General features: G+C 46.4%; 1 protein-coding gene across 2 annotated transcripts; it reads right to left on the reverse strand.

Moving 5' to 3' along the window:
* Nucleotides 1–39,115: 39,115 nt before the first annotated feature.
* Nucleotides 39,116–105,553, reverse strand: LOC139279887 (transmembrane protein 35B-like). 2 transcript variants are annotated; one of them, XM_070899192.1, is made up of 3 exons: nucleotides 105,297–105,553; nucleotides 88,991–89,165; nucleotides 39,116–40,341 (listed from the first exon to the last, which is right to left on the reverse strand). In XM_070899192.1, the coding sequence occupies exons 1-3, from the start codon at nucleotides 105,402–105,404 to the stop codon at nucleotides 40,211–40,213; spliced, it is 414 nt and encodes a 137-aa protein (XP_070755293.1). In that variant the 5' UTR covers nucleotides 105,405–105,553; the 3' UTR covers nucleotides 39,116–40,210. The 2 variants fall into 2 exon arrangements, with proteins under 2 accessions (XP_070755293.1, XP_070755292.1); XM_070899191.1 differs by lacking the exon at nucleotides 39,116–40,341 and adding an exon at nucleotides 43,849–45,567 and having other exon boundaries at nucleotides 105,297–105,530.
* Between the last annotated feature and the right edge of the window lie 38,626 nt (nucleotides 105,554–144,179).

The following is a 144,179-nucleotide window of genomic DNA, read 5'->3' on the forward strand; positions in this document are numbered from 1 at the left end:
CACGAAGTGTTGTCAGCGGGCGATAGTGCTCCGACGTCGTCCCAGTTCCAGCGTATCTTTCCCAGCCAGCTCCTGCCGAGCCACGTGGGAGCATCGCCTGGCACCACCCAGAGTGGTAGCTTGTGCAGCGCTCCATCGTAGGAGACCTTTACGGTAGCACTACCGATTACAGGAATCAGTTCTTTTGTGTCAGTTCTTAGATTCGTGCGAACTGGAGTTCGGAGTGGCCTTGAGGCCTTGTTGCATCACAACCTTTCGAAAATCTTTTTGCCCATGCTGGACTGGCCGATTGACACCAAGAGTCCATTTAGTTCAACATTCAGCATTATCGGGGGACAATTCGTGGTGAATGTGTGCACCCCATGTACCTCTGCCTCCTCGATCCGGGGCTCTGGTTCGTCATGATCCTCCGTGGATCTGTCCTCCTCTGCAACATGGTAGCTTGCAGGCTTTGCAGCTCGCCTGCACACTTGTTGGAGGTGTCCCATTGTTCCACAACCCTTGCAAACGTACTCTTTGAATCGGCATGAATGGAAACGATGATCACCCTGCAGTGCCAACAAGGTGTGAATTCATTACCCTTGATGGTGGACTCTGGTCATCTGTGGAAGTGCAGCTGCAGGTATGTGTGACCTGCCCTTTACATTATGATTTGAAAACAACATCACTTTGTTCACAGTACTTGTAGCAGCACTTGTGTGCTGAGAGATTTGCTTCATATTGTCACTGGTGGCAATGAATGCCTGGGCTATCGCTATGGCCTTATTCAAGGTTGGGGTCTCTACAGTCAAAAGTTTGCGAAGTATGGTTTCGTGGCCAATGCCAAGTACAAAAAAGTCTCGGAGCATGTGCTCCAAATGTCCTTCAAATTCGCAATGTCCTGCAAGGCGTCTTAGCTCGGCGACATAACTTGCCACTTCCTGGCCTTCGGACCTTTTGTAGGTGTAGAATCAGTACCTTGCCATCAGAACGCTTTCCTTCGGGTTCAAATGCTCTCGGACCAGTGTGCACAAATCGTCGTATGATTTCTCCGTGAGTTTCGCTGGAGAGAGCAGATTCTTCATGAGGCCATACGTTGGTGCCCCACAGACGGTGAGGAGGATCATCCTTCGTTTGGCAGCGCTCTCTTCCCCATCTAGCTTGTTAGCCACGAAGTATTGGTTGAGTTGCTCCACAAAGGTTTCCCAATCATCTCTCTCCGAAAATTTCTCCAGGATGCCCACTGTTCTCTGCATCTTTGGGTTCGCTATCTGCATCTCATCACCAGTTGTTGTGTATGGAGAAAGAGTCAGACTGAACACTGTGAGCTGAAAGTAAAGTGTGACCTTCGTCTTTTATTGCAGGTCTCCAGAGTGCCTCTCCAACCTGTGAAGCCTCCTTAAATACCTGTGCTCCCAAGGGATTATGCGATCCCTTGAGACTCCAGGGGACGAGCCCTCTGGTGGCTGTATAGAGTCCACATATAACAAAGTCCACAACAAACTTGCTGTGCACAAATTAGCTGCCTTGTTACCTACATTATAACAGTGGCTACACTTGAAAAGCACTTCATTGGCTGTAAAGTGCTTTGGGACGTCCTGAAGTTATGAAAGGAGCTATATGAACACAAGTCATTCTTTCTTTTTTTACCGGCCTGAGGACTTTCAAGTCGCTCGAGACTCCCGCTACAGACAGGCGGAGGCCGACTTTAAATTATAAAGTTGTGGACCGATGATGTCATCGATGGTGCAACGTGAATTTAACCTCATGTCAAGGGCGACCACACTGTGTGGGACCCGACAGCCGCAATATGGCGAGAGGTGCCAACTGACCAGAAGAGGTCGAGATAAGTTGTGTAAAATGCCTTTTGTAAAAATGTCTTGTGGTTCAGGAGGAGCAGGAATACTTTCTTCCCCTCGCAAGTCCCACAAGGAGTCCTTTGGCCTTCCTTAAACCTGGCTCGCTCAACCCCCGATCTCAAATCGCAGCTGTAACACCCCCCTCCAATCACCTCCGGCCCCCTCTGCCACCACTAACTCCTGCTGCCAAATTCCCATTTCTATCCGCTGGCCAGGTGGTTCTGGTCAGATCTGGGGGGGAGGACCCCTGGGAACATTTATGTTATGTTAGGGCACAGGCTGTTCATGGAACCCGGCCTGCTTCCGGAATCAGACTACAATGCCTCTTTAAGGTTTGGATTACCCACGCACTGGGGTTGCGCAGTGGGAGAGAATTAAAACTTTCTTACATGCTTTGTATAAAGTGCCCAGTCACTATAGTTCCTGCAGGATTTGCACTTCAAGCATAGTGAATGGTCTGTTCGGACTTTCTTGCTGTCTGAATGTGGTCTCCTTCATATCCATCCCTAGCTAATCCTGAATTAAGAAACCATCTGTCTTTGAGTTTGCTGCCACCAGTTCAACGTATTTAATGTGACTGCGGATGACACAAACACCTGCTCCCAACAGTCACTTCTTTGTGGTTCCACTGATTTTCCCCACTGTAGTTGTACTCAGCTCCATTGGGTTTTTAAGAGCAGATTTCCTGTGGGAACACGCACATCAAGCACAGCAACACGTGCAAAGGCAGCTGTACTCTTAAATCATTAGAGTCCGGCCACAGCACAGGCGAGCTGGAGACCAGCAGTCCACTCATGCCTGTTGCTGTATGGCTCCTGTTTGTTTCTTCCTCGGCGTGCTTGCTGTCAGCTTAGCAATTAGTCCCTCTAATGTAGCACATCGGTGGATATTTGAGACTTAGCTATGGTGTGTCAATGATGTTGGAGCTAGTATCGCTTTGTCTAGTACAGGTACCCCAAACCTAAATGATACTGTATGGGAGGTCCGTGTAAACCTGACTCAGTCAAGACTGGCGCAAATGTTGCTATATACCCTGATTATGAGTAGGGTGACCAATGATATATGAAACATTTTTACAATTACCTTCACTACCATACTGTGTCGAACTGAGGGCATAGAGAAATGCAGTATGGAACTACATATAAAGAAAGAAAGACTTGCATTTATATAGCGCCTTTAAAGACCACCAGCCGTCCCAAAGCACTTTACAGCCAATGAAGTGTTTTTTGGAGTGTAGTCACTGTTGTAATGTAAGAAACGCGGCAGCCAATTTGCGCACAGCAAGCTCCCACAAACAACAATGTGATAATGACCAGATAATCTGTTTTAGTGATGTTGGTTGAGGGATACATATTGGCCAGGACACCGGGGATAACTCCCCTGCTAAAATATTTAAAATATTTTTTGTAAGGAATTACCCTGTGAAGATTATTATTTGCTGGTTCGTTACTTTTAATATCATGTGAGATGAAGTAAATCTTAGCAACCAGCATCATGCAATTCATCTCAGAGGGGCGACTCCCTCCAGACGTGGTGGGCACCAGACTTTGAAGACGTTCTTTAACTTTCTCTGGGAAAGCTGGCCAGAGAACCAGATCGAACACTGATGGTGGTGCAGTGGCTGGGGAGATATTCTCAGTAAGTGAGATTACTATTGCAAATGGCAGAAGGTGATAATAGTGCTGCGCAGTGCTTCATTTATGAATTTTTCTTTCCTTTCTGGTAACGTGTGGCAGCACTATGATTTTAGGACTCAGAAATATTTCACCAAATATGCGCTGGAGTTCAAACATGTGTTTTAACTAAAATTGCTGAGTTCTAATCACAGACGTGAGCAAAAGTGGTACAGGCATGACAGGCCGATGGGCCAAATCCTGTGCTGTAGAGGTCTATTGATTCGAAGAGTCGGAACAGTGACCATGTTATTCACCATTTCATATTTAATTCATTGACTCCACCATCTGTGATGTAGTGGTACAATGATTAGAGAAATGGAGATAAATGACATCGCTGGCAGTTTTACAATTTTATGATTATTTTTTCTTTGTGATAGGCACACTCACAGATTTAAAATATAATACAGAATCTGGATACTTTAATTCAAACTGGCAATCTCTTCTCCATCCCCCTTCCCCAGTTCACACTCACATTTTCCTCTCACTCTCCTCAATTCAGGCTGGCTCTCCCCCATTCTCTTTCCGTTCGTGCAGGCACCCACCTCCCCCTCCCCCCAGTTTATGTTGGCACTCTCCTCCCCTTGCCCTCAGTTGGTGCTGGCACTCACCTCCACCCCCTCAATTTAAACTGGCACTCTCTTGCACAGCCCCAATTCACATTGGCACCTTTCTCCCCTCCTCCCTCACTACCTCCCACCACCATTTGAATGATAAGGGAGTGAAGGGTTATGGGGAGTGGGCAGGGAAGTGGAGTTGAGGCCAAGATCAGATCAGCCATGATCTTATTGAATGGCGGAGCAGGCTGTAGGGGCCAAATGGCCTACTCCTGCTCCTATTTCTTATGTTCTTATGTTCTTAAGTTCGCCCCCAGCTTTTACCTGACAATGTCGCTGCTCTGGGGTAGTGACACCCAGCTGCATTCCTTGGGTGGGAATTTCTGACCTCACAAAAACATTGTAACTATTCCCACCAAGAAAATTTCACAGATTTCCATCCCTCGGAGCAACAGCAGCATCAGGTGGGAGCTGGGAGTGGCGGTAAGGAGTACAATCAGGAACGGTACTGATTTCTGCCTGCAAACAAGAAGCAAACACCGACTCCAAAACACTAACTGCCTGTTTCAAACATAGACGACTAGTATCATGAGTATGGATCAGGCTTGATTGACCAGTTGTTCTTTTCCTGCCCCTCAATTGTGTATGTCGTATGTATGCAAAATGGCAGCACCTCACCCTGGAAGCTGAAAGACACGGTAAGATTGCTGCATGGAAGCATGCTACACCGCTCGCTTCAATTCAGCTATGAAGTGCAATCCCTCCATCACTTCAGCTTCCACACATAATTCCTTAATTTTTCTGAGTGGCTGTTACCACTTGGAGAATAAGCAAACACTCTCTCATAATAAGGAGCACATTACAAACAGCAGCATATTTCATACTTTATTTACTTTTACAGTAGATTTGCTTTATGTAGCTCTTGATTCAATTTTTTTTTGCCGGCAGTGGCTGTCGGCATTACTGATGCTTGCTAATGTGTGCACTGAAACATTAATAGCTACAGCAACATTACTGCAAGTTTTTTAAGTCATGAGTTGCAGTTGATTACCAGGAAAGTGTCTTGAGCCATATATCAGCAGAGATGGTTTGCGATGAGCATGCGGCACAAATTCAGGACTCAAATGACTTTCATAAACCACTCAAGCACCGCTTCCACAGTTTATGATGTCATCCAAATGCCCCGAGTGCTATATGGCTTTACGCAGTGTCAAACATTAATTACACCCTGCATATGCCTTTCAAACAAGCAGACTGTGGTTTTTTTACAAGGAATGGAATTAGTAATAAACAGAAAACATATTTGATGCAGAAGTTATCACATTTGCTTCATGTACTTATATATTTAAGCATCAGTCATGGTTAGATTTTACTTCCATGTCACAATTAGCACTGAATCCTGCTGTATTAAAATGTTAATGAGTCTTCCTCCTATCAGGATCACTTTAAAGAAGATGTTCCACCCCCGTGACCCATTTCCTCTGTCTTTGTTTGTGAATCATTGATTTAAAGGATGTTAGTGCTGGGAATGGAACAACTTCCATTTCAGCCATCCAGTGCCAGCATCAAGCATCACCCAAGTCAGGCACAGAATGGTTAAATGCAGAGTTGAGCTCCATCTGCTCTGTCCCAACCATGTGCCTCAGCCCCAGGCTCAGAACAGCATCCTCCGTTGCACCAGTGTGATCATTTGCATTTCCTATGCAAGCCATCCTCTCTGCATGAGATTGTCTGTTAGTGGTGAATATTGGACACCAGGAACAAAGTCGCCTCTTACAGTCAGGCAAGGATTAGACCTGCCTATGTATGCACATTCATTGCATTTATTTTCATTAATAAGAACAACAATTCAGATTCAGATGCCTGTCGAAGAATGAGTCTAACAAGTCAGTGGTACCACAGGAGAGACTGCCATGCCCTGCTGGTGGCTGCTAATGCCCATTGCATCTGTGTGATGCAGTGGTCCCATAGCTAGAGAAACCTAAAGCCTGTGTTAGAAATAGAATATCCTCATGAACTCAAACCTATGACACAGCACAACACAATAATCGCCTCCATCAGTTTATTGACCATCATTTATCAAACTTAAGCTGTAATATAATGATGCTCTCTATTGATGTGCATCATGAGGCTCTTTTATGTATCATCCCAAATGGCAAATACATTTTTTTGTTCTGACTTATCTTCCTGTATGAACATATCACATAAAAAGAACATTTCAAACAAATTATTTGCACCTCTTTACTCTGTCGTGCCTTGGTGCACCAGGCTCACCTGTCCTGGTCTTCCACGCACTATTCACAGTACAATAAATGAGATTCCATAGTATGGAACCAGAACTGCTTTGACAAGGGAATGTAACTAGATAGAATTGGTACAGCTAAACACTGCCACTCAAATTGGAAGCAGTGATATCACAAAGGCTGGGACCCTAGTAGTGGGGAGATTGGGATGAGGCTGAAACAACTATTTCAACCAGGTAAGAGGTTAGCATTGAATTAAAAACATTTTTACCTATTTACGTTTTATAGCTGGGTGAGAACTGTTATGATGGCTGTCTCTGAGCGTTTCATTTCCAAGGAGGTGATTGGGTACATTGTTTTTTGGTGATATATGAATGGGAAGAAAATTGAAAAGTTTTGCAGAATATGATGGGTGAATAATGAATGTAGAACATAATCAATTTAAAAGGAGATAAACAGAGACAACCAATAAAGAAAAAAAACACTTAACCAATGAGAAAGATGAAAATTGATGGACTCAACAGTCAAAATACTCTTTATATGGAGGCAAATCTAGGAATGTGCTCTTTATTTTTCAACATCATTTTTGCATAAATATTACGTGTTAGAGGCTCACTATTGGCGCAGCTGTCTCAGAATACAATTCCAAAACAAGATTAACTCATTCGCATCTTATTTATTCAGATGGATTGCACATGCAGAAAGGGAAGTCCATTTCTCTGTTGTTGTATTTGGGACATGTCATTAAAACTAGACATTTGGTTGGTCAGTAGTATATAGTATTAGGCTTCCATTGTGGTGAGGATCACCCGCTTCCACACCAAAAAAAGTTGAGTTCACAGGTGTTTCAATGAGCTACATTTGAAGGTGGAAGATGCCTGTGCGTGAATTATTTTAACGTGGAGTGGCCATTGCACACCAGCCACCACACGGGCTTGACAGAGCAAGGCCTTGGTCCAGTGGCAAGGGTTAACCAAGACGACTGGAGACCAAGCTCTGCTGCGCCATCCCTGGGCCCCGACCCTGCTGTTGATATATGCTGTGCCGCTCCTGGGCCACGACCTCTTTGCTCCTTGACTCCGACCCCGCCGCTCTGGGGCACGACCCCGCCGTTCCTGGGGCATGACCCTGCCGCTCCTGGGTCAGGACCGCTTCACTCCTCGACTCCGACCCCACCACTCCTGGGCCACGACCTCTGCGTTCCTCGACTCCGACCCCGCCACGACCTGTCGCTCCTGGGGCACGACCCTGCCGTTCCTGGGGCATGACCCCGCCGCTCCTGGGGCACGACCTCGCCGTTCCTGGGGCACGACCCCACCGCTCCACCTCTCCTGAGCCCCGAACTCTCGCCTCACCTTGGCCCTGACCTCGTCGTTCCTCTGCTGCTCTCCGCCTCTCCTCTTGCATCTGTATCCCGACCCCGCTGATGGCCCTGCCCATGTACCAATCACGACTTGGATTTTGGTGATATCAATCCAGTCCTCCTCGAAGCCGTCGCACTCCTGGACTAGCTCGCACTGCTCCCTGCAGGGACAAGCTCCTCCTTTTATCCCCAACCTGCTGCGATGGTGTTCCTTCGCAGGTCAGGAAGCGCCACGCTGGGTCTGGGGCTAGCTCCTCCTTATATCCCCGACCTGCTGTTGGTGTCTGGGGCTGGTAGGACAATGGCAGCAGGAGCATGGGAGCACCATCACCTACAAGTTACTTTCCAAGTTGACACACCTACCTGACCTGGAAATATTTCGCCATTCCTTCATGCTGCTAAGTCAAAATCCTGGAACTCCCTCCCTAACAGCACTGTGGGAATTCCTTCATAGAAACATCGAAAATAGGTGCAGGAGTAGGCCATTCGGCCCTTCGAGCCTGCACCGCCATTCAATGAGTTCATGGCTGAACATGCAACTTCAGTACCCCATTCCTCTTTCTCGCCATACCCCTTGATCCCCCTAGTCACCACAAGGACTGCAGTGGTTCAAGAAGGCAGCTCACCACCACCTTCTCAAGGGCAGTTACAGATGGGCAATAAATGCTGGCCTTGCCAGCGACGCCCACATCCCAGAATGAATTAAAAAAAAGAACGTAAGAAATAGGAGCAGGAGTAGGACATACGGCCCCTTCAACCTGCTCCGCCATTAACCAAGATCATGGCTGATCTTTGACCCCAACTGCACCTTCCCGCACTATTCCCCTATCCCGACTCCCCAGACTACAAAAATCTAGCTATCTCAGCCCTGAACATACCCAACGACCGAGCACCCACGGCCCGCCACGATAGAGAATTCCAAAGATTCACAAGCCTCTGAGCGAAGATGCTCCTCCTCATCTCAGTCCCAAAAGGACAACCCTCTTATGCGCCCCCAGTTCTAGACTCTCCAGCCAGGGGAAACAACCGCCCAGCATCTACCCCGTCAATCCCCTTCAGAACCCCGCCCAAATTACGTAAATGAGTTCCAAGGTTCAATATGAAGCGAATGTTGGACCTCCCGGTTGGAGCACGCTCTCAGTGCCCAAAAGCAGCCATAACCAACAGAAATTTTGGGATGTTGAGATGCAATTCATCTCGGAAAGGAGGACGGAATAGGGGAAAATCATGTTGCTGATTCGCTAGTACCCAAGACAAATCTCATGCCCGGGAATCACATCTGGTATGGCACCCACCAGAGTTGAACAATGTCATGGGAACACCACCACTTCCAAGGTCCCCTCCAAATCACACATCATCCTGACTTGGAAATATATCGACTGTTCCTTCATCGTCACTGGGTTAAAATCCTGGAACCCCCCCTCCACCTCCCCCCTCCCCCGCTAATAGCACTATGGGAGAACCTTCACCACAAGGACTGCAGCGGTTCAAGAAGACGGCCCACCACCGCCTGCTCAAGGGCAATTAGGGATGAATAATAAATGCCGGCTTTGCCAGCGATGCCCACATCCCAGGAACGAATACATAAAATGAAAAAAAATTGTAATGGTAGCCCAGACTTTTTGACTCCATTACAGACACAAAGATGTGGCTATCACACCTGGAGGTTTTATCTCCACTTCACTGCCCTACCCTGTGAGAGCATGCAATTCAACATTGATAGAACCCACTAAGTTAAATAATAATCCGTCTAAACTTCTCCATGGGGTAGAATTGGTGTGTGTTTGTGGCCACTTTTTGGCAATGTACCAATTAAGCAATGAAACGTCCAATCTATGCAGGCGTTCAATCTGTAAATTAGAGGCCTAATGCCTGATAAAGTGCCCTTTTTCAAAATCCATTGGCAATGAGCGGGGTTGGCATCAAGATCAGGGGCTGAATGGCTTACTCTTGATCCAATGTTCCTATTGTTATGTCTTGGATAAAGAGTCAGACTAGATACTGCAAGCTCAATGTAAGTGTGACCGTAGTCTTTTATTACAGGTCTCAGAGTGCATCTCCAGCCTATGAGGCCTCCTTATATACAGGTGTTCCCAAGGGATTGTGGAATCCCTTGGGACACCAGGGGATAAGTTCTCTGGTGGTTAGACATGGTAATTACAGGGTTAGATACATAACAACACTCCTCCCCAAAGTCAATAGTGTAACTGTTTACAATGTGAGTCGATCTGGGGCCTTCCTTTCCCTGGTTGATCGTCTCGGTGCAAATGCTGGTGTTGGGAGTCGTTTGTTGGGCCTTCGCTGGGCTGCTGCGCAGCTGGCCTTGCTGGATTGCTGGGGGTGGTGAGTTTTGCTGGGCTGCTTCGTGGTCAACCGCTGGGTCGGTTGCCACTTGTGCGTGTTTTGGAGGGTCGAAAAAGGTAGAGTCTTTTGTAGGTTATGCTGGGCCGGGCGCTAAAAATCTTCCAGTGCTAAATTTAGTGCCTGATGATATTAACGCCTTAGGCACCTTCCAATTGAATTTCTAGCCCTTCATATTCAAAATCCAATTTTCTATTTCAAACAAATAAAATACAGCACATCAAACAATACATTTGTTGGTGCACGAGTGATCCATTCACGCTGATTCAAAGGGTACGTTTGCAAGGGCTGTGGAACAATGGGACAGCTCCAAAGTATGTGCAGGCGAACTGCAAACCCTGCTAATCCTGCAAACCACCTTGTTGCAGAGGAAGACAGATCCACGGTGGATCATGACGAACCAAAGCCTCAGGAGGCAGAGGTATATGGGGTGCTCACATTTACCACAAAGTGTCCCCCAATAATGCTGACGGTTGAATTAAATTAACTCCTGGTGTCCATGGAGCTGGACACGGGTGCAAGCCAGTCCATAATGAGTAAAACGACTTTCGATAAGTTGAGGTGCAACAAGGCTTCAAGACAAGTCCTGACTCCCATTTGTACCAAACTTAGAACTTACACAAAGGAACTGATTCCCATAATTGGCAGTGCTACTGTAAAGGTCTCCTACGATGGAGCGGTGCACGATTTACCACTCTGGGTGGTACCGGGCGATGGCCCCACGCTGTTCGGCAGGAGCTGGCTGGGAAAGATACGCAGGAACTGGGACGATGTCCGAGCGCTTTCGTCCGTCGACGACACTTCGTGTGCCCAGGTCCTAAGCAAGTTCGCCTCGCTGTTCGAACCAGGCATCGGGAAGTTCCAAGGAGCAAAAGTGCAGATCCATTTGATTCCGAGGTCGCGACCCGTCCATCACAAGGCGAGAGCGGTACCTTGCATGATGAGAGAGAGGGTGGCAATCAAGCCGGACAGGCTGCAACGAGAGGACATCATTTCGCCGATCAAATTCAAAGAGTGGGCCAGTCTGATTGGACATACTGTAGGCCCTCTCAACCTTAGACAGACTTCTGGATGCATAAGCAACTGGTTACAATTTCACAAATTCATTAGCTTGTTGCAATACACACCCAACCCTGTACGATAATGCATCACATGCTAGTACCAAACGTTTACATGGATCATACAACACAAGCAATTTGTTTGAATGTAACAGCTTCCTAGCTTTCTCAAAGGCATTTTCTTGTCTTTTACCCCATACCCATACATCTCCTTTATGCAGTAGAGAGTGCAGGGGTTCTAACAATGTGCTAAGACCCGGTAAAAAGTTACCAAAATAGTTCAGGAGTCCTAGAAACGACCGCAGCTCCATCGCGTTCTGTGGTCTCGGTGCGTTCTTGATTGCCTCCGTCTTCGAATCGGTGGACCTGATGCCATCCGCCGCGATTCTTCTCCCCAGGAACTCCACTTCAGGCACCAGGAAAACGCACTTCGAGCATTTTAGCCTGAGCCTCACACGATTAAGCTGACTCAGAACCTCCTCCAGGTTCTGCAGGTGCTCGATGATGTCCCGACCTGTAACCAAGATGACGTCCTGGAAGAAAACGGTGCGCGGGACTGACTTCAGCAAGCTTTCCATGTTCCTCTGGAATATCGCCGCGGCTGATTGAATCCCAAACGGGCATCTGTTGTAAACGAAAAGACCTTTGTGCGTGTTGATGCAGGTTAGGCCTTTCGAAGATTCCTCTAGTTCCAGTATCATGTATGCTGAGGTCAAGTCCAGCTTCGTAAAAGTTTTCCCTCCTGCCAGCATTGCATCTGCCTTTGGTAGCAGGTATTGATCCTGCAGTGAGAAACAATTGATCGTTACTTTGTAATCACCACAGATTCTGATGGTGCCATCTCCCTTGATGACTGGAACAATCAGACTGATTGGAGCACAAAAGCAGGGAGGACCTGCTGCAACTGTATAGGGTATTGGTGAGGCTGCACCTGGAGTACTGTATGCAGTTTTGGTCACCTTACTTAAGGAAGGATATACTAGCCTTGGAGGGGGTACAGAGACGATTCACTAGGCTGATTCCGGAGATGAGGGGGTTACCTTATGATGATAGATTGAGTAGACTGGGTCTTTACTCGTTGGAGTTCAGAAGGATGAGGGATGATCTTATAGAAACATTTAAAATCATGAAAGGGATAGACAAGATAGAGGCAGAGAGGTTGTTTCCACTGGTCGGGGAGACTAGAACTAGGGGGCACATCCTCAAAATACGGGGGAGCCAATTTAAAACCGAGTTGAGAAGGAATTTCTTCTCCCAGAGGGTTGTGAATCTGTGGAATTCTCTGCCCAAGGAAGCAGTTGAGACTAGCTCATTGAATGTATTCAAATCTCAGATAGATAGATTTTTAACCAATAAGGGAATTAAGGGTTACGGGGAGCGGGCGGGTAAGTGGAGCTGAGTCCATGGCCAGATCAGCCATGATCTTGTTGAATGGCAGAGCAGGCTCGAGGGGCTAGATGGCCTACTCCTGTTCCTAATTCTTATGTTTTTATGTTCTTATAAGGTGTTAATTGCCTTGTATTCACCACCCTTGATGGTGGACTCTGAGTCATCTGCGGACGTGTAGCTACAGGTATGTAAGTCCTGCCATGTACATTTCGATTCGAAAACAACGTTACTTTGTTCACAGTACTTGCAGCAGCATTAGTGTGCTGAGAAATGTCTTTGTTATTGTCACTGGTGGAGATAAACACCTGGGCTATCGCTATGGCTTTACTCAAGGTTGGGGTCTCTATAGTCAAAAGTTTGCGAAGTATTACTTCATGGCCAATGCCAAGTACAAAGAAGTCCCTGAGCATATGCTCCAAATGTCCTTCAAATTCGCAATGTCCTGCAAGGCGCCTTAGCTTGGAGACGTAGCTTGCCACTTCCTGGCCTTCAGACTTCTTGTACATGTAGAACCGATACCTCGCCATCAGAACACTTTCCTTCGGGTTTAGGTGCACAACTCATCATACGACTTGTCTGTGGGTTTTGCTGGAGCGAGCAAGTTTTTCATGAGGCCATACGTTGGTGCCCCGCAAACGGTGAGGAGGATCGCTCTTCGTTTGGCGGCGTTCCTTTCTCCTTCCAGCTTATTGGCCACAAAGTATTGGTCAAGTCGCTCCACAAAGGTTTCCCAATCATCTCCCTCCGAATATTTCTCTAGGATGCCCACAGTTCTCTGCATTGTTGCATTGGGTTTCGTCATCTATATCTTGTCGCCAGTTGTTATGTCTTGGATAAAGAGTCAGACTAGATACTGCAAGCTCAAAGTAAGTGTGACCGTAACCCTTTATTACAGATCTCAGGGTGCCTCTCCAGCCTGTGAGGCCTCCTTATATATGTGCTCCCAAGGGATTGTAGGATCCCTTGGGACTCCAGGAGATAAGCCCTCTGGTGGTTAAACATGGTAGTTACAGGTTTACATACATAACACGTATGATAACCTTTCCTTACAAAAATCTTTCCATCTCGCTTTTGAAAATGATTCTGGTGTCATTTGAGCAGCAAATGTTGGCCAGGATACTAGAAAAACTTCCTTCAAATAGTAAACCTGACAGCCAGAATTGCTTTAATGTTTCAACCAAACAACAGCACCTCTGACAATGCAGCACTCCCTTGTTTTCTTTGTGCAACACACTGTGAAATTCAGTTGCTTTTCACCATCCCACGTGGGCTATATGTTACCATTACAGGGTTATTTTGACTGGATTTCTTGCAAAATGTATTGTTTGATGTGCTGTATTTTATTTGTTTGAAATAGAAAATTTGATTTTGAATATAAAGGGCTAGAAATTCAATTGGAAGGCTCCTAAGGCGTTAATATCACCAGGCACTAAATTTAGCACTGGAAGATTTTTAGCGCCCGGCCCAGCAAAATTCAGTTTCAGTGCCCTGAGTGTGTAGTGTAGCGCTAAGGTAGGCGTTCCACACTTCTCTTAGGGCACAAGGCCGGGTGCACAACTGAATATCCCGTGCTAAGGAGCCGGCTTCGTAGCGCCCTAAGAGAGACCTCCCTTCCAAAAAAACCATCAGACCAAAATTCACAAAAAACATTCCCTATACATTATTTATCCCAAATAAAGTTAAATCGCAACAAAAAACTTCCAAAAATCAATCACACTTACTTGATGCAGTCATGCCTGCTGTTAGCGCCCCAGGACAGCTCTACACACGAGGCTTTCTCTGTCGAGGTCACCGTGGGTTGCTACAACTTTGCTTCTGTGTTGCTTCCAGGGACGTTGCACTCTGGCTCTACGCTCCCGGGCAATGCTCCTCAGCGCCGCCAGTAACAGCACACTGAAGTTGCCGAGCAGCACTACTGTTGATGCCCGATGGCACTAACCCTTTAGCGCCCCTGTTGCGAACCTCACGGGGGGGCGCTAATCAACCGAATTTTTCACCTAAATTATTTAGTGACGTTATATCAATAGTAATGTACTCTGATTAGCATATGATGTTTTTCATGTTGGGAGGCTCACAATGGGCTCAATTTTCCCCGGTGATCTGCGCCATTGTTTTTGCAGCAGGCTGCTGTTTTTGGCCTAAGTTTTAAAAAAACACAGTTTCTCCACTCAATTTGCACCAGTTAGTTTCGATTTTTTTAGATGCGTTTTTTTTTTCAGCCATAGCGGGTATAACCAGCCACCCGTGCCAATTCTGGCCATTTCGGCAAGTTTGGCCAGCTAAGAGTTACTCCAGTTCTGCTTAGGTCAGTGTATGTGGCCTCTGCAGAAACATCTTCTGGAAAGTTAAAGAAATCGGTGCAGGTAAGGACCGGCAAGGCACTCAGGGCTGGGGGTGGGTGGAGGAGCTGGAGCTGGACCGGCACCAACAAGGGGCTCGGGGTGGGCTGGACAAGAAGACCGGCAAGCCCTTCGGCAAGGGCTAAGGGCGGGGAGCGGGACCGGCTTTAATAATTGGAGGTAAGTTGCTGCAATATATTTCAATGTGTTTTTAAGTTGCTGCAATATATTTTAATGTGTTTTAATGTGTTTTTAAGTTGATGCAATGTGTTTTAATGTGTTGGGAGCTGGCTGTATATTTCACTTTGCAGCCTCAGCTCGCATTGTGTGCCTGGTTACCGTGGCAGCCTAATCTTCTTGGCTCATTCTCACAACTCCACCCCCAAAATTAAAGGACAGGTTTGGCCACGCCAAAATGAAGAAATCCAACGGGAAAGCTTAGAACATTTTTTTTTGCCGTACTTGGGCCCCCAAAAAATGGGCGTAACTCTTCAAGTACGCCAAAAAAAAGCTTTGGGGAAAATTGAGCCCAATGTGCTTTCTAATTTGGTTTGTAGTTTACGACTTACAATTCTTCAGTACTTTATGTAAGTTTACAAGTTTAAGAGGTGGATGTTGTGGTAATGCTGTAGAAATAGTATTTAAAAATGCAAAAGTTAAAGAAAAATCCCCTACAAGATTAGGCACTGTGTTGGTCAGGATTGAAACCACATTATTTTTACAGTACACAATCCCCTAAACTGGTAAAAAGTTGATACATGTATTTCTGTATAAAATTTCCACTTGGTGAGGATGTAAAAGGCTGACAGGGCCTCTGGGAGCCAAAAACCAGCAAGCGTCTTATTGGAGGGGACAGAAAGGGAGTTGGAGAAAAAGCTTTGTTGGTAGCCAAACGTCGTAATGCAATTAGAATCGTTTAACTTTATATCTATTATGTTCACCAGCTTTTACCATGTTCAAGGGCTGGATGCATGTTGGTTCATCTCAGGTGGTAAAGGTGCACAAGGCCCATGCTTGAAGTTAATGGATTGGACAGGGTGTTGACATGAATGGAAGTACCTGACCTTCAGCACAGCACTGTCCTAAAGCTACACTTGAAGAACCAATAGAATCCTGGGAAAGTGTGCAAGGTCAGTTCACAATCCCCACAAATACAGCCAGAGAGGTGAGCTGTATATTTAGGTCCACTTATCTATGTGGGAGTTCTTTCTCTGCAATAAGCAACAAACAATGAAGAATAAAGAACAAACGCTGGAGTAGAGTCAAATACAGATTTGACCCAGCTGAAGATAGAATGATAGAATCATAGAAATTTACAGCACAGAAAGAGGCCATTTCGGCCCATTGTGTCTGCACCGGCCGATAAAGAGCTATCCAGCCTAATCCCACTTTCTAGCTCATGGTCATAGCCTTGCAGGTTACGGCACTTCAAGTGCAAATCCAAGTACTTTTTGAATGTGGTGAGAGTTTCTGCTGGTACCACCCTTCCAGGCAGTGAGTTCCAGACCTCCACCACCCTCTGGGTGAAAACATTGCCCATCAAATCCCCTCTAAACCTCTAAACAATTACTTTAAATCTATGCCCCCTGGTTTTGTACCCCCATGCTAAGGGAAATAGATCCTTCCTATCCACTCTATCTAGGTTCCTCAGAATTTTATACACCTCAATAAGGTCTCCCCCCAGCCTCCTCTGTTCCACAGAAAACAAACCCAGCCTATCCAATCTTTCCTTATAGCTAAAATTCTCCAGTCCAGGCAACATCCCCATAAATCTCCTCTCAACCCTCTCTAGTGCAATCATACCTTTCCTGCAATGTGGTGACCTAACTGCATGCAATATTCTAGCTGAGGTCTAACCATTGTTTTATACAGTTCAAGCATAACTTCCCTACTCTTATATTCTATGCATCAGCTAATAAAGGCAAATATTCCATATGCCTTCTTAACCATCTTAGCTACCTGGTCTGCTACCTTCAGGGATCTGCGGACATGCACTCCAAGGACCCTTTGTTCCTCTACACTTCTCAGTATTCTACCATTTAATGTGTATTCCCTTTCCTTGTTAGCCCTCCCCAAATGCATTCCCTCACAGTTCTCCGGATTAAATTCTATTTGCCACTGTTCTGCCCACCTGACCAGTTCATTGATATCTTCCTGCAGTCCGCAGCTTTCTTCTTCATAGAAACATAGAAAACATAGAAACATAGAAAATAGGTGCAGGAGTAGGCCATTCGGCCCTTCGAGCCTGCACCGCCATTCAATAAGATCATGGCTGATCATTCCCTCAGTACCCCTTTCCTGCTTTCTCTCCATACCCCTTGATCCCCTTAGCCATAAGGGCCATATCTAACTCCCTCTTGAATATATCCAATGAACTGGCATCAACAACTCTCTGCGGCAGGGAATTCCACAGGTTAACAACTCTCTGAGTGAAGAAGTTTCTCCTCATCTCAGTCCTAAATGGCCTACCCCTATCCTAAGACTATGTCCCCTGGTTCTGGACTTCCCCAACATTGGGAACATTCTTCCTGCATCTAACCTGTCCAGTCCCGTCAGAATCTTATACGTTTCTATGAGATCCCCTCTCATCCTTCTAAACTCCAGTGAATAAAGGCCCAGTTGATCCAGTCTCTCCTCATATGACAGCCCAGCCATCCCTGGAAGCAGTCTGGTGAACCTTCGCTGCACTCCCTCAATAACAAGAACGTCCTTCCTCAGATTAGGAGACCAAAACTGAACACAATATTCCAGGTGTGGCCTCACTAAGGCCCTGTACAACTGCAGTAAGACCTCCCTGCTCCTATACTCAAATCCCCTAGCTATTATCAACCACAGCCAATCATCTGCAAACTTCTCAATCATACCCCCTACATTTAAGTCTAAATTATTGATATATACCAGAAAAAGCCAGGGACCTAGTACTGAGCCCTGTGGAACCCGACTGGAAACAGCCTTCCAGTCACAAAAACACCCATCAACCATTACGCTTTGCTTCCTGCCTCTGAGCAATTTTGGATCCAACTTGCCATTTTGCCCTGGATTCCATGGGCTTTTACTTTCGTGACCAGTCTGCCATGTGGGACCTTATCCAAAGCCTTGCTAAAATCCATATAACTACATCAAACGCACTGCCCTCATCGACCCTCCTGGTTACTTCCTCAAAAAATTCACTTGTTAGTAAGACACGACCTTCCCTTAACAAATCCATGCTGACTGTCTTTGATTTATACCTATCGTTCTAAATGAAGATTTATCTTGCCCTTCAGAATTTTTCCCAATAATTTTTCCATCACCAAGGTTAGGCTGACTGGCCTGTATTTACTCGTTCTATCCTTTTCTCCCTTTGTAAACAATGGTACCACGTTAGCAGTCCTCCAGTCCTCCAGCACCACACCTGCAGCCAGAGCAGGTTGGTAAATGATGGTCAGAGCCTCTACTATTTCCTCTTTTGCTTCCCTTAACAGCCTGGGATACATTTCATCCAGGCCTGGGGATTTATCCACTTTCAAAGTTGCTAAACCCCTTCCTCTCTCACTATATTTATTTTATCCAATATTTCACATACCTCCTCCCTGATTGTAATATCTGCATCGCTCCTCTTTTGTTGAAAGGTATTCATTAAGAACTATACCCACATCTTCCGCCTCCACACACAGATTACCTTTTATGGTCTCTAATAGGCCCTACTCTTTCTTCAGTTATTCTCTTGCTCTTAATGGATTTATAAAACATCTTTGGGGTTTCCTTGATTTTACTTGCCGACATTTTTTCATGCTCTCTCTTTGCTTTCCTAATTTCCTTTTTAATTTCACCCCTGCACCTTCTATACTCCTCTAGGGTTTCTGCAGTTTCTGTCATAAGCGTCCCTTTTTTTCTTTATCTTACCCTGTAAGCCCTTGACATCCAGGGGGCTCTAGATTTGTTAGTCCCACCCTTTTTCTTTAAGGGAACATACTTGCTCTGAACCCTCAGGATCGCCTCCTTGAATGCCTCCTACTGCTCTGACACTGATTTACCTTCAAGTAGCTGTTTCCGGTCCACTTTGGCTAAATCACATCTGAGCTTAGTAAAATTGGCTCTTCCCCAATTGAGAACATTTATTCCTGTTCTATCTTTGTCATTTTCCATAACTATTCTAAATCTAATTGAATTATGATCACTCGCACCAAAATGCTTTCCCACTGATACCCCTTCCATCTGCCCAGCTTTATTCCCTAAAATTACATCCAGAATCATCCCCTCCCTTGTTGGGTTTGCTACATACAACAGTGGTCCGTGCAGTAGAGCAGATCTCCAGTCGTCCTGGTTAACCCTTGCCACTGGATAAAGGCTGAGCTCTGACAAGCCCGTGTGGTGGCTGGTGTGCAACGGTCACCACACGTTAAAAAAATCCACTCACAGGCATCTTCCACCCCTTAATTGGAGTTCAGGACTGGAACATCGGGTCCTTCATTGAAACATCTGTGAACTCATGTGGAAGCAAGTCATCCTCGTTCGAGGGACTGCCTATGATGATGATATGATGATGATGACATACTGGCTAAAAAAGTTCTCCTGAATGCATTATTAGGAATTCTGCACCCTCTCTATCTTTCACACTAATTCTATCCCAGTTAATATTAGGGTGGTTGAAATCCCCTACTATTACTGCCTTATAGTTTTTGCACTTCTCAAAAATTTGCCTTTTAGCTCCCTCTGACTGTTTTTGGGTCTATAGTACACACCCAGCAGTGTGATCGCCCCTTTTTTGTTCTTCTACTTACAGCATCTTATCTACAACCAAATTATTGACAGCTAGGCCGTGATTTTGCTGGTACTCAGCAGACCCAATTGGTGGTGGGTCTGCTGTGAAACTTAAAATGATTGATAGCGGGTCGGGAACTCGCTGTCAAAATGCGCACTCTTGCATTTCGCTATGTCAGGTCTGCCAGCACTGAGCCGATAGGCAGCGGCAGGTGACCCAATTCAAATAATTAGTGACTTGTTTACAGCCACTTAACAATGCTCTTTCTCACAGCTTTTTAACTTTAACATCTCTCCCACGGCTTTCCTGCTGTGCCTAGACCTCGTCAGTGAAACTGAGGCAGGAGGTCAGTGGCCATTGAATCAGCTGATGAGTTGACAGCTTCAAATCAAAGCTCCCAGCTAATTCAGATATCTTCCCTTAAGCACTAGCATCTCTAAACTGCATTTCCATTACAGACTCAGAATGCTGCAAATCTTTACATATGAACATAAGAACATAAGAATTAGGAACAGGAGTAGGCCATCTAGCCTCCATAAGTCTCCATGCAGTCTAACCTCATTACCTCTCCCACCATTGACAGATCGCTTCTCTCATCTCTACTTCACCTGCCATCTATTCCATCAGCATGGGTGCACTTTATACACTCACACCTTGATCCTCAGTATCTGACCACAATCAGCCCCCAAATCAGAATCACCAGGCACAACAGCAGCACCAACAACCACACCAACCTTCTCCGCAATCACTTGATGCTGCATAGGACACAGGACATCAGCACCCAACCACATTGCTACCCGGGAGGCCAGAGATGGCCTCAACATGGCCACCCTTACTTCATTTGAAGCTGCACACCCTGGCTGCCACATGATGTGTCTGGTATGAACCACCCCACACCATCATCATAGAGCATCCCTACAATGCACAAGCCATTCCTTTCACACTCACCATTCATTGCAACTCGCTAAGCCCCTTCCAAAGGTGCACACAAATCTGTCCAATGTTTGACAGCACATTAACAGAAACTTTACATGAACATTGGCTAAAACACCCTTGTGTGTTGTTAGTTGGTATGATTGCACTAGGATGAGGTTGAGTGTGAGGGGTGGCTAGTGAGATGGGGATTTGATAATTTAAATAGAGAAAGAGGGATGGATGGAGGTGCAAGGTAAGTTGGTGTGAGTAAAGAAGTGTAGGAGTGTGGTAGGGAAGGCAGAATGATGGGGATGTGATGAGTGGCACAGCAGTATGAGGTTGAGTGTGGCTTTGCAGTAACGTTTTGTGATCTACTGAGATCATTGACAGATTTGTGCCACTGCAGCCAGGTCCTCCTGATGACATCCCTGCTTGTGTCCTCCTCTGCAATCTGCAACCAGGCTGAGTTGGTCTCTTGCAGAGTTCTCGTCCGCTCATTGGAAGGGAAGAGAACCTCCCTGTGTTCTGTAACTCCCTCCATAAGCACCTGGAGAGAGTCGTGGCAGAGCCTGGGTGCAGCCGTGCACCTCTCTGCAGCGCTCGTCAATGTTTGCAGCGGCTGAATGCTGTAGAACACTGACAGCACAACTGTCAAAATAAATTTGCACATGGTCCCTTTAAGGAAACCGGCTGATGACGCTGCACACCCTGGCTGCCACATGATGTGCCTGGTATGAACCACCCCACACCAACACCATCGAGCATCCCTACAATGCCCAAGCCATTCCTTTCACACTCATCACCATTGCGGGGGGTACCATTATGTCTCACCATTCACTGCAATTCGCTAAGCCACTTCCAAAGGTGCACACAAATCTGTCCAAGAAAGCAAAGTGTAGAAAATAAACATTTCAATGTTTGACAGCACATTAAGATCCGCTTCCTTCAATATCCGGGAAACGCGCTGGGCAGGCTTAACGTGCCCAAACAGGGGAAAGTCATGTCGGAGACCAGGATGGAGCCAAAAGCAGGGCCGAGACCCACCACTGACATCACCCGCCACGGACCTGCCAAGGTAAGGAAAATCGTGGCTCTAGTGTGTAAATGTAAATAATGAATACCTATTGTGGAAAAGTAGTTCAATATACTCACTATATTGTATCTAATTCTAAACAAAATCTGATTGTATGCATGTTTTTATGATCTTTTATTTCTGCGGGTATCTTTTTTTAAGCTTGTTTATATCTGGTTGTAAAAAGTTTTGGGGTGCTTAATGAATCATTCTTATTTTCACCCATCTTGCTGGACTTCCTGTAAATAGAGCTTATGTCCCCTACATTCCAGAAGCCAAAGCCTTTCAGATGCCCCCACAGAACCTTTGCGTTCCTCCAATTCTGGCCTCTTTGGGCTCCCAACTTCCTTCGCCCAGCCATTGGCAGCCATGCCTTCAGCACTTTAAGCCATAAGCTCTGGAATTCCCTCCTTAAACCTCTTCACCCTGTTCTCCTCCTTAAAACCTACCTCCTTGACCAAGCTTTTTGTCACCTGTCCTAATGGGCCTAAAATTCCGACCTCGCTGGGTCCATATGAAGAGCGCACGGACCCGGCGAGGCCTCACAAAAGCCGGTTTTCGGGGTGTGATGTGCATGTGCCGAAAACCAGCTTTTCCAATCTGTCAAAGATTTCTGAGAGATTGGGCTATTTGCCCAACTCATGCCCAGCGAATGTCCTTCAAACTTTTATGCCTGGTGAAAGCAGGCACATAGCTTACTTTTACCAGCATGAGAGTTTTAAAACATATAAAAATTAAATTTAAATACACATTTTTTAGTAAAAACCCTGTCCATTAAGGTAAGTTTATTTTTAACACTATTGAAACACATTTAAAAAAATCCTCAAAACATTTTTTTTCTAAAACATTTAATTATATTTAATTTCAATTAATTTTAAATATGTGAGGTGTTTTATTTATTTATTATGCTGTGTTTGGGTGTTTTAGGGGTTTTTCTCATTGATAGTAATGGGAACTCGTACAAACGGAGTTCCCATTTTTAATCTATGTGAATACTGCATCGTGATTGGTTGTCCAGGCCCACGTGACATCAGCTTGGACTTACGTACCTCGAAGACAGGTCCCTGCACAGTGAATCCGACCGGGATCGTACGTTCCTCCTGGACCACCAGGTACTTTCGTAGATTTTTTTTGGGGTGAAGACGTTCGTATGAAGGAAGCCTCCGACCGCAGTTTCAAGCCCATTGTCTTTTCATGTGGCTGGGTGTCATTTTTATTGTCCGATTAAGCTCCTGTGAAGTGCCATGGGACATTTTACTATGTTAAAGGCGCTATATAAATGTAAGTTTTTGTCGTTGTTATATGCTTGGAACTCACACAATTCACCTTTGACACTGACACGCTTACTTCACTTCTTGTTGCTCCAGAAGGTGGAAGTATCACCACATCACAATGACATACATTTTAGGCTCCAAATTGAATCACTAAGTTTATTTTTGGTAATCTTAACAAATAAATGCATATATAGAACAGCACAATTCTACACAATGACTAGTTACTAACTCACAGACCTTTGATGATGCACGATACTGTAAATGGTGATCTTTGGCACCACAAGTCTGACTCTCACTCCAGCAATAACATCACAACCACTTCCCACACGCCTTCCATATCATATTCCTCTTTTTTCCTTGCTCTGTCTAGCAGGTTGGGGCTTGACGTTTATATATCCTTTTTCTCTTCAATTTTCCCACAGATCGTACTAAATTCAATATTGCCACAAAAATGCAGATCTGGTTTTTTTTTGCCAATGGCTGTTCATGTTAATGTAGTGGACCCTTCGTCCAAAGTATCCTGATCTGTTGATGATTGTAAAGTTGTCTAAATAGCCCACAGATTGAAGAATAATGAAGTAAAGATAAACTTATACAGAAAATTGTTAAGAATACTGTGTGCAGCTTTGGGCACCCCATAAGAGAAAGGTTGTTAAAACCATAGCGAGCATGCAGTGTAGATCCACCAGGATGATGCCAGGAATAGGAAACAATAGTTATGAGAAGACATTTGAGATACTGAGATTATTTCCACTGGAACAGAAAAAGCTAAGAGAAGATTTAACTGAAGATTTTAAAATTCTGAAGGGTTTGACATTGACCCCCAGATCGAAATTGTGAGATTCCGACGACTGTGTGGTTCGAGAAGGCTCTTCAAAAAGACAAGGAGTTGCGGGAAAGGTAGGCATGGATTTTGGAGGTGACAACACGTTCAAGTACTTTGGAGAGGAAAGGGAGGTTGGAAATGGGGCGGTAGGTTGCAAGCACAGTGGGGTCAAGGGTTGTTTTTTTGAGGAGAGGGTGTTGAAGTCAGATTTGAAGGAGAAGGGGATAGTATCTGAGGAGAGAGAACTGTTAACAATGTCAGGCAGCATAGGAGCCAGAAATGGAAGTTGGGTGGTCAGCAGTTTAGTGGGGATAGGGTCAAGCGAGTAGGAAGTGGTTCTCATGGACAAGATGAGCGTGGAGAGGTCAAGAGGGGAGTTCAGAGAGAAACTGGAGAGAGATGCGAGTTCAGGGCTAGGGCAGGGGGAAATCTCAGAGGGTGGGCTAGGAGAAGGAAAGGAACTGGTGGGCTAGAAGAAGGAAAGGAACTGACAGAGGCAGCTGATTGGAAGGTCTCAATCTTTGAGACAAAGAAGTCCATGAGCTTCTTGCACTAGTTGTTGGAGGTGAGTGTGGTGGAGACAGGGGAGAGGGGTTTAAGCAGATGGTTAGCAGTAGAGAATAGTAGCTAGGGGTTATCTTTGAATTCCAGAATGATCCTGGAACAGTGAGCAGTTTTGGCAGACAAGAGTAGGACCCAATAATTCTTTATGTGGTCAAGCCAGATCTGGTGGTGAATGGCTAAAGAATGTTCGCCATATCTGTTCAAGTCTGCGTCCCTTGGGCTTAAGGGAGCGAAGATGAGGGCTGTACCAGGGGGAACGGCCAGGGTGAGAGAGAGTAATTGTTTTAATAGGGACTAGAGCATCAAAGATGGTGGTGAGGATGTGGTTGAGCAGATTGGTGGCTGCAAAAATGTCATGGTGAATGGAGGGCCAAAGGCTGGACAGTTTGGAGTTGATAAATGCAGTTGTGACAGAGTCAAGAGAGAACAAGTAAAACAACATAAGATTATGCTTTTCTTTTACTAACTTCTGATCCAGCTTTACATTATATAGGTCATAAAAACATGCTTCTTAATTGCTTAGCTAGTTGAGGAAGTCCCCTTTGATATTCACTTCCTCTTCTCAGGGTCTAAGATAATTCTGGTGGTAATCTTCCAGTAACAAGGTGTCAGTGTGAGCTGAAAAGAAATGAAGCAACGTCAAGTACAGGATGAGCAACATCAGTACCGGATAAGGCCGCACATTCGGTTATCTTTCAGCTTTCACACAATCAATGGTTTCCCGAAGCACAGAAAGAAAATAAGAAACCGGGGGAATTCACAATTCTTTAAAATTTGCTTTTACAGTAAGAAAGTTTATGGCTTCGAAGATCACCTTCACTCTAAAATTACATTTTGAAAAATTGTATCCTTTGGACTTGATTTATGGGACTTCATTCCAAGTAGTTCTTGGTCCTTGGAAATATACAGGCCGTGAAATTGCACCCATTGGCGTCGGCCGTTAAGGTTGGTTTGGAAGAAGAAATGGCGGCCACCTTAATTCTGCCTGCTTCCGGCTTGGAATAAGGCGGCTGCCATTTTGGGCAGGTCGGCAGTGGCGCCAAATGAGCCAGATCATGACCTCAATCAGCGTGCAACACTGTATTTACACACAATCTGGTATTTTGGACGCCGCCAGTCCTTTTAACGTCCTCTCCAAAGCACGCAGAGCAGAACTTGCGTGTAGCAATATGACGGACCCCCTACCAGCGCTCCTTAAAGGGACATGGGGGCCGAAATTCAGCCTCCCAATAAGGCCTGTTACCGCCGGAAAGCAGCAGCCACGCGACGGTGTCAAACGGCCGCCGATTTTTTGTGGAATGGCTGCTGCTAGCAAAATTCACCTCGGTGGTTTTTCCGGCGGTCCCCAATTCCATCCCGCAGCTGACAAACCCTCCTAAGTGCGTCATCAAAGTGCGCACCGCTGATGTCCTGCCCTGAAGCGAAATTTACCTTGGCAAATCTTGCGGCCGCCGCTCAATGCCCCCGACAGTTTTTTCTGTCGGTGCACTGTATTTGCACTGTGTGTAAAATGGTGGTGTGGCCACCATTAAAGGGGAGGGCTCACTGCCACGGCTGCCATCTTATTTTTTATTGTGTGACGACTGCCAGGCTGGCCCGACAATTACACCCCCGGGTTCGGCCGGGCAGCCAACAGGCAGCCTGGCACCCCCTCTTGGGTACCAGGCTGCTGGCCTGGCTGATACACTCTCTGGTGGACCAGTGGACCGAACTAAAAGAATCGCAGAACTCGCAGCAGCCCTCCCCTTTAAGTGAAGGAGAAATGTGGTGACGCACTAGCATGATGTCATCAGCGCCACGCTGATGACTGACAGCGGCGGACACTGCGCCCGTCCCCACTTCCGCCCCCAGTTTGACCGACTTCCGCCCCGCCGAAAAAAAGACAAAGAGCTGAATTTTGCGCAAGAGACCACTGCATCCACCGCAGCGGTGGAATCAGCTGAAACACGATAAGTGCAACCCATTTCCAACGGGGGTGAATTGCGACCCCATGCACTTTTAAGTAAATTTAGATTTTTGCTTTTGTACTGGTTTCTTTATATTTTATTGGAGTCATCATCATCATAGCCAGTCACTCGAACGAGGATGACTTGCTTCCACATAAGTTCACAGATATTTCAATGAAGGGCCCAATGTTCCAGTCCTGAACTCCAATTGAAGGGGTGGAAGATGCCTGTGCGTGGATTTTTTTTAACGTGTGGTGACCGTTGCACATCAGCCACCACATGGGCTTGACAGACCTAGGTCTTTATCCAGTGGCAAGGGTTAACCAGGACGACTGGAGACCTGCTCTGCTGGAGTAGTGGCTTGGTGTAATACATTTAAACACTTGTTAAAGTGTGAAGGGAATGCAGGGAGTACTGCTGTATGTTTGCAAAGCTTTGGCTCTTGAAGGAACAAAGTGATTATTTGCAACATTTTTTGTGTGCCCTTCTGCGCATGCGCGCCCTGGACTTTGCCCACCCTCCGTCCCGTGCATGCGCAGACTCCTGGAACCCGAGACCGGAAGTGGGGCCTGTATCATGAGGAGCTGTGCTGCTGTCGACTGCATTTCTTTGCTTTGGAGAGGATGGGGAGGGGTCAGCTCTCTCCTGCCTCAAGTCGGCAGTCAGAAAGGCTTGAATTACACTTTGCAAAGTCACTGAGAACTTGGGCAGGGCGGTTCTAATTACATAGCCCAGAGAAACTGCTGGGTGTGACTTATCCTCCAAGATGACCAATCAGCTGCACAGGAGGGCAGGAAAAAGAGTGGGAGAGCTATAGTGGTAGGGGATTCTATTGTAAGGGGAATAGATAGACGTTTCTGTGGCTGCAATCGAGACTCCAGGATGGTATGTTGCCTCCCTGGTGCAAGGGTCAAGGATGTCTCGGAGCGGCTGCAGGACATTTTGAAGGGGGAGGGTGAACAGCCAGTTGTCATGGTGCATATAGGTACCAACGATATCGGTAAAAAACAGGATGAGGTCCTACAAGACGAAATTAGGGATCTAGGAGTTAAATTAAAAAGTAGGACCTCAAAGGTAGTAATCTCAAGATTGCTACCAGTGCCACGTGCTAGTCAGAGTAGGAATCGCAGGATATCTCAGATGAATATATGGCTTGAGGAGTGGTGCAAAGGGAAGGATTCAAATTCCTGGGACATTGGAACCGGTTCTGGGGGAGGTGGGACCAGTACAAACCGGATGGTCTGTAGCTGGGCAAGACCGGAACCAATGCCCAAGAGGGAGTGTTTGCTAATGCTGTTGGGGAGGGATTAAACTTATATGGCAGGGGGATGGGAACTTATGCAGGGAGACAGAGGGAAGTAGAATAGGGGCAGAAGCAAAAGATAGAAAGAAGAAAAGTAAAAGCGGAGGGCAGAGAAACCCAAGGCAAAAAGCAAAAAGGGCCACATTACAGCAAAATTCTAAAGGGGCAAAGTGTGTTAAAAAGACAAGCCTGAAGGCTCTGTGCCTCAATGCGATAAGAATTCGTAATAAGGGTACGAAATAACTGCGCAGGCAGCAAGTAACGAATATGATATAATTGGCATCACGGAGACATGGCTCCAGGGTGACCAAGGCTGGGAACTCAACATCCAGGGGTATTCAACATTCAGGAAGGATAGACAGAAAGGAAAAGGAGGTGGGGTGGCATTGCTGGTTAAAGAGGAAATTAATGCAATAGTAAGGAAGGACATTAGCTTGGATGATGTGGAATTGGTATGGGTGGAGCTACACAATACCAAAGGGCACAAAGCACTAGTGGGAATTGTGTACAGACCACCAAACAGTAGTAGTGAGGTTGGGGGCAGCATCAAACAAGAAATTAGGGATGCGTGCAATAAAGGTACAGCAGTTATCATGGGCAACTTTAATCTACATATTGATTGGGATAACGAAACTGGTAGCAATGCGGTGGAGGAGGATTTCCTGGAGTGTATTAGGGATGGTTTTCTAGACCAATATGTCAAGGAACCAACTAGAGGGCTGGCCATCCTAGACCGGGTGATGTGTAATGAAAAAGGACTAATTAGCAATCTTGTTGTGCGAGGCCTCTTGGGGAAGAGTGACCATAATGTGGTAGAATTCTTTATTAAGATGGAGAGTGACACAGTTAATTCAGGGACTAGGGTCCTGAACTTAAGGAAAGGTAACTTCGATGGCATGAGACATGAATTGGCTAGAATAGACTAGCAAATGATACTTAAAGGGTTGATGGTGGATAGGCAATGGCAAACATTTAAAGATCACATGGATGAACTTCAACAATTGTACATCCCTGTCTGGAGTAAAAATAAAACGGGGAAGGTGGCTCAACCGTGGCTAACAAGGGAAATTAAGGATAGTGTTAAATCCAAGGAAGAGGCATATAAATTGGCCAGAAAGAGCAGCAAACCTGAGGACTGGGAGAATTTTATAATTCAGCAGAGGAGGACAAAGGGTTTAATTAGGAGGGGGGAAATAGAGTATGAGAGGAAGCTTGCTTGGAACATAAAAACTGACTGCAAAAGCTTCTATAAATATGTGAAGAGAAAAAGATTAGTGAAGACAAACGTAAATCCCTTGCAGTCAGATTCAGGTGAATTTATAATGGGGAACAAAGAAATGGCAGACCAATTCAACAAATATTTTGGTTCTGTCTTCACGAAGGAAGACACAAATCACCTTCCGGAAATACTAGGGGACCGAGGGTCTAGTGAGAAGGAGGAACTGAAGGAAATCCTTATTAGGCGGAAAATTGTGTTAGGGAAATTGATGGGGTTGAAGGCCGATAATTTCCTGATAGTCTGCATCCCAGAGTACTTAAGGAAGTGGCCCTAGAAATAGTGGATGCATTGGTGATTATTTTCCAACAGTCTATTGACTCTGGATCGGTTCCTATGGACTGGAGGGTAGCTAATGTAACCCTACGTTTTAAGAAAGGAGGGAGAGAGAAAATGGGTAATTATAGACCGGTTAGCCTGACATCAGTAGTGGGGAAAATGTTGGAATCAATTATTAAAGATGAAATAGCAGCGCATTTGGAAAGCGGTGACAGGATCGGTCCAAGTCAGCATGGATTTATGAAAAGGAATTCATGCTCAACAAATCTTCTAGAATCTTTTGAGGATGTAACTGGTAGAGTGGACAACCAGTGAATGTGGTGTATTTGGACTTTCAAAAGGCTTTTGACAAGGTCCCACACAAGAGATTGGTGTGCAAAATTAAAGCACATGGTATTGGGGGTAATGTATTGATGTGGATAGAGAACTGGATGGCAGACAGGAAGCAGAGAGTCGGGATAAACGGGTCCTTTTCAGAATGGCAGGCAGTGACTAGTGGGGTGCCGCAGGGCTCAATGATGCGACCCCAGCTATTTACAATATACATTAATGATTTAGATGAAGGAATTGAGTGTAATATCTCCAAGTTCGCAGATGACACTAAGCTGGGTGGCGGTGTGAGCTGTGAGGAGGACGCTAAGATGCTGCAGGGTGACTTGGACAGGTTAGGTGAGTGGGCAAACGCATGGCAGATGCAGTATAATGTGGATAAATGTGAGGTTATCCACTTTGGGGACAAAAACATGAAGGCAGAATATTATCTGAATGGCGGCTGATTAGGAAAAGGGGAGGTGCAACGAGACCTGGGTGTCATGGTGCATCACTCATTGAAATTTGGCATGCAGATACAGCAGGCAGTGAAGAAGGCAAATGGTATGTTGGCCTTCATAACTAGGGGATTTGATTATAGGAGCAGGGAGGTCTTACTGCAGTTGTACAGGGCCTTAGTGAGGCCTCATCTGGAATATTGTGTTCAGTTTTGGTCTCTTAATCTGAGTAAGGACGTTCTTGCTATTGAGGGAGTGCAGCGAAGGTTCACCAGACTGATTCCTGGGATGGCAGGACTGACATATGAGGAGAGACTGGATTGACTGGGCCTGTATTCACTGGAGTTTAGAGGATGAGAGGGGATCTCATAAAAACATAAAATTCTGACGGGACTGGACAGGTTAGATGCAGGAAGAATGTTCCCGATGTTGGGGAAGTCCAGAACCAGGGGACATAGTCTAAGGATAAGGGGTAAGCCATTTAGGACTGAGATGAGGAGAAACTTCTTCACTCAGAGAGTTGTTAACCTGTGGAATTCCCTACCGCAGAGAGTTGTTGATGCTAGTTCATTGAATATATTCAAGAGAGAGTTAGTTATGGCCCTTATGGCTAAAGGGATCAAGGGGTATGGAGAAAAAGCAGGAAAGGGTTACTGAGATGAATGATCAGCCATGATCTTATTGAATGGTGGTCCAAGTTTGAAGGGCCGAATGGCCTACTCCCGCACCTGTTTTTTATGTTTCTATGTCATGTGATCATGGAGACCCAATCAGAGTATTTTTCTGTTGCAAATAAAGGAAAGCCTATGAGAAGACAACTTGCTCCGAGTCCTGTGGGCTCTAGTTGCCATCCCGCATGGGCTGCAGCATGACATGCAGATGGAACAGAGGCAGCAAAGGGGACATGCTGCTTGCAGATGGAGGAGGAAGAGGAAGAAGCAGAAGAGGAGGAAGCAGAAGAAAGGAGGCAACCCTTTCTGGCCGGGATATCCGGGATCGAAACATCTGCCTACGTTAGCAGTGAACATAACCCCAATTCCAATATTACCTAAAGAATCAACTAATCACCTGTTATGTATGTAAACTTGTATATACCTTGTACAGCCACCAGAGGGCTCATCCCCTGGATTCCCAAGGGATCCCACAATCCCTTGGGAGCACAGGTACTTAAGGAGGCCTCACAGGTTGGAGAGACCTGCAATAAAAGACTAAGGTCGGACTTTACTTTGAGCTCACGGTGTTCAGTCTGACTCTTTCTCCATACACAACAACTGCCAACAAGATACAGATGACAAACCCAACGATGCAGAGAACAGTGGACATCCTGGATAAATTCTCGGAGGGAGATGATTGGGAAACCTTCGTGGAGCAACTCGACCAATACTTCGTGGCCAACGAGCTGGAAAGAGAAGCGAACACTGCCAAACGAAGGGTGATTCTCCTCACCATCTGCGGGGCACCAACGTATGACCTCATGAAAACTCTGCTTGCTCGTAGAAACCCATAGAGAAATCATATGATGATTTGTGCACACTGGTCCGGGAGCATCTGAACCCGAAGGAAAGCGTTCTGATGGCGAGGTACCGGTTCTACATCTACACAGTCTGAAGGCCAGGAAGTGGCGAGTTATGTCGCTGAGCTAAGATGCCTTGCAGGACATTGCAAATTTGAAGGACATTTGGAGCACATGCTCAGAGACTTTTTCGTACTTGGCATTGACCATGAAGTGATACTTAGCAAATTTTTGACTGTAGAGACCCCAACCTTGAGTAAGGCCATAGCAATAGCCCAGGCGTTCATTGCCACCAGTGACAATACTAAGCAAATCTCTCAGCACACGAGTGCTGCTACAAGTACTGTGAACAAAGTGATGTTGTTTTCAAATCGCAATGTACAGGGCAGGCCCCACTTGCCTGCAGTGCACGCCTGCAGATGTTTCAGAGTCCACCATCAAGGGTGATGAATGCAAGGCCATTAACACATTGTTGGTGCTGCGGGGGTGATTCATTCACGCCGATTCAAAGGTTACGTTTGCAAGGGCTGTGGAACAATGGGACAGCTCCAAAGTATGTGTAGGCGACCTGCAAACCCTGTTAATCCTGCAAACCACCATGTTGCAGAGGAGGACAGATCCATGGTAGATCACAACGAACCAGAGCCTCAGACCGAGGAGGCAGAGGTATATGGGGTGCACACATTTACCACAAAGTGTCCCCCGATAATGCTGAAGGTTGAATTAAATGGACTCCCGGTGTCACTGGAGCTGGACACGGGCGCGAGCCAGTCCATTATGAGCAAAAAGACTTTTGAAAAATTGTAGTGCAGCAAGGCCTCAAGGCCAGTCTTGACTCCCATTCGCACGAAACTGAACTTCCACAAAGGAACTGATTCCCGTAATCGGCAGTGCTACTGTAAAGGTCTCCTACAATGGAGCGGTGCACAAGCTGCCACTCTTGGTGATACCGGGCAATGGTCCCACGCTGCTCGGCAGGAGCTGGCTGGGAAAGATACGCTGGAACTGGGATGACGTCCGAGCGCTCTCACCCGTTGACAACACTTCGTGTGCCCAGGTTTTAAACAAGTTCCCTTCACAGTTCGAACCAGGCATCGGGAAGTTCCAAGGATTAAAAGTGCAGATCCACCTAATTCTGGGGGCGCGCCCCATCCATCACAAGGCGAGAGCGGTACCGTACATGATGAAAGTGTAGAGATTGAGCTGGACCGGCTGCAACGAGAGGGCATCATTTCGCTGATCGAATTCAACGAGTGGGCCAGTCCGATTGTTCCCGTCCTCAAGGGAGATGACACCGTCAGAATCTGTGGTCATTACAAAGTAGCTATCAATCATTTCTCCCTGCAGGATTAATATCCACTACCAAAGGCTGACGACCTTTTTGCTAGCTGGCAGGAGGAAAGACATTCATGAAGCTGGACTTGACCTTGGCCTATATGACGCATGAGCTGGAGGAATCATCGCAGGGCCTCACCTGCATCAACATGCACAAAGGTCTCTTCATTTATAACAGATGCCCGTTTTAAATTCGATCAGCCGTGACGATATTCCAGAGAAACATGGAAAGCTGATTGAAGTCGGTCCCGCGCACGGTGGTCTTCCAGGACGACATCTTGGTTACAGGTCGGGACAGTCGAGCATCTGCAGAACCTGGAGGAGGTTCTTAGTCGATCCAACCGCGTGGGGCTCAGGTTTAAACGCTCGAAGTGCTTTTTCCTGGCACCTGAAGTGGAGTTCCTGGGGAGAAGAATCGCGGCGGATGGTATCAGGCCAACCGATTTGAAGACAGGCAACCGAGAACACACTAAAGCCACAGAACGTGATGGAGCTGCGGTCGTTTGTAGGACTCCTGAACTACTTTGGTAACTTCTTACCACGTCTCAGCACACTGTTAGAACCACTGCACACCTTACTGCGTAAAGGAGACAAATGGGTATGGGGTAAAAGCAAAGAAAATGCCTTTGTAAAAGCGAGAAAATTGTTATGTTCAAACAAATTGCTTGTGTTGTATGATCCATGTAAGCGTTTGGTACTAGCATATGATGCATCGTCGTATGGCGTCGGGTGTGTACTGCAACAAGCTAATGAATCTGGGAAATTGCAACCGGTTGCCTATGCATCCAGGAGTCTGTCTAAGGCTAAGAGAGCCAACAGCATGATTGAAAAAGGCTGATTAGCGTGTGTCTATGGGTAAAGAAAATGTATCACTATCTGATTGAGCTAAAACTTGAATTGGAAACGGACCATAAGCCACTAATATCACTGTTTTCCGAGAGTAAGGGGATAACTACTATTGCATCGGCCCGCATCCAGAGATGGGCGCTCACGTTGTCCGCATACAACTATGCCATCCACCACAGGCCAGGCACAGAAAACTGTGCCGATGCTCTCAGTAGGCTGCCATTGCCCACCACAGGGGTGGAAATGACGCAGCCTGCAGATTTAGTCATGGAAGCATTCGAGAGTGAGCAATCTTCCATCACAGCCCGACAGATTTGAACCTGGATGAGCCAGGACACCTTACTGTCCCTAGTAAAACATTGTGTGCTTCACGGGAGCTGGTCCAGTGTCCCAGTGGAAATGCAGGAAGAGATAAAGCCGTACCAGCGGCAAAAATGAAATGTCTATATAGGCAGACTGCCTTCTGTGGGACAATCAGGTAGTGGTCCCCAAGAAGGGCAGAGACACTTTCATCAGTGACCTCCACAGTACTCACCCAGGCATCGTAATGATGAAAGCGATAGCCAGATCCCACGTGTGGTGGCCCAGTATCGATGTGGACTTAAGAGTCCTGCATTCACAGATGGAACACATGCTCGCAGTTAAGCAATGCACCCAGGGAGGCGCCATTAAGTTTATGGTCTTGGCCCTCCAAACCGTGGTCCAGGGTCCATGTCGACTATGCAGGCCAGTTTTTGGGTAAAATGTTCCTCGTGGTTGTAGATGCGTACTCCAAATGGATTGAATGTGAGATAATGTCGGCAAGCACGTCCGCTGCCACCACTGAAAGCCTGCGGGCCATGTTTGCCATGCACGAACAACCTGATGTCCTTGTGAGCGACAACGGGCCATGTTTTACCAATGCCGAGTTCAAAGAGTTCATGACCTGTAACGGGATCAAACATGTTACATCTGCCCCATTCAAACCAGCATCCAATGATCAGGCAGAGAGAGCAGTGCAAACTATCAAGCAGGGCTTGAAGAGGGTAACTGAAGACTCACTGCAGACTCGCCTATCCCTAGTTCTGCTTAGCTACTGCACGAGACCCCACTCACTCACTGGGATTCCACCTGTTGAACTGCTCATGAAAAGGGCACTTAAGACAAGGCTCTCGTTAGTTCACCCTGATCTACATGAACAGGTAGAGAGCAGGCGGCTTCAACAAAGTACATATTATGATACCGCTAATATGTCATGCGAAATTGAAATAAATTATCCTGTATTTGTATTGAATTATGGACAAGGTCCCAAGTGGCTTCCCAGCACTATTGTGGCCAAAGAGGGGAGCAGGGTGTTTCGGGTCAAACTTTCAAATGGACTCATTCAACTGAAACACTTGGACCAAATCAAACTCAGCTTCACAGACTATCCTGAGCAACTTTGGACCCTACCTTCTTTGACCCCCCCAGCATACACACCAGTGGCAACCGACACCACGGTTGGCACGAAGCAGCAGCCCAGCAGAACTCAACACACCAGGCAGCCCAGCAAGGCCAGCTGCACAACAGCCCAGTGAGGGCCCAACAAACAATTCACCAAAACCAGCATTTGTACCGAGACGATCAACCAGGGAAAGAAAGGCCCCAGATCGACTCACCTTGTAGTTACACTGTTGACTTTGGTGGTGGGGGTGGGGAGTGTTGTTATGTATGTAAACTTGGAAATACCTTGTACAGCCATCAGTGGGCTCATCCCCTGGAGTCCCAAGGGATCCCACAATCCCTTGGGAGCACAGGTACATAAGGAGGCCTCACAGGCTGGAGAGGCACTCTGGAGACCTACAATAAAAGACTACAGTCACACTTTTCTTTGAGCTCACAGTATCCAGTCAGACTCTTTATTCATATATAACCTCACCCTTGTGCATTCCCTTAGTGAATGTCTTGCATGTGACTTTGCCTATCCTGATGCTCTTATGCAGCACTATCCCAATGGCTGGTGGAAGGTTGCTGATTTTCAATGGGGGCCATGCAGATGACCTTGCAGGACGACTTAGAGGAGCTGGTGGCTGGGAGTGTAAAATCGAGTGACGGCATTTCTTCTTCTTCACTCTCCTCCCCCTCTTCTTGGTCAACAACTGGCTGGGCAGGCTGGATTTTTTGGCTGTCTGAAATGAGGAAGGCAGGGTTGTGGTGAGGGGAGTGGGGTAAAGCAAGAGCTGCATGCTTACACCTTGTGCAGCTTGTACATCAGAAGAGATTGTGGGATGAGGGAGGGAGGATAACATATGCAGATATCAGCATCTTGCATTCTTTCAGCCCTCTGCTGGCCAAGAGCTCAACCACACCCCTGCTAAGAATGGCCAGCACCGTCTCCTCCAAGGGGATGAGGTGAAGCTAGGAATGTGAAGTGTGCATCGTGTTTGGTAGAGATTGTTGGTAGGTGAGTGATGGGGGGGGGGTTGTGCATTGAGCAGTGTGTGAGGCTAGTGGTGCAGTTGGTAGATGGCTTTTCATGATGCATTCACTGACTTTGATCACTCATCTGAGGTCATGAAACCTCTTTGGGCACTGGAGCCAGGTCATGGCACTGCTGGCAGTGACCACCTTGGTGATCTAGTCCCACATCCTTTTTTCTGGAGGGCCTCCTGGCCTCCTGTAGGTAGAGGACCTCTCTTCCAGTGTTGACCTCCTGCACAAAGCTCAAGTCCCTGGGTGCCCTGTTCCAGGCCTGTTGAGCCATTTGTGTTAGTGCTGAAACACTTTTCTCATTTTCATCAGCAGAAGGCAGCTCACCTTTAAGCAGTGCAGACTGTCTTGAAGAGGAGCAGGTTAGCTTTAAGTAAAGTTAGCCTCGCTTGGACAATGCAAACTTCAGCCCTCTGCTGAACGCACAGCCTGTCAGCAGTGAGTTCAGCGCTCGGCTGTGCACTGCAATCATTATAATTAACTGGCAGCGCGAAGTTGATGAGCTACCTGAGCTTTTTGAATGGGCATGGGCATATCCTACATCGCGATGCATGGCCCATTTTTTCGCGTTAAGCAATTTCTAGGCCGGAGTCTCGAAACTTCCAAAGACGAGACATGCTCCCAAAAGCTGTTAAGGCTGGGGATCAATTGAAAATTTTTTAACTGAGATTGATAGGTTTTTGTTAGGCATGGGTATGAAGGGTTATGGAACCAAGGCGAGTATATGGAATTAAGATACAGATCAGCCATGATCTAATTGAGTGGTGAAACAGGCAGGAGGGGCTGTCAGTGGGCCATCGGGGCAGACACGATGGGCCAGAATGGTCTCATTCCATGCTGTAAATTTCTATGATTCTATGAATGACCTACTCTTGTTCCAATAAATTGGAGGATGTTGTGTTGAAATGATGAAGTGCTCCGGTCAGAGTAGCTCTTGAGAGCTGTGTTCAGTGAGTTCCACCCACCCCAGTGGATCATCCTGACCCAGGCCAATTACATGGAATCAGAGTCATTTAAGTAATGTGGGCAGGTTCCTGTTTTTGTCGGGAAGTCCATAGCTGGTCTCCCACAATGAACCGGGGCCAGCTCCTTCTTCTGAAGAGGAGTGTAAATGTATTTTTAATTGTAGCCTGGTCCATGCGATTAACTACTGGACCGTTAAAGCTTAACTGCCACTTTCACACACCATAATAACACTGGGCACCAGGAGCAGCAGACCAGACGATGTATTCCTGTTACATGCATTTCCTTTGAATAGCTTCATCGTATCTGGATAGATGCTTCCTGTCTCCTCCATTGTGGACAGGTGACCTTCGAACTTATTCATCCCTGTTCCATTTCAGGAGAATGTCACATTGGGTAGGATTTCTACATTCCCGTTTGCAATTTCCTGCCCGTTCACTTGAACACCGCAGGCTGGAAAGCACGGATGTGGAAATTCTTCCCCAATGTGTCCTTCGCCTGAAATGGGACAAGGCTGGCTAGGTTCGAAGATAACTTGGCCCTCAGCACAATACAGGAGACACCCACTTCCCATTTATCTCAAGCGCAGTCACTGGAGCACCTGACATTTTCCTGCACCATTATTGGCCTCCTTTCCAGTACAGGAAACATCTCTGAAATATGGCCATTACTACACCAAATATTGCTGATGGATTTCATATTAATACAGAAACCATATTAAAAAAAGCTTTCAAGAATGTACCCCTTTCTGGAGCATTTTTTTGTCTGACTCCCAAAGACAGTTTTGGTCTAAGTAAGAGTAAAATCCAGCAGTTTAATAAAAATTAAGTTCACAATTAACATAGTTGCATAGAATTTACAGCACACAAACAGGCCATTCGGCCCAACTAGTCCATGCTAGTATTTATGCTCCACCAGAGCTTCCTCTCACCTTTCTTCATCTAACCCTATCAACACATTCTTATGTTTATTTAGCTTCCCCTTAAATGCATCTATACTATTCGCCTGAACTACTCCATGTGGTAGCGAGTTCCACATTCTAACCACTCTCTGGTTATCTGCCCTATCGAACACTTTCATAACCCTAATAACTTCGATTAGGTCACCCCTCAACCTTTTTGTTTCTAAAGAGGCCCAGCCTGTTCAAAATGTGTAACAAATAGACCATCAAGCTGTCAAAATATTTTAATAATTAAAAGCAAGACTAAAATACAAGACCTAATTTTCAGTGCAGTGTGTTTATGTTCCACACGAGCCTCCTCCCACCCCTCTTCATCTAACCCCATCGACATAACCTTCTATTCCTTTCTCCCTCGTGTTTATCTAGCTTCCCCTTAAATGCACTTATGCTGTTCACCTCAGCAACTCCTTGTGGTAGCAAGTTCCACATTCTCACCACTCTCTGGTTAAAGAATATTCTCCTGAATTCCCTATTGTATTTATTAGTGACCATCTTACATTTATGGGGGCTGAAATTGATCAACTTACCGCCCACTGCCGCCGACATTCCTCTGCAGCATCCGCCAAGTGCCACTCTCGACGTGGCCTAGAGCGGGCGGGAGGGGAGAGCGGCCGGGAAGCGCCCGCCAACGTCAGCGGACGGCCGATGCGCGTAAGTAGACTCCCGGCCGCCGAGATGCCAGATTAGTGTGGGCGGGAGTCGGCGGTGGACCGCAGAGTGGAGGCTGCTCTGTTCTCAACGGTAAGTGTCAAGATCCTGTAAAAAGGTAAGTGGAACGTTTTTAAATTATTTCTTTACAGGTACTTAGCTGGATGGGGTCCCCTGAAGGTCCTCAGATGTGTTTTTTTTGTTGATGATTTTAATTTTTAGTTCTTCGACCCTCCGTGGGCCCGACTCCATCCTCGGCGGCACCTGGGTGGCAAGCACCTCTGCCGCTGAGAATGAGAGCTCCCACCCGCTGCCACCCAGATTGGCGGCGTACGTCGTTCATTTGTCGCCCGCCAACCTTCGAGGGGCCTCGGCGATGAAAATCTCGCCGAAAGTTCTGTCCAGTACCTCGGCGGCCATTGGTGGCACTTTGGGCGGCACGTGAGCGAACGGGGGCCTTGACCAAATTCTGCCCCATGGCAACTTGTTCTGGTCTCCCCCGAAGTGGGAACATCTTCTCTACGTCAATTAAGAGTGGCCAAGAGGACCATTTAGGGCAGAATCATTTTATTTGGTTAGGAATTCATTCCATTCAGAGGTTTACAATGTATTACTTTTTTTTTAAACAATCGTTTTATTTGATTCTCAAAATGCAAAATGATACAGTAAGCACAGCATTCAGCAGGTGGAGGGTGTTTACAGAACTTAAGAATGCAACAGAGGTACATGGTCACATGATGAGTGATTAAACTGAAGTCAATGCATGGAACAATAAAACACACTAAGATAGGAAGGGAGGGGCTGTTTATAAAGTATCTCAGCGGAAAAAAGCAAGTGCTCTAAAATTGGCTCAAAATGCCAGGATCATCAGCAAGGCAATTAAATCGCTTCGTTTTGGAATACTAATAGGTTCCTTTGATTTTAACACATCACCATTATTACTACACTTGTGTTGGAATTAACACCATTTACAACACCCACCCCTGCACAAAGTGGGATGTTTGCATTGCAGTACCCGTTCAACATAACCCCTCCACACCTCCCAAGGACTTTTCATCGCAGGCTAAAATGTTTCAAATTTCAAAAGGTACAGAACATACAGTGCTCTTCTCCATCAACACTTTTGAATGTGAAATGTTGTACTACTGTCAACTGGTCATATAATCAATTGTTTGATGAATGTATTAGCATTTCAACACATTACAATAACATCAAAAATAGACCATTATCCAAGAATAATGTAACATTTAGAAGTGCTTTAGGCTGCCCCCAGTTTCCGAATTCTTACCGCGATCACCCCTACATTAGAATATTCACAGAAAATAATTTTTCAAATGTTTCATAAAAACAAAGTTATATACCTACTGAAGTCTGGAAACTTATAGCACAGGCAAAAGGGTCTGGTGATTGCAGTCCTGTCAGTCAAACTGTAAACATCCTACAGAAGAATGTCCTTCCCTCTTCCAGAACCCACCCCCACTACTCCGCCACACATTATACACATTGCAAGCAAGCTGTTTAGCTCTACATGATTATGTTAAGTATTCAATAGTATTCCCACATTTTTAACTGCTTGTTCCCAGCGGACCTACTAAATTTTGATCTAAGCCCCTTCAATTGCCATGTTGTACATATTTTCCTTTTGCTTTTAAAATATTCAGATACAAGATCCAAACGGGTCCGCAGCGACTGGAACTGAGGAGGTTTGGTTACTCTCCCTTCTGTTTCTGTTTGTCTCTTCTCCGGACATAGAGGAGCAGCAGCAGTAAGCCAAGGCAGACGGTAGCTGGTGTGCACATGTAAAGGGGTTTATTCAGCATCAGCAGGGAATAGATGGCACCTGCGGAGTCACAAAGACAGTTAAATACATAATGTCTGCCTTTTACCAAGTGCACAGCTTTCCCCTGAACAGCAACTCCAAGCTTTAAAGACAGAAACCATTTCGATGGATTATGTCAAGGGTTGGCCACTCGTTCAAGGAAAACGTCAACATCCAAAGCAACGTTGGTCATTTTGTTTTTCGTTTTCTTTCCTTCTCTTCTGCAGGTGCTGACTCATGCCGGGGTATGGTCCACAGGCCGAACAACTTTCCCTTAACCTCACTCATTCTTCGTGCCCAAGACCAAACTTTAAGTGTTGGCAGACTACACAAGTGTGAAGGACAACACAGTAAAGCCTGACTGTGTCATCAGCTGAGCTTCAACACATGCACTTTCCAGTAAGATTCACAGGACAGCGATCGGGGTGGGAACCCAGGCTGATATTTTCCTCTTTCGTCCAGATTTACTGAAGTCAAATACCGCCCTGGCTGAGATAAGCTAACAACAGCAACACAACTTATAGCATTCCTCAACATTGCTTCACAGTTGGGCATCAGGCCTAAGCATGACTAACAAGGAATTCGGGCAAACAGTCCAAAGCACCTCTGAAATGGTTCCCCTGAACATGGGATTCTTCCTGGTGTGTAGAATTCACTAATTTTTATTATTTTATTTTAGAGGAACATTTATGTATTGGCATTAAAAATACATTTTGAAAAATTGCATCCTTTTGGGACTTTATTCCAAGTAGGCCTTGATCCTGAAACACAGAATCTGAAAACTTCCAAAGTCAAGACATGGGCCGTAGAGTATAAATCGGGAGGATGTTGTGTTGAAACGATTAAGTGTTCAGACTACACATTGAGTGCCATGTTCGGTTTGTTGAATGATACACAAGGGGAACATTCATGTCCCGGAGGAGGAGCAGAGCTGACTAGGATTTTCAACGTGGGCAGAACCCTGATGGATCTTAGGATGGCCAGAGTTCCACCCACCCCAGTGGACCACCCCGACTCTAGCCAATTACCTGGGGCCAGGGTCATTTAAATAATATAGGTAGGTTCCTGCTTCTGTCAGGAAGCCCACCTGAGGGAAAGAGGAAAATCTTTCCTCTTTCAGGTTTGCTGCAAACTCTCGGGGCCAGCTGAGGAGTGTAATTTGTATTAAATTGTAGGCTGGTCCCTACGTTTGATTCACTACCTACTGGGCCTTTAAAATTTAAATGGCTCTTCCACACACCATAGTAACACTGGGTACCAAGAATGCATTGCAAGCACCCAGAGATGCTTGGGTATAATTGACAGGCATCACAGCAGATGAAGTAGTCCTGACATTTGCATTCCCTTTAAATGCGCTAATCATATTTGGGCAGACGTATTCTTTCACCGCCAGCCCAAAATGACTGGAAATGGCACGGAGGGTGTCCAAAGAATTTTCCAATACTGTTCTCTGGAGTTACGCATGGAACTGTCGTAAAATTCTGGACCCGGTGTTGGGAAACTGAATCATGAAGACACCAGAAACTTGGACTCTTGTAAGAAAGCAATGGGGTGTAGATATATTAACTAGTTTAGGAAAAGTAAATCTGGAAGAGTACATCAAGGTAAATCTTGACAGCAAGTCATTGGGCACAAGTTCAAACTGGCAAAAGGCCGAGGATAGGAAGTCTACATAGAGAGCCACCAACACATGCAATGGGCTTCAGCCCAGACAATAGGAGAAAAGGCAAAGTTAAAGGTTTTTCCTGATGGATGAGCTATGATGGGATGAAGTGCCTTCCTCATCTATCTTGACACCTATCTTGGGAGCACCTATTATTTACTCCCCTTTAATGTAAACGCCAGTTGAGAACTCTGCCCCTTAATTCTGCCATCTCACAAAACACGGATCTTTTGAGCTGCATTTTTCTCAAAATATCAGTGTTTTGTGAATTGGGGCACATGGGTCAGTGGTGGAGTTCTCATAAGCAGCGAGCAAAAAAAACACAAATTGAAAATGATCGATACACTTTCCTCATGGAGGATATAGGGCACAAAAAATCTGCAGGCATGGCTCCCCTGATGGTGCAACTGCCCACAAGCAGGAAGTGCCCACCTTCCAAATTCCAACCCCTGCTTTGCGATGAGTTGGCTTATCTGAGCGAGGGTAGCAATGGGAAGCCCTGTAACCTGAGCTCAGTGTTCCTGAGTTTGTGGGGGCATTGTGGAGGGATTGTGGGGGGCGGTGCTTGGAAATCAGTCATGGTTCCAGCACCTTATCTCGACTTCTCCTCGAAAGGTTGCAGGACTAGCGGAAGCCTGGTGGCATTAATCCAGGCTTCCCAACTCGGCTGGGGGGGGGGGGGGGGAAGGGATTAATCAAAAGGGAAAAGGGAGATGATCAAACTACTAAACAGGCAACAAGAATCCACAAAACAAAACCTGTGCGATCTACATCCGCCTCAGCAAAAGTGCTGTCTATGATGGTGGTATGAGATGGGGATGAGCTGGTGGTTTCTATGCACCGGTCTTAGCCATGGCCTTCTCAGCTGGGGAACCATGATCTTACTAAATGGCGGAGCAGGCTCCAGGGGCCACTTCTGCTCCTATTTCTTATGTTCTTATGCCAACAAGTTTATGTAGCAGTTTACGAGGGTATCCTTTCCAGTTAACAACAAAAGCTTCAAAACTGAACTGAATTTGACTCCCTTCCGCCACCAGTTCGCCTTCGGGTGCTATCTCCTAGAGTTCTCCTGAAATGAAATTAAAATTGTGGATGACGCAGGTTTAAACAACCTAAAAGTAATATATTTTTTTTAATTGATAATTTTTCAGGACCTCATGTTGCCATTCATGACAACAATGATCACACCTAACTGCAAGAGGAACACCACAAAGACAGCTAATTCTGCAGCCAAAAACATTGTGTTTTCAGGCCGAAATCTGCAATCCCCAGAATGAATCAGACGTGTTTAAGAATCCATCTCCCAGTTTCAAAGAAATTGGTAGAAATTCTACTTTTGCGCTGGTCAGCCCCGCTATATCATGTGAAAAGGCAGGAATTTGCGTGCTGGTAAGAGTGGGTGTGGACATGCTATGCCATGAGTCCTCCTCCTGTCAGAAAAGGATGGATAAGGTCAAAGGTTACCTGTCCCATAGCACAATGGAGGAGACACCCCACTTGTCATTCACCTGGAGCGTGAAGGGGCAGCACTCTGCCACTAGAGCACTCCGAGTTTACCTGCACCCTTATTGGCACCCTTTCCAATACAAGGTCCATCTCTAAAATAGGGCCATCATTGTGTCACATATTGCTGATGGATTTCTTACGAATGCAGAAAGCATGTACAAATAAAAACCCTTTCTAGAATGCACTCCTCTCTAGGGCAATCTTCTATTGTATGACCCCCAATAACAGTCGTCGTCTATGTAACAGTACCATCCAACAGTTTTATATAATTCAAGGTCACAATTAAGAGTGGTCAGAAGAACAGAATCATTATAATTTAGATGGTAATTGATTCCATTTAGAGGTTTACAATGTATCTCTTTTATTTAAAACAATCTTTTTATTTGATTCTCAAAATGCAAAATGATACAGTGAAAGCACAGCATGCAGCAGGTAGAAGGTTTTACAGAACTAAGGAATGCAACAGAGATACAGGGCCAGAGGATGAGTGATTAAACAAGAAGTCAATGCATGAATAAGTAAAACACACCAAGGGAGGTGCTGCTTCTCGTCTAAGATGAGAATATTTGAACTTTAACAAAGCATTCCATCTCTTAGTGGAAAAAAGCAAGTGCTAGAAACTTGGCTCAAAGTGCCAGGAACTTCAGTAAGACAATGAAAACTCAGTAATAATGAACTCTAAACACTAAAACACTAAAAGGATGCTATGATTTTAGCACATGAACCATCAATGTTATTACTGCAACTGCATTGGAATTAACACTATTTACAATCTCACCCCTGCACAAAGTGGGATGTTTGCATTGAAGTACACATTCAACATACCTCCTCCATACCGCCTCAGGATTTTTCATCACCAGGTAACACACTTCAAAAGGTACAAAACATACAGCAAACTATATGTTTTCATCCATTAACACTTTTAAATGTGAAATGTTGTACTATTTTCCTACTGTCAGACTGGTCATATTATCAACTGTTTGATCAATGATATAGCATTTCAACACAAAAAGATAAAGTAAAAGCTTACATTTATATAGCGCTTTTCATGACCTCAGCACATCCAAAGCGCTTTACAGCCAATGAAGCACTTTAAAAAAAAAAGAGTAGTCACTGTAGCAATTTAGGAAATGCAGCAGCCAATTTGCATACAGCAAACTCCCACAAACTGCAACGTGATAGTGACCAGAGATTCTGTTTTAATGATGTTGGTTGAGGAATAAATTGGCCAGGACACCAGAGAGAACTCCCCTGCTCTTCTTCAAAACAGTGCTACGTCCAACTCTGAGGACAGACAAGTTCTTGGTTTGACATCTCATCCGAAAGACGGCAACTCTGACAATGCAGCACTCCGTCAGTACTGCAGTGGAGTGTCAGCCTAGATTTCGTACTCAAGTCCCTGGAGTGGGACTTTAACAAACAAACCTTCTGACTCAGCGGCGCGAGTGCTACCCACTGAGCCACAGCTGACACCAGTAATAGCAAAATGACACAAAAACAAAAAATAGACCATAATCCAAGAACATTGTAACATTTAGAAATGCTTTTGACTGTCCCCAGTTTTCAAATTCTTACCAAGATCATCCCAGTAAAAAAAATTCACAGAAAATTATTTTGCAAACGTTTCACAAAAAAAGGAATACCTACTTAACGCTGGATATATCGTAGGCCAAAGATGCCTACATCTAGTGATTTCAGTCCTGTCAAACTGTAAACTTAAGACATTCAGCAGCTGAATGCCCCTCCCTCTTCCAGACCACACCCCCTACCCCCCCACCTATTCCCTCATTTCTACCTGCTTATTCCCAGCTGACCTTCTGAATTCAGATCAAAGCACTGTATAATCCCCTTCAATAGGCATGTTGTACATATTTTCCTTTTAAAATAGTCAGACAATATGCATGATCGAAACTGCTCCCCAGCGCCTGGAACTGAGGGGAGTGATGGTTACTTTGTCTTCTGTTTCTGTCTGCCACTTTCCCAGGTGTAGAGGAACATCAGCAGGAAGGCAAGTAAGACGGTAGGTAGTATGCACAAGTAAATGGGTTCCTTTAGCATCAGGAAGGAATATATCTCACCTGCAGAGTCATAAACAAAGACAATTAAATACACTACTACCTTTAACAAAGACACAGTTTTCCCCTGAACAACAACTCCAGGCTTTAAAGACATAAACCATTTCGATGGACTATGTCAAGTATTGGTCACTCGTTCAAGGAAAACTCCAACGTCCAAAATAACGTTCATCATTTTGCTTTTACAGTTTTCATTTCTCCCGTTCTGCAGGTGCTGACTCATGCTGGGGTATGGTCCACAGGCATAACGTTCTTGTTACCTCACTCATTCTTCATGCCCAAGACCAGACCACAAGTGTTAGCAGACTACACCAGTATGAAGGACAACACTGCAAAGCCTGATTGTATCAGCAGCTGAGGTTCAGTACGTGCACTCTCCAATAAGATTCACTGGATAGCGATCGGGGTGTGAACCCTGGCTGATATATGCAACCCGGGCTAAGATAAGCCAAGAACAGCAAAGTAACTTACACTTGTGCAGCACCTTCAACGTTGCTTCACAGTTGGGCGTCAGGCCCAAGCATGAGTAAGGAGGAATTAAGGGGATAGCCCAGAGCACTTCTGAAAAGGTAGGTTTTAGTACAAACTGAACATGGTATATTCCTGGTGACCACTCCATGGTCCAGTCCTAAACTAGATCTATGCCCAATTGCAAGGGCTAATTAATTAGTCACAAGCACTTTATCAACACAGTAAGTTATTTGATAGGGAATAAAAACAGAAAATGCTGGAAATCTTAGCACATCAGGCAACGTTAACTCTGCTTTTTTCTCCACAGATGCTGCCCGACCCGCTAAGATTTCCAGCATTTTCTGTTTTTATTTCAGATTCCAGCATCCGCAGTGTTTTGCTTTTGTATTTGATAGGGAATGTTGTCTATGGATTAAAATCAGCCATTGTGAATATTGTGAGCAGCCTTTTCAATCCGAGTTTTTATAAATGTTGGTGCTGGAAGAAAAAAAAAAATTCACAAAAAATGTGCTTTTACTGGAGTTTAAACAGAAGATAATGACCATCTGATAATGACCATCTTGCACTCTACTGAAACCTTAAAAAGCACACAGGCACGGAGTAGCTCCAACAGCAGCAAGCAGATGAGCATCACAATCTCGAGACAAACAAGCCACCCAGCCTTCTCTCCAGTCACTGGTACCCGAGTCATTCTGACACTTGTTTTTCCTGTGTAGATGAAATGATAAAAAAATGAATCAATGCTTGGAACCAGATATTTCTGTGTGTTAAATAAAATCTGTTTCGAGTCTGGAATTTCCCTCCAAGAATCTGGTAACATCTTGCACACAAAATATTTCACAACCCTTATGTTCTTTCCCTGTGAATCCACAGAAGCAGCTGGATTGATGAAAATGGTGAAAGAGAGACGTTTTATTTAGAAAAACCAAAAGGGAAGAATGAGAAAAATCAAGCAGCAATGATTAGTTGAATGATTCGGGTGATTATCATGACAAGAGAGTAACAAAGAACCTGATTACTGGCTCAGGACAGTGAGACACCCTTGTAGGATGAAGTGGTATCTATGATCAAGATCTCAGAAGACTTGATTCTGCAGCTTTAAAAGTTGAAATAACTGTTGAGCCAACATGGGATTTATTTTGGATTCTGAAATCTCCTGTTCAAAGCCGCTGTTCACAAGTTTGAAATGCTATCTTAACTCCCGAAATCATACCAAAATAGAAACATGGAAACATAGAAAATAGGTGCAGCAGTAGGCCATTCGGCCCTTCGAGCCTGCACCGCCATTCAATAAGATCATGGCTGATCATTCACCTCAGTACCCCTTTCCTGCTTTCTCTCCATACCCCTTGATCCCTTTAACAGTCAGGGCCATATCTAACTCTCTCTTGAATATATCTAACGATCTGGCATCAACAACTCCCTGCGGTAGAGAATTCTACAGGTTAGCAACTCTCTGAGTGAAGAAATTTCTCCTCATCTCGGTCCTAAATGGCTTACCCCTTTTCCTGAGACTGTGACCCCTGGTTCTGGACTTCCCCAACATCGGGAACATTCTTCCTGCATCTAACCTGTCCAGTCCCATCAGAATTTTGTATGTTTCTATGAGATCCCCTCTCATTCTTCTAAATTCCAGTGAATACAGGCCCAGTCAATCCAGTCTCTCCTCAAATGTCAGTCCTGTCATCCTGGGAATCAGTCTGGTGAACCTTTGCTGCACTCCCTCAATAGCAAGAACGTCCTTACTCAGATTAGGAGACCAAAACTGAACACAATATTCCAGGTGAGGCCTCACTAAGGCCCTGAACAACTGCATTAAGACCTCCCTGCTCCTATACTCAAATTCCCTAGCTATGAAGGCCAACATGCCATTTGCCTTCTTCACCGCCTGCTGTACCTGCATGCCAACTTTCAATGACTGATGTACCATGACACCAAGGACTCGTTGCAGCTCCCCTTTTCATAATCTGACACCATTCAGATAATATTCTGCCTTCATGTTTTTGCCACCAAAGTGGATAATCTCACATTTATCCACATTATACTGCATCGGCCATGCATTTGCCCACTCACCTAACCTGTCCAAATCACCCTGCAGCCTCTTAGCATCCCCCTCATAGCTCACACCGCCACACAGCTTAGTGTCATCTGAAAACTTGGAGATATTACACTCTATTCCTTCATCTAAATCATTGATGTATATTGTAAATAGCTGGGGTACCAGCACTGAGCCCTGCGGCACCCTACTAGTCACTGCCTGCCATTTTGAGAAGGACCCGTTTATCCCTACTCTCTGCTTCCTGTCTGCCAACCAGTTCTCTATCCACATCAATACATTACCCTCAATACCATATGCTTTAATTTTGCACACCAATCTCTTGTGTGGGACTTTGTCAAAAGCCTTTTGAAAGTCCAAATACACCACATCCACCGGTTGTCCCTTGTCCACTCTACTAGTTACATCCTCAAAAAATTCTAGAAGATTTGTCAAGCATGATTTCAATATCCTGTCTGTCTTTGATCTATTCCATTGGATGTTAATCGGCAATTTTATGAGTAGAATATTTTGAGATAGGCCTTAAGCATAGTTCAATAAAGAAGAAAACAACCCACTTGTTAAATTGTTATTTATAACCTGCTAACAAAATAACTGGTGCCCAAGATTCATAAAAAAGCAATTTTATGCAATATTACTCAGAATGCCAACAATAAAAAAAAATCAGCCAATCATGCGATGACTGTAACAATAGCCCATTAAAACTTTACAAGCAGATAACAAGCTTCTCGACCTCAATGAACACCACTAAACAGATTAAACTGGTCGGTCATTCATCTCCTTGCTATTGCTATGTGAGACCTTGCTGGGCACAAATTGGTCTCTCTTTGCCTACAAAACAGTAACTACACTTTAAATGTAACTTATTGATTGTGAAGCACTTAGGGTTTATCCTGAGGTCATAAAAGGTACTATAATAAATGCAAATTCTGGTTTTGTTACTTTCTATAAATGACAAAGCGTTTCTGGTTCTAGCTGTGTAGTCCAGGCTATCAGCACTCACCGTTATTAAGGAATAAATCGGACAGCAACTTCCACCGTCTGTACATGCACAGTTAAATGCAGGAATCAGGAAAATGCTGTGCGAATTGCTCTGCTCTTCCAGAAGCTTCATTACACCGGTATCTCACCGAGACTCGGCATCCCCATACATGAGGGTGTGAATTTGCGGTACTTACATGATAAGATATCCACTAAACCCACCAGAAAAAGTTAGGGCTTGCCCATTCAAGTGTAAGTCAATTTCTAACGGTGTGATAAGTCTTAATTACTGCCAAACCACCTCTCTGGCACTGAAAATTAACTTTTAAAATGTGGTGTCTCATTCCTTCAGAATTTAATTATTGTTTGAGATTTTTTGAAATATGTATTGTTTAAATTTTTCTTTCTGTTTCTTTTATCTCTCTTTCTTAATCCCACCTTTCTTTCCCTCTCTATTTCGCTTGCTGTACATATGGCATTGAATTAACTATTCTAACTTACACTTCCTGGCTTAGACTCTGCAGCCGCGATCTCACCAACCAATTTTAAACTTGAGGCATTGGGAACCAAAATAGTCAGATAGCATGGGGTCCAGGAAGGGAGGTTGGGTGGTCAGCAGTTTAGTGGGAATGGGATCGTGAGTAGGAAGTAGGTCTCATGGACAGGGTGAGCTCAGAGAGGGCATGAGGGGAGTTGGAAGGACATTAGAAAACAATGCAGGTGCAGGGCAGGGGAAACCTTGAGTGAGGTTTAGCTTGGTGGGAAAAGAGGAACGGGGCGATGGAGCTTAGGCAGTTGAATGAATGGTCTCAATGTTGATGACAAAGAAGTCCACAAGCTCCTTGTACTTGTTCTTGGAAGGGTGTGGGGAGCAGGGCACAGCATTTTAAGGAGATGATTGGTGGTGGAGAAAAGGAGCCAGGGGTTATCTTTGCTTTCCAAGAAGATCCTGGAGTATGAGGCAGGTTTGGCAAAAAGACCGAATAGTACTGGTGTGGTCCAGCCAGATCTTGCAATGGATGGTTCTGCTCAGGTTTATGCCCCTTGGATTGAGAGTGGAGAAGGGGGCTATATGAAGGGGAACCACCAGGCTGACAGAGAGTAAGGTTTTTACAGGTGTAATATATGTACTTATGCGTAAGCTCACAGGTTTGTAGAGCTGTCACATTTTCAGTGGCTTAGCCAGTCACATGATGTTCACAAGACTCAATAAAACCCCAGTCAGTTGGGTCTAGATTATCCACGACGAGGCATGTGGTTGTGAGCCTGGTGGATGAACTGGTAATGTGTAGTGTGATTGTTAAACCTTTGTTAATAAACCAACTAGTTCTTAATAGCAATGTGTTGTAATGAATGCTTAAGTAAAAAACCCATGAAGCAAATACATTACAACTGGGAAGACGGTGTGGGTGAGGGGTTAGACAAGCAGATCAACAGTGGCAATAGTATTGTGGGAAATGGAGAGGCAATGGTTTGAAAGATAAGAGTTTGAAAAAGCACTTGTTTGTCACTTGGGGGTGAGTTTTTTTCCAAGGCAGACACGGAAGGAAGTGGAGTTAGAAGGAGGTGAGCGGTGAGGAATACAAGGAAGTGGTCGGAAATGGCCTTGTCTAAAGGTGGAGCAGGAGAGTATTTCTATTTCATTTCCTCAGAATCAAGGTTAGGTGTAGAACAGAGTGGCTCTGAAATTCCTCGGGATTGTGCCAGTCAGTGTCCTCCGGCCCGGAGTTTATACGGTCATTTGCACGGATCAGGCGGGCACAAGCAGTGCTTCGGGCACATCACCAACACCTGCCTGGGGACTGTGAGGGGCTGGTGGCTGCCCTTGCCCTTCACCGGGGTTCCATCAGCGCCGCTGCTCAGGCGGCCAATCTGGGGAACAATTTTTTTAAAATGTTAAATTCTTCAGGGTTCCAGGCTGCTTGCATGGCCTTGACCTCTCTGGTGGACCCACACACGCCTTGTGAAAGCCTGCATGCTCCACTGACTCAGCGTGCCGACTGCTGGTACTACACCGGCTCCCCTTCCAGGCTACATTATGGCGGGACAACTGGGGAGTTTTGGTCCTGTCGCCTCAACAGAACAGCCTCAGAATGACGGTGTGGAATGGAATGCCGGTGTCTAAAACATATAAAATGGAATTACGCCATAGTTGGGTGAACTCTGCCAGGGTGGTGGCGAGGACACTTCAATTCAGTGGGAGAGAAATTTGCATTTTTTGCACCCCTATGGGGTGCTAACGGGGTGCAAATGATTTTTCGCCTGGGGCACGGTGCCACAACCGCTTCCACGGGAGTTAGCGATGGCGCACACCAACAGTACCTCGCTCCTGCCAGTAGCATCCCGAGATGCTGCACCGGCAATGACAGTATCATCGTCGTGCACAGCGACCCGGAGCGGAACTTCGGTAGCGCCCAGGTTACGGGTCGCAAACTATGCCTCACTCCACTCGCGGGGTGGAAATTAAAGGGAAGGTGCGGTGCACAATTATTTTTCCAATGGCCTTGCCTTGACGAATTCGCGGGGTGCGTGCCGCGATGTTGCAGCCCGGCACTCCGCTTCTGTACCGGGTGCTGCCAAGGCATCCCATTCCCCGGTGGTGAAGTGGTAGCCCCTCGCCCCATTGCAGAGTCCGCAGCATGCCCTCCCCTTTAACAGAAGGGGAGGGGAGGGCCCTGTGCTCCTGCCAGCGCTATTCGGCGCTCCGCGTAGCATTGGAAAATTCCCACGCTTTGCGCCCTAGTCCCTTCCCCGAGAAGAAGTGGAGCGCAATATCGGGCGCTCCACTTCCTCGCGGGGGCGGTAACCCCAATTTCGCTGCTGGGGCAGGACTTCCGTGCCGGGCACAGGAAGTCCCGCCTCGCCTCGGTTACCACCCCCAGACGGGGCGGTAACGAATTTCGCCCCCATTATATCTAAACTGGGTTGGTGATGGCTGGGGGGGGCGGCGGGTAAAAAAACAGCCATTATTCCTACTCCTGATTGCGCAGTGTACAGTCTGTTGCCAGGGGAGATCAGAATCAGGCTCCGTTTAAGCAAACATTCACCGTGCGGGCTCAGGTGACTGGGGCAAGGCACTAAAGCGTTTGCCAGTCATGGAACAGCATCCCAGCCTTTAGATGCAGATTTTCCCCTTGTTCTAATGTTGTTCATGCTTTATTGTGCGCAATCAGGATTTTTCCAGAATGATTTGATCTCTTTTGCAATTGTGGTTAGGCGAGTGAGTGTGTTAAAAATTACTTTCCTCGTGTACTTTCCGTCTAATTTGGGTTTGCAGCTAAGTGCTGAGAACGAGTTAAAAACTTGCAGACCTTTTCAATAATGAAAACCACATTTCAGCAACAGGGTTTGAACAATTTAAAAATGACCTGGGACTTTTCATACACCAAGCCTCACAAACTAGCTTGTTACAAGAGTGCTTGGAATCGGTGAAGTAAACAACAATTTCATTTCTACAATAAATAAAACCATAAGCATAAATTTTATTCAAAAAAAGCAGATGTTGAAATTACCCATCATCTCATAAGCTTTCTCTTGTGAGTTGCGAAAGAACATTAAATAATTTCCCACCTAAAATGTGCAGTGGTTGAAAAATTGCTCAATTTACGTCATTTGATTATACGTCTAGCCTCATCTACTTTTTGACAGCATTGTCACTAGGTCTATTTAATGAATTGAAACTAGTCTTGAATAAAGAGTCAGACGAGATACTGCAAACTCAATGTAAGGTGTGACAGTAGTCCTTTATTACAGATCTCAGAATGTCCCTCCAGCCTGTGAGGCCTCCTTATATACTGGTGCTCCCAAGGGATTGTGGGATCCCTTGGGACTCCAGGGGATAAGTCCTCTGGTGGTTAGACATGGTATTTACATAACAGATACCCGATGAGAAAAATTATAGTTAAGCCAACAAGCTTTAATATTATGTTGATGGGCTTCTTAATTTATTGCCTCCAATTCCTCCCAGGTACAGGCCTGTGCCACGAGCAACTCTCCATCTTCAGCCACAACATATCTTTAGGACAAAACTTCTAAATGCCTTTTAATGAGGCTCCATGAAAATTTCATGTATTCGTTAATATGCTCCATTTTCACCAAAAAATCAATCAGCCAAGATTGGTCCATTACAATTCGGCGACATGGGAGATAGTGGGATCTGCACTGGTCCACTGGATTTCTGGGCTGGGACCAGAGTAGATGGGGCAATGCTAGTGCAGCAGGCTCCATCAGCCACCCAATTTCTCTAGCCTGGTTGGCAACATTTACACAGCCAGCCACGGACAAAATCTTTCCTCAAGTCCAGCCATGAGAGCTGAGACCGCTTGATGCGCAACAATCTCAGATGCAATGGGTATGGCAGCATTCCTTCAATCACTCTTAGTGAACATCATCATCATCATAGGAAGTCCCTTGAGATCAAGAAAGACTTGCTTCCACTCTAAAAGTGAGTTACCCGGTGATTGTACAGTCCAATACAGGAATTAGTCTATGTCGCAGGTGGGACAGACAGTGGTTGAAGGAAAGGGTGGGTGGGGAGTCTGGTTTGCCGCACGCTCCTTCCGCTGTTTGAGCTTGCTTTCTGCATGCTCTCGGCGACGAGACTCGAGGTGCTCAGCGCCCTCCCGGATGTTCTTCCTCCTTTGCTGGGCTGCACATGGTACAGGACGCATCCTGACGCTGGTCCAACCATAACTGGTGTGGAACAAGCAGTACCTGAAGGAAGGCCGGCCTACATTCCTGGTTTTTCAGTTCCATCTGATTTGCCCGAGGCATGATTAGATTATCACTTGTGGTTGGGGTGGAGGTAGAGGCTGTTGTGTTTTTGTAAAGCATGCACTCCCATGTTCCGCCACCAGGGAGTGCATCCCTTGAAGTCCCAAGGGATCCCAGCATCCCTTGGGAGCACTGTATATAAGCCGGCCTCTAAGGTTTGTTCCTCACTCTGGAGTGTCTTAATAAAGACTGAGGTCAGTTACTTTAACCTCCCTGTGTGCAGCCTCATCTGTGTTCGGAATACAATAACTGGCGACGAGTATACGAATCCAACGCAAAGATGCAGCAAACTGTGGGCATCCTGGAGAAGTTCTCGGAGGGTGAGGACTGGGAAGCCTATGTCAAACGGTTAGACCAGTACTTTGTAGTCAACTAGCTGGATGGAGAAGGAAGTGCTGCAAAAAGGAGAGCGGTCCTTTTCACGGTCTCCGGGGCACCGACCTACAGCCTCATGAAGAATCTTCTGGCTCCGGTGGAACCCTCGGATAAGTCGTATGAGGAGCTGTGTACACTGGTTCGGGAGCATCTTAACCCGAGGGAGAGCGTGCTGAATGGCGAGGTATCGGTTCTACATGTGCCAGCGATTTGAAGGTCAGGAAGTGGCGAGCTATGTCGCCGAGCTAAGGCGACTTGCAGGACAATGTGAGTTTGATGGCTACCTGGAACAGATGCTCAGTGACTTTTTTGTACTGGGCATTGGCCACGAGACCATCCTACGAAAACTTTTGACTGTAGAGACACCGACCCTCAGTAAGGCCATTGCAATAGCACAGGCGTTTATGTCCACCAGTGATAACACCAAACAAATCTCTCAGCACACAAATGCTAGCAATGTTCAGAAATTAACTGGAACTGTGTTTGCGAGCAGAAATGTACAGGGCAGAAACCACAAGTCTGCAACTGCCAGCAGGCCTCAGGTGACCCAGATGACTCAGAGTTCCCAACAAAGGATGAATGCAAGGCAATTCACACCTTGTTGGCGTTGTGGAGGCTTCCATTCAGCCTATTCATGCCGCTTCAAAGGGTATGTTTGCAAGAGCTGTGGAACAATGGGGCACCTCCAACGAGCTTGCAGACGAGCTGCAAGCTCTGTAAAACCTGCTAACCACCATGTGGCAGAGGAAGATCGGTCCATGGTGGATCAAAGCAATTTCGAGCCTCAGCGAGAGGAGGCAGATGCTGAATGCTGAAGTACACAGGGTGCACACATTTTCGACTAAATGTCCACCTATAATGCTAAATGTAAAATTGAATGGCTTACCCATAGCAATGGAACTGGACACTAGCGCTAGCCAATCCATCATGAGTAAAAAGATGTTTGAGAGACTGTGGTGCAACAAGGCACTCAGACCAGCCCTGAGCCCCATCCACACGAAACTGAGAATATACACCAAAGAGCTTTTCACTGTCCTGGGCAGCGCCATGGTCAAGGTCACCTACGAGAGCACGGTGCACAAACTGCCCCTTTGGATTGTCCCGGGCGATGGCCCCACACTGCTTGGAAGGAGCTGGCTGGGCAAAATCCGCTGGAACTGGGATGACATCCGAGCGCTATCACATGTCGATGAGGCCTCATGTACCCAGGTTCTTAACAAATTTCCTTCCGTTTTTGAGCCAGGCATTGGAAACTTTTCCGGGGCGAAGGTGCGGATCCACTTGGTCCCAGAGGCACAACCCATTCACCACAAGGCGCGAGCGGTAGCTCACATGATGAGGGAGAGATTGGAAATCGAGCTGGACAGGCTGCAACGCAAGGGCATCATCTCCCCAGTGGAATTCAGTGAGTAGGCCAGCCCGATTGTTCCAGTACTCAAAAGTGATGGCACGGTCAGGATTTGCGGCGATTATAAAGTAACTATTAATCATTTCTCGTTACAGGACCAATACCCGCTACCTAAGGCAAACGACCAATTTGCGACGCTGGCAGGAGGCAAGACGTTCACCAAGCTCGACCTGACTTCGGCCTACATGACGTAGGAGCTGGAGGAATCTTCGAAGGGCCTCACCTGCATCAACACGCACAAGGGACTGTTCATCTACAATAGATGCCCGTTTGGAATTCGGTCGGCTGCAGCGATCTTCCAGAGAAATATGGAGAGCCTACTTAAGTCGGTACCACGCACGGTGATTTTTCAGGACGACATATTGGTCATGGGTCGGGACACCGTCGAGCACCTACAAAACCTGGAGGAGGTCCTCCAGCGACTGGATCGCGTAGGGCTGCGGTTGAAGAGGTCGAAATGCGTCGTCATGGCAACAGAAGTGGAGTTTTTGGGGAGAAAGATCGCGGCGGACGGCATTCGGCCCTCAGACGCCAAGACAGAGGCTATCAGGAACACGCCCAGGCCACAGAACGTCACGGAGCTGCGGTCGTTCCTGGGACTCCTCAACTATTTTGGTAACTTCCTACTCGGGTTAAGCACCCTCTTCGAGCCCCGACATGTGTTATTGCGTAAAGGTGAGAACTGGGTATGGGGAAAAAAAACAAGTAATTGCTTTTGAGAAAGGCAGAAACATTTTATGCTCCAACAAGCTGCTTGTATTGTATAACCCATGTAAAAGACTTGTGCTAGCATGTGATGTGTCGTCGTACGGAGTCGGGTGTGTATTACAACAAGCTAACGTTGCGGGGAAGTTGCAACCTGTCGCCTATGCCTCCAGGAGCTTGTCTAAGGCCGAGAGGGCCGACAGCATAATTGAGAAAGAGGCATTAGCGTGTGTGTGTTCGGGGAAAAGAAAATGCATCAGTACCTGTTTGGCCTCAAATTTGAGCTGGAAACCGATCACAAGCCCCTCATATCCCTGTTCGCTGAAAACAAGGGGATAAATACTAATGCCTCATCCCGCATACAAAGGTGGGCACTCGTGCTATCAACATATAACTATATCATCCGCCACAGGCCAGGCACCGCGAACTGTGCGGATGCTCTCAGTCGGCTACCATTGCCTACCACGGGGGTGGAAATGGCGCAGCCTGCAAACTTGTTGATGGTGGCGCAGCCCGCAAACTTGTTGATGGTCATGGAAGCGTTTGAAAATGATAAATCACCTGTCACGACCTGCCAGATTAGGACTTGGACCAGCCAAGATCCTCTGCTGGTAAAAAACTGTGTACTGCATGGGAGCTGGGCCAGCATCCCCGTTGAAATGCAAGAGTTAATCAAGCCGTTCCAGCGGCGAAAGGACGAGCTGTCCATTCAGGCAGACTGCCTGTTGTGGGTAACTCCCCAACAAGGGCAGGGAGACGTTCATCTCGGATCTCCACAGCACACACCCGGGTATAGTAATGATGAAAGCAATAGCCAGATCCCACGTGTGTTGGCCTGGTATCGACTCTGACTTAGAATCCTGTGTACGGCAATGCAGCGTGTGTGCTCAGTTGAGCAACGCGCCCAGAGATGCACCATTAAGTTTGTGGTCCTGGACCTCCAGACCATGGTCGAGGATCCATGTCGACTATGCCGGCCCGTTTCTCGGTAAAATGTTCCTGGTGGTGGTGGATGTTTTTTCAAAATGGATTGAATGTGAAATAATGTCGGGAAGCACCGCCACCACCACCATTGAAAGCCTGAGGGCCATGTTTGCCACCCCACGGCCTGCCTGACATACTGGTCAGTGACAAAGGGCCATGTTTCACCAGTGCCGAATTTAAAGAATTCATGACCCGCAATGGGATCAAACATGTCACCTCGCCCCCGTTTAAACCAGCCTCCAAAGGGCAGGCAGAGCGGGCAGTACAAACAATCAAACAGAGTCTTAAACAAGTCACAGAAGGCTCACTCCAAACTCGCCTGTCTTGAGTACTGCTCAGCTACCACACGAGACCCCACTCGATCACAGAGGTGCCCCCGGCTGAGCTACTCATGAAAAGGACACTTAAAACCAGACTCTCGCTGGTTCACCCCAACCTGCATGATCAGGTAGAGAGCAGGCGGCAGCAACAAAATGTAAACGATGGTCGTGCCACTGTGTCACGGGAAATTGATCTGAATGACCCTGTGTATGTGCTAAACTATGGATATGGTCCCAAGTAGATCGCGGGCACGGTGATAGCTGAAGAAGGGAATTGGGTGTTTGTAGTCAAACTAGACAATGGACAAATTTGCAGAAAGCACCTGGACCAAACGAGGCTGCGGTTCACAGACTGCCCTGAACAACCCACAGCAGGCACCACCTTTTTCGAGCCCACAACAGACACCCAAAGGATCAACGACGCCACCCCGGACCAGGAAATCGAACCCATCATGCCCAACAGCCCAGCAAGGCCAGGCTCACCCAGCAGCCCTGCAGGGCCAACAACATGCCAGCCCAGCGAGAGCACAGCCAACACACCAGAACAGACATTTGTACCGAGGCGGTCCACCAGGGAAAGAAAGGCTCCCGACCGCCTCACCTTGTAAATAGTTTTCACTTTGACTTTGCGGGGGGAGTGATGTTGTGTATCTGTAAAGCATGCACTCCCATGTTCCGCCACCAGGAAGCGCATCCCCTGAAGTCCCAAGGGATCCCAGCATCCCTTGGGAGCACTGTATATAAGCCGGACCCTAAGGCCTGTTCCTCACTCTGGAGTGTCTTAATAAAGACTGAGGTCACTGTTACTTTAACCTCCCTGTGTGCAGCTTCATCTGTGTTAGGAACAATAAAGGCGAGTACACTCATACTGTTCAAGGTTTAGCTGGGGAACGATCTCATAGGAAGGGGAACCTAATGTTCGGTGTGCCTGATATTAATTGTCCTCAGAAGTGACATGGGATGCAGTGAAAATTGCACACATCAATCCACAATCTATCTTCTCATAGACAGTCCCTCGTATCGAGGATGACTTGCTTCCAGGGATGAGTTCACAGGTGTTCCAATGAAGGACCTGATATTCCAAGTCCCGAACTACATGTTGAAGGGTGGAAGATGCCTGTGCGTGGATTTTTTTAATGTGTGGTGACGGTTGCACACCAGCCACCACACGGGCTTGACAGAGCTAGGTCTTGGTCCAGTAGCAAGGGTTAACTAAGACGACTGGAGACCAGCTCTGCTGCACGGACCTCGTGTGCACACATATCGCAGTGTGGGCTGGCCCATGCTGCCCCTGGGCCCTCGCCTCTCCTGGGCCCCAAACTCACGCCTCTCCTGGGCCCCGATCACGTCACTCCTCAATCTCTCGCTGCTCCTCTGCTGCTTGCCACCTCTCCTGCTGTACCTGCCCACGCTCCAATCAGCGACCTGGATTAAGGTGACGTACAATCCAGTCGCCATCCTCGAAGTCGTCACCCTCCCCGACCGGCTCGCACTGTCCCTTGTAGTGGCCGCCATGCTGCTCCTTTTGTAGCCCCGACCTGAGGCAGGTGTTTCCTCACAGGTTTCTTAGGAACACAAGAAATAGGAGCAGTAGGCTATACGGCCCCTCGAGCCTGCTCCGCCATTCAATATGATCATGGCTGATCTGATCATGGACTCAACTCCACTTCCCTGCCCGCTCTCCATAGCCCCTTATTCCCTTTTCGTTTAAGAAACTGTCTATTTCTGTCTTAAATTTATTCAATGTCCCAGCTTCCACAGCTCTCTGAGGCAGCGAATTCCACAGATTTACAAACCTTGGAGAAGAAATTTCTCCTCATCTCAGTTTTAAATGGGTGTCCCCTTATTCTAAGATTATGCCCCCTAGTTCTAGTCTCCCCCATCAGTGGAAACATCCTCTCTGCATCCACCTTCTCAAGCCCCCTCATAATCTTATACGTTTCGATAAGATCACCTCTCATTCTTCTGAATTCCAAGGAGTGGAGGCCCAACCTACTCAACCTTTCCTCATAAGTCATCTCCGGAATCAATCTAGTGAACCTCGCAGGAAACATCAGCGGCAGGTCGGGGCCTTAAAAGGTGCAGCGTGACAGTGGCCTGGCACTGAGCACGGCCCCAACCTGTGAGGAAATACAATCCAAAATAATACACAGACCAATAACCAAAAACCTCCATCTCGCATCAGTAATCAGTGCAGTAAACAGGGGTTTGCAAACAAATATTCAGTCCTGCCTTTCAGACAGCGGCATGGACCTCAATCAACACGGCCATGAATCTCAATAAATCCTTTTAGAATGAGATTTTGAAATAAAATAATAGAGGTTGAATAAAATCAACTTTTTACCTAATCTGACCGAGGACAGCCGCAATATTTCTGTATCAAATCTGACATGCAAGAGGAAACCCACTGTTAGGTACTTTTTTTGGTTTTATTTTATCAATTCACCGATATTTGGGGGATATTGTGTGAATGAAGTTTATATTCTGGCAGCTGAAATTTTAAATGGGTCACCTGCAGCTACAAAGGCCGAGATGGAAAATTCCACTATGTAGAAGATACACAGGACGGATTTGATTGTCCAGTCAGCAGTGACTCCACAAATGGATGTTTTCTGGCAGACGGATGCCAAAGAAGCTGGCCGCTCGAAAGTTTCCTTTGAGCACCATCTGTTAATATGAAATTAATGCTTTGCAACTGAGTTTGCTTCATGGCTCAGTTGGTTAATGCAATCCCTGAGAGTAAGAAGTAGAAATGTTCCTGGTTCAATCCCTGGCTGAGCTGAGCTGGCTGATCTCAGACAGAGCTCGACAAATGGCCTCTTTGTTGCCAGGGCTCCTGCTTGTAATTGATATCCCCAACCTTACATATGGAGAATGTCCCCTTGGGCAAAGTATCAGATGGCTGTGTGGAATCGTACATCAGTGCAAGTCAGCATCCTCCTGGGGCCAAGGTAGGGATTAGATTAAAGATTTGCTCCCAAAGAGATCAGTATGGCGCTGTTGCCAATCACAAGCCTTTTTTGAGGCTGGTACAAAAGAAAGAAAAATACTTTGTTTTTTAAGTGATGTTGGTGGAGGGATATATATATCGGCCTGCACACCGAGGTGAACTCCCTGCTCGTTTTCAAAATAGTGCCACGGGATCCTTTCCGTCCATCTGAGAGGGCAGACGGGGCCCTTGGTTTATCGTCTCACCCGAAAGATTGCACCTCCGACAGTGCTGTACTGAGGGAGTGTCAGTCTAGGACTAAGGGTTTAATTAAGAGGGGGAAAATAGAGTACGAGAAGAAGCTTGCAGGGAATATAAAAACTGACTGCAAAAGCTTCTATAAATATGTGAAGAGAAAAAGATTAGTAAAGACAAACGTAGGTCCCTTGCAGTCGGATTCAGGTGAAATTATAATGGGGAACAAAGAAATGGCAGACCAATTGAACCAATATTTCGGTTCTGTCTTCAAAAAGGAAGATGCAAATAACCTTCCGAAGGTACTAGGTGACAGTGGGTCTCGTGAGAAGGAGGAACTGAAGGATATCCTTATTAGGTTGGAAATTGTGTTCGTGAAATTGATGGGATTGAAGGCCGATAAATCCCCGGGGCCTGATAGTCTGCATCCCAGAGTGCTCAAGGAAGTGGCCCTAGAAATAGTGGATACATTGGTGATCATTTTCCAACAGTCTATCGACTCTGGATCAGTTCCCATGGACTGGAGGGTAGCTAATGTAACTCCACTTTTTAAAAGAGAGAGAGAAAACGGGTAATTATAGACCGGTTAGCTTGACATCAGTAGTGGGGAAAATGTTGGAATCGATCATGAAGGATGAAATAGCAGCGCATTTAGAAAGCGGTGACAGGATCGGACCAAGTTAGCATGGATTTATGAAAGGGAAATCATGCTTGACGAATCTTCTGGAATTTTTTGAGGATGTAACTAGCAGAGTGGATGAGGGAGAACCAGTGGATGTGGTGTATTTGGACTTTCAGAAGGCTTTTGACAAGGTCCCGCACAAGAGATTGTTGTGCAAAATCAAAGCACATGGTATTGGGGGTAATATACTGACATGGATCGGGAACTGGTTGGCAGACAGGAAGCAGAGAGTCGGGATAAACAGGTCCTTTTCAGAATGGCAGGCAGTGACTAGTGGAGTGCCGCAGTGCTCAGTGCTGGGACCCCAGCTCTTTACAATATACATTAACGATTTGGATGAAGGAATAGGGTGTAATATCTCCAAGTTCGCAGATGACACTAAACTGGGTGGCGGTGTGAGCTGTGAGGGGGACGCTAAGAGGCTGCAGGGTGACTTGGACAGGTTAGGTGAGTGGGCAAATGGATGGCAGATGCAGTATAATGTGGATAAATGTGAGGTTATCCATTTTGGGGGCAAAAACACAAAGGCAGAATAGTGTCTGAATGGCGGCAGACTAGGAAAAGGGGAGGTGCAACGAGACCTGGGTGTCATGTTTCATCAGTCACTGAAAGTGGGCACGCAGGTACAGCAGGCGGTAAAGAAGGCAAATGGTATTTTGGCCTTCATAGCAAGGGGATTTGAATATAGGAGCAGGGAGGTCTTACTGCAGTTGTACAGGGCCTTAGTGAGGCCTCACCTGGAATATTGTGTTCAGTTTTGGTCTCCTAGTCTGAGGAAGGACTTTCTTGCTATTGAGGGAGTGCAGTGAAGGTTCACCAGACTGATTCCAGGGTTGGCTGGGCTGTCATATGAGGAGAGACTGAATCAACTGGGCCTTTATTCACTGGAGTTTAGAAGGATGAGAGGGGATCTCATAGAAACATATCAGATTCTGACGGGACTGGACAGGTTAGATGCGGGAAGAATGTTCCCGATGTTGGGGAAGTCCAGAACTAGGGCACATAGTCTTAGGATAAGGGGTAGGCCATTTAGGACTGAGATGAGGAGAAACTTCTTCACTCAGAGTTGTTAACCTGTGGAATTCCTTGCCGCAGAGAGTTGTTGATGGCAGTTCATTGGATATATTCAAGAGGGAGTTAGATATGGCTCTTACGGTTAAGGGGATCAAGGGGTATGAAGAGAAAGCAGGAAAGGGGTACTGAAGGAATGATCAGCCATGATCTTATTGAATGGCAGTGCAGGCTTGAAGGGCCGAATGGCCTACTCCTGCACCTATTTTCTATGTTTCTATGTCTCTGGTGTGGGACTTGAACCAGAGGTTCTGACTCAGAGATGAGAGTGTTACCACTGAGGCACGGCTGACACTGCAGGGTGGAAGAAGGGACAGTGAAGCAGAACTATAACAACTGTGCGGTTCTGAAGTCTATCTCCTCTCCAACAGACAGGCTATTTTCACAGCAGACAGCACACAGCAGGCCTGGTCGAGTGGGCTGGCTTCTCCAACTTCAAGATGTACACAAGATTTTTTTTTTAAACTATTGTCGCTACAGGTCAACTATGGGGCACTGCAGGTTTAATGCGAGTGTGCGTGGGATGTCTATCTGCACTTTCAGTATTCGACTGTGTGTAGTTTACAACTGCAGCATCATCAGTAGCTTCTCAGACGATCAGCTCTCACAGGAAACATAGCACTGAATGAACTGGGCTAACTGTTATCCTGTGGTCCAACTGAAAACCGTCACACACACAGACCTGCACGAACAGTTCCTGCCAGACAGCCAAAACCACTATTTGCGTCTTCAGGGTGAGGGGACATTTTTCGCACTCCTCTACATGTAGGAAGCCACATCTAGGAAAAGGACCACTTTCCTACTTTTTTCGGACAATGTTACATTTTTTTTTGCACTGACTATTTGGCTTCAGTGTCTCCTCCACTCCCTTAGGCAAACCCACACTCTCTAGGACCCAGGGTGACTCTATCCCCCCAAATATCGAGGTAATTTGTAGTGTGTCTGGAGATCAAAACAGAAGGTCCATTACTGTATTTCGGCTTCCTGGTTACATCACTTGCCCTCACGTGATCCTTCTCGCCCTCAGAAGGCAATAGAATAAACATTCCAGTTAGACCATGGGTTAGGCTGCAAGCTGCCAAACAGAGTCATTAAACGCTAAATGGATAAGAGAACACAAGCAACAACACATTAGGGGCTAGAAATTCATTTGTACAGCGCCCCCCACGAGGGTCGGAACAGGGGCGCTAAAGGGTTTCCAACCGCGAGCACCGGGATTCGCGCCGCTCAGCAAATTCCGTGTGCCGGTACCCGTGGCGCTGAGGAGTATCGCCCGGGAGCATCGTGCCGGTGTGCAACGCCCCCGATAGCGACACGGATGCAACATTTGGTTTGCGCTTCACCTGTAGCGCCCCCTAGTGACACCGCCAGAGAAAGCTGGTCTGCAGAGCTGTCCCGGGGCGCTAAGGGAAGGAATGACTGCATGAGGTAAACGTGATGGATATTTTTTTTGCGATTTAACTTTATTTCGGGTGAGTAATGTATAGGGAATGTTTTTTGAGTTTTTTGTTTCGATTCTTTTTTTTGCAGGGAGGCCTCTCTTCGGGCACTACGAAGCCGGCTCTTTAGCACGGGATATTCAGTTGCTCACCCGGCCGAACGCCCCAAGAGAAGTGTGGAACGCCTCCCTTAGCGCTCCACTCCACTGTCAAGGCGCAATCACTGAATATTTTGGCTGCCGTCGCAAATCATTTTCCGGCACTAAATTTAGCGACCGCCTGACATTAGCGCCTTAAAAACCCTCCATTTTCAGCCCTAGATTTACAGCTTTTACAGACTTAACTATTCCCCCTTCCAACAACGTAATTGTAATGTAAAATGCATCAAAAACACAAAGTTCTCGACTTTAACCTCCACCCCATCCCCACCATTGGGCAAGAGGGGTTTGGGGGAAGGGGGATTAAAATATCAGGATTGAACAACCCGACTCCAATCCCTGATTCAGGCCCTGGACGAGGCCCCCGCTAAAAGCAGGCAGGGGCCTACTTAACATACAAAAGTCGCAGCCCGACGATGTCAGTGGTGCCGCAACTTATTTTTAACCTCACCACAGGGGGAGACCTTATCTCTGGGCAGCAGCAACACAGCGGGAAGAGCCAACTGGCCAGTTTTAAAACTTTGCCTGTTTTTAAAGTTCCTTGTGGTCCAGGAGGAGCAGCAGTGCAGCCCTGACCTCCAATGCCCACCCCGCTTCCGATCATGGCCTGGACCTCTCATGCCTGCCCCCACCCCCCATCTTCCCGAACATGGCCTGGACATCTTGTGCCTCCCCGTCCCATCCCATCCCATCCCAATCACAGCCCTGAGCTTTCCACCCCCCTGTACAAATACACAGTGCTTTTCATGACTTGTCACTCATTGCTTCAGTGCACTGGACAGGTTCAATCAGTTTACTGACTGCAGGGGAACGTTCCTACGGGTCCCTGGCCTCGGCTTCCTGCCATTCATTTCTGCTCCCGCCCGCCAGTCAGGCTCAGAATCTGTCTGGCTGACGGGCATGAATCTGCACTGATTTATTTAAATGAGGCCTTTACGTGAAGATCGGCGAGGCCTCCTTGACTCCCTCATCTCCCCATTAATAGCGAGTCCAAAGTTCCTGGAATATTAACCTTCTGGTGGTTTATTACTGAGCGCCCATAGAGTTCCCTCTTGCCTATCTATCTCTCTCTTTTTTGGTTCCAAAGGAAGTTGATCAAGACAGGCTAAAAAATACTTTTCCAACAAAACAAGATCGGGACAAAGGAAATTTAAGTCAGTAGTTCAAACTCAAAAAGTGCTGTCAAAGATAAAATCAAACAGCAACCCCCACGTTGCTTGTGTCTGAATTGAATGGCTGGTTCCTGTCCTTTGACACGTGGGCTATTGTATCGAAACAAACTGGGCCAGCCAGTAATGACTGGTGTGCGACTCCACATCAGCGACAGGTTGAAAAGGATTCTACGATTTAGGAGTGTCCAAGACTTAAGACGCTCACACTCAGCAGCATTACACAGCCCAGGCCAAGTGGGAAATGGCTCCTCGATAACCAGTCTATCAAAACCAAGTGCTCCTTGAAGAGAAATGTTAGCTGCAATTCAGTATCACACCTGTTTCAAGGAGCGGGTTAATGGTGGTGAATCTGTCCAGTGCACTGAAGCTGAATGAGTGCTACTCATGACTTGGCAATGGATCCCAAGCCTGTATTCCATGTCCTTCATCAACAGTGGACATGTGGATGCTGTAATTATCAGTACTTTTGTAAATCTTAATGCACCTCCTGAGCATAGCTCATCTACTGCAGGTAATTTTGAACTTCACTGCCTGCGTGATAACCTGGCGGAGCAGATCATTGGGCAATTATCCCTCAACTGTCTTAAAATAGTAACCATGGGCCCAAGTTTCCACATGATTCGCGCCTGATTTTTAGGAGCAACTGGTGGAGAACGGACTATTTTAGAAATCGCAATTCTCCACATTTTTTTTTCTGCAGTTCTAGTCAGGTAGAACAGTTCTAGTTTAGAACAGAATTTTTTCTTCAAAAGGGGGCGTGTCCGGCCACTGACGCCTGATTTGAAAGTTTCCACAGTGAAAATGTACTCCAAACTAAAGTAGAATGGAGCCAGTGAAGATTTTTGTAGAACTGAAAAAACCTGTTCTACACATTAAAAAATCAGGCGCAGGTTACAAATTAGGCGTCCAGAACGAGGTGGGGGGGGGGAGGGGGGGAAGGGAACTCATTAAATTCGACAATAAATCCTTATTTATACTTCTACAAATATTATACAAATAAATCCAACCTGAATAAACATTTATAAGCCAAGAAAAGATTAAATAAACCATCTTCCTACCTGTGTGAAAGTGCTTCAGCCAGGGAGAATTCTGCAGCCGTTCGTGTCGCTGAGCGGGAGGGAGGGGGAGAGAGAGAGAGAGAGAGGGAGGGAGGGAGAGAAAGAGAGGGGGGAGGGAGGGAGAGAGAGGGGGGGAGGGAGGGAGAGAGAGGGAGGGGGAGGGAGAGAGAGAGAGGGGGAGGGAGAGAGAGAGAGGGGGAGGGAGAGAGGGGGGGAGCGGGTGTCGGGTCGGGTCTGGTCGGCGGGGGGGGGGGGGGGGGGGCGGGAGCAGGTGTCGGGTCGGGTCTGGTCGGCGGGGGGGGGGGTGGGGGGGGGAGCGGGTATCGGGTCTTGTCGGGGGCGGGGAGTAGGAGCTGGCCGTGGGAGGAGCCTTATTCACGCAGCCCCAGTGAGGCCATTGGGCCAGGGCTAGGGGCTGCGTGCTTCAGGCCCCTCCCACACAGTTCGGCGCCTGGAGCTACTGCACTTGCGTGCCGACTGTAGCGCGCATGTGCAGAGGTCCCGGCACTGTTTTCAGCGCAGGGACCTGCCCCCCCCCGCCCACCCCCCACAGCTCGTGCTGGCTGCGCCGAGGGCCAGAGGACCTGTAAGTAGGTGGAGAATACCGAGGATTTTTTTAGGCGCCGTTTTAGGCGCAAAAAACGGGCGCCCAGCTCGGAGGGGCGCCCGTTTTTTTTCTTGTGGAAACTTGGGCCCATTATCACCAGCAGGAAACAAATGATTACAGACCACACCAGGTTAGGTACACATGCACAGAGTGATGAACGGTACGACGCCAGTTCACACCTACAATTTCTAATATGCAGGGTTCCTGATCCCAGGGCAGCAGCAGGAGATTTTGTTTCTGCTCTGTTGAGTGGAGCAACAGTAAAGAGAGAGAAAATCATTCAACAAAAGTACCAGCTTTCCTCTATACATCAGCGTTCAATGCAGCGTATAGTATGGCATTACGCTGTCCATACCGGGAAGGTCCCAGGTATGAAACTTGAGGGGGGAACATTCCGCTGCGTCCCGCTGGGGGTCATTTTGCGGCAGGCGCGGAAGTCCCACCCCGCGAGCTAAATTGGGGTTACCAAAATAATGCGCTCCATTTCCTTCCTGGGGCGGTAGTGCGGTGGACGGGCTGGGAGCGGGATGCAGCGCTACGCACTGGGCCACGTAGCGCTGGCGTGTAGGAGGGGCTCTTCCCTTTATTAAAGGGGAAGGCCCAAGCTGCAAACTCTGCAAGTAGGAACCGGGCCTCCATGGACCACCATGCAGAGTGCCGGGCTGACCGGTACGGACACCGCGATCGAAGCGCCAACGGGCGCAGAAGACGGCAGGTTTTTAAAAAACTGGCCGCCACCTGGTCTTTAAGTATTGTCCCGCGAGCGGCCTGCCGCCCAGTTCAGGTCCCCTGAAGCTGTTGCTGGCATCGCCCGCCCACTGCAGCTTCAGGGGGTGATACCCAATTTAGGGTCCGGGCTGATAAGTAGTAATCTCGGGATTGCTACCAGTGCCACGTGATAGTCAGAGTAGGAATCGCAGGATAGCGCAGATGAATACGTGGCTTGAGCAGTGGTGCAGCAGAGTGGGATTCAAATTCCTGGGGCATTGGAACCGGTTCTGGGGGAGGTGGGACCAGTACAAACCGGACGGTCTGCACCTGGGCAGGACCGGAACCAATGTCCTAGGGGGAGTGTTTGCTAGTGCTGTTGGGGAGGAGTTAAACTAATATTGCAGGGGGATGGGAACCTATGCAGGGAGACAGAGGGAGACAAAAATGAGGCAAAAGCAAAAGACAGAAAGGAGATGAGGAAAAGTGGAGGGCAGAGAAACCCAAGGCAAAGAACAAAAAGGGCCACTGTACAGCAAAATTCTAAAAGGACAAAGGGTGTTAAAAAAGCAAGCCTGAAGGCTTTGTGTCTTAATGCAAGGAGTATCCGCAATAAGGTGGATGAATTAACTGTGCAAATAGATGTTAACAAATATGATGTGATTGAGATTACGGAGACGTGGCTCCAGGATGATCAGGGCTGTGAACTCAACATCCAGGGGTATTCAACATTCAGGAAGAATAGAATAAAAGGAAAAGGAGGTGGGGTAGCATTGCTGGTTAAAGAGGAGATTAATGCAATAGTTAGGAAAGACATTAGCTTGGATGATGTGGAATCTATATGGGTAGAGCTGCAGAACACTAAAGGGCAAAAAACGTTAGTGGGAGTTGTGTACAGACCTCCAAATAGTAGTAGTGATGTTGGGGAGGGCATCAAACAGGAAATTAGGAGTGCATGCAATAAAGGTGCAGCAGTTATAATGGGTGACTTTAATATGCACATAGATTGGGCTATCCAAACTGGAAGCAATACAGTGGAGGAGGATTTCCTGGAGTGCATAAGGGATGGTTTTCTAGACCAATATGTCGAGGAACCAACTAGTGGGGAGGTCATCTTAGACTGGGTGTTGTGTAATGAGAGAGGATTAATTAACAATCTCATTGTGCGAGGCCCCTTTGGGAAGAGTGACCATAATATGGTGGAATTCTGCATTAGGATGGAGAATGAAACAGTTAATTCAGAGACCATGGTCCAGAACTTAAAGAAGGGTAACTTTGAAGGTATGAGGCGTGAATTGGCTAAGATAGATTGGCGAATGATATTTAAGGGGTTGACTGTGGATGGGCAATGGCAGACATTTAGAGACCGCATGGATGAATTACAACAATTGTACATTCCTGTCTGACGTAAAAATAAAAAAGGGAAGGTGGCTCAACCGTGGCTATCAAGGGAAATCAGGGATAGTATTAAAGCCAAGGAAGTGGCATACAAATTGGCCAGAAATAGCAGCGAACCTGGGGACTGGGAGAAATTTAGAACTCAGCAGAGGAGGACAAAGGGTTTGATTAGGGCAGGGAAAATGGAGTACGAGAAGAAGTTTGCAGGGAACATTAAGGCGGATTGCAAAAGTTTCTATAGGTATGTAAAGAGAAAAAGGTTAGTAAAGACAAACGTAGGTCCCCTGCAGTCAGAATCAGGGGAAGTCATAACAGGGAACAAAGAAATGACAGACCAATTGAACAAGTACTTTGGTTCAGTATTCACTAAGGAGGACACAAACAACCTTCCGGATATAAAAGGGGTCAGAGGGTCTAGTAAGGAGGAGGAACTGAGGGAAATCTTTATTAGTCGGGAAATTGTGTTGGGGAAATTGATGGGATTGAAGGCCGATAAATCCCCAGGGCCTGATGGACTGCATCCCAGAGTACTTAAGGAGGTGGCCTTGGAAATAGCGGATGCATTGACAGTCATTTTCCAACATTCCATTAACTCTGGATCAATTCCTATCGAGTGGAGGGTAGCCAATGTAACCCCACTTTTTAAAAAAGGAGGGAGAGAGAAAGCAGGGAATTATAGACCGGTCAGCCTGACCTCAGTAGTGGGTAAAATAATGGAATCAATTATTAAGGATGTCATAGCAACGCATTTGGAAAATGGTGACATGATAGGTCCAAGTCAGCATGGATTTGTGAAAGGGAGATCATGCTTGACAAATCTTCTGGAATTTTTTGAGGATGTTTCCAGTAAAGTGGACAAAGGAGAACCAGTTGATGTAGGATATTTGGACTTTCAGAAGGCTTTCGACAAGGTCCCACACAGGAGATTAATGTGCAAAGTTAAAGCACATGGGATTGAGGGTAGTGTGCTGACGTGGATTGAGAACTGGTTGTCAGACAGGAAGCAAAGAGTAGGAGTAAATGGGTACTTTTCAGAATGGCAGGCAGTGACTAGTGGGGTACCGCAAGGTTCTGTGCTAGGGCCCCAGCTGTTTACATTGTACATTAATGATTTAGACGAGGGGATTAAATGTAGTATCTCCAAATTTGCGGATGACACTAAATTGGTTGGCAGTGTGAGCTGCGAGGAGGATGCTATGAGGCTGCAGAGTGACCTGGATAGGTTAGGTGAGTGGGCAAATGCGTGGCAGATGAAGTATAATGTGGATAAATGTGAGGTTATCCACTTTGGTGGTAAAAACAGAGAGACAGACTATTATCTGAATGGTGACAGATTAGGAAAAGGGAAGGTGCAACGAGACCTGGGTGTCATGGTACATCAGTCATTGAAGATTGGCATGCAGGTACAGCAGGCGGTTAAGAAAGCAAATGGCATGTTGGCCTTCATAGCGAGGGGATTTGAGTACAGGGGCAGGGAGGTGTTGCTACAGTTGTACAGGGCCTTGGTGAGGCCACACCTGGAGTATTGTGTACAGTTTTGGTCTCCTAACTTGAGGAAGGACATTCTTGCTATTGAGGGAGTGCAGCGAAGATTCACCAGACTGATTCCCGGGATGGTGGGACTGACCTATCAAGAAAGACTGGATCAACTGGGCTTGTATTCACTGGAGTTCAGAAGAGTGAGAGGGGATCTCATAGAAACGTTTAAAATTCTGACGGGTTTGGACAGGTTGGATGCAGGAAGAATGTTCCCAATGTTGGGGAAGTCCAGAACCAGGGGTCACAGTCTAAGGATAAGGGGTAAGCCATTTAGGACCGAGATGAGGAGAAACTTCTTCACCCAGAGAGTGGTGAACCTGTGGAATTCTCTACCACAGAAAGTAGTTGAGGCCAATTCACTAAATATATTCAAAAGGGAGTTAGATGAAGTCCTTACTACTCGGGGGATCAAGGGGTATGGCGTGAAAGCAGGAAGGGGGTACTGAAGTTTCATGTTCAGCCATGAACTCACTGAATGGCGGTGCAGGCTAGAAGGGCTGAATGGCCTGCTCCTGCACCTATTTTCTATGTTTCTATGTTTCTATAACGGGGCCCCAATTTCTAGGCCTTGATCTCAGCTAAGTTAGCTGATCTAAGCTCCTTCAAAAGAGCGGTCTTGAGGAGAAATGGTAATAAGCACTGTCAAAACTGGTCTGTATGCATTGTTCCAACAGTGAAATCTAATGTAATTATGTTTATAGTTCATTATCAGTAATACTGGAAGTCCTACGCCACAGCACCAGTATTCTGTGAGTCTTTGTCACTTAACCCATCAACAATTAACTCACCCAATGTTTGTCTATCAATGAGACTTTGTAACCTTAAACGGACAGAGTAACATCTTAGCTGAATACTATATTCTGCAATACATGGTATAATACATCAACCAACTTACTGTGTACAATGTCAACAGCAACTTATATTTATATAGCGCCTTTAACATAATAAAATGTTCCAAGGCTCTTCACAGGAATGTTATTCACAGGACTCTACAGCCACCCAAGAACTCATGCTAAGAGTGGAAGCAAGTCTCCCTCGATTCTGAGGGACAGCCTATGATGATGATGATAAAAAAAAATGTATCACCAAGCCACATAAGGAGATGTTAGGGCAGATGACCAATAGTTTGGTCAAATAGGTAGGTTTTAAGAAGCGTCTTAAAGGAGGAAAGAGAAGCAGCAAGGTTTAGGCAACAGAAGGCACGAGCATTTAAAATCGGGGATGTTCAAAAGGCCAGAATAGGTGAAGTGCAGAGGTCGAGGGAGATTATAGGGCTAGAGGAGTTTACAGAGATAAGGAGGGGCAAGAATATGAAGGTTTTTGTAAACAAGGATGATAATTTTAAAATAGGTGTGTTGCTTAACTGGAAGCCAATGTATGTCAGCGAACACAGGGTAGATGGGTGAGCGGGACTGGATGCGAGAATGTCGCAGAAGATCCACTAAAATATATATCTATACAATATACACACACTGTGTTGCTTCCTAGAACCAGATAGGATTTATTCCTTGCTATGACACTCAGGGAATGGCCCCTGGCCAAAGTATATAAGGCCTGCAGTCTCAGGGAGTGTGATCTGGTGCACGTAACACTGAACTCTCAATTCTGTGGAAGGAAATGTTTTTGCCAGTTTTTGAGGCAGCACTACATGTGTGCACTGACCCCATTCGAACTTGTAACATTATGCAAATGTATTATAATAGGTCGTACAACAAATTCCCCATGCTATGTTGCAGTGCAGCTCAATATTCGCTAGGTGCTTGTATAAACAGGCGCTGGGAGGCCGACTAACTGTTCGAAGCAGAACTGCAGTACTTGCAGCGAGCTTGGTTTTGTGAGGGTTACATTTAGACTGCTATTTTTCACTTGATTGACTGAGCTTTGTGTACCAGAGGGAGTGTATTTTATTTGCCTGTTGCTTGCTCCTGATTTTCTGTATTTTAAGCAATCTTTTGGTGCGCAGATCCGACAGATCATAAGAAGCTTACAGCACAGAAGGAGGCCATTCGGCCCATCATGCCTGTGCTCGATCTTTGAAAGAGCAGTCGAACTTAGTCCCTTTTAAAATTATTCATGGAATCGGCTTCCACCACTTTTTCAGGTAGAACGTTCCAGATACCGACAACTTTCTGAATAAAAATAGTTTTCCTCATCTCCCCTCCAGATCTTTTTCCAATGATTTTGAATCTATGACCACTGGTTATTGACCCACTCGTCAGAGAGGATTATTTTCACCTATTTACTCTATCAAAACCTCTCATCATCTTGAACGTCTTACCTCTTAACCTTCTCTATTCCAAGGAGAACATATTATGTCTGTAATGTCCCTATGATTGACTCCACAAGGCAATATGTTGTACTCAAACTGCAGTGACCTTGGTCCTTTATTCATAACTCCAGAGTGAGGCAGTTACATGCTGGTTCCCCTTTAATATAGCCCCTGACATCAGGGCAGGAAACCCCGGTCTCCACCAGTTGCACCCTCTAGTGGTGCCAGCATGTATATACACAGTGTGAACCTTATTGACAGTACATCAGGTAAACAAGTCTCCATCTTATGCAACTATACAGTGACTACACAGAGAGTATATCTATAGTCTGCATATATAAAAGAACAGTCCTAACTTTTCCAACCTCTCCTCTTAACTGAAGTCCCTCATCCCTGGTAACATCCAGTTAACATCTGGTGCACGCTTTTTAATGTCTTTACATCTTTCCTGAAGTGTGATCCTCCAGCTGAGGCCTAACCAGTGACCTATAACGTTCCAGCATGATCTCTTTGCTTTTATATTCTATTCCTCTAGTTATAAACCTAAGTAACCCATGTGCTTTTTGAATGCAAGATGCATTCTTGCTGCCATCAGTTGCCACCCTCATCTGCAGGCACATTACTCAGCCTGGTCATTTTATTGGGCCTGCCAGTGACTGTCCTGGGTTTAGAGGAAGAGACATTCCTGACAAAGGTGAAAAGGCAGATGTGATTGCACCTCAGCTGACTGCTGCCCATCCGCAAGCAGCCCAGCACTTTTGTGACATGGCCCAGGCATAACTACCTGGACAAGTCAAAAGAGCCCTGTCCTCACCATCAATAGGGAGGCAGTCACTGAGTTATGCCATCTACTGTAGCCTGAGCTGCAGATTACATCTAACACAGCGATAGCCCTGCTCATTGTGGTCTAAGTCAGCAACATATTGGGGGAGAAATTCAGTCGCGCCTCATTTGGGGCGGTAACCCAGGCGGAGCGATAATTTTAGCGCCTCGAAAAAGTTTGCGCCTCCCATCCAGAAATTAATCAGAATTGGTCGAAGAACTGACAGGGACGCTAAATCAGTCATTGCACACCAGAACTGATGGTGGTGGAGGGTGGGGGGGAAGGGCGCTAACAAAATGGCGCTACATTTAACTGAGCCATTACGCATGTGCCGAACTCTTATTCAGATCCCGGGAAAAGCCACATCTTAAAGGTACGGCATAGTAATACACCTATTAAAGTTTTCAAAATCACTTTTTCTCAAGCTGAACTCTGATTTCTGTCTGCTGCTGCAAACTCGGAGTCAGTGCAACGTTTACTGTGCGGTGTGTAAACGTTGCACTGACTGGCCTCCGAGGGAAGCGCTTCCTCATCCCTTTAAGTAACCACCAGTTAACGACTGGTTTGCGCCCCCGGTGATCCTCTGATGAATTTTCGGTCAGGACGCTAAAAGCTGCACTCCCGGTCGGTAACCTCTGGCCGCTAACTGAGGCATTAGACAACCGAAAATCCAGCCCGTAGAACTTTTGTACTACTGCCATGTTTCAAGCCACCTCTGATGACCTTTGGCAGATCAGACATCAGTGTACCATTGCATTAAGCAGTTCACTGAAGCCACGTTTGCTAGAGACAATCAGTGCAGTGCTGAGGGAGTGCAGCACTGTCAGAGGTGCTATCTTTCGGACGAGAGACTAAACCAAGATCCTGCCTGCCCTCTCAGGTGGACGTAAAAGATTCCACGGCACTATTTTAAAGAAGAGCAGGGGAGTTATCCCTGGTGTGCTGGCCAATATTTATCCCTCGACCAACATCATTAAAGCGATACAAAGCTAGGTGGGAAAGTAAGCTGTGAGGAGGAGACAAAGAGACTGCAAAGGGATATAGACAGGTTCAGTGATTGGGCAAGAAGGTGGCAGATGGAGTATAATGTGGGGAAATGTGAGGTTATCCACTTTGGCAGGAAGAATGGAAAAGCAGATTTTTTTTTAAAAAGATGAGAGACTAGTAAATATTGGTATTCAGAGGGATTTGGGTGTCCTTGTACACAAATCATAAAAGTTAACATGTCAGTGCAGCAAGCAGTTAGGAAGGTAAATGGTATGTTAGACTTTATTGTAAGAGGGTTGGAGGAAAACAGTAAGGAGGTCTTGCTGCAAATATATAGGGTTTTGGAAAGACCATACCTGGAGTACTTTGCAGAGTGTTGGTCTCCTTACCTAAAGAAGGTTTTACTTGCCTTAAAGGGGGTGCAACTAAGGTTCACTAAATGTATTCCTGGGATGAGTTGGCTGTCCTACGAGGAGAGATTGAGTAGATTAGGTCTATATTCTCGGGAGTTTAGCAGAATGAAAGGTAATCTCATTGACACATATAAAATTCTTAGAGGGCTTGATAGAGTAGATGCTGAGAGGCATTTTCCCCTGGCTGGAAAGTCTCAGGGGTCAACGTCTGAGGATAAGGAGCCGACCATTTAGGACTGAGATGAGGAGGAATTTCTTCACTCAGAGGGTTGTTAATCTTTGAGGTGGGCCGTGGATGTTCAGTCATTTATTATATTCAACATTGAGATCGATAAGATTGTTAAAGGAATCAAGGGATATGGGATTAGGGCAGGAAAGTGGAGTTGAGGTAGAAGTTTAGCTATGCTATTATTGAATGGCAGAGCAGGCTCGAGGGGTCGTATGCCTACTCCTGCTCCTAATTCTTATGTTCTTATTTTTTTTAAACTAGATTATCTGGTCATTATCTCATTGTTGTTTGTGGGACATTGCTGTGCGCAAATTGGCTGCTGCATTTCCTACATTGTAACAGTGACTACACTTCAAAAGTGCTTCATTGGCTGTAAAGCATTTTGGGATGTCCTGAGGTTGTGAAAGGCGCTAGACCTTCATAACAGAACCAGGCAGGTGACTTCAAGATAGGCCTACAGCAGCAATGAAGCTTTAAACATAAGAGTGCCCATAGTGCCACATTTATTTGAGAGGGCAGGCAGAAGGACACCAGGGCAATCCTTTCCTGTTTCCCAGCAATCCCAATACCAAACCAGAGCAAAAACAAAATGAGCCTGTATGTCCGCGCCCAAATTCTGGCAGAGCATACCACTGGGATCTTAAAGCGGCGCTTCCAATGTCCACACAGGTCAGGTGGAGTCCTACACTACCGTGTCAAAGGTCATCTATATCTGCCGAGTGCTGCAGAACTTTACCACCTGGACAGGGAACTGGAGGCAAGCCTGCAGCTTTGGCTGCCGAGGAGGAAGAGGAAGAAAGGGCGGAAGAGGAGGAAGGAAAAGTGGCTTAAGTTGATGCACAGCCAGTGAGGCAGAAATGTCAAGGAGCCGCTGCTAGGACATTCTCTCATACAGTCCTCCCAATAGTATACTGGTCCTATAACAACTTGTTGGCCAGAATCCGCCCCGTCTTCACCACCATCCATATTAGTCCCCCAACTCTAAAATTTATATGTGCGGTTTGTACAAAACATTATGTTCAGAAATTCCAGTTAATTTCTGTAATCCACTAATGTGTCCCTGCCTCAACGCTTGTTTCTCTGACGCTTGTCCTTGGTGATAGTGTAGGGTGTGAGTCTGCTGCTTCTTCCAAGTTCCACTTCAGTGGCAGGAGCAAGCGTGCTGACACTATGCTGCTGCTAAATGGAATGTCCCATTGCTGCTGGGTCAGGAGTTGGCCCTGCCCAATGCCGCCAGCACCTCAGCATCTGCCCTGGTCAGCTGCTGCTGTCCCCCAACACTCATTGCTCGTACCCATTGACGATTTTCTATGTGACTGAGAGGCATTCAGAATCCTCTGTACTGTGCACTTCTACCCGACGAAACTCAAAGATACTGTCCGGGGACTCTAAAGCTGTTCAGCAGCAAAAGAGAAGGAAAGATTTGTACTTTTTCTCCCCTCTAGGTTAGTGTTGACGTGTAATTATTTTTCAGACTTCAAACTGGAATTTCTCGACAGCGCTGAGCAAGCGAGGTTTTTCACTTCAGTCGTGATTTACTTTTGCTTTTGGAGCCATCTAGTGGTCCATTCCAGGACAACAGAGAGTCCCAGCTTCATGTATATTTCTCAGTGAAGTCCATTAATCACGCTGGCACTGGACTACACAACCTGGGGACAAGTCATGGTTGAGAGTAAGCAGAAACAGAACTGACATAAATTTATTCCTTTTTCCAAGTGCTTTAAAGCTGTAATCTAATCTTGGGTTGATAGGATGACTATAACAGCTCAGGATCTCAACCACCATTTCCTCTCAGATAGCTGCCGCAGGTAATGGAGGATGGCTGCACGACAGCCACTGGGAGTGGAGGAGGTGTGGACTGGAGACCCCCAATCGATACACAGCCAGCGAGGTGGTCCGCACCCCTGGGGTCGATCTGCCTTTCTTCAACCTCACTTCCGGGCTATGGGAGACTTCCTATCTTTTCCGAATTTCCACTGCTTCCCTCCCCCTCTGCTATTCTGCTGCGACCATTTACACCTCCTCTGAAGCCATGTCTCGTTTCTATACTTGTCTCATTCGCAACTCATTTCGCCTTGCACCATCACCACTTTTGTCATTTAATCATTCCTGCCCTCCACCCAGTCACAGACCTCTCTCCCTTTTGTTCTTTTCCTGGTCCTCTCACTGTCCATTTCGAACACCTTCCACTTCTGGTCAAAGGTCACTGACCTGCGCCATTAACTCTATTTCTCTCCCTACACAGATGCTCAGTGTTTCCAGTGTTTTCTGTTTTTATTTCAAATTTCCGGCATCCGCAATATTTTGCTTTGGTTTGAATACAAAGCCATTAGTTTTATCTGTGGTTAATCACTTCCACCCTCAATTAGATAGAATCAGTGATGGCTGGTTGTGTACTTGCACCACCGAGTGTAGTACTGAGTCACACAGATCAGGAAGGTCCCAGTTCTGATCCTCAGTCAGTGCCAAGTTAAGTGATCTAAACCAGAGTAGCAGTAATGCCACTACAATTGGTCCCAGTGCCCCAGGCTCAGGAAGTGGGTGGGGGAAGGGAAACAACCATGTTCCATTTCTGATCGCTATTCAGTGACCATGCTCAATAATGCACATGTTTGAACATCAGATGTAGATAGGATCAGGCTCAGCTTCAATGCCCTTAATGATACAATGATAATTGACTGCCCATTCTATGTGCTCATCCAAGTCACATTTACATAGTACCATTAACATAAAGAATAGCCTAAGGTGCTTCACAGATAAAGGCAAAGAAATCAGACATTGAGCTAGGACAAGAGGGTTTAGGAGGGTTAAGCAAAAGCTAAAGTTGAAGAGATGGGTTTTGAGAAGGTCTTTATCGAATCAAAGGGAGACGAGAAGCAGAGAGGTTAGGGAGGGAATTCCAGAGAGTAGGTTCCAGCCAGTTTTGTCACCATTGGTGGGGCAATGGAAAGAAGAGGGAAATAGACATAAAGGCATGCTCAGGATCGGACTGTTCCATAGGTATATCACGTTGGAGGAGACTGCAGAGACAGGGTGGGGCAAGGCAATGAAGGGATTTAAAGACAGGGATCAGGATTTCAAATGTAAGTCTTTGGGAGACTGGAAATCAATGTGAGTCAGTAAGGGTACGTGAAGAATGGTAACTGGGATAAAGGACCTGGAAGGAGTCGGCATCAGAGGAGGCAGTTCAAATCCGGCAAATTCCAAAACAGAAAAAACAAGGAGTGACGTCACAGGACAACAGGTAGGTGATTGGTGGGTGAGCATTAGCGTCTTTTCTCTCTCTAACTTAAACAGATAAACTAATTAATATAGCTATAAATAATCGATTAAATTAAGACTTTAACTCAGAGAGTGAGAGAAGCGGCCAGAGATAAAGGTATGCCCAACTTTTAAGATTCTATGGGCTAGAAATTCAACTCCTTACCGACATTCCGTTGCGCCATGAAATGCCGATAAAATGGTGGCCACTGCTTTTTCACCAGCTGGTGGCCGGTCCCGCGGCGGCCACCATACTGCTCTCCCCCTTTGCGCAGCCGATAACTGGCAGCGCCCTGGGAAAAATGGCGGCGTGGTGACGTCAATCGGCGTGCAACGTTGACTTAACATCACCAACGCAAACTACGACCCAAGCACTGAATTCAGTGCTGGGTTCGAAGCAGGCCCAATGAGTGTTGGGGAACCGCGTGCAAGCAGGCTGACAATGGCGATGTCTGCAGCTCTTAAAAGGAACAGACACATCATTCAGGTAAATTTGAATTAGAAATTATGGTTTGCTGCAATAGATGTGAAAAGTTTTTTAAGTGTGCAAGGAGTGCTGCTGAATGCTTGCAAGGGCTTGGTTGGTAAATGAAGGCCTTTGAGAAGACAGAACATGCTGCGAATACTCAGCAAGTTACGCAACACCATGGAGAGTAAAACAGAGTTCACGTCTCAGGTCAACATGCTGCCTGACCAACTGAGTATTTCCAGCATTTTATGCTGTTGTTTCACATTTACAGCATCCACCTACAGAGGGAAGAGAAAGATACAGAATAGGAGGAAGCTGAAGAGGAGGAATCAGACGGAAGGATGCATCCCTTTGTGGTTGGGATATCCGGGATGTAATCATTCACCTGCGGTCCTACTGGCTGGGCAGGCTGCGTCTTCTTGTTGACCCACTGGCTGGGCAGGCTGCATTTCTTGGATGTGTGAAATGAGGAAGGCACATGGGTGGAGTGGTGCTGGGGGGAGGGCCCGAAAGCAAGAGGTGCATGCCAGAAGGAGGATAACATACGAGGATACCAGCATCTTGTATCTTTTCAGCCCTACCGCTGGCCAAGGGCTCAACCATGTCCCTGCCAAGAATGGCCTGCATCATCTCCTCCAAGGGGGAGTTGAGGCTAGGAATGGGAGATTTGCCTCGTGATTAATGCAGATTGTCGGTAGGTGAGTGACTGGGGATAGTGCATTGAGCAGGGTGTGAGGCTAGTGGTGCAGTTAGTAGGAGACGGCTTTTGAAGATGCATTCACTGACCTTGACCAGTGGTCTGAGGTCATGAGGCTTCTTTGGGCACTCGAGCCAGGTCTTGGGGGCGACACTACGGGCAGTGACGGCGTTAGTGACACACTTCCACATTATTTTATCTGGAGGGCCTCCTGGCCCCAGTGGATAGAGGGCCGCTCTTGCAGTGTTGACCGCCTGCACAGAGCGGGAGTGCTGCGTCTGAGACCCTCGGGGTCCCTTCCCTGACTTGCTGAGCTATTTGTCTTAGTGCTGAAGCAATTTTCCTATTTGTTGAGGTTAGGAAAGTAATTCAGCTTTTACAGCTAAATAGTCACATTTGAGGCTTCTTTTAAATGTTGAGTATTTTTTTTAAAGGCCGAAAGGGCTGAAAAATATATTGATTCATTGCATTTTATTTTGTATTGCTTCAGTGTGCATGGCCCCTTTAATTCTCAGACCTTTCCATTGCCCACAAATTCCCTGCGAGCTCTACAGCTTCGCTCAGAGGCTGTAGGAAGCTCCAATGCCACACCTGCACAGAAATCTCGTCCTGGATCACTCCAGCACAATCACCAGAACAGCGGTGCACAGAAGGTGAGCGCTGTGCCGCCTAGCTCCATGTCCCCCAGATCAATTTGATACAATTAGTGTTGCGGCCATTTCCAGGGGCCGTTAACTGCAGTTGCCGGTGACACCAGCAACTTTCCTGGCGAACACGAATTTTTCCCCCTTAGTCTTAAGTTTATTTCTGTAAGTTAGTTAATAGTCAAATAAATAGAGGCATGGGAGGGCACCTCAGCCTCATGGAATGCACATCCTGTGCCAGTGGGGAACTCCAGAACACTTCCAGTGTCCTGGACACCACGTGTGCAGGAAGCGTCGCCGGCTGGAGGAGCTAGAGCTCCGGGTTTTGGAGCTTGAGCAGCTGCTGGCATCACTGCAGTGCATCCATTAGGCTGAGAGCTACGTGGATAGCATGTTCCAGGAGGTGGTCACTTCACAGAATAAGAGTATGCAGGCAGAGAGAGAATGGGTGAAAGTCAGACAGTCAGGGAGGACCAGGCAGATAGTGCAAGAGTCCCTCGAGTGCATTTCACTCTCTAACCGGTATCGAACTGAATACTGGTGAGGGCGATTGTTCCTCTGGGGAGTACAGCCAGAGCCAAGTCCATGGCACCATGGGTGGCTCAGCTGTATAGGTGGGGGGGGGGGGGGGAGCGGGGGGAGGAAGATCGGGAAAGCAATAGTGGTAGGGAATTCAATAGTTAGGGGAATTGATGCGCATTTCTGCAGCCGCAGACGTGACTCCAGGGTAGTATGTTGCCTCCCTGGTGCCAGGGTCAAGAATGTCATGGAACAGCCACAGAACATTCTGAGGGGGGAGGGTGAACAGCCAGAGGTCATAGTCCATATCGGTATCAACAAAATAGGTAGAAAAAGGGATGAGGTCCTGCAGGCAGATTTTAGGGAGCTAGGAAAGAGATTAAAAAGCAAGACCTCAAAAGGTAGTAATCTCCAGATTACTCCTGATGTCACAACAGAAGGATAGAGCAGATGAATGTGTGCCTGGAAAGATGGTGCAGGAGGGAGTGCTTTAGATTCCTTGGACATTGGGTCCGGTTCTGGGGGAGTTGGGACGTGTACAGATCGGACGGGTTGCACCTCAATAGAGCCGGGACCAATATCCTTGCCAAGGGGTTTGCTAATGCTGCTGGGGAGGGTTTAAGCTAAGGAGATGGGAATCAGGATATACCATTAGAAGGGAGAAACAAAGTGCACAAAGGAGTGGGAGAGGCAGCACTAGAGGAAGCAACAGTACAGTATTAGGTGGGGTCAGACTAAGAGAGAATACAAGAAGGTCTAAGAGAGGTTTACAGTGCATGTGTGTAAACGCACGAAGCGTAGTGAATAAGGTTGGTGAGCTGCAGGCACAAATTGTCACATGGGAATATGATGAGGCAATAACGGAGATCTGGCTCAAAAAAAGGGCAGGATTGGGAATTAAATATTCCTGGATACAAGGTGTAATGGAAAGATAGGGAAGGAAGGAAAGGAGGTGGGTGGCAGTATTGGTAAAGGAGAATGTTATAGTGTTGGAGAGAAAGGATGTCCAGGAGAGGTCAAGAACAGAATCTATTTAGTTAGAGTTGAGAAATGATAGAGGTGTCATTAGACTACTAGGTGCATTCTAAAAGCCACCATTGAGTGAAAAGCATATAGAGGAGCAAATTTGCAGAGAAATTACAAAGAGGTGCAAGAACTATAGAGTAGTGAAAATGGGGGACTTCAACTATCCTAATATAGAGCTCAAAATTACCCAGGAGTTGTTCCAGTCTTTTTTGGAGCAACTTGATTTTTCACGAGTATTTTAAAAATCCCCATTTTGCACATTCAATTTGCGCCAGTGTAAGTGAGTTAATTAGGATTTTTTTTAGTTTAGTTTAGTTTATTTCAAAAGGGGGCGTTACCAGCCACCTGTGCCCGTTTTGGCCATTTAGACCACTTTGGACAGCTAATAGTTACTCCAACCTAGCTTAGGCCAGCGTATGTGGCCAATTGTGGCCGCACAGAAAACCCTTGCAGAGAGTTAAGAAATCAACTTGGTAGGTACATCGGAGGCCAGCAGAACTTAATGACTTGACTAAAGAATGTGAATAGGATCAAACAGCTAGATAGGACATCATATGACAAACTTCGCAAAGTTAATTTACTATACAACAGAAACATTCATGGAAGCTTAAACTACAAAAAAAAAGACTCAAAACATATTTACATAATTTTTTCAAAATATCCAAATAAAAATAGAAGTACCTCCTGTTCGTAATTCTTAGGTTCTTATATAGGAAAGTATTTTCATCAACAGAGTTACGGAAAGTCTTGAGTAAGCTCATTAAAATTACTGGCTACAGATCAAAACTCTCCTCCTTCCCCCCACCCCCACCCCCACCCGGATCAAAACTCTCCTCCTCCACCCCCCCGGATCAAAACTCTTCCCCTCCCTCCCCCCAGATCAAAACTCTCCCCGCACCAACCTGTTTGTTGTAGCCTTAGCCCGAGAAGGCAGTGTGCCGGCCTATGCGGCAGGCCACTCGGCCTGGGATAGGGGCGGGACGCCGGGTCCCACACTGCAGCACACACAGAGGCTGGGGACAGAAGCTACTGCACATGCACGCACACTCCAACGAGCATGTGCAGAGCTGCCGGCACGGTTTCTGGCGCAGGGCCCGAGCTCCGCCCCCCCAATCGACTGGCCACGCCGCGCCAAGCCCCGGGAGAGGCAACACAGCGGCCAGAATCCGAGGAGATCTTTTCGGCGCTGTTTCCAGTCCACGAAGTCGCCGCATCTCGGGTGAGTGCGCCGATAAAACGGGTGGGCCAAATTTGAGCCCATAGACTGGGTTAGTAATAGCGTAAAGGACAGAGAGGGGGAAAAATTTCTGAAGTGTGTTCAGGAGAACTTTCCTGACCAGTGCGTTTCCAGCCCAACGAGGAAGGAGGCATTGCTGGATAGGATTCTGGGGAATGAAGTGGGGCAAATGGAACAAATGTCAGTAGGGGAACGTTTAGGGAACAGTGATCATGGTATTATAAGGTTTAAATTAGCTATGGAAAAGGACAGGGAGAAATCTAGAGTAAAAATACTTAATTGGAGGAAGGCCAATTTCAGTGGGTTGAGTATTGATCTGGCCTGGGGATATTGGAATCAAAGATTCCTTTAAAGAGATGGTTCAGGTCTAGTCAACATACATTCCCATAGGGGGGAAAAGGTAGGGCAATCAAAGCCAGAGCTCCCTGGAAGACGAAAGAGATAGAGTATAAGTTCAAGCAGAAAAAGAGCACGTATGACAGCTGCCAGGTTGAGAATACAAGTGAGAATTAGGCTGAATGTAAAAAGATCAGAAGGGAAGTGAAAAAGAAAATAAGAGGGGCAAAGAGAGAGTATGAGAATTGATTGGCAGCCAACATAAAAGGGAATTCAAAAGTCTTCTCTAGGCATATAAATAGTGAACGGGTAGTAAGAGGAGAGGTGGGACCGATTAGGTATCAAAAGGGAGACCTACGCATGGAGGCAGAGGGCATGGCTGAGGCAGTAAATGAATACTTTGCATCTGTCTTCACCAAGGAAGAAGATGCTGCCATAGTCATAGTGAAGGAGGAGGTAGTGGAGATACCGGATGGGATAAAGATTGATAAAGAGGAGGTACTAGAAAGGCTGGCTGTACTTAAATAAGTAAGTCACCAGGACCGGATGGGATGCATCCTAGGTTGCTGAGGGCAGTAACGAAATCGTGGTGGTACTGGCCATAATCTTCCAATTCTCCTGAGATACAGGAGTGGTACCAGAGCACTGGAGAATTGCAAATGTTACACCCTTCTTCAAAAAAGGGAGTAAGGATAAACCCAGCAATTACAGGCCAGTCAGGTTAACCTCGGTAATGGGGAAACTTTTAGAAACAAGAATTAGTGACAAAATTAGCCATCACTTGGACAAATGTGGATTAATTAAGAAAAGCCATCATGGATTTGTTGAAGACAAATCATGCTTAACTAACTTGATCGAGGTTTTTGATGAGGTAACAGAGAGGGTTGACGAGGACAATGTGGTTGACGTGGTGTACATGGACTTCCAAAAGGCGTTGGACAAAGTGCCACATAATAGGCTTGCCACCAAAGTTGAAGCCTGTGAAATAAAAGGGACACTCGCAACATCGATACAAAATTGGCTAAGTGACAGGAAATAGAACGTAGTGGTTATCGGTTGTTTTTCGGACTAGAGGAAGGTATACAGTAGTGCTCCCCATGGGGTCGGTACTAGGAACACTGTTTTTCTTGATATATATTAATGACATGGATGTGGGTGTACAGGGCACAATTTCAAAATTTGCAGATGACACAATACTTGGAAGTATAGTGAACAGTGAGGAGGATAATGATGGACTTCAAGAGGACATAGACAAGCTAGTGGAATGTGCGGACACGTGGCAGATGAAATTTAATGCAAAGAAGTGAGAAGTGATATATTTTGGCAGGAAGAACGAGGAGAGGCAATATAAACTGAAGGGTATAATCCTAAGTGGGTGCATGAACAGAGAGACCTGGGGGTACATGTGCAAAATCTTTGAAGGCGGCAGGGGAGGTTGAGAAAATGGTTTAAAATAACATATGGGATCCTGGGCTTTATAAATAGAGGCATAGGGCAGGACTTTCAGCTTGTTGTTGCCTCTGTTTTCGCCCCAAAGGGGCGGCAATGGTGGCCGTCAGCTCTTCCAGGTGGGCAACCAGCTTCCCGCGCCCCGCCGGGGTTTTCGGGGCCGGTTTCGGCGGAGCATGGAGCATTACTGCCCAAAAGAGGTGAGCCAGTACACAACACCCCTGGTTGCGACAATGGCTCGATTTCTGGCTCCCGCCCGATCTATAGCTCTCCGTAGAGCGCCCTGCTGGGACTGCCTGTGACAGCGGGCGGCCCAACCTGTAGAGGCTGCAGTGAGGTAAGTAATGTCGACCTCAGGTATGTGTGATTGGGTTTTTTTGCAATTTATGTGGTTATTTATTAGAAATGTTTTTGGTGGGTTTTTTCAGATTTTTTCTCCCTAGAACTTTTTAGAGCGCTCCGAGGCCGGCTGTTTAGCTGGGGATTTCCCCTTGCTCAGCCGGCCTAGCGCCCTAAGAGAGGTGTCCTCCAGTAGCGCTCCGCCCCACACTCAGGGCCCTACTGCCGAATATTGCTGACTGAGGCGCAAACTGTTCTTGGGCACAAACTTTATCGCCCCGCCGCCATTACCGCCCCAAAATGAGCAAAGCCGAAAATCCAGTTCTATAAAGTACAAAAGCAAGGAAGTTATGATGGACTTTTATAAAACACCGGTTCATCCTCAACTGGAGTATTGCTCAATTCTGCGCACCACACTTTAGGAAGGATGTGAAGGCCTTCGAGAGGGTGCAGAAAAGATTTACGAGAATGGTTCCAGGGATGAGGGACTTCAGTTGCATGGATAGATCAGAGAAGCTGGGGTTATTCTCCTTAGAGCAGAGATGGTTGAGAGATTTGATAGAGGTGTTCAAAATCATGATAGGTCTAGAGAGAGCAGATAGAGAGAAACTATTCCTATTGGCAGAAGACACAGGTTTAAAGTGACGAGCAAAAGAACCAAAGGTGACATGAGGAAAAACTTTTTTTACGCGAGTGTTTAGGATCTGGAATGCACTGCCTGAAAGAGTGGTGGAGGCAGACTCAACAGTGGCTTTCAAAAGGGAATTGGATAAATACCTGGAGGAAAAACATTTGCAGGGCTATGGGAAAAGGGCGGGGGAGTGAGACTAGCTGAGGTGCTGTTGCAGAGAGCCGGCACGGGCTCAACGGGCCGAATGGCCTCCTTTTGTGCTCTAACCATTCAATGATTCTATAAATTCCAGGATTATCACCTCCCATGGAACTGTATTTCAGCACAAGATGGCACCTTTAAGAAAGAAGCAACGATTGCTGCCTTTGACTCAGGCTTCGTGCTTTAGTGCCACGAATCCATTATTTTGTAAATGGATTATAACTGATTATAATCGCTCAACCTTCGGTGGCCGTGCCTTCAGCTGCCTGGGCCCTAAGCTCTGGAACTCCCTCCCTAAACCTCTCCGTCTCTCTTTCCTCCTTTAAGACACTCCTTAAAACCTACCTCTTTCATCTGCTGTAATTTCTTCTTGTGTGGTTCGGTGCCAAATTTATTTGTTTTGTCTTATAACATTGCTGTGAAACGCCTTGGGACATTTTACTACGCTAAAGGTGCTATTTAAATAAACATTGCTGTTGTTGTATATTGTTCATCCCTGACTATCCTATACTCCATACACAGTGCGTCTCTTAATTACACAGCACATGAACCAGAATACTTAATACAATTAACCAACTGGTCGATTAAGTGTAAAGATGATCAATGAATGGAATTGTTACTCTGCATTTTCCTACTGTCTCACATAAACTGCATGCAAATTAGTCAGGGATGGTTAAGGGTTGTCACAGTGTGGCATCCTATGATTTTCATAACCCACTGTGACCAGCGTGAGTTTGCCTAGAAACAGTGAGATTTTTAAATACTGATGCACTTTCTAGCAAGGTTCACTGGATAATGAGCAAAAGTGGGAAGCCTGGTTGATTCTCCCCCGCCCCCTCTAGACAGCAGTGCAATCTGGGACTGAAGTCTGGAGTCAAGTGGAAGAAAGCAGTGGGGTTGGGAGGCAGAGGGGGATGTAACAGACGGAAGCCTGGGTGACCATCTGGATGCTTCTTCAGCGATTTGTCAGTTTTCAAAACTGCCTCCCGTGACATTAAGCTTCCTGCGTGTCCAATTGTCGGGAACATTCTGAGTTAGTATTTCAGGTTGATGATGTCCAGCATCTTACCCTGTCCAATTGCAAAGCACATTTCTAGACCAATGAAATGCACACATTATTCTTACACATCCTGATAATTGTCACTGACGGCCTTATCCGGTGCCCCATCTCACCCACCTCCCCTCCTGTGTGAAACCCTCATATGGCACAAGGATTGATTTCTCTAATACTCTACTCTTCAGCATCCCCGCTCCATTCCTCACAACCCGTTTAATCCACCTGACCTGAAACATTAACCGTTTCTCTTTCACAGATGCTGCCTGACCTACGGAGTATTCTCAGCATTTTCTGTTTTTAGCATGCGCAGTATTTCGCTTTTGCTGTCGGGAACATTCTGTCCAGCCTTCAGAGTGAATATTGGTTTGCCTTCAGAATGTGAACTAAAGAACCCTGAAGTGCACTGCAACGCTCCTTCTAACTGGGTGGCTGCTGCATTAAAACAGTATTCTGATTGGGCCACCTTCTGAGTGGTGAATCAAATGACTTGGGCTGTAGTGCTCTGGATTAAACAGAGGTTGTGAGGAATGGAGCGGGGAAGTTGAAGAGTAGAGTATTAGAGAAAACAATCCTTGTGCCTTATGAGGGTTTCAACAGCAGAGGAAGTGGGTGAGATGGGGCACCGGATAGGGCCGTCAGTGACAATTATCAGGAGGTGGATGAATAATATGTGCATTTCATTGGCCTAGAAATGTCCGTTGTGACTGGACAGGGCAAGATGCTGGACATCATGGGCGGCAATTTCAAACAAATGGTTTACCAGATCAGTTCAAAACTGGACAAATGGAAATCTGGATATTTAACATGATATATTGCAAGTATTAGGGAAGACAAGAAGCAAATAAATTCAAGGCTGCAGACTGTTAAAGTCACCAACACATATAAAGTTTTAAATTTTAAAACAAATTGAACGTAATACAGTATGGGTGGCACAAGAGGCTAGCTCACTAGCACACTGTTCTCCCACCTCTGGAACCTGGGTTCAAATCCATCCCAGACGGCTAGAATGAAAAAAGACTTTGTCCTTTGTTAGTTGTGAGCACGAGGATACGAGGTTCAGCTTCAATCCGTTTGTCCACAGCACAAACTACCCAATGCAATTCACTTACAGACTGCGCTGAAGAGGAAACATCACACTGATACAGTAAACAGGCAGTGGGGAGCAACTTTGCAACCAGCTGTGCTGTTCTTGGATGTGTTTTTTGCTAACAATGGGCACCCAAAGTGGCCTTCATGAGATGAATACAGATGAGGAAGGACATTCAGCCCATCTCACCTAATCCATCCAACAGGAAAAGCATACAGTTCCCGCCATCAATTAGCTCTTAAATGATGCTTACAGTTCTCTCCTCCACTACTCTTTGTGGATCTTGTGAAGAAATTCTTCCTGATATCGGTCCTAAATTTGCTCATCGTCAGTTGCCGCTTGTTCTATTTTCAATTTTACCCTGAAGTGATGCGCCAGGAATACCTTTTCTGTTCCATTAAAAATCTATCTGCAAGGTCCCCCTCATTCACCTTTGTTTAAGGATAGAGGGGCCCCATTTCTCCATTCTACCCTCACAATTCACTCCTCTGATTCTGGGAACTCTTCTCTGAAGTGCCTCCAGGACTTGACAGTTTCTCTGTCAGTAAAGTGGAGGAACACCAGAGATCCATTAACTGGTCAGTGTGCTCACAGCAGACCCCATTGTATTCACGGGTGGGTCCGGCTGAAGTGTATTTTACTGGACTTTATATAATTTCTTACCCATCATAACGACTGCAAGGGTAATAGTACTGATTTCCTGCAGGATTCCCTGCCCAATTGCCAGCAGCAAACCTCCAACCAATTCGACCCAGCCCACAGCCGTTAGGAAATGGAAGGGCTCTATCTGGAGACCGAACTCGTTTAACACTGTAGCAAAATTCACAAACTCAGCCGCCTGTTGAAGAAACACAGATAAAGGGAAAGAAAATCAACAACATTGTACGGCAAGAAGCAACGAACGTTAGAAATATAGGAAGAGGCCATTAAGCGAACAAGCTTGTGTCTCTTTTCTCAGATCAACCCCAGCAGCCCACCTTCTCATGATATCCCTCAATCTCTTCATCCCCCCAGAAACACATCCAATTGTCCTTTTAACCCATTTATACCATTTCCTTAAGTGGCCTCAACTAGTAACTTATTCCATAGCTACTACACATGGGATAAATGAGTTTCACTAGACTTCCCTTCTTACTCCTGACATACTCATTTCAGATTTGTGCCCCCTGGACCCTTTGCCACAGTGACCAATTTACCTGCATCAGCATCACCCAATCCTCCAGATGGGGTCTGACCAACTTTGCTTATGTTTTGCTTTAAAACTGTTACTTGTGAATTATCATCTAAACACGAAGGAGAATAGAAGAATATCACTTGGCCATTGGGGCCCACCTCCTGCCAGCCAGCTGAAGAGCAGTATGGTGGTGGCTGGTCACTGCACCTCCACGCTCTCTACAACACAGGGCACGTTGGCCTATAGGGGAAATTGGACAATCATTGAGGCGAGGGCTTTTAGTGCCCAGGAATGGATTTGTTTCCCCATTTTGTGTACCCAGTGTAAGTATCAAGCACACCCAAGCCAGGTATAGTGCAGTCAGCAGTCGGCACTCAGCCCCAATCTTAGAACACTCCCACTACAGAAATGAAAGAAAAAGACTTGGATTTATCTAGTGCCTTTCACGACCACCGGATGTCTCAAAGCATTTTACAACCAATGGAGTACTTTTGGAGCGTAGTCACTGTTGTAATGTGGGAAACATGGCAGCCAATTTGCACACAGCAAGCTCCCACAAACAACAATGTGATAATGACCAGATAATCTGTTTTTGTTATGTTGATTAAGGGATAAATATTGGCCGGGACACCGGGGATAACTCCCCTGCTCTTCTTTGAAATAGTGTCATAGGAACTTTTACGTCCACCTGAAAGAGCAGACGGGGCCTCGGTTTAACGTCTCATCCAAAAGACGACACCTCTAACAGTGCAGCGCTCCCTCAGCACTGCAGTCTCTGGAGTGGGACTTGAATCCACAACCTTCTAACTCGGAAGCTAGTGTGCCATCCACTGAGCCACAGCTGACACTTTATCACTTGTGACGTTATCACTTCCCACAATAGCCATCCTCCTGAATCTTTCGAATATACTTTCCAATTCGATGTTAACGCGTGCCGATCAGGTGCAGGTTTATGCAGAGTTCACTCCCATTTAGAACTGAGTTTCCACTGAGCAAGCTCAGACCATGCAGAGCCATTACAGCCAGTATCCCCTTTGTGTGGGCTGGATCCAAACACAGGCCACGGCGGGGGGAATGTCCACCACAGATTCTCTGAGACATACAGATACAACATACCTGAACTGTACAATTTGTCATTCAATCTCTCCATCCATCCACCATATCACAGACCTTCTCTTTTGTTCTTATCTCCCTTCCCCCCCCCCCCCCCCCCCCTTTCCCTGCCTCTGCACTCGCCTAAAACCGGATACATCTCTAACCTCTTCCAGTTCTGGAGAAAGGTCATCGACCCGAAAAATTAACTCAGTTTCTCTCGCCACAGATGGTGCTTGACCTGCTGAGTATTTCCAGCATTTTCTGGGTTTTTTATTTCAGATTTCCAGTTTCTGCAGCATTTTGCAGGTGAACCACAGAATCATTCATTTGTTCATTTTCTGAGAATTTGAGCCACAATTTCAAACACTGAGAAACTTTCACTGAAGACAGAGAGAACAAGCACCCACGTCCTATAATTAAAGAGGTTCCATTCTTTTACCTGCGCGTAGAATATTAAGAGAAAGGATTTCCTACATTAACTATTTACTGTCTTAAATGCACGTGTAAAGGTTTGGTTCTCTATAGCTAACAGAGGAACTCTCCCTCCCGCCCCCACTTTCTGACAAAGAGCTCCCTCTGAGTGAGGAAACTCTGCTTTAGATCTCCGCTCCAGGTTACCCTCTCCAGGGCACCGGCCGGTGCCACTGGTCCAAGAGTCACTCCTGTAATGCTGCTGACCACCTTCTGAATTTCCTCTCTCCACTTTGGCTATCAAGCTGAAGTGGGGAACTGTTGGTATTAACTCATGCTGCACCTTTATATTGCACATCATATTAGCCAACCCGCACTTCTTACTGCAAAGATTTTAATTCTTCCCTTAACTCCTGTTATATATGCAGACTATAGATATACTCTGTGTAGTCACTGGACAGTTGCACAAGATGGAGACTTGTTTACCTGATGTACTTTCAATAAGGTTTACACTGTGTATATACATGCTGGCACCACTAGAGGGTGCAACTGGTGGAGACGGGGATTTCCTGCCCTGGCGGCAGGGGTTGTATAAAAGGGGAGCCACCATGCGGCTGCCTCATTCTAAAGTTTGGAATAAAGGACCAAGGTCACTACAGTTTGAGTACAACACTTTGCCTCGTGGAGTCATTCAGAAGTACATTACGGACGTAATACCCTCCTCTCCCTGTATTGACGGAGTTCCACAGCCTGCAGCTGGCCCACGAGTACCTCATCCATGTGGCCATTTTTCCAGGTGCAGGCCTGGTCTATCAGGAGCTGAAATACCCATCTCTGCTATTTCTAGTGCCCTGGTTAACACACTCAAACTAAATTCCTGTGTTTTGCTATAATTTAAATGGTTACCCACAAAGTAAAAATAGTTTTTTATTCTTTCATGGAATATGGGTGTCGTTGGCAAGGCCAGCATTTATTGCCCATCCCTAATTGCCCTTGAGAAGCCACCTTCTTGAACCGTTGCAGTCCGTGCTGTTAGGGAGGGAGTTCCAGGATTTTGACACATCGACGATGGAAGAACAGCGATATACTTTCAAGTCAGCATGGCTTGGAGGGGAACGTGGAGATAATGGTGTTCCCATGCGCCTGCTGCCCTTGTCCTTGTCCTTCTAGGTGGCAGAGGATGCGAGTTTGGGCGGTGCTGCCGAAGAAGCCTTGGTGAGTTGATGCAAACACGTCAACCAGTGTGCTCAGAGATGCACACAGAGGAATGTCAAATTAAAGTACTGATTAATTTGTCAATAGTGAGGGTCATCACGTTTCCAGCATGGGTTGCCAGAGACAAACAAGGAGCCAATGACGCAAACCACGTGGCAGAGTTGAAACTCCTGCACGTTGAGTGCAGATCACATCCTGTGGGACAAATTGCTGTATTACACGAGGTCAGTGAGTTGAAATAAATCCCATCTGCTCCCAGTACCTCGTGCCTGACCTCGCTTTGAACTCATGAGGGAGGGAGACAGATTAAGGGATGCAACCAGGCAACCCATTGGGCTGCTGGGAAAATTGGAGCATCTAAAAGGTACAGTGGTCACATGAGTAGAAGTCTTGGAATAGTGTTGTCCCTTTTTAATTTTCTAATATCTTTTAACACGTCAGCCTTTCCAAAAATACATATGTATATATAGGTGGCGAGGAAAAGAAAAGTACAAAGGGGACAAAACCGCGACAGGCCAAAAGTAACCCAACGTCGAGGTATTAAACGGAGGCTGCGGGCTAGTGATGGAGCAACGCAGCCTTCGACCCCACTTTCTGGTTAGGGAAGTGGGCGTGATGCTACAGACAGGAGTGCGAGGAGGGCACCTCCTACAAGGTAGCAGTTCACCGTGCCCAACAGGAGGTGGCAGACCAGCCGGATGCTATGTACGATAGCCTGCAAGACCCGGGGACAGAAGCGGGAGAAGATGGCGGACTATGAAAGGAACCCAGCAAGCTGAGATTGCCCAACAGTACCACGTAGCAAATAGTTGGTGCAAAATTACATCATACAAAATGTTGCCTTTCAACCCATCCCACATGAATTGCTTGCCCACATGAAACTCCCACATAATCTTTATTGCTCAATAGCCTTGATGTTAACCCTCCATCCCCACAGTAGGCAGGAGGTTGAGGGGGCGGGGTTAAGCTCTAAACAAACAGGAAACAGGCCCCCAATCCGCCGTGTACGTGACCATTGCCGTTTTTCCGGCGGCGGACAGCAAGGTCTGCGAAAGGGAGGCAGGAACTGCTCCAAAAGGCAATTGTGGGTCAAGGGGAGCAGGGTTGCTCCACAAGCCCCTCACGGAAGCCTTCGGCCTCTCTTCTGCCGATCGTGGCCATTCTCTAACCCCTCCTGCCATCACATCCGATCCTCCCCGAAATCTGTAGCCTGCCCCAGGATCACATCCGATCCTCTCCCCCTCAAACCCCCACCTCAAGCGACGATTTGCAGCCTGACCCGTGATCACAATTGGTGGGGACCGACTGACCCATAGGGTCCCTGGCTGCGGCCTTCAGCCGCTGGTTTTCCCGCCCAGCAGCCAGACAGCTTGTCAATTTGGCCAGCTGCCGGGCAGAAAACAGAAGTAAAATATTATAACAAGGTCCTGCCATTATATTTGTCAGGACCTCCACATCCCAGCCTTGCCGGGATTCCCCCACCACTGCTACCGTGCTCCCCTACACCCTCCCAGTGAATATCGGGGCCAATATTTCAGCAGGGCGCACATTCAATCTGCATCAGACAATGGAAAGCCTTGCCACGCTCACGCCTTCCAAGAACTTCACACATTAAACCACCGTAGCACAAACATGATGACTTATGGACACCCACGATGGGCTTTTGGTTGGGCACTGGGCAGCCATCAATGACCTGGCAGTATGGGAAATGCAGTGCAGTGGGCAACTGTGTCATGCTATTCCGTGTGAAAGGAGGCCGATGCATCGGGCACCTGTTTGATCTGTGGGCACTACGTTGACTGATATTGCAGTGTTTCGAGGGACTAGCGACGATGATGGTTTTCTGTAATAAGGCACAGTTGAGGGCTGAACCCACCCTGTGCTGCAATTTGTTCGCGGGCGTGCTTGCTCCAGATGGCAAAAGCTCAGCAACTGGCATTCTGCTGAACGACAGGAGGTTGAGGCCGTGTCCTCAGACATTGGCAGCTCGGTGAGCCAAGGTCTGCACATATGTTTGGGGCCTGCTGATTTCTTAGCAATCCTTGTTTCATCTTGTACCATATAAACCACTAAAAAAAACAAATTTAGCACAAGGAGTAAACAAAATCATTTGTTTTGAAATGTTAAAAATTTGAATGTCATAAATATGAAATAAATCTTTAATAACGCTACACTAAAAAAATTAGAAAAAAATAAGCACAAAGTTTTTGCCACTTTAACGAGCTCCTGTGTGCATAAAGCTTCTGTTGATCCCATTCCAAACAAAGGGAAAGAGCAACGCTGGCACCAATACTGCCTTTTGGTTTTATGTGCTCCTCTAAATAAGGCTGAAACCTGAGGCAATGAGACTTGTTCATGACTTGTGCCCAAGTTCTCAGCGCTACAGGCTTTGCCCATCGCAGAAGGCCACAAGCTTTGTCTCATTGCAGTAAGCCATGGGCTTTGCCCCATTGCAAAAGGCCACAGGCTTTGCCCCATCGCAGTAGGCCACGGGCTTTACCCCATCACAGTAAGCCATGGGCTTTGCTCCATTGCAGAAGGCCACAGGCTTTGCCCCATCGCAGTAGGCCACGGGCTTTGCCCCATTGCAGAAGGCCACAGGCTTTGCGCCATCACAGAAGGCCATGGGTTTTGCCTCATCACAGTAAGCCATGGGCTTTGCCCCATCGCAGTAGGCCACAGGCTTTGCCCCATTGCAGTAGGCCAAAGGCTTTTCCCCAATCATATTAGGCCGCTCGGATAAGTGATGAGTTAGCACCAGTAGTACAGCAATACTGCTGGGCCACAGGAGCACATTATCTACCCACAGGTGCCAATTCCACCCCCCCACCCCCCCACCGCCCCACTGCCCCCACCTAATTCATGGGTGATCTCGCTAACTACAGTGCCTCAACAGTTGCTCTGGCTGAATTTGGGCTATCTTAGCACCGAGCAAGGATCAAATCAGAGACTTTGCTGGCCAGTATGCCTCAGCATGCAGGGCACCCTCATGGAGCTGCTTCTGGTGAAGATTCACCACGGAGATTTTTGACAAACAATAAAGTGAGTGCAGTAATCAATCCACGGAGATCATTTACATTAAAGAAGTTCCTTTTCTCACTCCAACTGAGCAATAAGTAATGCCCTCGAGTCTCCTTGGTGCAGGGCCAACCCCAACTCTGTAAATCTGTCTGGATTGAAGCTCAAAAAGCGAAGTGGTAATCAATAGTTATATCTCAGTTAAATGAACTGCTGCCAAAAGCTCCAACAGCACTCTTAGCCATAGAACTGCTGACAAACAAATCTATGAACAGTCGAACTTTGAATCCACCAATGTGAGGCTTATACCTTCACTGGTCATTAAGAACCTCAAGCCTTAAAATTATGCATATGAATATTAGTGTTCCAACATTCAAACACATTCATATGAAACTCAGCCTTCTCTTTTAATGGAATGGAGAAGGTAATTATTTGGACGCTAATAAAGCTAGATATAATTTCAAAGCCGAGTTTTAATAAACAACTCTCATTTCAGAGGCTACTTGCATCACTCTTGGAATCACTTAGATTTACTCCCACTCGTGTGGGGACCATAGCTCATGAATAATTCAGTCTGTTCTCTTCGACCATAATTTCACACCTCCGCAAATAGTACACCAGGGGGTGTTTAAGAATGAGCTGCCCGAATTTGGATTCAAACCTGGTGAGGTAAACCAAACTTTTTATTAAAGGGGAAACTCCATGCTGCAAATAACTTCAATAGACAAAACACTCACCCAATGCCTAGTCTTTTTTTCATTGAATTTCAGTTGAACAAAACAACCTTTGTGGTAAATATTTGCCATACTGAGAGCAGCTACTTATTGCGATAGGGAAATGATCATAAGAGCAAGCTTACGTCACCAGACAGACCATGTCACTCATTGCTGTTGAAACAGCATATCTTTCAACAGAGTGCGAGATATAATCATTAACAAGCACAGAAACATGAACTCTGCTTCTGTTTAACCATTAGTCATACTCGCTTTTCCAGAAATCTCCAAATTAAAAGGCTTCCCCGCTCACTTGCGCTTGCTCTCTTCCTCTTTCCAGCAATAAAAGAACATACAACTGGTAAAACACGCAAAGGCAGTACACTGCAGACCATATACAATTCACGGAAAATATTACAATTAATGCAGTTACAGCATTTATTTGATTCAAGTCTTCGGGGGCAATTTTGCTGGATACCTCAGGCGCTAAAGAATTAACGAGGTGGCCAAGATGGGGTCTTAAGCTGCAACCCTGGTTTAGCCCATGTTTAGCGTAAGATACCACCTTGGTAAAGGTGTTGGAAGCTTGCACTAGGAACAACCGCCCGTAGGCTTGTTAAGGGGCTGACTGACAATTAAAGTGTCTGCTAGCGTTCATTAAGGGGACTGCCTGCCATTTTGGTGTATAATGCTGCATTTAATGACCTCTCCTACAGCGATCAGCTGAACAGCAGTAAACAAGTAATAGCTTTGGGAATTTTGAGCATTACTTAAAAGGTATATCATTTTTTGCTGTTCATTTGCTACTTACTGGAGGAGGTTTGAAGAGGACTTTTGAAACACATCGGGAGATTTTCTGGGACACTTTGTCAAGACTTCACCAATGCTCTATCAGCATTTATTCTGGAAATTCTCTGAGAGCTATACCTAAAGAGAGTGAGTGCTGTGCTACTCTACCTTATAGGAGTTACCAGGAGAAAGGGAGTGCTTGGTCATGGGCAGTGAGCTCGGGGTCCCCCTTGGTCTGGATAGGTGATGAGGCCAGACCGAGCACCACCAGCTGCTACAGGAGAGACAGGAGGGTGAGGTGCATTCCTTCCCCCCTGTGAGTACAGGACATCCCTCCTCTGGACCTCCTCCACCAGGACCTCCAGTGCCGCCTCCGAAAACCTGAGAGCCCTCTCACACAGCCCCTGAGCCATCCTGAAAGCTGCCGCTGCGTGTTAGCCAGCCCACTCCAGACCTTCAGTGGAAGGTGAGTGCAAGGAGCTCACATATACTGCTCCACGAAAACTGTGTCTAATCGGTACCTGAGTGCTAAACCTGCAGGGGTCTGATTTAGCGCCTCTAGGCAAGATCAAATTATGGTCATCAGCAATTAGGACCAAAATTGTGTCCTTGAACCAAACTTTCAACAGGCATGCCTTATTAGCACAGCACCCATATAGCGGCTGTTTTCACCTTTTCACCAAAATAACCCCCTCAATCTGTAAATCTATGCAGAATGCTAATAATAAACTGCTCCGATCATTCAAACGTACGCCACGTTCTAACAAATCTGGTGGCATGGCCAGATGACCTCCTTACTCAAAAGGTAGAGGGTGAGCCCACAACCATGTTACAAAGTGGCATTTATCAACAGGGAGTGAGGACAAAGGCAAACAGATGGCACTAGATGAGAAGAGACTGCCGACCATATGGAAAGCAGCAAACAGTGCCACTAAGTACTGGAAAATCACAGAGAACAAGCAAAGGAACGGAAACAGCTGCAGCCAGATGGACTAAAGTTTCCTTCAGGGGGCGCACAGCTGTGAACACCAAATGAACAATAGGAAACATGTGGGAAATCAACAGATCAGGTTACCTATTTCCTTTCTTTGCTTGCTGAGGTCCCAAGCACTATCCCGGTACAGGTTGGACCTCCATTATCCGGGATGCCCTTATCCAGCACCACCCCTCGTCCGGCATGATTCCGGCAGCCGGGGGCGCACGCGCAGAACGCGGCCGACCTCCACCCCGACTTTGGGGCCGTGCCGACACTCGGCCCGCCAACACCCGCTGGGGCAGCGCCAACACCCACCGAGACTTCGGACCCTCCCCTCTCGGCCACTGACCTCCCCTCATCCGGTAGAATCCCTTATTCGGCACAGGCCAGGTCCCGAGTGCCGGATAAGAGCGGTTCAATCTGTATTAAGTTTACATTAAAGGAAAAGAAATAAGACCAGTTATTATAGATACACAATGATGGTCAGATAACGGTTTGTTTTGGCAAAACACATTTGAGACTGTTAGGAGGTAAAACTGCCCCGATTGGGGGCAGTAACCTGCTTGGGGCGGGGCTTTCTGCACCCGGCGTGGAAGTCCCGCCCCAGCCGATGAATTGGGCTTACCTCCCCGCAAAGAAAGTAGAGCGCAATCTCACACGCTCCACTTCCTGATGGGGCGGGACCAGCGGCGCTAACAGGGCGCGATCGGGACATCCCTCCCCTTCACTTAAAGGGGAGGGCCGCTGCGCGCTCTGCAAGGCCTCTGATGGTCTCCACTGGACCACCAGGGCAGTGTGGAACCGGGCCTGCAGCCCGGCACCCAAAACAGAGTGCTGGGCTGCACGATGGAGGCCCGGACCACGCTAGGCAGCCATTCTAGGAGCCGACCAGAGAGTCGGCAAAACATCAAAGATGGTGGCGCAAACGTCAGTCAGCCAGCAATTTCCTCCGCGTGGCGCTGAGGTGTCGCCGCACACGGCGATGACGTCTACGCTGGTTGTGCGTCATTCCAGGGTGCTACCCATGGGGTGCAGCACTGCTGTGACAGCGCCTCCGGGCAATTTCCCAGGAGCCAGTAGCACCCCCCCACCCCCCCAAAAAAAAAATTCCGCCCCGTCAGCGCCCCCCCCAGAGGCACTAACGAGCATCGCAAAAAGGGGCAATAATATTTATAGAAAATGTGTAAATAGGTCACAATAGAAATTGCAGCTGTGCTACATACCCATTTTATAAATGAAAGGCTAATAGTAAAAGCTTTGGGGTCAGATGTCAGTAAACATGCTCGATTATCAAACAGTCTGAAGGCTCTAGATCACGTGGTTAGAATCCCATTGGAAATACACGCAGAATCCTTGAACACAGATTTCTGTGTAGAATTGGGTTATACTGACATTGCCAGTTAAACCTGCTGACAAATAGCCCAAAATAAGTGCCAGGCTACCACTCAGCTAAAGTGCCTGAGAAGCTTTTCCATGAAAGGATGTAAAGGAGTACAAGTGGCCCAGAATCAGGCTGCTCACCAGATGGGCAGTCTGCTGAGAGCAGTGACTAAAAGTGATATTTCAGTATGTGTGAGTCAGCACATCAGAGACACAACATGGGAATCCATGACTGATGAGAGTTGCTACAAAATGAATAAAACCAGTTAAGACATTGGGCTAGAAATTCATCTTGGGCAGTGATGCATAACGGGCAGTGTCAGTATTCCAGATAACGCTGCGTATAATGGCCAGCCAATCCAATACCGCCCGCTTTGTCCCACCGCCCGAGACAAATTTCTAGGCCACTGATCCTTAATGTGTATTAAAAAACTTAACATAAAATGTAGCTTTTACTTTAAGGAATGTGGAATTTATTGGCTAAAGTGCTGTGTATTGAACGGAAAAAGTATTTGAATGCACAGAGTGTGATGTTACTCCTATAATATGTGTCATCCATTGAGAAACTCTCCAGAAGACAATTCTAACGTTGGGACACAGAGACTAAAGCACCTTAAAGAGATGAGCGATACAAGATTAGGAAACTTACAGACAGAAAAGGTACAAGAAATGATCCATTCTACATGAAGCAAAGTGCAAAGTCCATAAGCATCAAAAACTCCCAAAATTGCCAAGAAGTATTTCCAATTTAAAATAATTGCCGATTACTCCATCAGCCTCTGAAATGGTCACTCACTGACTCAATCACCAAATACAGGGCCAATAATTTCGCACAGAACTATGTCAGATAATGGCCCAAGTCTTGCAGTTCTCACAAGGCCAGTTACAAAGCTAAATTTCTGTTGCAGCCTGATGCAGTTCAGATTCTAGGAGAGGTGATACCAAGGTGACCTGCCCAAGTTGCTCTCCTATTTTGATATTTCTTCCTCAACAGTTGGCCAAACCCTCTGATGTGTAAAACTGCAGTGCAAATATACACAACAGTGCCATCAATGTATACTCTCATAAATGCTGCATTAAGAAACTGTGCAATGACACCTATAGACTGCTGTACAACCTTTCTCTTTAAAGAATTTTCAAAGAATATGTTTTTACCTTGACTCTTAATGATTGGCTGCCGTGATGTTTGGATTTGCAATGACTGTCATTAATTACTGGTGTTGGGGCCGAGTTGCTTCAGTATACTCGCATCTATTTTCCAAATGCACTGATGTACTGAACAGCTCAACATGTACAGTGGGCCACAGGAAGAGGCAAATCATAGATCTGCCTGGTCTATGGAGAGCAGGTCATTTGCTTTGAGGAGTGCCAGTGATGATGGCAGAACCACTCAACACAAGAGAAAAAAAATCACTTCAGATCCAGAGGTCAGCCATCTGGGAATGGTTAAGGAGAAGCTAAGGAGGGACTGGTAAACTTAACGATTCCCAGCCCACACCACCTCCTGAAGTATAATAATTACTTAGAGAGACACTCCAACTCTCTTTATCTCCACTGCACTGAGATCTTTCTTTCTTCTCTCCCCTTTCTCGATTCCCCTTCCCCTGCTTTTCTCTTCAGCAGCACTGAGCTCTGAAGATTATTATGGTCACAGAAACTTATGGGAAAATCTATGCTGAGCCATAGGAGGGAAAATTAGGAGGGATTTTACCAAAAGCTTAGTCAACGAGGTGAGTTTAAAGGAAGGTCTTAAAAGGAAGAGCAGCAGAGGGGTTTAAGGCAGGAATTCCAGAGTATGGGGCCTAGTCAGAGCTGCCAATCATGAGGCCAGAGGAATGTGGGGGGGGGGGGGTAAATGCACAAGAGGCCAAATGATTAGAACAGAGTTTGAAGGGAGGGCGTGTAGGACTGAAGGTTACAGAGGAGGGGTGAGGCCATGGAGAGATTTAAACAACACCATGCGTCTATATTGTACCTTTAACCTAGTAAAACATCCCAACGTACTTAAACACAATAATTTTAAATTTGAGGTCAATTCAAAAACAGTTTGGTAAACTCTCAAATTACAAATATGTATATTGATTAAAAAAATGAGACAAAAAAAAATCAAAAACAGATGGAGCCCTATCTTTAATATGGCACGGTATTACACATCTTTTCAGCCCATAACTGGGAGTAAAGGTTTCTGCCCTTGCTCAGATGTCTGCTTTTAGTTTTGCCAGTGGCAAGAACTCGAATTTTGTGGGTAGACGGCCAAATTTCCACGACCGGTGAATTTAAATCACATTGCCCAATAGGAAAGATCCCCGGCACAGATCCAAGTCTGTTTCTCCACGTGGCAATGGCTCAGCCACAAACCCCTGTCTAACAATCACCATTACAGCTGGTTAGGTGCAATTTAAGCAGCAGCTCCATACTGAATTTATCTAATTGCATCTCACAGGGGAAGGACATACTCCTTTTATGAAAAGGGGAGAATTTACACATACTCTTGAAATACAAATGTGGGCAACACTGGAGGATATTGCAAGTTAATGACTACACCAACTTTTCCTTTTCTGGTTTTATTTGCAGCTTCGTTGCAAACTGGATAATCTTAAATTCCATCCTATTTTTGACTGTAAACATCACTATCTCGGTTGCCAAAGTCGTAACAAGAACAGGAATGCAGCTGCAGGAGCAAAGTGCGTATTTTTCAAAACAATATATGGTGTTCCCACACAAGGGGAAATGTTTGCATGCAAACTCAGTTCCTGGAGCAGCCCACTGCAAAACTCCTGCTGTTTCACTGCCCCTGTGAGCACTGTTTGAGTGACAGGTTCACTTTGAAAGAGTTTTGCACAATATCCAATCCCAGGATGGCGTTGACTTAGCTGACCAAAATGTCAGGTGGGATGCTATAATTGACAGCAGTGCCTTTGGTTGGAGGAGGGAAACATATCTAACCATGGTTCCTACTCCTGGACTAGTGTCCAATGACTCTGGCTGAGTTTGTAAATGTCCAGTGAAAAACAGGATTGAGCTTGGTGCCCTCCACAGCTAAACAGCCACTGGCACTCATTTTTTGTGCCACACATGAAAAAGTGAGCCAACATCTTCGGGGACAAAGGATAAACTTGGCCTTTCGTATTTAAAAAATATCTCAAACGTGCCTTGTGCAATGTTGCGATGAGGAACTCACTGTTCCAAGACTGCACCCTACCATTCTGTGGCTGCGCCTCCGATATAATGGGTCACTGTGCCAGCTCTGCACAATGAAAATCCAGGTATTACAGATGAACTACCTGTAGTACCCCCAGACAGACACATGTATGAGGAGAAGCCAATCAGGAATGGCCCTGGAAATACCCAATCCCAAGGCTTTCTGAGAAACAATCGCAAGAAGGAGTACAATAATCCAAGCAAAAATTGCTGGGTCTCTCTTTTCTTAAGCACGCGACAAAAGACAGGACCTCTCTCTACAAAGGAGCAGGCCTTATGCTTTGCCAGAGGGAAATGACGTATATATTTCACTTCAATCCTCTCTTTCCTTATCCTCCCTCTTTCCCTTATCTTCTCGTCCGCTCTCCTCGTTACTTTCACCCATGCTTTCTGGGCCGATGTTGGAACTATTGATATTTAGCTTGTCTCTATCCGTGCAGCAGAGCTGGTGTCCAGTCGTCTTGGTTAATCCTTGCCACTGGACCTAGCTCTGTCAAGCCCGTGTGGTGGCTGGTGTGCAACGCCACCACACATTAAAAAAGTCCACGAACAGGCAATTTCCACCCTTCAACATGTAGTTGGTGACCTGGAATATTAGGTCCTTCATTGAACCACCTGTGAACTCATCCCTTTTTGGCGTGGCAGCAAGTCATCTTCGATACAAGGGACTGCCTATGGTGATGGTGAGCCGCCATAATCAAGCTCTGGTGGCACAGACTTATGCTATGCTCACCCTACATTCTGGACCTTTCGCCCGTGTCTTTCTCCTGTGTTTCTCCTAACTCTGGTCATGCCTTCTCATTCTGTCCATGAGACCCACCTCCTTGTTATCTTGACCCCCTTCACACTAAACTGCTGACCACCCAACAACCTTTCCTGGCCTCCATGCTCGTTGATATTGTAAATGCTTCCCTCTTCTCCGCTGCTGTCACCTGCCATTCCAAAACTGCCGCCATCACCCACCCGTCAAAAAACCTACCTGAACCCCTCTGTCCTGCAAACTACCAACCCATCTCCAACCCACCTTTCTTCTCAAAAGAATGTGCTGTTGCCTCCCAAATCCGTATCTATCTTTCCTGCAACTCCAAGTTTGAATTGCTCCAAATCAGGATTCTGTCCCTGCCACATCACTGAAATGGCCCTAATCAAAGTGTGACCGTGATGCCTTACCCTTTGTCATCCTCCTCGATCTCTCTGCAGCCTTTGACACATTTGACCATACCATCCCTCTCTCCATTATCCAGCTCATGGTATGCCCTTGTTTTGTTCCACTCTTACCTATCTGATTGTAGCAACAGTATCGCCAGCAATGCCTTTTATTCACACACCTGCATTCTTACTTTCAGAATTTCCCAAAGATCTGCCGTTGGACCCCTCCTCTGAAGATCTAGAGATAGGTGCTCAGCTCACACGTACACTAATGACACCAGTTCTATCCCTCCACCATCTCTCTCAATCCCACCACTACTTCTGTGCTGTTAGACATCTAGCCTTGGATGAGCTGCAATTTCCTCCAGTTACATATTGGAATGAGCACAACCATCATTCTCCATAAATTCCATACCAGAGCCACTGATTGCATCGCTCTCCCACCAGTGTCGCAGCCTGAACTGGATGTTCACAATCTTGCCATCATAGTCGGTCCCAAACTGAGTTTCCGACCCCATATCTTCTCCATTACAAAGACTGCCTACTTCCACCTCCATAACACTGCCCGCCTCCATCCCCTGTCTCAGTCCATCTGCCACTGTAACCCTCAAACTTGCTTTTGTTACCTCCATATTCAACTGTCGCAATGCTTTCCTGGTCGGCCTCTTATGTTCCACCCTCTGTAAACATCAGCTCACCTAAAACTTTGCTGCCCATATTCTAACCGGCACCAGGTCCTGCTCAGCCACCACGCTTGCCCTTGCTGACCTACACTGGCTTCCAGTGCCCCAACATCTCCAATTTAAATTTCTCGTCCTCATGTTTAAATCCATTTGCGGCCTCGCTGTAACCTCCTCCAGCCCTATAACACCACAGAACTCCCTGTTCCTCTGACTCTGATCTTTTGAGCAGCCCCCATCCCTTCGCTCCAACATTGGTGTCCATGCCTTTAGGCCCCACACTCTCGAATTCCCTCCCTAAACCGGTTTACCTCTCCACCTCCCTCTCCTCTTTTAGGATCCTCCTTAAAACCCATTTCTTCAACCAAGGTTTTTGCTCACCCCTCCTAATATCTCCTTCTTTGGCTTGGCATCCATCTTTCTCTGATCGCTCTTCCATGAAGAGCCTTGTTTTAAAAAGGAGGTGCTGTAAATGCTCCACCCCTCTGATCACTTTCGAAAGTCGCCTTGGTCCACTTCCCTCTAACCACTAATGTACCTCTTTTTTTTATCCTTTAAGAGCCTTGGGAGATTTACTGCTTGAAAAACTCTATTAATGCAACTTCTCAGTGGTGCTGGTCATTGACATTTACCCATTGCCTCTCAGTTATTTTTCATTGTTTCTCACTCTTTTTCAAAAACAAGCAAAATTGCTGATGGTTAGATCCTGAGTCCCTGGACGGTGTGCACTCAGAGAGCTGCACTCACATGTTCATGTTAAAGACATCGCCGCCCTCACTCCAAAATGTGAAACTCACTCGGTGCAAACTGCGGGCTGCAATAAGCCCCAAACTCCGTTTGAAAATTGCAAAGCACCTGGGAACATTATGGTTGCAGTGAATGCAAAATTCGACACGTTTACAGAACAGGAAAGTTGCACATTCAGGCTGATCGGGTCATTGGTTTTAAAGTGTTGCACAAACCTGCACCTTTCTATTGCTCGATCCTGATTCTTATATATTTGTTTTTCACATTGCACCGAGAGCTTCCCAAAATTCACCAGCTTCACCGCCCCCCCCCCCCCCCCTCCGGTCATTAATTTAGCGCCAAATATGTCACAGCAATACCGAGCGCTACAGCAGCCCCGGGGTCGGCTCGGTGCGCCCCCCTCCCCAGCGCTCAAACCCACCGACTGGGCGTACAGCCCGGCGGAGATCCAATCCGTCAGCTTCATTATCCCAATGAGCATGAAGGCAAGCCCCAGAACGACGCGGAGAATCGTGAACACAAGCACCATGATCGGCGACTCAGCAAAGACACCCGCAACAAGGTGCAAGGGTTCTTAAAAGGACACACACGCGCGCGCTCTGCCCACCAGCCACTGGCTCTGCAACCACTGGCCCAGCCCACCAGCCACTGGCCCTGCCCACCAACCACTGGCTCAGCCCACCAGCCACTGGCCCAGCCCGACTCTGGGCATCTGGCCCTCTCTCACCCCTCACTGCAAGTCCACTCATCCGCAGCAACTTTTTTTTCTGGTTTAAAATGTGACATACTTTTTCATGCATCTAATTTTTTAAGTAAGCATTGCTCCCTGTTTTTTTTAATAGGTTTTCAATGTGTTACACTTTTCTAATAAATCTCACTCCTGATGTTCACTCCTCCTCTTACGTTGACTGTTCTACTCACAGCATGTCCATATGTTTTTCAGTACACGCTGAACATGCTAGCATTGCCACCCATCTGGATTTTGGCTGGTCAGTTTCAGACTTCGTTTTTTTATTCTTATTTGTTTAAAAAAATTTAAAACCAGTTATCAGCTGCCTCCTCCGCCCCCCCCCCCCCCCCCCCCCGGCAACACACACACACACACACTATTTACAGTATGTTCACTGCTACAAAAAGGGCCAGAACTTGTGGCCCAGCTTCCAATTTAGAACTGGGATCTGATCCTGGAATCATCCAACTCCTCCAGTTCGTTAGAGTCAGAGCAGGAACACGACATCAGCCTAAGAAACAAAATCAAATTAAATATCAGACATCGCCGTCAAAAAAAGTATAAGAAATAAGCCTGGATTTTCCTCTTCAATACAATCTCAGAAGGTATGCACTCCATGGCCCCATCCACTGCGATTTAGTGTTGGAAGAAGTTCAGTGACTTTACCGGATCAGGCTAGGTAAACAGTATCAGCCACACCTTTCAATAGTCTGCATTAAGCATGTTTGCCACTTACAATCACTTCCCCTCATTGAAGTGCTTCAAGAACATACCATTAATGTCTAAGAGTACCACAGTCCCCTTTAAACGCCAACCGTCACCTGCAAATGGCCCTTGGCTGGGTGCCACTGAAAGCCTCACTTGGTATGTAATTGCTTCTTTTGTGCACTTCATTATGGTCTGCGTGTCAACACGTGGGCTTGACTGTATCCCATGATAATCAGAGGGCATTCACAGTGTTTGCATTTTTCTTAAGAAAAACATTCTAACGAGCGAGATTGGTGACAGGTGGTGGAACCCCAATCTCTTCCCACTCACACCTTACACGGAGGAAGTGCCGGAACTCCAGGGAAAATATTCGGACGCAAGGAAGTCAGAGGACATGTGTTGGTTGCAGGTTTGTTGTGACATTCTGCACCTTTTCTCATGCCATTGGGCCATACATAAACTGTCAACAAACTCGATCATGAAACCCTCATAGGCTGTGAATTCTTCTTCTCAGCAACTCTTTCTAACCTCTGCTTCTCCTCTTGATGTGACAGCCAGAAAAAGCAGAGAAGGAAGATGAATCAGGCATCTCTGCTTCTAGTCCTGTTGATGCTGCATCACATGTGCCATCACTCACTCTGCTAAGAGACAGCCACCCAAGGGAAATTAGAGAGTGAGCCAATGGGGAATGCACACAGTGATGTACAGAGCACAAGTGGGCAGGAGGAGTTATTGGTGAAAGATGGGGAGGAAGACATTGCTGACAGGAGAGTCCAGAGTCATAGAAACATAGAAGCATAGAAAATAGGTGAGGAGTAGGCCATTCGGCTCTTCGAGCCTGCACCGCCATTCAAGATCATGGCTGATCATTCCCTCAGTACCCCTTTCCTGCTTTCTCTCCGTACCCCTTGATCCCCTTAGCCGTAAGGGCCATATCTAACTCCCTCTTGAATATATCCAATGAACTGGCATCAACAACTCTCTGCGGCAGGGAATTCCACAGGTTAACAACTCTCTGAGTGAAGAAGTTTCTCCTCATCTCAGTCCTAAATGGCCGACCCCTTATCCTACGACTATGTCCCCTGGTTCTGGACTTCCCCAATATCGGGAACATTCTTCCCACATCTAACCTGTCCAGTCCCGTCAGAATCTTATATGTTTCGATGAGAACCCCTCTCATCCTTCTAAACTCCAGTGAATAAAGGCCCAGTTGATCCAGTCTCTCCTCATATGACAGTCCGGCCATGCCTGGAATCAGTCTGGTGAACCTTCGCTGCACTCTCTCAATAGCAAGAACGTCCTTCCTCAGATTAGGAGACCAAAACTGAACACAATATTCCAGGTGAGGCCTCACTAAGGCCCAGTACAACTGCAGTAAGACCTCCTGCTCCTATACTCAAATCCCCTAGCTATGAAGGCCAACATACCATTTGCCTTCTTCACCGCCTGCTGTACCTGCATGCCCACTTTCAGTGACTGATGAACCATGACTCCCAGGTCTCGTTTCATCTCCTCTTTTCCTAATCTGCCGCCATCCAGATAATATTCTACCTTCGTGTTTTTGCCCCCAAAATGGATAACCTCACATTTAACCACATTATACTGCATCTGCCATGTATTTGCCCACTCACCTAACCTGTCCAAGTCACCCTGCAGTCTCCTAGCATCCTCCTCACAGCTCACACCACCACCCAGTTTAGTGTCATCTGCAAACTTGGAGATATTACACTCAATTCCTTCATCTGAATCGTTAATGTATATTGTAAAGAGCTGGGGTCCCAGCACTGAGCCCTGCGGCACTCCACTAGTCACTGCCTGCCATTCTGAAAAGGACCCGTTTATCCCGACTCTCTGCTTATCATTGCTTATTGGCTTAAGATTTCAGGACCCAGATTTTATAAGTCCTGCTTTTAAAAGATACAGATATCTGTACATCAACAAACATATATGCATGCACGGGGAATGGTTCCTGATAACGTGCAGCAGATGGCAGGTCAATGGAAGGAATTCACTACCTGCAACCCTGGCACCATGGGTTCACAGCAGGAAAGACCGCTTGAAGTGTGTCGCAAGCTCCAGGCCGACTCCAGGCAGAAGCCCTCACAACAGAAACCATGAAGACAGTGTCAGCTTTTGCCGTGGATGCTCAGGTTTCTGCTATAGAGGCTTTGGGCACAGATTGGAGAGGATTGTTTCTCCTGGCTTCGATAAGCTTGCCAACCATTTCTCAGGACTTCACTGAACTGATTGGTACCATTAGGTTTGCTTTCCCACCAATCAGTGGCCATGCAGAGTCAGAGTCCAGCACTTCCGTAAAACATGCATACATTCTGCTGTCTCTCAAGAAAGCAGCATATACATGCCATCCTCCTCAGATGCCTACATATGTGGCAGAAAGGAGGTAGAGCCAGACTGCCCAGGCACAAAATGCAGTCTGCTGCAGGTCCATCTCAGAATGTAACTTCCTTCATGATAAGGGCAACTTCAATCCTGTTATGTATGTGAACCTCACCTGCGCATAAGACTTGCCATTAGGGGGCACACCTGTAGGAGACTTATGGGTCACCTGTGTACCTTGGAGCAAGTAGGTATAAAAGGCAGTCCACCACGCTTCTGCCTCACTTTGGAGTTATATTAAAAAGACCAAGGTCACAATGGTTTGAGCTTACAACACAGTCTCGTGGAGTTATTCTGAACTTAACAACTGGTAACGAGTTACAGATCACGAACTTTCACGTGGAAATAGCTGCTGTTGGTATTTTTGAGAGATTTGTTGAGGGTGATGATTGGGAAGCCTTCGTTGAGCGTCTCGACCAGTACTTCATGGTGAATGAGTTGGACACGGCTGAGACGGAGGCCAAGCTCAGGACAATTCTCCTCACCACATGTGGGTTGTCGGTATATGGCCTCCTCAAAGATCTATTGGTCCCAGACAAACCAACGGACAAGACTTACACAGAGCTGTGTGCGCTGGCTTGAGAACACCTCCAGCCGAAGGAGAACATCTTATTGGTCAGGTATCGCTTTTACACGCACCATCGCTCCGAGGGCCAGAACGTGACGAGCTTTGTCGCTGACTTAAGACGCCTTGTGGGACCGTGCGAATTTGCAGGATCTTTGGGGAAAATGTTGCGGTATTTTTCGTGCTCGGAATTGGCCACGAGGTCATCCTCTGCAAACTACTGTCTGCCAAATCCTTAGATCTGAGCAAGGCCATCACGATAGCCCCGGCCTTCACATCCCCGAGCGACAACACGAAACAGATATCTTCACAGAATCGAAGTTCACCGGCAAGTACTATGCATAAAATAATGCCCTCAGCAGACAGAACTGTACATAGTAGGGCCTACACAACCGCAGAGGCTAGGTGTAGGGTGACTCAGAGGCCGCTGGGAAGTGCTAATGTGAATCCATTAACACCATGCTGGCGCTGCAGGGGCAGTCACAGAGCACATCAATGTCGATTCAAGCACTACACGTGCAAGGGCTGTGGAATAATGGGGCACCTCCAGCGAAAGTGCAAGCGACCTCGGACTCACCACTTGGCAGAGTCAGCAGAGAGCGACCGATCCAGCGCGGATCACGCTGAGCGAGCAGAGAGGCAACTCAACCGGAGGATGAGGAGAAAGTGTATGGGATACACACCTTCACCACCAAAAGCCCCCGATAATGTTAAAAATCAAACTTAATGGCATTCCAGTCTCCATGGAATTGGGCACGGGGGCGAGTCAATTGATTATGAGCCAGAAGGCTTTTGAGAAACTGTGGAGTAACAAGGCACAGAGGCCAAAACTGAGCCCGATTCACACAACGCTGCACACTTACACTGTTATTGGCAGTGCGGCAGTGAAAGTATCGTATGACGGAAGGGTGCATGATTTACCACTATGGATTGTTCCAGGCGATGGCCCAACGCTGTTCGACAGGAGTTGGCTAGGCAAGGTCCGGTGAAACTGGGACGACATCAAAGCACTGTCCTCGGTGGATGGCGCCCCATGCGTCCAGGTGCTAAACAAATTCCCGCCGTTATTTAAGCCAGGCATCGGCAACTTCACAGGTGCCAAAGTGCAGATCCATCTTATTCCTGGGGCATAGCCCATTCATCACAAGGCCCGAGCAGTTCCATATATGGTGCGAGAGAAAGTCGAAATCGAGCTGGACAGACTTCAATGAGAGGGAATCATATCGCCAGCCGAGTTCAGCGAGTGGGCCAGTCCAATCGTGCCGGTACTAAAGAGCAATGGGATGGTCAGAATCTGCGGGGACTACAAGGTGACGCTCAACCGAGTCTCATTGCAGGACCAGTACCCGCTACCCAAAGCGGAGGACTTATTCGCAACGCTAACAAGGGGAAAGTCGTTCACCAAGCTAGACCTAACCTCTGCTTACATGACTCAGGAGCTGGTTGAACCATCAAAGAAGTTGACGTGCATCAACACGCACAAAGGACTATTTGTGTACCACAGATGCCCTTTTGGGATTCGCTCAGCGGCGGCCATCTTCCAGAGGAACATGGAGAGTCTGCTGAAATCGGTTCCATGCACAGTGATGTTCCAAGAAAACATCTTGATCACTGGTCGCACACCACCGAACACTTGTACAACCTGGAAGAGGTTCTAAAGCGACTGGATAGAATGGGACTCAGGCTGAAACATTCCAAGTGTGTTTTTCTGGCTCCAGAGGTCAAATTTTGGGGAGAAAGATTGTGGCGGGCGGCATCAGACCCACGGACTCCAAGACGGAGGCCATCAAGAATGTACCCAGACCACAAAACATGACGGAGCAGCGTTCGTTCCTGGGACTCCTCAACTACTTTGGTAACTTTCGACTGGGGTTGAGCACTTTGCTGGAACTGTTGCATTTGTTGCTACGCAAGGGTGATGACTGGGTTTGGGGTAAATCTCAAGAGACAGCCTTTAATAAGGCCAGAAACCTGCTGTGCTCTAACAAGTTACTTGTATTGTATGACCTATGTAAACGCTTAGTACTAGCATGTGATGCGTCATCGTACGGGGTCGGTTGTGTGTTACAGCAAACAAATGTGTCAGGCAAACTGCAACCGGTTGCACATGCGTCCAGCAGTTTAGCCAAGGCTGAAAGAGCCTATAGTATGGTTGAGAAAGAAGTGTTGGCTTGTGCATGCGGGATTAAGAAAATGCACCAATATCTATATAGTCTCCGGTTCGAGCTCGATACCAACCACAAACTGCTTACTTCACTGCTCTCAGAAAGCAAAGGTATCAACACCAATGCTTCGTCCCGCATCCAAAGATGGGCACTAACATTGTCTGCGTGTGACTCTGTAATCCGCCACAGACCAGGCACTGAGAACTGCGCTGATGCCCTCAGTTGGCTGCCATTGCCCACCACCGGGGTGGAAATGGTGCAACCCGCAGACTTGCTTCTGGTAATGGATACTTTTGAGAGCGAGGGGTCACCCGTCACGGCTCACCAGATCAGGACCTGGACCAGCCAAGACCCCCTGCTATCACTAGTAAAAAGCTGCATCCTTAATAGGAGCTGATCGGCAGTTCCCGGGGAAATGCAAGACAAAATTAAACCTTTTCACCGACGCAAGGACGAACTGTCAGTCCAGTCAGATTTTCTCCTATGGGGGAATCATGTGATTTTGCCCAAAAAGGGCATGGAAATGTTGATACACAACCTACACAGTACCCACCCAGGCATAGTCATGATGAAGGCTATCGCGAGGTCGCACGTCTGGTGGCCCGGCATTGACTCCGAATTAGAATCATGCGTACACCAATGTAACACTTGCTCACAGCTGAGCAACGCACCCAGGGAGGCCACACTGAGCCTGTGGTCATGGCCCTGCAAACCGTGGTCCAGGGTCCACGTAGATTTCGCTGGCCCCTTTCTAGGGAAGATGTTTCTAGTAGCAGTGGACGCTTACTCAAAATGGATTGAATGTATAATAATGTCATCATGTACGTCCACTGCCACCATTGAAAGCCTCATGTTCGCTACCCATGGTTTGCCTGACAACCTTGTCAGTGACAATGGACCATGTTTCACCAGCTCAGAATTCAACAAGTTCATGACCCGCAGTGACATCAAGCATGTCAGGTCTGCCCCATTTAAGCCCGCATCCAATGGCCAAGCGGAACGGGCAGTCCAAACAATCAAGCAAAGTTTAAGACGTGAAACGGACAGCTCCTTGCAGACACGGTTATCTTGGGTCCTGCTTAGCTACCGGACGCACCCCCACTCACTCATCGGGGTTCCCCTGCGGAATTGTTAATGAAGAGAACACTCAAAGCCAGGCTCTCCTTAGTCCACCCAAATCTCAATGATCACGTACCCGGCAGCACGGGCATAACGTGTACCATAATCGTGCGGCGGCCTCGCGTGATATTGAGGTCAATGATCCGGTGTTTGTTCGAAATTACGGTCACGGTCCCAAGTGGATTGCTGGCACTGTCTTAGCCAAGGAGGGGAATAGAGTGTTTGTTGTGAAAATGTTGAATGGGCAAACGTGCAGAAAGCACCTGGATCAGACCAAACTGCGATTCACGGACCACCAAGAACAGTTTGAAGAAGACCCTACCATCTACGATCCACCAACACACACCCAACAACTGACCTCGCTGTCAACCACGAGGATGAACTCACCTTGCCCGACAATGATCAGACCAGCCGAGCTGCCATGCAGCGATGATCCAGACCATCTCTCCAATGCCAGGATTTCAACTCAGGCGATCGACCAGGGAACGCAGGCCGCCAGATCGCCTCAATCTGTAAATAACTTGTACTCAAGACTTTGGGGAGAAGTGATGTTATGTATGTGAACCTCACCTGTGTGTAAGACTTGCCACTAGGGGGCACACCTGTGGGAGACCTATGGGTCACCTGTATACCCTGGAGCAAGCAGGTATAAAAGGCAGTACACCACGCTGCTGCCTCACTTTGGAGTTATATTAAAAAGACCAAGGTCACAATGGTTTGAGCTTATAACACAGTCCCGTGGAGTTATTCTAAACTTAACAAATCCTAAATGGTTCCTTGAGCTCATAGGCAGCATCATCATCATAGGAAGTCCCTCGAAATCGAGGAAGATTTGCTTCCACTTTCAAAGTGAGTTCTCAGGTGACTGTACAGTCCAATACGGGAATTACAATCTCTGTCACAGGTGGGACTGACAGTGGTTGAACGAAAGGGTGGATGGGGAATCTGGTTTGCCGCACGCTCCTTCTGCTGCCTGCGCTTGTTTTCTGCATGCCCTCAGCGACGATACTCAAGGTGCTCAGTGTCCTACTGCATGCTCTTCCTCCACTTAGGGCGGTCTTTAGCCAGGGACTCCCAGATGTCGATGGGGATGTTGCACTTTATCAAGGAGGCTTTGAGGGTGTCATTCAAACATTTCCTCTGCCCTTCTGAGGCTCGCTTGCCGTGTAGGAGTTCCGAGTAGAGGGCATGCTTTGGGAGTCTTGTGTCAGGCATGCGGACAATGTGGCCCGCCCAACGGAGCTGGTCGAGTGTGGTCAGTGCTTCGAAGCTGGGTTTACATAGCTTGTCCTAGAGGCTGTGTCCTAGAGTCCTAGAGCTACACAGAAGCCAGCTATCCTATGTACTCCTGCTACTCAGGTAGCACTTACAAGAAGCACAACATTAGGTTTAAGGGGTCACTCATCATACAATTGCACCAAGGGCAGCTTAGAGGAAAAGCATTGAGGGCACACGCACACACGCACACATACACACACACACACATACGTACATAAAACTAGGGCGCACTAAATTTGATGTGCGTGAAGACATAGGTCCAGTAATTGGGTATCGTCCCGTTTGGGGGCGGCAACACTCGGGAGGCACGAGACTTTGCACCAGGCATAGAAGTCTTGCCCGTCGCGATAAATTCAGGTTACCGCCCCAGGAAGGAAATGGAGCGCTTTGCATGCCTCAGCAGCACTACACACTGGGCCGCGAAGCGCTGCCACGTACGAGGGGCTCTTCCCTCAATTAAAGGGAAGGGTCCAAGCTGCCGACTTTGCCAAAGAAGAAACCACCTACCTGGACCACCGGGGAGCGGGAGTGCCACGTGACTCAAGCAGAGCACCGGGCTGAGCGATCGTGGCACCGAACTCGTCAACAAACTGCGACCGGAGCGGCAACGAAAACAGTACATTTTTTTTCACAGCAGCGGGCCACCTCCCCTTTAATTTTCACCGCCCCTCCCCCCGTAGCGGCCGCTGCTGGCACATGGCCCCTGAAGCAATCGCTGTTATCACCCCCAGGGGGCGCTAACGGGAGGCACAAATGCACCTAATTTTTCCCCCATTGTCTTTAGCAAAGTTTGGAAGTGGCTTTGATGAGATGACGTGTGAGTTGCTGTAGATGTAGAATGGTCTGTAGATTATGGCACCTTTGTGTGGTGGGAAGGGGAAGGCGTGGACAGGACTGTTTATGCAGTGGGCAAATACTGTAGTCAGGAAAAAAATTCTCATATCAGAATGACACCAAAGTCTCTTTTAGCTGGCGAAAAGGTCACCCCCTGTATCCTCTTCGTGCTGCTGCAGCTCATATATCTGTTATCAATGTTTCTTTATCACCAGGCCTCTTTGTAGGACAAAGTTGCACATTTTACTGCACAAAAACAATAATCCTGGAAATCTCAGTCAGATCTATTAAATGCATCCCCAGACTGATCCAAGCAGGATTGTTATATTTCTGGAATACGTATTCTAGTTGATTGTTGATAATTCAAAGTCATTTCTGTGCGAAAAGAATTGAATTAGCCGATGATTTGAAATCGGAAACATAAATAACACAGCAAAGTAAGCATTTAATGCTATAAAAATTATCCCCCACCTGGGACAGGGCAGCAGGTGCATAGGAACAGCATCTATTTCAAGGGATCCTCCAAGTCACACATCATCCCGACGTACAAATATATCACCGTTCCTTCATCGCTGCTTGGTCAAAATCCTAGAACTCCCTACCTAGCAGCATTGTGGAAGCACCTTAACCACACGGACTGCCCTGGTTCAAAAAGAAGGCCCACCATCACCTACTCAAGTGCATCTAGTGATAGGCAATAATTGCTGGCTTTGCCTGTGATGCCCCTATACAGGGAATTTTTTTTTTTTAATTATTAGATAATTTGACTTCGGCAACTCTGAATTCAGAGTAGATTGTATTATATAATAATCTATTATTCTAATAAAAATCTTAAGTATGTTGGCATATTCGATTTACTTCATGCCATCACTTGTGCGAGCATTTTCCATTCAGTTTTGCTATATACAACAACAATTTACATTGATGTAGTGCCTTTAATGTAGAAAAATATCCCAAGGCGCTTCAACACAGTCAAAATTAAACAAAATGGATGCCAATCGAAAGAAGCAGATATTAAGCTGGACCACAATCTTGATTAAAGAGTTGTGTATTGAAGTCTTAAAAGTGGTTGGTTTCAAGAGGGAATTCTAGAATGAGGGGCCAATGTGTCGAAAGGCCACCAATGGTGTGGTGAAGGGAGGAAGGAATGTAGGAAGGGGCTAGTGTCAGAGGAATGGAGAATTCTAGGGGGGGGGGGATTGTAGGGCTCGAGGAGGTTAGAGATAGGGAGGGGCTAGGCCATGAAGGGATTGAAATGTGAGAATTATCATTTTAAATTGGAGGCATTGGAGAACCAGGAGCCTTTGTTGGTCACCAAGGACAGGAACAAGTGGAACTTGGTGCGCGATAAGATACAGGCAGCAGATTTTTTGAATGTTTAAAGATCATGAAGGATGAGAGACCAGTCAGGAGTGAATTGTTATAGTGAATCCGGAGGTGACAAAGGCATGAATGACAGTTTCAGAAGCATATGGGCTAAGGCAGGGACAGAGGCAGGCAATGATATTGATGTGGAAGTAAGAGATCATTGTGATAGAGAGGATGCAAGGTTTAAGCTCAGCTCAGGGTCACATAGGATTCCCAGGTTGCAAACTGTCTGCTTCAACCTAAAACAGTAGCTGGGGAAGGGGATGCAATCAGTGGCAAGGATATAGAGTTTGTGTGAGGGCTGTAGATGATGGATTTGGTCTTCCCAATCTTTAAATGGTGGGAATTGAGCTCATCTCGACTGGATGTCAGACAGTCTGACAGCGAAGAAACAATGGAGGGGTCGGGAGAGGTAGTGGGGAGGTTGAGGTGTGCATCTCAGCCTATGTGGAAGTCGACCCATGGCTTCTGATAATGTGGTCAAGGCATAACAAGTATATGAAGAAGAGAAGGGAGCTGTTGTGTATGGAGAAAAAGTCAGACTCAACACTGTGAGCTCAAAGTAAAGTGTGACCTTAGTCTTTTATTGCAGGTCTCCAGAGTGCCTCTCCAAACTGTGAAGCCTCCTTAAGTACCTGTGCTCCCAAGGGATTATGCGATCCCTTGGAACTCCAGGGAATGAGCCCTCTGGTAGCTGTACAGAATAAATACAAGTATACATATATAACTCCCCCCCCTCCCCCCAGCAAAGTTAATAGTGTAACTATTTACAATGTGAGTCGATCTGGGGCCCTTCTTGCCGTGGTTGATCGTCTCGGTGTGAAAGCTGGTGTTGTTGAATCATTTGTTGGGTCCTCGCTGGGCTCCTGTGCAGCTGGCCTTGCTGGGCTACCTGGTGTGTTGGGCCCTGCATGGCTGCTATGGATGATGGGTTCTGCTTCGTGGTCAACCATGGTGCCAGTTGCCACTGGTGTGTATGTTGGGGGATCAAAAAAGGTAGGGTCCAAGGTGGGTTGCTCAGGATAGTCCGTGAATCTGAGTTTGGTTTGGTCCAAGTGTTTCCGGTGAATGAGTCCTTTTGAAAGTTTGACCCGAAACACCCTGCTTCCCTTTTTGGCCACGACAGTGCCGGGAAGCCACTTGGGATCTTGTCCATAACTTAATACAAATACAGGATCATTGATTTCAATCTCACGTGACACATTTGCGCTATCATGGTATGCACTTTGTTGAAGCCGCCTGCTCTCTACCTGTTCATGTAGATCAGGGTGAACTAACGAGAGCCTTGTCTTAAGTGCTCTTTTCATCAGCAATTCAGCAGGTGGGATCCCAGTGAGTGAGTGGGGTCTCGTAGCTAAGCAGGACTTGGGGTAGGCGAGTCTGCAGTGAGCCTCTTCAAGCCTTGCTTGATGGTTTGCACTGCTCTCTCTGCCTGACCATTCGACGTTGGTTTAAACGGGGCAGATGTGACATGTTTGATCCTGTTACGGGTCATGAATTCTTTGAACTCAGCACTGGTAAAACATGGCCCGTTATCGCTCACCAGGACATTGGGTATGCCGTTTGTGACAAACATGGCCCGCAGGCTTTCAGTAGTGGCAGCGGACATGCTAGCCGCATTATCTCACATTCAATCCACTTGGAGTACGCGTCTACAACCATAAGGAACATTTTAACCAAGAATGGGCCTGTATAGTCGAGGTGTACCCTAGACCATGGTTTGGAGGACCAAGTCCATAAACACAGCGGCGCCTCCCTGGGTACATTGCTTAACTGCGAGCATGTATTACATCTGTGAACGCAGGACTCTAAGTCCGCATCGATACCAGGCCACCACACGTGGGATCTGGCTATCACTTTCATCATTACGATGCCTGGGTGGGTACTGTGGAGGTTATTGATGAAGGTGCCTCTGCCCTTCTTGGGGACCACTACTCGATTGCCCCACAGAAGGCAGTCTGCCTGTATAGATATTTCATCGTTGCGCCGCTGGAACGGCTTTATCTCTTCGTGCATTTCGACTTGGACACTGGACCAGCTCCCGTGAAGCACACAGCTTTTGACTAGAGATAATAAGGGGTCCTGGCTTGTCCAGGTTTTGATCTCCCGGGCAGTGATGGGTGATTGCTCACACTCAAATGCTTCCATAACCATGGCTAGATCTGCGGGCTGCGCCATTTCCACCCCGTGGTGGGCAATGGCAGCCTACTGAGAACATCGGCACAGTTTTCTTTGCCTGGCTTGTGGCGGATGGCGTAGTTGTATGCGGGCAACTTGAGCGCCCATCTCTGGATATAGGCCGATGTGTTGGTATTTATCCCTTTACTCTCGTAGAACAGGGATGTAAGTGGTTTATGGTCAGTTTCCAATTCGAATTTTAGCCCAAACAGGTATTGTTGCATTTTCCTTACCCCATTGACAAATGCTTCTTTCTCAATCATGCTGTAGGCTCTTTCAGCTTTCGAGACTCCTGGATGCATAAGCAACCGGTTGCAGTTTTCCGAAATCATTAGCTTGTTGCACACCCGACGCCATATGACGATGCATCACATGCTAGTACCAAACGCTCACATGGATCACACAACACAAGCAATTTGTTTGAGCAGAACAATTTTCTCACTTTTACAAAGGCATTTTCTTGGCTTTTGCCCCAAACCCATTCATCCCCTTTTTGTAGTAAGACATGCAGTGGTTCTAACAGTGTGCTGAGACCCAGTAAGAAGTTACCAAAGTAGTTCAGGAGTCCCAGAAACGACCGCAGCTCCGTCATGTTCTGTGGCCTCAATGCATTCTCGATTGCCTCCGTCTTCGCGTTGGTGGGCCTGATGCCGTCCGCCGCAATCTTCCTTCCCAGGAACTCCACTTCAGGTGCCAGGAAAACGTACTTCGAGCGTTTTAACCTGAGCCCCACGCAGTTGAATCAACTGAGAATATCCTGCAGATTCTGCAGATGCTCGACTGTGTTCCGACCTGTGACCAAGATGTTGTCCTGGAAGACCACGGTGTGCGGGACAGACTTCAGTAAGCTTTCCATGTTTCTCTGGAATATAGCCGCCGCCAATCAGATTCCAAACGGGCATCTGTTATAAACAAAAAGACCTTTGTGCGTGTTGATGCAGGTGAGGGCCTTCGATGATTCCTTCAGTTTCTGCGTCATGTAGGCTGAAGTCAGATCCAGCTTCGTGAATGTCTTTCCTCCTGCCAGTGTTGCAAAGATGTCGTCGGCCTTTGGTAGTGGTTATTGGTCCTGCAGGGAGAAACGATTGATAGTTACTTTGTAATCGCCACAGATTCTGACGGTGCCATCTCCTTTGAGGACTGGGACGATAGGACTGGCCCACTCGCTGAACTCGATAGGGAAACGATGCCCTCTCTTTGCAGCCAGTCTAGCTCGATCTCTACCCTTTCTCTCATCATGTACGGTACTGCTCTTGCCTTATGATGGATGGGTCGCGCCCCCGGAATTAGGTGGTTCTGCACTTTTGCTCCTTGAAATTTCCCGATGCCTGGTTCGAACAGCGAAGGAAATTTGTTTAAGACCTGGGCACACAAAGTGTCGTCAGCAGGCGATAGCGCTCGGACATCGTCCCAGTTCCAGCGTATCTTTCCCAGCCAGCTCCTGCTGAGCAGCGTGGGACCATCGCCCGGTACCACCCAGAGTGGTAGCTTGTGCACCGCTCCATCGTAGGAGACCTTTACGGTAGAACTGCCGATTACAGGATTCAGTTCTTTTGTGTAAGTTCTTAGTTTCGTGCGAACTGGAGTTAAGACTGGCCTTGAGGCCTTGTTGCACCACAACCTTTTGAAAGTCTTTATCCCATGATGGACTGGCTCGTGCCCTTGGTAACTCCATTGATACCGGGAGTCCATTTAGTTCAACATTCAGCATTATTGGGAGACAATTCGTGGTGAATGTGTGCACCCCATGTACCTCTGCCTCCTCGATCTGAGGCTCTGGTTCGTCGTGATCCTCCGTGGATCTGTCCTCCTCTGCAACATGGTGGTTTGCAGGTTGAACAGGTTTTGCATCTCGCCTGGACACTCGTTGGAGGTGTCCCATTGTTCCACAGCCTTTGCAAATGTACTCTTTGAATCAACATGAATGGAAATGATGATCACCCCGCAGCGCCAACAAGGTGTTAAGGGCCTTGCATTCATCACCCTTGATGGTGGACTCTGAGACATCTGTGGACGTGTAGCTGCACGTTACGCATGTATATGTACGTTACGATTCGAAAACAACATCACTTTGTTCACAGTTGTGTGCTGAGAGATTTGCTTCGTATTATCACTGGTGGCAATGAACACCTGGGCTATTGCTATGGCCTTACACAAGGTTGGGGTCTTTACAGACAAAAGTTTGCGAAGTACGGTTTCGTGGCCAATGCCAAGTACGAAAAAGTCTCTGAGCATGTGCTCCAAATGTCCTTCAAAATCGCAATGTCCTGCAGGGCATCTTAGCTCAGCAACATAACTCGCCACTTCCTGGCCTTCAGACCTTTTGTAGGTGTAAAATCAGTACCTCGCTATCAGAATGCTTTCCTTCGGGTTCAAATGCTCTCGGACCAGTGTGCTCCGTGGGTTTCGCAGGAGTGAGCAGATTCTTCATGAGGCCATACATTGGTGCCCCACAGACGGTGAGGAAAATCGTTTGGCAGCGCTCTCTTCCCCATCTAGCTCGTTTGCCACGAAGTATTGGTCGAGTCGCTCCACGAAGGTTTCCCAATCATCTCCCTCCGAGAATTTCTCCAGGATGCCCAGTGTTCTCTGCATCTTTGGGTTCACTATCTGTATCTCGTCGTCAGTTGTTGTGTATGGAGAAAGAGTCTGACTGAACACTGTGAGCTCAAAGTAAAGTGTGACCTTAGTCTTTTATTGCAGGTCTCCAGAGTGCCTCTCCAACCTGTAAAGGCTCCTTAAATACCTCTGCTCTCAAGAGATTATGGTATCCCTTGGGACTCCAGGAGATGAGCCCTCTGGTGGCTGTACAGAGTATATACAAGTATAAATATATAACAGGAGCGATGAAGGAGCAGGGGTAGGAAAAGAAGTCATTGTTGAAGATTATCTGGCTACGATTGGAATAAAACAAGAGCAGTCCCACTGAGCTGGACTACAGAGGAGAGGCATTAGAGAAGGATGGTCTAGTTGACCATGACATAGACTGCAGAGGTCGAGGTGAATGAAGTGCGAAAATGCATCATAGTCACGGGGAGTGGCATTTTGTGATTGGATTAGGGCTGTTTCATTGCCTTGGCAGGGGCATAAACCTGATATTCAAACTTGGAGTTGCAGGAAAGATGTGAGCATGGATTTGGGAGACTCCCAAAGCAAGCGCTCTACTCGGAACTCCTTCACGGCAAACAAGCCAAAGGTGGGCAGAGGAAACTCTCAAAGCCTCCCTGATAAAGTGCAACACCCCCACTGACAGCTGGGAGTCCCTAGCCAAAGACCACCCTAAGTGGAGGAAGTGCATCTGGGAGGGCGCTGAGCACCTCGAGTCTCATCGCCGAGGGCATGCAGAAATCAAGCACAGGCAGCGGAAAGAGCATGCAGTAAACCTGTCCCACCCACCCTTTCCCTCAACGACTATCTGCCTCATCTGTGACAGGGACTATGGTTCTTGTAGTGTCAGTTACCTAAGGACTCATTTTAAGAGTGGAAGCAAGTCTTCCTCGATTCCGAGGAACTGCCTATGATGGATGAATGACCAGATTATCGCTTGTTGTTATGTTGATTGAGCAATAAAAATTGGCCAGGTCACCGGGGATAAGTCGCCTGTTCTTCTTTGAAATGGTGCCACGGGATCTTTTACATCCACTTGAGAGAGCTGACAGGGCCTCGGTTTATCGTCTCATCCGAAAGACTGTACCTCCAACAATGCAGCACTCCCTCAGCACTGCACTGGAGTGTCAGCCTAGATTTTTGTGCTCAAGTCCCTGGAGTGGAACTTGAACCCACAACCTCCCAACTCAGATGTGAGAGTGCTACCCACTGAGCCACAGCTGACACTCAAAGAAACAGGAGCTGGGCGATGTTCCCCTTAATTGTAAATTTGGGTGCGCAGACCCTGTGAGGCCTATTCAAAGTTTCGCATGTGTGCAAAATTTCACATTGTAGAGGCCAGTCCCGGGCTGCATTGCCGTGCAGCTTAGGGGGAACATTGGAGGTAGGTTTCATGATCAAGTTGAGCTCGGAGAGGGCATGAGGTAGACAGGAGAGAAAATAGAGAAAGATGCAAGATTTGGGTTAGGGTAGGGGAATCTTAGGGGAAGTTTGGCCCGATGAGCTCAGGGAACTAATGAAAGCAACTGAGGCAGCTGAACGTTCGTCTCGATCTTTGTGACAAAGAAGTCCATGACCTCCTCGCACTTGTTGTTGGAGATTAGGGTGGAGGAGGCAGGGGAGAGGGAGATACCAATGTGACCTGCCCGTGTTGCTCTCCTATTTTGATATTTCAGATTGCCACCAGTCTTTCCTTTGGTCTCATGGATAAGATGAGCTCGAAGAACCACAAAGGTGCATTATTACCGAGCCACGGGCAAATTGGCATAGGGTCAATAGAATCAGGAGATGAATGCGTGGCTCAGAGGTTGGTGTGGGAGAAGTGGGTTTCGATTCGTGGGGCACTGGCACCAATACTCGGGAAAGAGAGAGCTGTTCCATGAGGACGGACTACACCTGAACTATGCTGGGACCATTGTTAGAAACATAGAAACATAGAAAATATATGCAGAGTAGGCCAATCGGCCCTTCGAGTCTGCACCGCCATTCAATGAGTTCATGGCTGAACATGCAACTTCAGTACCCCATTCCTGCTATAGATATTCTAGCGAACTGAATAACTAGGGAGGTGGACAGGGCTTTAAACTAAATAAGGGGGGAGAGGAGGGGGAGAAGGACGGTCGCAGTATAGAGCAATCTATAATGCTAAAGAGAAAAGAAAAGGAAGCAATGCAAGAAAGTGGTTGTGGTAAGGATAACCAGATTATGTCAGGAAGGACGTTCTTGCTATTGAAGGAGTGCAGTGAAGGTTCACCAGACTGATTCCAGGGATGGCTGGACTGTCATATGAGGAGAGACTGGATTAACTGGGCCTTTATTCACTGGAGTTTAGAAGGATGAGAGGGGATCTCATAGAAACGTATAAGATTCTGACGGGACTGGACAGGTTAGATGCGGGAAGAATGTTCCCGATGTTGGGGAAGTCCAGAACCAGGGGACACAGTCTTAGGATAAGGGGTAGGACATTTAGGACTGAGATGAGGAGAAACTTCTTCACTCAGAGAGTTGTTAACCTATGGAATTCCCTGCCGCAGAGAGTTGTTGATGCCAGTTCATTGGATATATTCAAGAGGGAGTTAGATATGGCCCTTATGGCTAAGGGGATCAAGGGGTATGGAGAGAAAGCAGGAAAGGGGTACTGAGGTGAATGATCAGCCATGATCTTATTGAATGGTGGTGCAGGCTCGAAGGGCCGAATAGTCTACTCCTGCACCTATTTTTTATGTTTCTATGTTTCTAAGGGACAGAGTATACAAACAAAAGAGTGCACTAACAAATAGGGTCCCGGTAAGAAAAAATAGCGAGAAGACAAATAGGGCTATAGTGCAAAATAATGTTAAGATGTCTAATAATGTTAAAAAGACAAATTTTAAAGTATTGTATCTGAATGCACGAAGCATCTGTAATAAGGTAGATGAATGAACAGCGCAAATAGATGTAAACAGATATAATATAGTTGCAATTATGGAGACATGGTTGTAGGGTGACCAGGGTTGGGAACTGAATATCCAAGGATATTTGATATTTAGGAAGGACAGGCAAAAAGGAAGAGGGGATGGTGTGGCGTTGTTAGTAAAGGATGAAATCAGAGCAATAGTGAGAAAGGATATTGGCTCAGAAAATCAAGATGTAGAATCAGTTTGGGTGAAGCCAAGGAGCACTAAGGGCAAAAAGCATTGGTGGGAGTTGTCTAGGCCTCCAACAGTAGTGGTAGTGTAGGGAAAGGCATCAAACAGGAAATTAGAGATGCATGTAACAAGGATATTATAGTAATTGTAGGTGACTTTAATCTACATATAGACTGGCCAAACCAAATTAGTAATAATACTGTGGCAGATGAATTTCTGGAGCGTGTATGAGATGGTTTTTTAGACCAGTATGTTGAGGAGCCTACTAGGGAACAGGCTATCCTAGATTGGTTATTGTGCAATGAAACAGTCTTGTTGTGTGGGGTCCTTTAGGGAAGAGTGACCATAACATGATTGAATTCTGAATTAAGATGGAAAGTGAGGTAGTCCAGTCAGAAACTAGGGTCCTAAATCTAAACAAATATGGCCAGATCAACCATGATCTTTTTGAATGGCGGAGCAGGCTCGAGGGGCTAGATGGCCTACTCCTGTTCCTAATTCTTATGTTCTTATGTTCTTATGTTCAAAGGAAATGAATTGGCTATGATAGATTGGGAAGATTCATTAAAAGGCATGACGGTGGATAGGCAATGGCTAATATTTAAGGAACGAATGCATGAATTGCAACAGTTATACATTCCTTTCTGCCATAAAAATACAAAAGGAAAAGTGGCCCAACCATGGCTAAAAAAATAAATTAAGGATAGTATTAGATCCAAAGAGGAGTTATACAAAATTGCCAGAAAAAGTAGCAAGCTTGATGATTGGGAACAGTTTAGAATTCAGCAAAAAAGGACCAAGAGATTGATTAAGAGGGGAAAAATAGAGTGTGAGAGTAAACTTGCAAGGAACATAAAAACCGACTGCAAAAGTTTCTACAAGTACGTAAAAAGAAAAAGATTAGTGAAGACAAATGTAGGTCCTTTACAGACAGAAACGGGAGAATTTATCATGGGGAACAAGGAAATGGCAGAACAATTAAATACATACTTTGGTTCTGTCTTCACGGAAGAGGACACAAATAATGTCCCAGAAATGCTAGGGAACCAAGGGTCTAGTGAGCAAGAGGAATTAAAGGAAATGATTATTAGTAAGAAAATAGTACTGGAGAAACTAATGGGACTGAAGGCCGATAAATCTCCAGGGCCTGATGATCTGCAGCCCAGAGTACTAAAAGAGGTAGCCATAGAAATAGTAGATGCATTGATTGTCATCTTCCAAAATTCTATAGATTATGGAACAGTTCCTGCAGATTGGAGGGTGGCAAATGTAACCTCACTATTTAAAAAAGGAGGGAGAGAGAAAACAGGGAACTACAGACCGGTTAGCCTAACATCAGTAATAGGGAAAATGCTAGAGTCTGTTATAAAGGATGTGATAATGGCACACTTAGATAATATCAATGGGATTAAACGAAGTCAACATGGATTTATGAAAGGAAAATCAAACCTACTGGAGTTTTTTGAGGATGTAACTGATAGAGTAGATAAGGGAGAACCAGTGGATTCAGTGTATTTGGATTTTCAGAAGACCTTTGATAAAGTCTCACATAGGAGGTCAGTGTGCAAAATTAAAGCACATAGGATAGAGGGTAAGGTATTGGCATGAATTGAAAATTGGTTAACTAACAGGAAACAGAGAGTAGGAATAAACGGGTCTTTTTCAGGGTGGCGGGCAGTGACTAGTGGGGTACCACAGGGATCAGTGCTTGGCCCCAGCTATTCAAAATATATATAAATAATTTGGATGAGGGAACCAAATGTAATATTTCCAAGTTTGCTGACGACACAAAACTAGGTGGGATTGTGAGTTGTGAGGAATATGCAAAGACGCTGCAAGGTGATTTAGATAGGTTGAGTGAGTAGGCAAACACATAGCAGATGCAGTATAACGTGGATAAATGTGAAGTTATCCACTTTGGTAGGAAAAACATAAAGACAAAGTATTATTTAAATGGTGATGGCTTGGGAAGTGTCGATGTACAGAGGGACCTGGGTGTCCTTGTACACCACGCATTGAAAGCAAACATGAAGGTGCAGCAAGCAGTTATGAAGGCAAATGGTATGTTGGCCTTCATTGCAAGAGGATTTGAGTACAGGAGCAAGGATGTCTTACTACAGTTATACAGGGCCTTGGTGAGACCGCACCTGGAGTATTGTGTGCAGTTTTGGTCTCCTTACCTAGGAAAGGATATACTTGCCATAGAGGGAGTGCAGCGAAGGTTCACCAGACTGATTCCTGGGATGGCAGGACTATCGTATGAGGAGAGATTAGGTCCACTAGGCCTGTATTCACTAGAGTTTAGAAGAATGAGAGGGGATCTCTGTCATGTATGTAAGCTTGGGGTTATTAGCCACGAGGGGGCGCCACTGTCGGAGGTCATTGGGCTGTATGCACGTCTGTGCAGGTATAAAAGACAAGCTATCATGTAATGTATTCACTTTGGGCCCTAATAAAGTAGAGTCAGGTTCGTACCTTTGTTAGTTTACAGTATTCAGTCTATCGAGTTATTACGTACTTAACATTTGGCGACGAGGTAACATAAGAACCTTCACATGCAAAAATGAGCACAGTTGGGATTCTGGAGAGATTCGTGGAAGGAGAGGACGAGGCAGATTTTGTAGCTCGCCTGGACCAGTACTTCGTGGCCATCAAAATGGGGGAACCCACTGATGCAGTAAGGCGCAGGGCGGTCTTCCTCACGGTTTATGGTCCGAAAATCTATGGACTCATAAAGAATCTTCTCTCACCCGCAAGTCCAATGGACAAGGACGATGAGGAATTGTGTGCTCTGGTACGTGACCATCTCAAACCAGAAGAAGGCATCATCATCTCACGATATCGATTCTACAAGCACGTTTGTTCTGAGGGCCAGGATGTGTCGGAATTCATTGCCGACCTCAGACATCTAGCTGGACCGTGTAAGTTCGAAAATGCATTGGGAGACATGCTGCGGGACTTCTTTGTAATTGGCATCAACCACGAGGTGATCCTGCGTAAGCTACTGGCGGCGAAGATGCTGGATTTGAGCAAGGTCATCACGATTGCCCAGGCATGCATGACGATGGACAAAAACATAAAGCAGATATCATCAAAAAATCGAAACTCGGCAAGTGCTGTAAACAAGATTGTATCGCCGTTTGGCAGAGCTGCATATGACAGGGCCTACTCGACTGCGTATGCGAAACCTGTGGCTGCCCAAAGTCTGCAAACAGGAATGAATCCGATTTCACCGTGTTGGCGTTGTGGGGACAATCATTGGCCTCATCAGTATTGGTTTAAACAGTACATTTGTAAAGGCCGTTCGGGACTGGGGCATCTCCAGCGCATGTGTCCGCAACTGAGCAAGCGTGCTGCGACACACCACGTGGAGGATGATGACCTGTATAGCGCGGATCCGGATATGCAATCCGAGATACCAGAGGAGGAAGTGTATGGACTGTATTCATTCCTAACAAAGAGCCAACCGATAATGATTAATGTGAAACTTAACGGTGTGCCGGTACCGATGGAATTGGACATGGGTGCGAGTCAATCAATAATGAGCCAGAGGATATTCGACAAGCTGTGGGACATTAAGGCTGTGAGGCCTAAGCTGAGTCCAGTCAATGCCAAGTTGCGTACGTACACTAAAGAACTTATAACGGTGATTGGCAGTGCAGTAGTCAAGGTGTTGTATGATGGTGCGGTTCATGATTTACTGTTATGGATTGTTCCAGGCAATGGTCCAATGATGTTTGGCAGGAATTGGCTAGAAAAAATCAAATGGAATTGGAACAATATCAAACGTTGTCGTCAGAGTATGATACTCCATGTGCTCAAGTGCTGAGAAAGTTCCCCTCGCTGTTTGAACCAGGCATCGGCAATTTCACGGGAGCCAAGATGCAGATCCATGTGGACTTGGATGCAAGACCCATCCATCATAAAGCTCGGATGGTTCCGTACATGATGAGGGAGAAGGTTGAAATCAAACTGGACAGACTCCAGCTTGAAGGGGTCATATCACCTGTTGAATTTAACGGATGGGCCAGCCCATTGTTCCTGTGTTGAAGAATGATGGAACGGTCAGGATTTGTGGAGACTACAAGGTTACGATTAACCGAGTTTCAAAACAGGATCAATACCCGTTACCGAAGGCTGATGACCTTTTTACAATGCTAGCCGGGAGGAAGTCGTTCTCTAAACTGGATCTGACGTCGGCCTACGTGAAACAGGAGATGGTCAAGACGTCGAAGAAACTTACGTGCATCAACACTCATAAAGGACTGCTTATCTACAACAGGTGTCCTTTTGAAATTCAATCGGCTGCAGCCATATTTCAGAGGAGCATGGAGAGTCTACTGAAATCTGTCCCGAGAACCGTCGTGTTCCAAGATGACATCCTGGTCACAGGTCGTGACACCGCCGAACATCTGAACAACCTGGAAGAGGTTCTACATTGTCTGGACAAAGTGGGACTCAGACTGAAACATTCAAAGTGTGTCTTCATGGCACCGGAAGTCGAATTCCTGGGGAGGAAAATTGCTGCTGACAACATCAGGCCTACGGACTCGAAAACCAAGTCCATCAAAAATGCACACAAGCCTCAGAATGTGACGGAGCTGCATTCGTTCCTTGGTCTACTCAACTACTTCGGTAATTTCCTACCTAGATTGAGCACTTTATTAGAGCCACTGCACATGAGGCAAATGAAGAGACGACAACAGGATTTGGGTTGCATCTCAAGACAGAGCTTTTGAGAAAGCTACTAACCTGCTTTGCTCGTACAAGCTGCTAGTACATTATGATCCATGTAAGCGTCTAATATTGGCCTGTGATGCTTCGTCATATGGAGTTGCTTGCATGCTCCAACAAGCTAACGAGTCAGGTAAACTACAACCTGTTGCATATGTTTCTAAAAGTTTGTCAAAGGCGGAAAGGGCTACAGCATGGTAGAAAAAGAAGCATTAGCCTGTGTGTATGGGGTTAAAAAGATGCATCAGTACCTGTTTGGTCTTCGGTTTGAACTGGAAACGGATCACAAGCCACTCATTTCATTGTTTTCGGAAAACAAAGGTATCAATACTAATGCATCATCCCGCATCCAGAGATGGGCACTGACATTATCTGCCTATGAGTATGTCATTTGCCTGGCACCGAGAATTGTGCCGATGCACTGAGCCGTCTGCCGTTGTCCACACCGGAGGTGGAGACACCACAACCTGCAGACCTACTGTTAGTCATGGATGCTTTTGAAAGTGAAGGAACCCCTATCACGGCTCAACAAGTAAAGACCTGGACCAGCCGGGACCCGATATTATCGGTTGTGAAACATTGTGTCCTTAGGGGTGATTGGTCTGCCATACCCAAGCAAATGGGTGATGAGACCAAACCTTACAACCATCGCAAAGACGAACTATCCATTCAGCCAGATTGTTTACAGTGGGGTAATCGTATTGTTATGCCTAAGAAAGGCAGAGAGAAATTTGTACATGATCTACATAGCACTCATCCCAGTATTGTCATGATGAAAGCCATTGGCAGGTCTCGTGTATGGTGGCCTGGAATTGACTCTGATCTAGAATCATGTGTGCATCAGTGCAACACTTGCATGCAGCTAAGTAAAGCACCAGTGGAATCGCCGCTGAGTCTGTGGTCATGGACATCTAAACCATGGTCCAGGATTCACATCGACTTTGCAGGTCTCTTCCTGGGAAAGATGTTTTTAGTTGTGGTGGATGCATATTCCAAGTGGATAGCACGTATAATCATGTCATCCAGTACATCCACAACTACCATTGAGAGCCTTTGTGTCTTGTTTGCCACTCATGGTCTGCCCGACATCGTTGTAAGCGACAACGGACCTTGCTTCACTAGTCTGGAGTTTCAAGAGTTCATGAAACTCAATGGTATCAAACATGTGAGGTCAGCACCATTCAAACCCGCATCTAATGGTCAAGCAGAGCGTGCAGTCCAAACCATCAAGCAGAGTATGAAACGTGTAACTCAAGGTTCACTGCAGACTCGCTTGTCGTGCATATTGCTTAGTTACAGGACAAGACCCCACACACTTACCGGGGTCCCCCCTGCTGAACTATTGATGAAGAGAGATCTCAAGACCAGGCTCTCTCTTGTCCACCCTGATTTGAATTGCAGAACACTAAAAGGCAAAAATCGTTAGTGGGAGTTGTGTACAGACCTCCAAACAGTAGTAGTGATGTTGGGGAGGGCATCAAACAGGAAATTAGGAGTGCATGCAATAAAGGTGCAGCAGTTATAATGGGTGACTTTAATATGCACATAGATTGGGCTAGCCAAACTGGAAGCAATACGGTGGAGGAGGATTTCCTGGAGTGCATAAGGGATGGTTTTCTAGACCAATATGTCGAGGAACCAACTAGGGGGGAGGCCATCTTAGACTGGGTGTTGTGTAATGAGAGAGGATTAATTAGCAATCTCATTGTGCGAGGCCCCTTGGGGAAGAGTGACCATAATATGGTGGAATTCTGCATTAGGATGGAGAATGAAACAGTTAATTCAGAGACCATGGTCCAGAACTTAAAGAAGGGTAACTTTGAAGGTATGAGGCATGAATTGGATAAGATAGATTGGCTAATGATACTTAAGGGGTTGACTGTGGATGGGCAATGGCAGACATTTAGAGACCGCATGGATGAATTACAACAATTGTACATTCCTGTCTGGCGTAAAAATAAAAAAGGGAAGGTGGCTCAACCGTGGCTATCTAGGGAAATCAGGGATAGTATTAAAGCCAAGGAAATGGCATACAAATTGGCCAGAAATAGCAGCGAACCTGGGGACTGGGAGAAATTTAGAACTCAGCAGAGGAGGACAAAGGGTTTGATTAGGGCAGGGAAAATGGAGTACGAGAAGAAGCTTGCAGGGAACATTAAGGCGGATTGCAAAAGTTTCTATAGGTATGTAAAGAGAAAAAGGTTAGTAAAGACAAACGTAGGTCCCCTGCAGTCAGAATCAGGGGAAGTCATAACGGGGAACAAAGAAATGGCAGACCAATTGAACAAGTACTTTGGTTCAGTATTCACTAAGGAGGACACAAACAACCTTCCGGATATAAAAGTGGTCAGAGGGTCTATTAAGGAGGAGGAACTGAGGGAAATCTTTATTAGTCGGGAAATTGTGTTGGGGAAATTGATGGGATTGAAGGCCGATAAATCCCCAGGGCCTGATGGACTGCATCCCAGAGTACTTAAGGAGGTGGCCTTGGAAATAGCGGATGCATTGACAGTCATTTTCCAACATTCCATTGACTCTGGATCAGTTCCTATCGAGTGGAGGGTAGCCAATGTAACCCCACTTTTTAAAAAAGGAGGGAGAGAGAAAGCAGGGAATTATAGACCGGTCAGCCTGACCTCAGTAGTGGGTAAAATGATGGAATCAATTATTAAGGATGTCATAGCAGCGCATTTGGAAAATGGTGACATGATAGGTCCAAGTCAGCATGGATTTGTGAAAGGGAGATCATGCTTGACAAATCTTCTGGAATTTTTTGAGGATGTTTCCAATAAAGTGGACAAAGGAGTACCAGTTGATGTGGTATATTTGGACTTTCAGAAGGCTTTCGACAAGGTCCCACACAGGAGATTAATGTGCAAAGTTAAAGCACATGGGATTGGGGGTAGTGTGCTGACGTGGATTGAGAACTGGTTGTCAGACAGGAAGCAAAGAGTAGGAGTAAATGGGTACTTTTCGGAATGGCAGGCAGTGACTAGTGGGGTACCGCAGGGTTCTGTGCTGGGGCCCCAGCTGTTTACATTGTACATTAATGATTTAGACGAGGGGATTAAATGTAGTATCTCCAAATTTGCGGATGACACTAAGTTGGGTGGCAGTGTGAGCTGCGAGGAGGATGCTATAAGGCTACAGAGTGACTTGGATAGGTTAGGTGAGTGGGCAAATGCGTGGCAGATGAAGTATAATGTGGATAAATGTGAGGTTATCCATTTTGGTGGTAAAAACAGAGAGACAGACTATTATCTGAATGGTGACAGATTAGGAAAAGGGAAGGTGCAACGAGACCTGGGTGTCATGGTACATCAGTCATTGAAGGTTGGCATGCAGGTACAGCAGGCGGTTAAGAAAGCAAATGGCATGTTGGCCTTCATAGCGAGGGGATTTGAGTACAGGGGCAGGGAGGTGTTGCTACAGTTGTACAGGGCCTTGGTGAGGCCACACCTGGAGTATTGTGTACAGTTTTGGTCTCCTAACTTGAGGAAGGACATACTTGCTATTGAGGGAGTGCAGCGAAGATTCACCAGACTGATTCCCGGGATGGTGCGACTGACCTATCAAGAAAGACTGGATCAACTGGGCTTGTATTCACTGGAGTTCAGAAGAGTGAGAGGGGACCTCATAGAAACGTTTAAAATTCTGACGCGTTTGGACAGGTTGGATGCAGGAAGAATGTTCCCAATGTTGGGGAAGTCCAGAACCAGGGGTCACAGTCTAAGGATAAGGGGTAAGCCATTTAGGACCGAGATAAGGAGAAACTTCTTCACCCAGAGAGTGGTGAACCTGTGGAATTCTCTACCACAGGAAGTAGTTGAGGCCAATTCACTAAATATATTCAAAAGGGAGTTAGATGAAGTCCTTACTACTCGGGGGATCAAGGGGTATGGCGTGAAAGCAGGAAGTGGGTACTGAAGTTTCATGTTCAGCCATGAACTCATTGAATGGCGGTGCAGGCTAGAAGGGCTGAATGGCCTGCTCCTGCACCTATTTTCTATGTTTCTATGTTTCTATGAACAATCATGTTGAATACAGACGTCAAAGTCAGCAGTGATATCATGATCGTGCTGCTGTGTCACGTGACATTTCTGTTAACGATCCTGTGTATGTGCTAAATTATGGTCAAGGTCCCAAGTGGATCGCCAGTATTGTTACGGCCAAGGAGGGTAACAGAGTGTTTATCGTCAAGCTCAAGAATGGGCAAACATGCAGGAAACATGTTGATCAGATAAAGCTGCGTCACACGGATGAACCGGAACAGTCTGAGGAAGACACAATCAGTGACCAACCAACCTACCCTCAGTCATCAGAGGACTCCGCTGACATCAATGAATCTGGACTTTCAATCCCTGACTTGGTCATTGCCACTCCCCTCAGATCGGCTACCCAGCCCCCGGTCATAACAGACTCAGAACGCTCCCCCAAGGCTGGAGTTGAACTGAGATGATCAACTCTGGAGCGGAAAGCCCCGGACCATCTCAATTTGTAAAAAGACTGTTACTAATATCTTAAAGGTGGATATTGTCATGCGTGTATGCTTGGGATTACTAGCCACCAGGCACGACTGTCGGAGGTCATTGGGCTATAGGCACATGTGTGCGACCCAGGTATAAAAGTCAAGCCTTCTTGTAATGTAATCACTTTGGGCCCGAATAAAGCAGAGCCAGGTTCGTACCTGTGTTACTTTACAGTATTCAGTCTATTGAGTTACTGCATACTGAACAATCTCATTGAAACGTATAAAATTCTGACTGGGTTGGATAGACTGGATACGGGGAGAATGTTTCCCCTGGCTGGGAAGTCTAGAACAAAGGGTCACAGAGTCTCAGGATACAGGGTAGGAAATTTAGGACCGAGATGAGGAGAAATTTTTTCACTCAGGGTGGTGAACCTGTGGCATTCTCTACCACAGAAGGCTGTGGAGGCCAAGTCACTGAATATATTTAAGAAAGAGATAGATAGGTTTCTAGAAATAAAAGGCATCAAGGGGTATGGAGATAAAGCGGGAATATGGTGTTGAGATAGAGGATCAGCCATGATCATATTGAATGGCAGTGCAGACTGGAAGAGCCGAATGGCCTACTACTGCTCTTATTTTCTATGTTTCTATGAGAGAGGAAGATCACACGGTTACACAGTTTTGCACCATGCCTTCATCGCAGAGATACTTTCGGTTCAAACCAAGCGTATTCCTATAAGGAGGAAAGATGGGTCTCCCAAAGCAAGAGCTCCCTGGATGACAAAGGAAATAGAGGGTAAAATAAAACAGAAAATGGAGGTTTATGACAAATATCAGGTGCAGTAAAAACACATGCAGAATACAGAGAGTGCAGGGGGAATTGAAAAAGGATACAAGAAGGGCAGAGTGAGAGCATGAGAAAAAATTAACATGCAATATAAAAGGGAACCCAATAACCTTTTATTTGGAGCATTGCTTTTCTTGCTATATATAAATGAGTATAGGGAGTACAATTTCAAAGTTTGCGGATGATACAAAACTTGGCAAAGTAGTAAGTAGTGAGCAGGGTAGTGGCAGACTTCAGGACGACATAGACAGACAGGTGAAATGGGCAGAAACATGGCAGATGCAATTTAATGCGAGTAAGTGTGAATTGATGCACTTTGGGAGAAACAACATGGGCCCTGAATTTGCAGTCGGAGGCTTCCCGCGGGGAAATGCCTCCGATCCACAAATAAAATTCCCACGTACCTGGTGGTCCGGGAGGTACGGAGACTCGCAGCCCGGGGCCTCTCTGGGTACCCGTGGGGTAGAGACCCATGTATCTCAGGGCCGCAGGCGGTTCGCAAGTGCCCCTGGGATCACGTGGGCTGGCCCCACCAATGATAGAAGGGAATCATCATCCATGCTTATGGCGATTCCATTTGTACAAAAACCGACCGCATAAGTATGAATGGGAACACCCCAAAAAATACCTCTCCACTTCAATTTTTTTTTAAATCACATTTAAAATGTCATTTAATTAAATATTTTAAACAAAAATTTAATTTTTTGAAACATAAATTAACATGTTTTAAAGGGGCTAAAAATAAACTTACCTTATTTCACAGGTTTTTAATGTATAAATTATTGACATAATTTTATTTTTCTGATTTAAAAAAAAATTCTTACGCTGGTAAAAACCGGCTATTACCAGGCATAAAGCATTTCACAGGCATTCCCTGGGCAGAAGTAGCCTAACTCTCCGCCCACGAACGCTCTTTTTCCGGGGATTCATACGATCTGTCAAGAATTCTTGACAGATCGCGCAAGTTCCGGGTTTTGGCGCATGCGCAGTGCATGCCTAAACCTAGAAACTTGCGCGGCCCTTAGGGGCACGTGCGCACTTTGTACACGCCTGTAGGGGTCACAAATTACGGCCCTGAAGAGACAGTATAATCTAAAGGGAGCTATTTTGAGGGGAGTGCCAAAGCAGAGAGACCTGGGGGTGCATATTCTTTGAAGGTGGCAAGGCAAGTTGATAAGTCAGTTAAGAAAGTATATGGGCTAGTTGGCTTTTTAAATAGGGGCGTTGAATACAAAAACAAGGCAGTCAGGCTAAATCTTTACAGATCACTAGTTAGGCCTCCGCTGGAGTGTTGTCTACAATTATAGGCATCATACTTTTCGAAGGAAGTCAAGGCCTTGGAGAGCATACACAGGAGATTTACCAGGATGATACCATAATGGAGGGACTTCAGTTACATGGAGAGATTGGAGAAGCTGGGATTGTTTTCCTTAGAGCAGAGAAGCTTAAGGGAGACCTAATAGAGATACTCAAAATTATGAGGGGTTTTGATCGAGCCAGCAGGGAGAAACTATTTCCTCTGGCAAGTGGGTCGGTGACCAAAGGCCATATTTTTAAAATAATTGGCAAAAGAACTGGAGGGGAAATGAGGAGAAGGAGTGTTAGAATCTGGAGCACACTACCTGAAATGGTGGTGAAATCTGATTCCACAGGAACTTTCAAAAAGCAATTAGACATGCATTTGAAGAGAATTAATTTGCAGGGTTATGGGGATAAAACTGGGATGTGTGTCTGAATTGAACAGTTCTTTCAAAGAGCCAGTGCAGGCACGATGGGCCGAGTGGCTTCTTAGTGTGCCGAAAGATTCTATGATTTCATTTTCCAGCAACCTTTACACTACTTCTTCCAAGTTGATAATGAATTGGATATTACAAGGGATAGTGACATCACTTTCTGTGCCCCCTGATCATTTCAGTTCATTTGCTTTCAACTGGCCTGTTTCCATGGGAACCACATTATGTCACTAAGATGTTTATGTCAGATTTTAATGAGACAAAGAACTAGCCCTGGAGTTCCTACCAACTGCTGTGGAATATAACCGGATTTGATTCACACGAGTGCAGCCTACAGCAATTCCAAACCCATTACCAATAGATGGTCACTGCCTTCACTTGCAACCGAAGAAACGCACAGTTCAATTCAAGCCAGCAGACCTTATGTTATAGTGCAGCATCATATAGGTGTCGAATAAATTCTTATTTCTAGTTCCATATCCTGAAAAAGAGTATACCATTAATACAGCCTCAGAACTGTGTTGCAATCTTTTATATCTCAACCATCCTTTTATTTCCAGTCGAAGGGTAGAGTTTTTAAAGTGAAGTGTTTCATGATTTTATAACATTCAGGGAAGGGAAGTAACTAACTAAGGATGTTATTGAGCCGCTGATCACATTTGCCAATTGAAATTTTTACTCTTATCTTCGGTTTCACTTTGATAAGATTAAGGAAGTTCATCATGTTGTGTGGTACTGAAGCAAACAGACCAGGAAAGAACATAAGAACATAAGAATTAGGAACAGGAGTAGGCCATCTAGCCCCTCGAGCCTGCTCCGCCATTCAACAAGATCATGGCTGATCTGGCCGTGGACTCAGCTCCACTTACCCGCCCTCTCCCCGTAACCCTTAATTCCCTTATTGGTTAAAAATCTATCTATCTGTGATTTGAATACGTTCAATGAGCTAGCCTCAACTGCTTCCTTGGGCAGAGAATTCCACAGATTCACAACCCTCTGGGAGAAGAAATTCCTTCTCAACTCGGTTTTAAATTGGCTCCCCCGTATTTTGAGGATGTGCCCCCTAGTTCTAGTCTCCCCGACTAGTGGAAACAAGCTCTCTGCCTCTATCTTATTTATCCCTTTCATTATTTTAAATATTTCAAAAAGATCACCCCTCATCCTTCTGAACTCCAACGAGTAAAGACCCAATCTACTCAATCTATCATCATAAGTGATAGAGAATTCAATCAGGCTGCATTTAGACAGGTTGAGAAAACACAGACTCCCATGTCTACGTGCGACTGAGCACATTGCATTAAGTCATCAATCAACTTGACATTTTAGGACCTTTGGGTAGCAAGCCAATTAAAGGTTAAAAGACTATCAAATGAGCCAATAAGGTCAAAGAAGGCGAGTTCTTTTCTGTAAATTGAAACAGGTATAAGTACAGCCATTTTGGCCATGTGGTCTCAGAAGGACAAAGACCTAGCTTAAAGCCAAGAGCTTGTCGCTGCTGCCAAAATAAAGTTACATTAAAACTACAATCGGAGTTCATATTTCATTGGAAATTAAGAGATCTAACAATTTTGGCGTCACGAACAGGATCGCTGAGGGAAGAAACTGAATTTTGGACATCGGACCTACATACTGAGGTAAGGACTCCTCTTTATAAAAGTCCTCGGTCAAAAGTCTAAATTCGCCTCTCCTTCTACGCGATTCCGAAAGCCTCCGGTTTGCGAACCCTCCGGTTGATAGTTGGCTCGAGGTCCCATAGACGTCTAACTTCGGCGGTGTGTTAGTTAATTAATCACCGACCCACTGATCGGCTAGAAAGCCTATGACTCGAGACCCCAGTAAAGAAATCAGTATTATGGCAGCAGGAGATAAGAGCAAAGAATTGCCTACAACTGTTAACGGTGGGCAGGCACCACCTGAGGTTTTGATAGATGAAATCCTCGAACAGTTGAAAGAATACACAGAGCAACAATTCAACTTATCTAAAACCTTATTAAGATCGAACAAAAGTACGGAACCTCCAAAGGACAATGGTCCTTGGACGAGATTAAAAGGGTCTGGGGAAAAACGACCCGTATGAAAAATAAAGAGCGAACTAGATGGTCCCTAGCCGTTATGGGCCAGATCCGAAAGCGGAATGAAATTATAATGCGTTCCCAACATGATCGAGAACTGACCAGTACAAAGGGTCAATTGCAAGCTGTTTGTGCGCAGCTGCGACAGAAAAAGCTTGAACTTGAAAAGCTGGAAGCGGAAGTTAAAGATCTTAAAGGTGAAATTAAAGAATGGAAAAAATCATTTGGTCAAGAGACAGTAATAGGAAAAGAAAAATGTATCAGTCAATTCCCAGGGTACCCATGTTTGGATAAATTAAAAGTGCAAACCCGAGGACACGACTGAGGAATAGATACGGATTCTGAATCCTCTGACGATACAGGGTCGGAGGATGAAGAATTAGGGGTGCGCTTTGCCCCGTTTAAAAAAAGACGAATTGTAGTCAAATCAGAAGAGACTGCGGATGAGGGCGGAACCAAAAAAACGAGGAAAAGGGTGTATGCAGAATACTTAGTTCATGATCCGGCAGACCCAGAGAAAATTGATAAATGGTCCAAGGAATTGCCCAATCCAAAGAAAGGGGAGTAAAAAAGTGGGACCAATTGGACCGCTTAAGAAATATATATCAACTTCATCCCTGGGACGGAGTGCAAATTTTGACCATAATGGTGCCAAAAACACAGGGAAGAAAATTGCACGACAAGGTAGAAGAAGCTTTGGGGCAGGATGAGCAAGAATTAAACGCAGGATGGGAGGCGATTAAACACTGGCTGCAAGCCTTCAGTCCAGCTAAGACAGACTGGGGAAAAATTGCAGCCTGCCAACAGAAAGGAACAGAGGAGGTCCTGGAGTACGACAAGCGGTTTAGATGCACTTGGCTAGAACATTCAGGTATGAATAATACGGATGAGGAAATGGATGAACAAGTGTTTGGACCCCTGTAAGCAGCTTTTGTGGCAGGTCAAAAGCCAGAACTGTCCAAAATGCTTAAGGTAGTGTTACTGGACTGGGAAGGTAGAGGAACTACCTTTGCAGCATTGGTGGATCGATGTAACCAATTAGATCGGGATGTGGGAGCTAAAGTCCGAGCTGTACAGGCTATGGGATGGAAATCGCAGGATTCCGATAAACAGTTATTAGGAAAATTACCTGGAAAATATCATTATTGTGGAAAAGAAGGTCACTTGGCAAGACGTGCAGGGCAAAACAGCAAGGTCATGGCTGGGGAAGAGGACGCAGCCAGCGATACAATTCAGCCAACAATCCAGGCTTATCACAAGATAACTACCTCATAGAAGCATTTAAGCGACTGACAATACAACAACAGAAGGAGTTACTTGGGATAGCAAAAAACGATTAGAGCCCACCCTGGCCCCCCCTCCTCGCACTAATACAACAAAGGGGAGATGGGATATATATAACTGTGAGGGTGGGCGATAAGGATGTGGACTGTCTTTTAGACACAGGGGCGGAATTAACATGCTTACCCCTACAATATGGAGACTTTTTGTTGTTAGATGGTAGGGCACGTACAGCCTATGGAGTTGGGGGCCATAAAATGGAAATTAAAAGGACAACACCGGTACTGATAGGGCTGGGTCCACATGAACTAACCACGCCGGTCTGGATAGGCCCAGTAGATCAACCCCTTTTGGGAATGGACGTTCTAATCCAAGTAGATTCATCGTTGCATTTTGAGGATGGTCGGGTGACATGGTCAATTAGAACTTTGAAGAAAGAAGAATTGAAGGAACACCCGATATGGGCTAAAGATAAGAACAGTTGTGGCCTACTCCAGCTGGAGCCTGCGTCATTTACCGGGACCAAGCCTCCATACACTAAACAGTATCCCGTCAGTCCAACTGCCATTGCGGGAATCTTACCGGTTATTCAGCAATTGGAGAAACTAGGGGTGCTTATTAAAACGCATTGCTCCTCCAATAGCCCCGTGTGGCCGGTACAGAAATCTAATGAGACTTGGCGTTTGACTGTTGATTATAGGAAAGCTAACCAGTGTATTGATCAAAAAGCTCCTTTGGTCGCAGATCCCTCCACCATTTTTAATGCACTCAAACCGGAACATAAATATTTCTCGGTTATACATATGGCCAACGGATTTTGGTCGGTTTGCTTTCACGGTCCAAGGACAACAGTATACTTGGACCCGGTTACCGCAGGGTTTCCACAACAGCCCTATGGTATTTCACATGGCTTTACAAAGCCATTTGCGAGAATTACCTCCCCTGTCATCCACAGTCATCCAATATGTAGACGATATCCTGCTAACTTCAAACACAGAAGAACAGCATGAACAAGATTTACGAGCTTTGCTGGACCACCTTTGGCTGAAAGGACATAAAGCCAGCATCGACAAAGCACAAATATCCCAAGAAGAGGTTGTATATCCTGGGACAAAAGATTTCACAAGGAAAGAGAGAACTTACCCAGGATAGAACTGCAGCCATTCAGGCTGCTAAAAAAAAACACCACTATTCAAGAACTAAGGTCTTTTTTGGGATTGTGTAACTTTAACAGAAATTGGATTGACTCCTTCACACAGCTTGCTCAGCCACTGAATGATATTTTAAAGGGGAAACATGCCTCTAAAGAAGCCATCACTCTCACTAAGGAACAGCAAGAGGCCTTCCTGAGTTTGAAAAAGGCTTTGTGTTCGGCACCAGCTCTGGGAATCCCCGACAGTGGTAAGCCATTTACCCTGTTTGTCCATGAGAAATAAGGATACATGACAGCTATACTGACACAAGAACATGGGGATCGGCAAAGACCTATTGGCTATCATTCGGCAAAACTGGATGCGGTAGCCCTCGGATGGGGAAGTTGCCTAAGGGCCATGGAAGCTACATGTCGAACGGTAATGATCACTGCGGGTCTAGTCCTCGACCAAAAACTGATTGTCAAGTGTCCCCACACCGTACATGCTTTGCTGTCTATGAATAGAATGTCTCAGGTGACGGCAGCTAGATGGACCCGCTGGACAGCAGTTTTAGAAGTTCCTAATCTCCATATCGTCCAGGACAACCCGGTTAATCCCGCAACTATGCTCCCGATGTCAGAATCGAGGGAGCAAGAGGGGGGAGAATGTGAAGAGCATGACTGCGTGGAGATTTTAAAAGAAACAAAAGAAGCAGCCTTAGCAGCAGAGGAGCCTCTGCACAACCCAGACCTCATCCTGTTTACAGATGGTTCCTCCTTTGTTGACAATGGTACCACAAAAGCAGGATGGGCAGTTACAACCTTATATGAGATAGTGGCAAAAGGATGTTTACCCTCAGGAACGTCAGCACAACAGGCTGAGTTACGGGCCTTGTCAGAAGCATGTTGAATAGCAGAAGGACAGACAGCTAATATCTACACAGATTCGCGTTATGCTTTTGGAGTCGCTCACGACTTTGGTCTGTTATGGCGGAAAAGAGGATTCCTCACTGCTGCTGGTACACCTATCCGAAATGGAAAAGAAGTCCGAGACTTACTGGAGGCCATACAATTACCTCAGGAAGTGTCCATCCTGAAGTGTAAAGCCCATACCAAGGAAAATACCACAGAAGCACAGGGAAATGCCTTAGCCGACCAGGCAGCTAAAGATGCCGCCTCACAGGGCGTTCCCCAGAAGAACCAACACAGATGTGCAGATTGGAAGCACTCAGGACTCTGACACGAGACCTTCAAACAATGCAAGGCGAGTGCTCCCGAGAGGAAAAATGGACATGGATTGAGGCAGGAATTAAGCGATGTGAAGATGGTGTCTGGAGACAAAGAGTTACCGACAAGCCAGTCGTGCCACAAGCGCTTATGCCTTTTTTAGCCCAACAGATCCACTCGTGGGGGCACTTGGCCTCACAACAGATGACGGCACAGTTCCAGAAAAGCTGGTGGGGTCAGGGATTTAAAAAACATGCCCAGCTGGTAGCAGACCGCTGTGTGGTCTGCCAGAAAAATAATTCTGGACCCATCACAGTAATGCCCCAACTGAGGCCCCCTGCCCCTGTCGGACCATTCCAGCATCTGCAGGTTGATTATATATCTCTCCCTTCATGCCAAGGATACACTAACATTCTTGTCATGGTCGACAGATTCTCGAGATGGATAGAAGCTGTCCCAACTAAAAGAGCCACAGCCAATCACACTGCAAATGTCTTGTGTAAGGATTACATTCCCCGATGGGGAGTCCCGAGTAGCATTGACTCAGATCAGGGAACACACTTCACAGGTGCTGTCTGCCAAAAAGTCTGTAGGTTACTGAACATTACGTGGGATTTACACTGTCCTTATCATCCACAATCATCAGGACAAGTAGAACGAATGAATCGAACTCTGAAACAACGGCTTGCCAAATATCACCAAGAAGGAACACCATGGCCCCAGACACTACCAATAGTGCTATGTAGAATTAGGGCAACCCCCAACAGAACTACAGGTCTAAGCCCATTTGAAATTATAACAGGAAGACCCATGTCGCTGCCAGGAACTATCGATTTACGGAAAGTTGATGTTCACTTAATGAGTGACACTTTGTTATCATACTGTCAGAACTTAACCAATGCTATTAGTTCTGTTTCCCGACAGGTATCGGCAGCTTGGGGTAATCCACCCGAAGGAGGACACGACATCATCCCGGGAGTCTGGGTGTATGTGAAAAAGTTGCATAAAGAACCTTTGGGTGCCAAGTGGGAGGGACCTTATCAAGTGTTATTGACCACCCAGGCAGCTGTTAAAGTCCAAGGAAAGAAAGCCTGGATCCACGCTTCACACGTTAAACGAGCACCCGTCACTGAAGCTGAAATCTAATTAGGACAATTACTTTTTGCGAAAATGTATAAATTTACTGTATTACTGACTGTCGGTATTCTAGGCATAGGCCTACTTCTTACTAGCCGACCCTCTGCACCAAAGGGAAATAGTAGGGTACCAAGGGAATTACATGTAAATACCTTTTTATATATGTCATACATTTATGCCAAACAAGGTAACATTTCTAGTTGTTGGGTGTGTGCGCATATTCCTATTCACTCAAAGGGAGGGATTCCCTTGAGGCCAGTTCCCTTGAATATCTCGGAAATGGCTGAGTGGATAATTAATCAAAACAAAACAGGCAAGGCATTTCAGGATACGGAAAACTGGGCACGTAAATGGAAGTCAGCAGGTTACAATCTGATTACCTTTGAAGGGGGATACCAACTATGCTACAATAATTCCAAACGGCCCCCATTTTTTGTTATCACTAATACAACGGGAATAGGAAGACCGGGGGAATTGGTCTGTCTGATTAGAAACATCAAAGGAGGCCAAAATATGGGGTATAGTAACTGCTCCCGAAATTATAATATAATCAAGCCACGGAACCGTCGAAACTGGGCCAATGTGGGAATTTTTAACGTAACGGGGATTCTGAATAAAACAGATGGAAAAGCCTGGGCAGGCCTACTCTTGGCTGCCCCAGAATTGGATGGGATCCTGCTATTTAGCCTACATTGTGCCTTATATGTATCATATAAAGTCACTGTTGGAGCATTTACACCGTCCTAAGAGAGCTATCACAGAAACAGAGAGGTTCTTTGCCATTCTGATCCCCAGGCATGGGACCGCCAGACTGGCAAGGGAATCCATTAACATGGCATCCGTTGTGGAACGGGTAGCCAATGATACCTCAGAGGCCCTAGTTAAAATCAATGCAGAAATGGTAGCAATCCGCACAGTAGCCTACAGAATAGTCTGGCCCTTGATTACATTCTGGCTGAAAAGGGAGGTACTTGCGCCCTACTCGGAACATATATCCCAGATAGCTCCGAAGAAATTACCTACTTAGTGGAGCATATCCAAAAGGAGGTAGAAAAACTAAAGCAACCCCCATCATTCACTTTGTGGAGCGGAGCCATTGAATGGCTAGGTTCAATGGGAACTTCATTGGTGTAAGGTTTAATTCTATTTGTTGTAATTATTTTACTTTTATATTATTCGTTTATATTGATTAAATGTTGTTGCAACCAAGCGGCTGTCGCTGCTGTCCCACATGTGAGACATCTTGTAGGTTCCAGCAGACCGTCTGTACGTGGCACAGGGGTATGTTATGCTTAAGGGAAGGTTGTTTACTGGTTGAATTAAGATATTGATTTGGATTAAATTGGAATAAGGTTAATTAACCAACTAAAACCAGACTTCCATTGTGGCCACGATGGAACTCGGGTTGGTGTAAATTTGTGTGGAAGCTACTATCCAGACATGTGGCGAAACACATCAACAAATTTTAGAAGGAAACTCTATTAACATGTATGAAATTATTTTGTAGAATGTTTAACCAGTGATACCTGATGTTTTATGATTCAGTTTGTGAAAGAATCAAAGGGGGGGTTGATAGAGAATTCAAACAGGCTG

Source organism: Pristiophorus japonicus, chromosome 14, assembly GCF_044704955.1.
Source record: "Pristiophorus japonicus isolate sPriJap1 chromosome 14, sPriJap1.hap1, whole genome shotgun sequence".
Classification (NCBI taxonomy): domain Eukaryota; kingdom Metazoa; phylum Chordata; class Chondrichthyes; family Pristiophoridae; genus Pristiophorus; species Pristiophorus japonicus.

Bases quoted from the DNA above. Each gene is read 5' to 3' on its own strand.
- LOC139279887 (XM_070899192.1), bottom strand. From the start codon at position 105,404: ATGGTGCTTGTGTTCACGATTCTCCGCGTCGTTCTGGGGCTTGCCTTC. The intron at 89,166-105,296 runs GTGGGTTTGAGC...TTTCTTCAACAG, and splicing joins CCGGGCTGTACGCCCAGTCG to GCGGCTGAGTTTGTGAATTT. The intron at 40,342-88,990 runs GTAAGAAATTAT...GTGACTCCGCAG, and splicing joins CCTTGCAGTCGTTATGATGG to GTGCCATCTATTCCCTGCTG.